At 41.3% G+C, this 144,179-nt stretch overlaps 1 protein-coding gene across 1 annotated transcript; it reads left to right on the top strand.

Annotated features, from left to right (window-relative positions):
* Nucleotides 1-30,290: 30,290 nt before the first annotated feature.
* On the top strand, nt 30,291-141,848 carry ARID1A (AT-rich interaction domain 1A). Its single transcript, XM_060784496.2, has 20 exons — nt 30,291-31,588; nt 55,327-55,539; nt 56,042-56,500; nt 58,371-58,484; nt 105,945-106,185; nt 107,577-107,666; nt 108,549-108,713; nt 110,343-110,658; nt 111,632-111,777; nt 111,872-111,981; nt 116,988-117,197; nt 117,859-118,063; nt 128,484-128,616; nt 128,756-128,928; nt 129,716-129,857; nt 130,167-130,292; nt 130,393-130,489; nt 133,013-133,886; nt 134,144-134,274; nt 138,128-141,848. Exons 1-20 carry the CDS (start codon nt 30,311-30,313, stop codon nt 139,865-139,867), a joined length of 6,963 nt encoding a protein of 2,320 aa, XP_060640479.2. The 5' UTR covers nt 30,291-30,310; the 3' UTR covers nt 139,868-141,848.
* Nucleotides 141,849-144,179: the final 2,331 nt, after the last annotated feature.

Genomic DNA, 144,179 nt, shown 5'->3' with positions numbered 1-144,179 from the left:
TTGAGCGCTCCAGCTGGAGGTCAGCTGTGACCAGCAGTGCTGTAGAATTTGAAGAGGCATGAATGGAGGGTGAAAGAGAGAAATGTGCCAAGAGGAAGGCGCGTCAAGCCTACCCTGACAGGGACCGCCTTCTATCTGGAAACCAGTTCCCTCACTGCGGGAGAACATGCAGATCAAGAATAGGGTTCCACAGTCATCTACGGACTCACTACCAGTACACGGATCTTGGAAGACAATCCTACTCGGACAGCGAGGGATCGCCCAAGTAAAGTAAGTATAGGCAAGTCACATGGTCTCAGCTTCAGAGAAAGGCAAAATTAATGGTGTCAAGAAAATTTAGGATCGCCACAAGTCGGAAACAACTTGAAAGCAAGTAACAACAAAAATAAAGGTGTACAATATGACACACACTCACTCATGCATGGATTTTATATTCACAGTTTTACTGATTTGGCAGAAGGCAGAATAAAAACAAACATATAAAACTTATTCACATCCCAAATCCCTCCTTCCCCTCATAAGTATTTGTATGCCAGTCTACAATGTGATACTTTAGTTTGCTTCCAGCCTCTCCACAGGTATAGGCAGAATATAAGGTTCATTATTATCCATATCTTCAAGTATCCATGGCAGGTGTTGGAAAATATTATATATATATTGGGGTTGCACTATACAACAATGTTTGATGTGAAGAACATAGAAATGAGAAGCTTTTCTACCTCTCCCATTGTATTAAAGCTTGGGCTCATCCATTGAAGCTGAACGGTTAAAGTTTCAAAAAAATATTTCAGTGTGTCCAAAAACTGTAGAGCTCATCCCCTTAAGGTGTAGTGATGGCTAGCCACTTGGCTGGTTTTAAAAGGAAATTTGATAAATCTGTGAAGGATGGAACTATCAATAGCTACTAGTCAAGTTGGCTGTATGTCTTGTCCAATATCAGAGCACGCATTAGCATTCATGCTCTACTGATTTGATCCAACATAGTTCTCCTTATATTCTATTGAGGATAGGGTGGATTGCAGTAACCGTAAAAATAATACACTCTTTTCACATTATATTTTTAATCAAACACAGTGTGTACTACAGTAGCTTTTTCCTGCTTAATACAACTAGGCAATAATTCTATAAAACAAAAGTCTTCATGAGTATTTTACTAGTAACTGTCGCAATGATAAGAGCAGAGTGCCCAGCCTTTGGCAACAAAGTTTACCTACCCATGTGTGGCTGTGTGCTTCTTATGTGCCTTTTGTTCTTGAAATTAAGTGGAGTTTGGTGTTGCTGCTGGAAGGAGGAATTGTGTAAACAGAGCACCTGCTCAGTGTAGGGCCTCAACCAATATCAGTTCTTGTTTTTGTGTAGTGAGGATTCCACCAAATAATACAGCTAGTATAATTCCAGTATGGGATTGTACCTAGAAATGCTATCTTCAATAATCTATATAAATAAAAATGTCATGTTCATTTGTGGGATTAACAGAACTCAAAAACCAGTGGGTGAATTGACACCAGATTTGGACAGCACACACCTAACAACCCAATGTATGTCCTTCACTCAATTTTTTTTGATTTTGTCATTTGGGAGTTGCAGTTCTTGGGATGTATAGTTCACCTACAATCAAAGAGCATTCTGAACTCCACCAATGATGGCATTGAACCAAATGTGGCACACAGGACTCCCATGACCAACAGAAAACACTAGGAGGGTTTGGTGGGCATTGACCTTGAGTTTTGGAGTTGTAGTTCTTCTACATCCAGAGAGCACTGTGGACTCAACAATGATGGATCTGGACCAAGCTTGGCACTGATACTCAAAATGCCCAAATATGAGCACAGATAGGAGTTTGGGGGAAATAGACCTTGACATTTGGGAGTTGTAGTTACTGGGATTTATAGATCACCTACAATCAAAGAGCATGCTGAACCCCGCCAATGACAGAATTGGGGAAAACTTCCCACACAGAACCCCCATACTTAAGGCCATCCAGTCCAACTCCCTTCACCAGGGCAAGAAAACGTAATCAAAGCCCTCCTGACAAAGAGCCATCCAGCCATAGATATAGATAGATATAGTATCATAGATTTGAAAGGGACCCCTAAAGAAGGACAATTATATGTTGCATGTTCCAGAGTAGGCCAACCAGACCATCTCCATATCAACACTGACAAAGAATCAGCAAGAAATACTCTTTAACCACAAGCATAAAGAAATTACATATATTAGAAACCAATACTTTCTCATTACTTTATTTTCCAGATCACCAGACTGGGCCACAGCAATGCGTGGCAGGGCTTGGCTAGTCAATTATAAGGGAACAATCTTGGTGGGTTTCATGAGAAAGATAGTTGCACAATCAAAATTTAACAATTTAGGAGATGTGACACATTAGGCCAGCTGCTGTAATGTCTGATAAAATGCTATAGTCTGAGGACAGTCAGATTCTACCAAGTGTACCTCAGCACATAGGGAGTATGTATGCCCTTCAGAAAGAAAGAAAGAAAGAAACCTAGGCCCTTCAGAAACAAATACAGTGTTTTGTATTAGAAGCCCTTGAATTATGCAATCACCAGTCTTTGACTAACTAACTGAATCACAATGCAGCAAGTGGAGGGTTAATAATAGAATCATAGAGTTGGAAAATACCTTGAACCACTTGAGGTTTTCAGGAAGTATGTTAGAGTAATACAGCATATTATGGTAATCTAGAATTATAACCAAATCAACCTTCTCCACGATAAACTACAGTGAGCATCCCAAATATAATGGGGAAAGGACATTACTTTCTGCCAACTGTGTCACAACATCAGGATGGGAAACCTGTGGCTCTCCACATGTTGACTTTTAATTCTCATCATTCCTGACAATGCTGGCTGGGGCTGATGTGAGTTAGAGTCCAATTTTCTACCCTTTGCAGGTCAAGAAATACCATACTTATAAACAGCATATTTGATCTTGAAGGATAGTGATGCTGATAAATCAGTACTAAATCAGCATTTGACAGCCAAGTGCTATCAAGGTTTGTTTCATCTGCTTTGACTTATCATATAGTCAGCCAGTGTGGGTAAATACTTATAAAAAAGCATATTGATGTAGTGGCCAAACTAGCTGAGAAGTTATGGGATGTACAATTCCATACCCATGGGGGTTGCAATGTTGGCTAAGGTTGTTAAAGACTGCCCAGAATAAATTCCAGTAATAATTTAATCTTAACATATTTACCTTAATATAGTCTTATCACCTACGCAGTTATGGATTGTGCTGACACCTGTGCATATAGATCGTAATATGAGTTAATTTGGATTTAATTATCAAAATACTCACAGATGCCGTGTTTGAGTAAGTCTGTTATTGTTTTCTTTTTATCATGAATAATGTAGTGGAAACAAAGATGGGAATTACTGTAAGAAAAGCTCCTGTTCTATTTCACCTTTGCTTCAGGAAACATATTAGTACATTTTTTGCTTTATAAGTTGATGATCTGTAAATAATACAATAAGCAGCACTTTCAAAGTGTTCAAACTAAAAATAATCACTACTGTCTTTGTTCCCATGGCTTCTTATTCCCAGATCACCTCTGATTGCTCTGTTACTCATTGTCCAGTTCTACCACTTTCAGTTTCCTATGGTAGTTCAATTAACCATTCTTATGTAATTAAAAAACAACAAAAATAACCCAAGACCAATCAAAGACATTATGATGCCTTAGGTAGAACAAATGATACACACTCTGGGCCATAGAGTCTTCATTCAACTTGTGACAAAATATTTCACAAATGCCTCTCCCCCTTCTCTTGCAGTCCAACATTACAATAAGTTACATTAATAACAATTTAGTGCCCTTCTATGGCATCTAAAATCTGCAGTATAAGACAACTAGCCTGTTGTGTCTAATCATAAGTCAAGTCCCCTTTTCTAATTTGTCTTTCCTCTTTTAAAAATGGACATTCGGGTATTAATGCTTTTATTCAAATTCATTTTTTTCAAAAACAACAACAACAACAACATAGTTATCAATGCATTTTTGATTGGGGGACAAAATGTTTATTCTAAAGGCCTGAACACAGTATATTAAAATAAAGCAAACTAGCCTATCACTTTCTTTCTAAGAGTCTGTTCCATGACCATCACATAAAATACTGTGAAGAGTTTCCCACAGGAAATTATTTTCAGCCAAAATTTTATACAGTTTAATACTAGAAACTGTTTCCAATTTGAAGACTCAATCTCTCAAGATGCAAAGTGGGATATTTCATGCATTTATTTGCATAGGGGTATCTCTAGCTGACATATAATGTTATATACCAATGTGATGATTTAGTTTAGTAGCTAAACTGAATATGGAAACTAGTTTCATATTCCCACCCAAACATGCAATTAACTACAGGGCATTGGGGTTAATGTCTTAGCCTAGCCCACCTCACAGATTGATAGTAAGGATAAAATAAGAATAATGTATATAATATGAGCATTAACTCTTTGAGAAAGTGTAGAGAATATGTTATAAATATGTTTTGCAGATACAACAACCAAGAATTAAATTCCTCAGGCTTGAGAATGGAGGACTAATTAAGCCCCTGAAAGGCCAGATTCTTTGGCTTCCCTGTTCTTGGAAAAGTTGAGAACACAACATTTATTTCAATAGATGTGGCAAGGAATCGTTTATTTTTAAGCTGAGGGTCGCGTCACAGTCCTTCAGACTGTTGGGGGCCCAGACTATAGTTTGGGGGGGGGGGGACGAACGAATTCTAACAACACTTAGAATTCGCTAGCCAGCAAAGTGGGTTTGTGTTATTTCAAAAAAGTAGTTGTTTCAGGCTCTGCCTTACTAATTCCTATATACATTTCAATTTTGGGAAAAGACAATAGCCTGAAAAGCCACACAATTCCCACCATAAAAGCAAATTGCTTGGATATCACAAAGGCGGTTCCTTACTATTTTTTCTGTAGAAGTCATGATTTCTCTTCTTATTTCTTAGGTACTCACATACACAACTGTGGTCTTTTAGAAGGTTAAAGTTATGTTTGATGTTTCTTTGAGCACATATACAGGTATGCCTCAGTTAAGTAAATGTTTTCCTGAGCAGTATTTCTTTCACATAAATTTTGGCACCATAGACAGAAATAACATAGAAAGAATAGGAATAGGTTCCTTACATCATGAACAACAAGAGCAGCTTGAATGTGTTTCAGCAGATATTCTATTCAGAACGAAACAACCAGGTCAGATAAGCACTGCATAAATAAACAAAATCTTCAAAGGTTCGTCCAAAAGTAATCAACCCGCCTCCAATTCTCTAATAATTTCCATTTTAGTGGCCAGATTTACAGATCTGTATTTTTTTTTACATAATGGGGGAAGCTGATGAGATTTCTCTTCTCTTGTTTCACTATTTTGCTGTTCACGCAAGCTCAATAAGGGGGAGTCCAAAAGCAGCTGTTTGCTTTGACTGTTGTATGAAAGTGTAGATGACTAGAGTTGGCTTGGCTAGAGTATGGTCTTGCTCTTTCCCTGCTCAAGCTATATTGTATTGTTTACTACATGTGTGTATTTCCCTAGCCCTCTTTCACCATCCTCCCAATACTGATGCTGCCAGAAAACATCTATTAGACAGAGGACAAAGAGGACAGGATAACTAGGTAGTCTTAAAAAGTCTTTATAAAAAAATCATTCCCTAGAGGTATGCCTGTATATTATAGTATGTGGCATGTATGCATGTGAGTGAAAAATGTGCATGCAGTGAAATACAATCAGTGTTGTTTATGAGAGCACACTATGTGATGTGGACCGGTTTTTTTTCCATATTGTCTTCTGTCCGGTTGGCTCTGTTTACACTGAGTTCCAAAAGCAATGCTGGAGAAGGAAACAAAATGACCCAACCTGCTGTTGTCCAGATCAGATATTGAGCTGACAATAAGTGTTGGAGAAAAATGGGATGTTGTGACAATATATCATTATAATTCATTTTATTTTGTCAGTACATTCTCTAACTCACTCCTCAAGGAAGGTTTTTTTTTTTTTTTTTTTTTTTTGTTTAACTGCTTCTATTTAATGATGGGGGTTAGATTTTGTTGTGATACTTCCAGGAAGACTTTTATTCCAAAACAACAACAACCCAGATTGATAGCAAAATATATCATTTTAAAATACTTGTTGAAAAGCAACTTCCCAATCTCTATTTTAAAGTTTTCCTTGTGTTTCATTAATCAATTTCAGAAAATTGATGCCACTATATCATATGGGAACCTGAGATGTAGTTTGGTGAAGACATATTTAGAATTATCTACTAGAACACTCGAGTGAAATAGTGTAGAGGAAAGAATTCAAACTCTCTAGCAGAGAATTCTAAGTATTTCTTTGTCAAACAACAAACTCCAGTTTCAATAGATAAAAGTGGTATCAAACTGCTATAAGTATACAGTGTAAACACTTTCCCTTTCCCTCTCTTTCTCTCACACACAAACATAGACTTGCATTAGTTTTGTGGATTTTAGGTTTACATAGCAATTATTTTTATAATTTTAATATAAACTTCCCTGGAAACTTTGAGAATTTAGAGATATATAAAAATGTAAATAAACAACCCCCCATGCACACAATTTTCCTTGTTTTATCAAGAACAACAAATCTATGAAGTAAGTTAATTATGGCAAGTTCAAATTTACCCTGTGAGGTTCAAATTTGTCCTGGTAGCAAGAATTTGAATTTGGCGCTTTCCAGTGCTGACACAGACGCAACAATCTTTCTACTACATAGTTTTCACAAGCTCACCACGCTTACATGGTAATAAGTGGTACAGATTGCACCACTTATTCCAGGCATAGGCAACCTTTCTAACTTGAGGGGCTGCATGACAGGCTGGGGTGGAATGGGTGGGCGGGCCAGGAAGGGGGAGTGTCCTCTTTCGGAGGCAGAAAGTGAAGGAAAGACAGGAAACATTTGGACCCCATATTACCTACTCCTAATATATAAACCTAGAATCCTAGAGCTGGAAGAGACTGCTCCCCGAAGGACTATCCAGTCCAACCCCCTGACCATGCAAGAAGGCACAATCAAAGCACTCCCAATAGACAGCCTCTGCAGAAAAGCCTCCAGAGAAGGAGACTTTTAAATCTTGAAACATGGTTCTCATGTTTCCTCTCTTCTCCCAGCTAAACATCCCCCAGAAGGAAAGGAGGAAGGACAAAGAAAAGGAAGGAAGAGAGGAAGATAAGGATGGAAGGAAGGATGGAAGGGAATGGAGGGAGGGAAAGGAGAAGGAAGGAAAAGCAAAAGTGAAGGAAGGAAGGAAGGAAGGAAGGAAGGAAGGAGAAAGAGAAAAAAGGAAGGAATGGGAGGAAAGATGGAAGGAAAGAAGGATGAAATGGTGGAAGGGAGGGAGGGAGAAAGAGGGAGGGAAGGAAGTTAAGAGAAAGCAAGATGGAGTGGATGAGGGATTAGAGGACATCCAACCCCAAATCGGGAAACAAGTCCAGGAATATCTGGCCGCTCTAAATGAGTTCAAGTCCCGAGGGCCAGATCAACTACACCCAAGAGTACTGAAGGAACTAGCGGAAGTCATTTCAGAACCATTGGCAATCATCTTTGAGAGTTCTTGGAGAATGGGAGAAGTTCCTTCAAAAAGGGAAAAAAGGATGACCCAAACAACTACCGTCCGGTCAGCCTCACGTCGATACCAGGCAAGATTCTGGAAAAGATTGTTAAGGAAGTGGTCTGCAAACACTTAGAAACAAATGTGGTCATCGCTAATAGTCAACATGGATTTATCAAAAACAAGTCATGCCAAACTAATCTGATCTCTTTTTTTGATAGAGTTACAAGCTGGGTAGATGCCGTGGATGTAGCATACCTGGATTTCAGTAAGGCCTTCAACAAGGTCCCCCATGACCTTCTGGCAAGGAAACTAGTCCAATGTGGGCTAGGCAAAACTACGGTGAGGTGGATCTGGAATTGGTTAAATGGACGAACCCAGAGGGTGCTCACCAATGCTTCCTCTTCATCCTGGAAAGAAGTGACGAGCGGAGTGCCGCAGGGTTCCGTCCTGGGCCCGGTCCTGTTCAACATCTTTATTAACGACTTAGATGAAGGGCTAGAAGACATGATCATCAAGTTTGCAAATGACACCAAATTGGGAGGGATAGCCAATACTCCAGAGGACAGGAGCAGGATTCAAAACGATCTTGACAGATTAGAGAGATGGGCCAAAACTAACAAAATGAAGTTCAACAGTGACAAATGCAAGATACTCCACTTTGGCAGCAAAAACAAAATGCAAAGATACAGAATGGGGGGTGCCTGGCTCGAGAGCAGTACGTGTGAAAAAGATCTTGGAGTCCTTGTGGACAACAAGTTAAACATGAGCCAACAATGTGATGTGGCGGCAAAAAAAGCCAATGGGATTTTGGCCTGCATCAATAGGAGCTTAGTGTCTAGATCTAGGGAAGTAATGCTACCCCTCTATTCTGCTTTGGTTAGACCACACCTGGAATATTGTGTCCAGTTCTGGGCACCACAATTCAAGAGAGATATTGACAAGCTGGAATGTGTCCAGAGGAGGGCGACTAAAATGATCAAGGGTCTGGAGAACAAGCCCTATGAGGAGCGGCTTAAGGAGCTGGACATGTTTAGCCTGAAGAAGAGACGGCTGAGAGGAGATATGATAGCCATGTATCAATATGTGAGAGGAAGCCACAGCGAGGAGGGAGCAAGCTTGTTTTCTGCTTCCTTGGAGACTAGGACGCAGAACAATGGCTTCAAACTACAAGAGAGGAGATTCCATCTGAACATGAGGAGGAACTTCCTGACTGCGAGAGCCGTTCAGCAGTGGAACTCTCTGCCCCGGAGTGTGGTGGAGGCTCCTTCTTTGGAAGCTTTTAAACAGAGGCTGGATGGCCATCTGTCAGGGGTGATTCGAGTGCAACATTCCTGCTTCTTGGCAGGGGGTTGGACTGGATGGCCCATGAGGTCTCTTCCAACTCTTTGATTCTATGATTCTATGAAAGGAACAAGAGAAGGAAGGAAGGAAGGATAGAATAGGATGGTGTGTGTGAGAGAGGGCCTGATAAAAGAGCCCAAGGGGCCACATCCTGCCCCTGGACCTGAGTTTACCCATGGCTGACTTATTCTCTGACTCTAGATGATTATTGAATTGAGCCTTTTTTAAAATTCAAGATTAATTGAATCCTTATTCAAGATTAAGTTTCTTCTTAGATACTAACTATTGTGCTTTACGCCATCATGAGTTCAGTAGGAGAACATTCTGAAGCAGTAAACTTTTAAAAGAATTCAATCCGCTTTAATTCTACAAAGTCTCTTAGCAGAATTACTATATAGACACTTCACTGAAAAAAAAAAGCTTATAAATTCGACATGTTTTAAAAAATATATGGGGACAAGACACAGGATATTGGCAAAATTCGAATATACTCCTTTGAGTCCACTTTAGGGAGATAAATCAGGCTATAAATAATAATAATAATAATAACAATAATAATAATAATAATAATAATAATAATCGAAAACACTTGATGCATTCATTTGCCTTTGTGATATATCTAACAAGCTGAAATTGAGGGATACCTTGAAATTTAAACAGGAAAACATAAATCTAAAATGAAAGGCCAAACTTTAGAAAACATTTTATAGCTGCTGATAAATGGGTGTTACTTAATGTTGGTTGAAATGTATTTAAATTATTGAAGAATCTAAGGCTGGATCTACACTGCCATATCATGCATTTAGAATGCAGATTAACTGCATTGAACTGAGCTACATGGCTGTGTAGACACATATTTTCCGGTTCAATGTGGTTAGTCTGAATTCTGGAACTGCATTATAGGGCAGTTTAGATGCAGCCTAAGTGTGCTTGCTAAACTTATGAGATTACTATAAATGAAATAGTAGGCAGTGGTTTCATAAACCTTCAGCCAGCATGCTGATACATATTACTTACTTACTTACTTGGGCAATCCCTCGTAGTCCGAGTATGATGGCCTTCCAAGTGTAGTGACTTGGTGGTGGATACGTAGGTGAGTGTAGAGCTCTATTCTTGACCTGCATGTTCTTCCACAGTGAGGGCATTGGTTTCCAGGTGGAAGGTGGCCCCGGTCAGGGTTGGCTTGACACGCCTTTCTCTTGGCATGTTTCTCCCTTTTGCCCTCCATTCATGCCTCTTAAAATTCCACCGCACTGCTGGTTACAGCTGACCTCCAGCTAGAGCATTCAAGGGCCAGGGCTTCCCAGTTCTCAGTGTCTATGCCACAGTTTTTAAAATCAACTTTCAGCCCATCTTTAAATCTCTTTTCCTATCCACCAAAATTACGTTTTCCATTCTTGAGCTGGTAGCAGAATAACTGCTTTGGGAGATGGTGATTGGGCATTTGGACAACGTGGCCACTCCAGCGGAGTTGATGATGTAGGAGCATTGCTTCAATGCTGGTGGTCTTTGCTTCTTCCAGCACACAGTCATTTGTCCACCTGTCTTCCCAAGAGATTTGCAGGATTTTTCAGAGGCAATGGAGTTGAGTGTGATCTCTGTAGACAGTCCAGGTTTCTCAGGCATATAACAGGGCTGGGAGGACAATCTATATATATAAAAATGCTCTGTGCATAATTAGTACCTTAAAAACAAAAAAAAAACAAAAAACAAAAACGATGAACGAAATCACATCAAATTTGGCAACAAAACATCTCACAACACAAGGAGTGACAATCACTCAAAACATTATGATTTTGTCATTTGGGAGTTGTAGTTGCTGGGATTTATAGTTTACTTACAATCAAAGAGCATTCCAAACTCCACCAACAATGGAATTGAACCAAACTTGGAACACAGGACTCCCATGACCAACAGAAAACACTAGAAGGGTTTGGTGGGCATTGACTTTGAGTTTGGGAGTTGTAGTCCGCCTCCATCCAGAGAGCACTGTGGACTCAAACAATGAGGGATCTGGACCAAACTTGGCTCAAATATTCCATATGCCCAAATATTAACACAGATGGAGTTTGGGGGAAATAGACCTTGACATTTGGGAGTTGTAGTTACTGGGATTTATAGTTCACCTACATTCAAAGAGCATTCTGAACCCCACCAATGACAGAATTGGGGCAAACTTCCCACACAGAACCCCCATGACCAACAGAAAATACTGTGTTTTCTGGTGGTCTTTGGTGACCCTTCTGACACCACCCTGGTGACCCCGCCCCTGGGTCTTGACTTCCCAGATTGAGAAATGCTGCCTCAAGGCCATCCAGTCCAACTCCCTTCAGCAGGGCAAGAAAACATAATCAAAGCCCTCCTGACAAAGGGCCATCCAGCCATTCACGCATACATATATATGTATATGACAGATGCAGTATCAAAGATTTGAAAGGGACTCCTAAACAAGGACAATTATATGTTGCATATTCCAGAGTAGGCACACCAGACAATCTCCACATCAACACTGACAAAGAAACAGCAAGAAACACTTTTAACCCACAAGCATAAGGGTTACATATATTAGAAACCAACATTTTCTCATAACTTTATTTTCCAGATCACCAGACTGGGCCACAGTAACGCGTGGCAGGGGACCGCTAGTGGCTTTATAAACAAGCTTTATCCCTATGGATATCCTGATCCTCAAACACCCTCTGCTTCATTCTGAAAAATACTGCACTAGCAGAACTCAGGTGGTGTTGTATTTCAGTCTCAATGCTGATTTTTGTGAAGAGGTAGTTGCCAAGTTAGTGGAAATGGTCAACATGTTCTAATGTTACACCATTAAGCTGTATTTCTGGCATTGCAGAGGGATTGGCTGGTGCCTGCTGGAAGAGCACTTTGGTTTTCTTAATGTTCAATGAGAGGCCGAGCTTCTCGTATGCTTCTGCAAAGGTGTTTAGAGTCGCTTGTAGGTCTTCTTCTGAATGCACACAGACTATGTTATCATCAGCATATTGGAGTTCTATAACAGATGTTGTTGTGACCTTGGTTTTGGCTTTTGGTCCACTGAGGTTAAATAGCTTGCCATCTGTCCGATAGATGATTTCCACTCTGGTGGGAAGCTTCCCATCATCAAGATAAAGTATCGTAGTGATGAAGATGGAAAATAAGGTTGGGGCAATAACACATGCCTGTTTGACACCTGATTCCACCTTAAATGGGTCACTTTGGGAGCCATTGCTGTCCAAGACTGTTGCCATCATGTCATTGTGGAAGAGTCGCAGGATGTTCACAAATCAGTCAGGGTATCCAGCTTTTTTGAAAGGTAGTCCAGAGAGCACTGCAATTCTCTGTGTCGAATGCCTTTGCAAGGCCAATGTTTGCCATGTACAGGGGTTGATTTTGTTCCCTGCATTTTTCTTGGAGCTGTCGTGCAGTGAAGATCATGCAATATATTCGCGAATAGAAAAAATATGTTTGTGCACACATACCACTTATAAAGCAAAAAGTTTCTCTAACTGACCATTCAGCTTGGAGGTATCTTTATTATTCAGAATGTTTCTCAGCTCTGATCTTTGTTCCATGTTTTCTATTCTGCTCGAGTTTACCATACTGTGAAATGTCAGGCTTGCCCTTATTCCTCATTCTCTGTCATTCTAGATCTACATACTGAAGTACTACATACTCTTGTTCATATACATAATTATTCTTCTAACTAAAAGAACCAGAAATATGTAGAGATCAGAAAACCAGCACATTGAAAGCTAACAAAATGACTCGCGCTTGGCACAGTGGCTGTTCCTTTACTTTCCTAGCTCTTTTCAGTTTGCATTCCTCTTTTGAGCCCCTGCAGGTTGAGAATTATATTACAGGAACTGAATGTGCCATGCCGCAGGCTCCTGTTCCATCTTTCTCTGCCTAGCTCTAGTTCGGGTTTTGCAGTTCACAGGCAAGGACTGGTAAAATAATAGATTTCCTTGACTCAGTCCACTTTCTTGTCTTTTAACATACAGCCCAAAGTTTGTAGAACTCACTGTACAATCATAGTCAAATCTCAGTGTCCCAGTTTAGCAGTCTCTTGTGGCCTTGACTTGCTGCATTTCCCCCAAACATGTTAACTTTAATGGACATGATGCTGGCATTTAAATTCCATGCCACTCTTTCAGTGTTGCAGTTTGTGCTCAGCAAAAGGATTGTTACCTTATGCTCAATTCCCCATCAATTTTCACTGCTAACATTTTCTCACTGTGGTTCTCTTCCCCCCACCCCACTGTCTCAGGGCTGAGAGAAGGGAATGCTTGGTAGATCTTGTTGGAAATTAGCAACAATGTTAGCCCAAGTATTGCATCTGTTGTTGTCCAATCAAGAGCTCAGAACACTCCACATTATTGTATGGTATTGTCTAACATTGGAAGGAGTGGAATATATATAGGGTTTTATAATTAAAATAGCAGAGGGATTATATGCAAACAAAAAGTACAACGTCAGCACACATCTAACATGCCCTGTATTTATTATTTTGTCTCAAAACTAGTTGATAAAATAGTCCAGCCTTCTCTAGGCTCCATTCCACATTTTGTTATTCACTCTATTAATTATAAATAATAGATGGGTCTCCTGTTCTTGGTTCTGTGGTGCCTTAGAGTGCTGTGCATTTGAGTAGGAAGAAGGAAAGCACTCTCTTTTCTTCAGTGTGTTTATTCTCATCCCCCCCCCCTCCTTTTCTTCCCTTCTTTGCTCTTGCTTTCAACCTTGGGAACATTTATTGCTGAATTCTAACTCTATTCCTGGAGAAAATTCCATGCCAGGTCTGCGGGCTGCTGAGAGCCAAGGATAATGATAAGGGTGTGTGTGTGTGTGTGTGTATGAGCGTTTCCAGGAAGCGCAAGCGCATTGCATGAAGGAAAGAGTGTCCCAATCCCGTTTCCATGTCAACGATTCAGTCCACATTTGCCATCACACAGTTGGCAAAACATGTTTTATGAGAGAAACCCTATTCCTCTCTTCTTTAGCACACTAATCTATACCAGGTTTCTTAAAATGCCTTGGTGTTATGTTAAATGGCAGGACCACTTTCATGAAACTCCACTTAATAGGAGCCAACCTAGTGGTAGTGGCCTGTACTGCCATCTGGGAGACTTAAGCTAACTGAACCATGGTATCAAAGCAAGTAAGAGCTGGCACTGCTTATGGAGACCATGTGCTCAGTACCCAGTAAAAGAAGAGTCAAGAGAAGCATGGCACACAAATTATAAAGCTATATTGCTAAGAGAGGAGGAGCTGGTTCCTTCCAGCTTCCCTCTCACCCACTCTTAAGCTTCTAGTCATTATGTTTTGTTGATTTATTTTGAATACTTATATGCCAACTTTAATCAGAATTGACTCCACTGCAGTTTCCAGCAATGTAAAACTACGAAGCATGAAGCTGAAAAACAACCCATAAAGAAAGCTCAGTAAAAAAAAAACCACACAAAAGAACCCAGGTTGAATCTTAGATATCTCCCACCTGTATCGGAGACCATGGAGTGAGCCTGCTATCCAGCATAGACCACTGGTCTTAAACTGCTGGGTATGGCCCACTGGATTTGGCTCAAACCTAAGGTTGGAACAAAAGCATGATTCTGTTTATATAGAGAAAGATTAATTCTATATCTGAAAAGTTCTTATATCACTGGACGTTGACAGTACTTGAGCTAAATGGACCAGTAATCTGTAAATTAGCTTCTGAAGTTCTTTCCATGACAACACAAATAAAGACTAATATGGTGTAATGACAAGTATCAGTACCACGGCTCAAGAACCTACTCAGCTACGAAACTCACTACATGACGTTGGCCTATTATTATTTGGCCCTAACATATTGCAGAGGCTGTTTAGAATCGGGTTCTATGGGTCCAGTTATCAAAATAAACACAGCAAACACAATTGCAGTGGTTGAAATTTTTAAATAAAAAATGTGACAGCAACAATGTAACATATTTTATACTGTAACCCACCCCCTCTCTATTTAGATCTATCTAAATCTATATACTGTATCTATATTTATCTACATTCTCTCAAAGATCCATGCGCCCCACATAGCTCCCGAGCTGGACTTCCTTGCAGCAACATTGCTTCTCAGCAGTGAATAATAAACAACATAAAAACTCTAAATGTAAATTCAAAATAAAACAAATAACCCACAATTTACCCTTCCATTTCTTCCTTATTCCATACATTGAAACTGTATTATCTAATTCTATCTCACAAAGGCCCAATTCCTACATCTAGCAAACAGCCCCCCTTCCCTCCAACTCTCTCTTCAAACTGAGCTGATAAATATGGACCTTTCCTTAGGGTTTTGCTACTCAGTGGGCCAAACCAATAATTCACAGGGGTTACCCTTGCAAAACAAAGCACTACAGAGGCGTAAGTCCCCAAGAGGGTTCCTAACCACTTAAAGGATAGCAGTGGGTGAATTGGATATCCATGGTGCTTCTTGGTGATTTTTCTTATTTTGAGATCCGATTTCACTCTGATGGTGATGAACTAGCATGGTAGAGCATTGCATTTTCATATAAACTACTGCAGACCTCATTAAAGTAAATGAAATGATGCCATCAGAGGTGTAGCTATAGGTGTACATGTGTAAAATAATTGCCCCAAATAATTTTGCCTCCCCCACTCTTTAGTTCCCAAATTTCTTGTATTCCAGGCAGTGAGACATTAAAAATTATCCACACCTGTACCTTTTTGTATCTGTGTTGTTTCCAGTCTTTTAATCACGTTCCCTGCCCCCTTTCCTTTGGATGCTTAAGAGTATTTCTAAATGCTAAATTACATTTTTGTGTTACTGTAATGCTAGAAATTTTGAGATTGAAGGAAATTTTAATGGGAGAGATTCTTATTTTACTGAGGGCAATGCCCTAATTTTGCTTGCCCCTTGTAGTAGATACATCCAGGTGTGTCCTCTTGCTAGTTTTCTCAAAGAGCACCTTCAACACATACAAAAGTTTGCTGCCCATGTGCCTGGCGTGAATCTGCCTTCTGCCTTTTTATGTTTTCCTTTCCCTATCATCCTTCCTCTTGTTTTGTGATGGCTCATCTCCACTTCCAAGTTCCACTGCTTGCCTTTCGACTTCCTCTTCCCTCTTAGAATTGACTGCTGTTTAAAAACCTATTCAGTATTACAAACACTTATCTGTTTCCATATCTACTCTTAGTCACCATAGTCTAACTCAGGCATGGGCAAACTTTTTTGCCGTGGGGCCACATTGCGGGCCGGGGCAGGAGGGAAGGGGAGCTGGACACATGCTGGGTAGAGTGGGCCCGGGAGGGGAGAGGGCCTGGCAGGGCCAGGAGGGGGCAGGGCAGGGCCCCCAGGTTGTCCTCCCAGCATAAGGATGAGGCTGCTCACCCATCCTTATGCTGGGAGAAAGGCAAGACATGTAATGGCTGCTCCAATCTTTATGCCAGGAGGTGGGCAAGACAGGTGGTGGCTGAGAGTGTTCCGGAAGAGCTCTCAGCTGCAGCGTACCTTCCTTGAGCCGTCCTCCTGGCACAAGGATGGGGCCGCTTGCACCTTTCTTATGCTGGGAGGAGAACGAGATGCGAGGTGGCTGAGAGTGCTCAAGAGGGCTCTCACCTGCTGTGTGCATTACTTTTTGACATAATGTTGCAACAGGCTACCTTATGCCAAGAGGACAAGGGAAATTAGAAGAGACTGAAGCAATTGCCCAGGGGGCTCCATCCGGCCCCCGGGCTTTAGTTTAGCCATACCTGGTCTAACTGCATTGATATATACCTCTTCCACTTTAAGCTTGTTACCAATATGATGATTTTAACAGGACTGCCCATTCAATATTTTTTGCTGTCTGAGGCAGAACAGCAAATGATGCCATCCTGGCCTCCAGTAAAATTTAGTCATGGTGTTCTTGGGCTCAATTTTTTTAAAATACAATTATTGCTTCTCCTTTATCAATATAATTGCTTGTCCAAAGTAATTCTAGCCTTAAATTGACAATCGTGCTTTTATGATTTATTACTGTGTTCTGCTTATTTTGCACCAGTATTTAGAAATAACAGCACTAGTGATAACGTGCATCGTGGTAGGAATATTTTGTGGTCTTAATTAGTGTTGTTGTGTAGAGCCTTCTTACGTTATCTCATTTGGGGGACTGGGAGGGTGGGTTTTAGTTTTGTTTTCTAATGTGCCAGGGACCAGCATCATATTTGTGTCCATTGACTACAAATGTTTCATTATTTAATGGAATCTCCAGACCAGCAGGCAAAAGCTCGTGGATGACACCAGTCCATGGGCCACCATTTTCAGTAGACAGTAGGCAAATGCAATAGTAATAGAATCATTTGTCCATCGTTCAGACCGAATATACTGCTTTAGTGATAAAATCTAGCTGTCTTGAGATCTGTTCTGAGATTTCCTTAGTCTCCCACAGCTCAAGGTGCTTAATATTTTTTTGAAGAGCAAATAAGTTACTTTCTAGTGCCCACGAATATTTGTTGTGTGGTTTTTTTTCATGTCAGGAGCGACTTGAGAAACTGCAAGTCGCATCTGGTGTGAGAGAATTGGTCATCTACAAGGACGTTGCCCAGAGGATGCCCAGATGTTTTTTTGATTTTACCATCCTTGTGGGAGGCTTCTCTCATGTCCCCACATGGAGCTGGAGCTGATAGAGGGAGCTCATCCCTGCTGTCCCCGAGTTGGATTTGAACCAGTAACTTTCAGGTCAGCAACCCAACCTTCAAGTCATCAGCCCTGCCAGCACAAGGACCAGGGTGATGCACTGCTTAAAGAAGAAGTGGACAGTTTGTGGCCTCCAAATACTTGACTGTGGCTCCTATAATTCCTTATAGTTTATTATGCTTGCTAGGGCTGATAGAAGATTTAGTCCAACAATATGTTACATGCAGACAATCCTCATCTTACATTTCAAGTCCGCCAACATTTCACAGATGAAACCTGGGACATGTGCGACCAAGCAATGTCAGAGTGCAGTCAAGATGACAAAGGTTATCAGTTAGCAAAACCACACAAATGAGCAGAGGCTGCATAAGTTTGCTTTTGCTTGGCCCTATTAGGGCCTTCTCTTTTCTTAACCTTTCCTGAATTAATTGAATTCCAACTATTTTTGAAACTCAGGTTGCAGCAACTGAAGGAACTGAGGTAAAAGAGATGTAGGAAGAGGAAAAAATTGAGACTTTTTGGAAACAGTTGAAAAAGTGGGATGACAGAGTATTGCTGCAAACAGAATTCAGAATGGAAAAAATAGCATGCACTCAACTCTGATGGAAGACTAGATGGATCTTGCCCTTCCAAGTTGGTTAATTTGTGATTCCTCCCTAATGTTGGGCTTTATCCAACTCAATAACAAATTCCAGGGTTTTTCTTCTTAATGTAGTAATATTATATGTTATCTCCATAACATCTGTCGTCTTGTTGCCTGGCCATACATTGACTACACTCTGATGTTGGAGAGTCATACATCTCTAAGTTTTCATCTATAAAATATTGAATAGTACAATTTTTGTAAAATGATGGCTTGAAGGGAACAGAGGTAATGCAGAATAGGCCTACCACCTAGTTAAATAACTTCTGTTTGATTAATCAGAAGTGGCACGTCTGTTTACATTTGTGCATTTTTTTTCCTAAGGAAAACATACTTATTTTTAAGGGAATATACATAACTTGTGGTAACTGCCATTTTTGGAAAGATATTATTTTCTGCTTGAGAGTGAAAGAATACTACCTCTTTTACAATGATGTCTGCCATTTAAATTTTTTATAAGTTTATTTGTTCAGTATAAGTTGCCTGATCGAGTATGGATGCCTTTTTAGTTAATTTAAAGACTTTTAATTGATTATGTTTGGATAGAAGTAGAAAAACTTTAATTCAAAGTGGATAACAAGTAGATCACTTGGAACAGAAGAATTATGTAGCTGCCCTTCATATGTATGTTTGATACCATTTCAACTATTGCTCTATCCCAGTGGTTCTCAAGCCACTGACACAGGCGCGATTGACAGGACGAGAGAGAGGGCCTTCTCAGTGATTGCTCCCTTCCAGGCGAGATTAGATCAGCCCTCTCCCTCCTGTCCTTCAGAAGGATGGTAAAAACTTGGCTGTGGGACCAAGCCTTTGGGACAATGCAATAAGGCAACAATATGAAACTTTACCATGCCAATCGGATTCAATGAGGATGACTGAGACGGTTTTAAACAGTGGATTTATTTATTTATTTATTTATTTATTTATTTATTTATTTGCCATACTTGTACCCTGCCCTTCTCTACCCCGACAGGGGGGCTCAAGGCAGCTTATAAAGGCACAACATCGTGCCTTAACACAATCATCTAAACATTTTAAAAAATGCAACATTTTAAACAGAGTTAAAACAGATTTAAAAAGTTAAAAACTTAGAAAACATGCCATCCAAGTTCATGGTCTGAGTCTGTTCCAAGGTCAATTGCACAAGGTTTCGATTCAAAAAATACTGCATTGCCTTTTAATGTTGAGATAAATTATTTTAATGTTTATGTATGTGTATAGTCTATTTATGTCCTGGCATTGAATGTTTGCCATTTATATGTTGTGCTCCGCCCCAAGTCCCCCTCAGAGTGAGAAGGGCAGAATAGAAATGCTTTAAATAATAACTAAATAAATACGATGGAGCCACATAACAATTAGAGTGATATCAAACCTCTATAATTGGGTAGTGTGGCTAGAACATTGGTTGATCTTGACCTATACTGACTTCACTGATTATAGCAACATTCTGATAGTAGTCCTTCTCAGGTCTGCTAATAAATGCTGTCAACCGAATCTAGGACCTTTTGCACATAAAGCATATGCTTTGGTACTGTTCTGTGACCATTTGTGAACTAGTAATTAAGAAAGACATATTGATTGTAAAGCTAGGAAACACTCAAAAGCTCAGGCTTTTTCATGGAAGAATTAGATTTTCCACCGAGAAGCTAAAGTATATATTGAAAAATAATTCCTGGTGTTAACAGGAGAAGCATCTATCAGTTGGGGGATTTGGAGTGAGATAAGGGAAAGACAACAGTTTAACAAGAAATTAATTACCATGCCATTGCCAAAGTTCTGCAAATAATAAATAGTTTCGGGCAACTAGATTTAAGTTGAAGAGACCTATGCAGGTATACTAATGCAGTTTGCCCTCTGGATCCACCAATTCTACATCCATGGATTGAACCATCCATGACTTGGGGTATGTGTGTAAGTTTGTGGATCTATACAAGCAAATTACTAAAACCAAACCTTGATTTGCGATTTTATATAAGGGACACAATGTTACTACACCTTGGATTTATAATGGGATTTGAACACCCACAAATGTTGGCATCTCTGGGAAAAGGGCTGTCATAGAACCAAACCCCAGTGGATCTCAATGGCCTGCTGTATCTGTTTTTATATTCTGTAATTAATAACCGACATTTAGAAGGAAAGGAGAGTTGGATCAAATATTTAATTGTTGCTGGAGAACAATGACAGAAAAATATAGCTCAATATGATTTATTTATTTAATTATTTATGATATTTATAGCCCGCCTTTCCCAGCCATATGATGACTCAAGACAAGTTACAGATTGGCACAAATTAGATGCCATACATTCATAAAAGTGCAATTAAAAATCATAAACACAACAATTTAAAAACATATATAAAAACTATTAAAACATCTAATCATTGGTGTCATCTTGTTTAAAACGTTATCCAGTAACATATGTTCATCAATCATAGTTCCATGTTATCTATTCCCCTATTTTCTCAAGAGCTTGCTCAAAGAGCCAAGCTTTTACCTTTTTTCAGAAAGTCAGGAGAGAGGGGGACGATCTAATATCCCTGGGGAGGGAGTTCCATAGCCAATATAGCAAAACCATGATAGACAACCAGGCTAATATGTGTATTTTTCTAAAATAGCTCACATTATATACATAGCAGCTTTGTATTACTTTACAGTAATACAGTGGTTCTCAAACTTCAGTCTTGAACTTCAACATTCAGAAGCATTAGAACAGTGGTTCTCAACATTTCTAATGCCGCGACCCCATAATACAGTTCCTCATGTTGTGGTGACCCCCAACCATAAAATCATTTTCTTTGCTACTTCATAACTGTAATTTTGCTACTGTTATGAATTGTAATGTTGATATCTCAGATGCAGGATATATTTTCATTCACTGGACAAAATTTGGCACAAATACCCAATACGTCCAAATTTGAATACTGGTGGGGTTGGGGAGGGGATTGATTTTGTCATTTGGGAGTTGAAGTTGCTGGGATTTACAGTTAACCTACAATCAAAGAGCATTCTGAACTCCACCAAATGATAGAATTGAACCAAACTTGGCACACAGAACTCCCATTACCAACAGAAAAAACTGGAAGGGTTTGGTGGGTATTGACTTTGAGTTTTGGAGTTGTAGTTCACCTACATCCAGAGAGCACTGTGAACTCAAACATGGCATAAATACTCAATATGTCCAAATGTGAACACTGGTGGAGTTTGGGAAAAATAGACCTTGACATTTGGGATTTGTAATTGCTGGAATTTATAGTTCACCTGCAATCAAAGAGTATTCTGAACTCCACCAATTATAGAATTGGACCAAACTTCCCATACAGAACCCCCCATGACCAACAGAAAATACTGTGTTTTCTGATGGTCTTTGGCGATCCCTTTGACACTCCCTTGCAACCCCCTGGGGGTCCTGACTTAGGTTGAGAAACACTGCATTAGAAGCTAAGAATTCTGGAAGCTGAAGACCAAAGTTTGGGAAACACTACTGCATTAACTGTAGTTTACAGTGTTGAAAAATTACCTACTAATCAACTGAGGAACACAAACCACTTTTATGATACCAAATGCTTATATATTGGTTGGGAATAATTAAGTCCTGCTGATTTGAATGTGATGTATTCAAGATTTTATTCCCCTAACATATTAAGCTTTTACTTTTTACTATTAAATGTCTTAATTGTAATAGTTTGGTTGTTCTTAACCCATTGTTTCTTTTCTAAGGCACTCTTTTCTGCTTTGCCATTCTTTGAGTGATGATTGACTAAACTGAAGCCACCAGACTTTGGGCATATCATAAGATGACATTACTATTATTATTATTATTATTATTATTATCCCATAACGACACTGGAAGACTGAGTAGGATTGGAGTGGCTATCTTGTTTGAACACACACACCAAAAAAACCCTGCCCATTATATTTAAAAAATAAAGGATATGTATTGTCAAAGGCTTTCATGACCAGAATCACTGGGTTGTTGTGAGTTTTCCGGGCTGTATGGCCATGTTCCAAAAGCATTCTCTCCTAATGTTTCACCTGCATCTATTGGAGGCAACCTCAGAGGTTGTGAGGATGTCAGACCGCACAACCTCTGAGGATGCCTGCCATAGATGTAGGTGAAACATTGGGAGAGAATGCTTCTGGAACATGGCCATACAGCCCGGAAAACCCGCAACAACCCAATAAATGATATGATGCAGAATCATCCTCCCCTATTAAAATTGAACAAGATAAAAAATATCAAAAATTGTCATTAAAACTTGAGACTTAAAAGAGATATGCTTACTTTAGATGATGAAAGATTCAAGAATCAGATTTTGGATCAAAACATTCAAGAATAATTGAGTGTTTGGGATTATTGGATATGGTTATGGTATACCAAATACATGACAGAACAATGCAAAGATTACATATAATTTACTATTAAATAATTGTAGGGTGAACTTTGGAATAGTGAAAGAGACAAATACTATAACTAATTAAACTGGCCTTATTTGCATAGCACATGAAACCATAGTATATGTTAGCAATGTTTCTTTGACCACAAATTGTTTGTGGCTAAATTGTACTTTACTTTCCTTGTTTCTAACTCTGCTTCCCTGAACCAATCTTGTCCAGAAGCTCCTGTGATAGGTTGCCTTAAATCAGGCATGGGCAAACTTGGGCCCTCCAGGTGTTTTGGAACTTCAACTCCCACAACTCCTAACAGCCTCAGGCAGGCCCATAGCCAGGATTTCGTTTCGGGGTGTGTGTGAATTTTTTTCAGGGAGGGTTTCGGGGGGGGGGTTAGTTTCGGGGGGGGGGCTGAGTCTGAGTGAAAGAGGGTCTACCCTAGCAAACCTTTTGTATCATTACCCCAATACCCCCATGCATATGGGATATATTGAGTATGGTGATCAGATCATGATATGAATAAACATAACAGTTAAAGTAATGCACCAATAAGGCCTTTTCGCGAACCACCATGAGAATTTCGGGGGGGGGGGGGCTGAAGCCCCCCGAGGGCCCCCCCCCCCCCGGCTACATGCCTGGCCTCAGGCCCTTTCCTTTTCCAGCTTAAGCGGTTGAGGGAGAAAAGGAAGGCGCCTGTTAGGAGGGCCCAAGTTTGCCCATGCCTGCCTTAGAGCCATAACAAGTTGGAAAGGAAAGTGCAACAATGTGGCTCTGATCCCATTTGTAACTTTGTATTGAATGGTGGACAGATGGGGGGGGGAAAGGTGAGAGAGAAGCCATATTCCCCAGTTTAAATGAGAGGGCATACCATGATTGAAACATGACAGAGTTAATGAAACCTCTGCTTTCAGTTTTGGCTTGTTGCTGGCCAACAAACCATGGTTTCTACAGATGTGACCTGTGCAAAAACAGCCTATTTACCATTATGTATGAGCTTGTGTGTACTTTGGCTATGATTGAAAGGAGGTATTTGATGCCTGGATTTGTAGATGGCTAAGAGAACATTTGATTAAGGAGATCTATCATGTTCTCATGTCAAGTTTTACTTTGGTTTTCTTCTAGAGGCAGCGTGAGTAGACACCTTGATGCTGCATGTTACATGTTGGCCATTGCATACTTGATTGTGCTTTTCTGACTTTTAAGGTATTTATTTATTTATTTATTTATTTATCATGTCAGGGGTAACCAGACCATTGTATTACATTTCTAACCTAACAAAGCAAACAAACAGATAAAAAAAGCACAAAGCGTGCAAACTTGGTAGTTGATTAAATGTCCTTTGACCAGTATCTGGCCATTTGGAGTGCCTCTGGTGTTGCCGCAAGGAGGTCCTCCATTGTGCATGTAGCAGGGCTCAGGTTGCATTGCAGCAGGTGGTCAGTGGTTTGCTCTTCTCCGCACTCGCATGTTGTGGATTCCACTTTGTAGCCCCATTTCTTAAGATTGGCTCTGCATCTCGTGGTGCCAGAGCACAGCCTGTTCAGCGCCTTCCAAGTTGCCCAGTCTTCTGTGTGCCCAGGGGGGAGTCTCTCGTTTGGTATCAGCCATTGGCTGAGGTTCTGGGTTTGAGCCTGCCACTTTTGGACTCTTGCTTGTTGAGGTGTTCCGGCAAGTGTCTCTGTAGATCTTAGAAAACTATTTCTTGATTTAAGTCATTGATGTGATGGCTGATACCTAAACAGGGGATGAGCTGGAGATGTCACTGCCTTGGTTCTTTCACTATTGGTTGCTACTTCCCGGCGGATGTCAGGTGGTGCAATACCAGCTAAACAGTGTAATTTCTCCAGTGGTGTAGGGCGCAGACACCCTGTGATAATGCGGCATGTCTCGTTAAGAGCCACATCCACTGTTTTAGTGTGGTGAGATGTGTTCCACCCTGGGCATGCATACTCAGCAGCAGAGTAGCATAGCACAAGGGCAGATGTCTTCACTGTGTCTGGTTGTGATCCCCAGGTTGTGCCAGTCAGCTTTCGTATGATATTGTTTCTAGCACCCACCTTTTGCTTGATATTCAGGCAGTGCTTCTTGTAGGTCAGAGCACGGTCCAGTGACTCGTATTTGGGTGCGCTGCAATGCTCCAGTGGGATTCCTTCCCAGGTAATCCTCAGAGCTTGGGATGCTTCTCTGTTCTTAAGGTGACAAGCACATGTCTGTGTTTTAGATGGATTAGGGATCAGCTGGTTTTCCCTGTAATAGGCAGTAAGAGCACCTAGAGCTTCGGAGAGCTTCAGTTCAACCATCTCAAAGCTCCCTGCTTGAGCGGTAATGGCACGATCATCAGCATAGGTGAAACTCTCTGTCCCTTCTGGCAGTGGCTGGTCATTTGTGTAGATGTTGAACATGGATGGAGCAAGCACACTCCCCTGAGGCAGGCCGTTCTTCTGTTTCCGCCATCTGCTTCTCTGGACCTGGAAGTCAACAAAAAAAGCTCCTGTTTTGTAGCAGGTTTCCTATGAGGCGGGTGAGGTGATAGTCCTTTGTGATATTATACATTTTTCTCAGGAGGAGGCGGTGGTTCACAGTATCATAGGCTGCTGACAGGTCTATGAAGACAGCTCCTGTGATCTGCTGCCTTTCAAAGCCATCTTCTATGTGCTGAGTCAGGTTCAGCACTTGCGATGTGCAGCTTTTGCCTTTCCTGAAGCCAGCTTGCTGTGGAATCAGACAAGGGTCTATTTGTTCCACAATTCTATGCAAAATAAATCTCTCCAAAACTTTGTAGAGGTGGCACAGCAGGGAGATTGGTCTATAAGACTTTTTAGGTAAAAATACTACATGTTTTCTTGTGCATAAAGCACTTCACATACTTTAGCTGTTTGCTTAATGTAATAGGGAAGACAATATCACCTGGAAGAACAGTTTGCGTGTACAAGATAATTCTTAGTTTGAGGGTTTGTATTAAATAAAGGTTTCCCCTTGACTTTAAGTCTAGTTGTATCCAACCGGTGGTGCTCATCTCCATTTCTAAGCCAAAGAGCCAGTGTTGTCCATAGACCCCTCCAAGGTCATGTGGTCAGCATGACCACATAGACCACTGTTACCTTCCTGCAGAAGCAGTACCTATTGATCTACACACATTTGCATGTTTTCAAACAGCTAGGTTGGCAGAAGCTGGGGTTAACAGGGGAGCTCACCCTCCTCCCCAGATTCAAACCATCAACCTTTCGGTCAGCAAGTTCAGCAGCTCAGCGGTTTAACACACTGCGCCACCTTCATATTAAGTACATACCTTAATGTACTACAGCCTCAGATTGTTGGGGAACAGACTGTAATTTGAAAAAAAGAATGAACAAATTCCTATGCACACAACACATATCTTCTTTGAAAGAACAATACAATATTTAAAATGAAGAATATTTTTAACCAACATAAGCATAAACCAGTATTTCAATGGAAAGTCTGGGTCTGCTTTTGGCTGATGAGAGTCAAGTTAATTAGGATTGTTGTGCCTTCAAGTTGTTTTACACTTAGAGCAACCCTAAGTCTAAAATGGAAGCCCCCGGTGGTACAGTAGGTAAAACCACTGAGCTGCTGAACTTGCTAACCAAAAGGTTGCTGGTTCGAATCCGGAAAGCAGGTTGAACTCCCGCTGTTAGCTCCAGCTTCTACCATCCTAGCAGTTCAAAATCATGCAAATGTGAGGAGATCAATAGGTACCATTTCAGTGGGAAGGTAACGGTGCTCCATGCAGTCATGCCGGTCACATGACCTTGGAGGTGTCTACGGACAACGGTGTCTCTTTGGCTTAGAAATGGAGATGAGCACCAACCCCACAGAGACGGACATGACTAGACTTAATGTTAGGGGAAACATTTACCTTTACCTAGGTTGGCAGAAGCTGGGGCTAACAGCAGGAGCTCATCCTGCTCCCCGGTTTCAAACCACTGATCTTTCGGTCAGCAAGTTCAGAAGCCCAGCAGTTTAAAAGGAAGACAGTTTTAACCAACAGAAGCCTACCAGTATTTCAATGGAAAGTGTGGACCTGGTTTTGGCTGATGAGGGAGTTAAGTTAATTAGGATTATTGTGACTTCAAGTTGTTTCTCAGAGCAACCCTAAGTCTAAAGTTTAGGGTGGGGGCTGGGTAAATGACTATAGAGGGCCGCATTTGGCCCAAGGGCTTTAGTTTGGGAGCCCCTGCTCTGAGCCATGACTTTGCCCAAGCAGGTATTTGGGCCTATCATTCCCACAACCCTTTACCATTGCCTACCTGGGCCTCTGTTCTAGATCCATGTGTTATTTTGTTATTGATGGAAGGGAAGAACCTATTGTGGAAAAAGTATGCTTGAGCAATTCCCTCCAGGTTCAAAAAGTAGGAAGAGATATTTAAATGGATTCCAAAGCCAATGATCTCAAAAGGCAGGAGATTTGTGGTGTCCTGAAAAGGCCAGAAAAAGTTTTATGATTGTTGCATTTTTTACAGCCAGAAATGAATAAAAGGTTATGTGGGATTTTCTTTGTCCTGTGCCAAAAATGATGTGACTGGCATAAGGTTGGTATGCCATTCATTTGGATGACATGTGGGAGCCTTGTTTGTTTTTCAACCTCAGGGAGCATGATGTCTTAGGTTGGTTCTCATGTTTTTTATTTACTAGCTGTACCCGCCACGCGTTGCTGTGGCCAACCTTCCCTCTTTCTCTCCTTTCTTTCTCTCCTTCCTTCCTTCCTTCTCTTCCCTTCCTTCCCTCCCCCCTTTTTCCTTCCTCTTTCTCTCCATTCTTCCTTCTCTACCTATTCTTGGACTGCAACTCCCAGCAGTCCTCCTGATCTATGTATCTACCAACCTACCTACCTACCTATCTCTATCTAATCTAATTGTCTGAAGGATTGCTGGGAGTTGCGGTCCAGGAATACAAAATTGGAAATATACAGGGATTGGGATGCTCTCAAAGAAATCGAAAGAAAAGCAAGCTTGCAGCTTGGAATCAATGCATTTGGATCATCCTCCTCTCCTAAAGGGCCTGGTCAAGGGGATGCTGGGAGCTGTAGTCAGGAAGAGAGTGTGGATATGCTATTGTGTGTTTTGTTTGCCAGGGGAGTCATTTTTGCGCATGCGCTGAAGCATCTTTTTGCTTTTTTGGCTTTTTAAGCCCCTTTTGCTGTGTTTTTAAGTGTTTTATGAGTGGTGGTCATTCGTTGGACTGATAGGTGTATTGTGTCCAAATTTCGTGTCAATTCGTCCCGTGGTTTTTGAGTTATATTAATCCCACAAACAAACATTACCTTTTTAATTATATAGACTAGCCGTCCCCTACCACATGTTGCTGTGGCTCAGTCTGGTGATCTGGAAAGTAATGAGAAGGTGTTGATTTCTAATATATGTAATTCCTTTTTGCTTGTGGGTAAACAGTATTTCTTGCTATTTCTTTGTCAGTGTTGATGTGGAGAGTGTCTGGTTTGCCTACTCTGGAACATGCAACATATAATTCTCCTTCTTCAGGGGTCCCTTTCAAATCTATGATACTATATCACTCTGGGTGTGATTCATACATATCTATCTATATCTATGACTGGATGGCTCTTTGTCAGGAGGGCTTTGATTACGTTTTCTTGCCCCGGTGAAGGGAGTTGGACTGGATGGCCTTAAGTATTTTCTGTTGGTCATGGGGGTTCTGTGTGGGAAGTTTGGCCCCATTCTGTCCTTGGTGGGGTTCAGAATGCTCTTTGATTGTAGGTGAACTATAAATCTCAGCAACTTCAACTCCCAAGTGTTAAGGTCTGTTCCCCCCAAACTCCATCTGTGTTCATATTTGGGCATATGGAATATTTGTGCCAAGTTTGGTCCAGATCCATCATTGAGTCCACAGTGCTCTCTGGATGTAGGTGAACGACAACTCCCAAACTCAAGGTCAATGCCCACCAAACCCTTCTAGTGTTTGCTATTGGGCATGGGAGTCCTGTGTACCACATTTGGTTCAATTCCATAATTGATGGAGTTCCGAATGCTAATTGATTGTAGGTGTACTATAAATCCCAGCAACTACAACTCCTAAATGCCAAATTCATTTTCTGAGTGATGGTCACTCCTTGGGTTAGTAGGTGTCTTGTGGCCAAATATGGCAGCAATTCGTCCAATGGTTTTTGAGTTCTGTTAATCCCACAAACGAACATTACATTTTTGTTTATATAGATTTGCTTGAGTCAAATAGCAGACTGTTGGTGTAAAAAAACCAAATGGGATAATTAGTGATTTTGCCACAGTGCATGTCGTGAACCACAATACTAAGCATATATAGTATACCAGGCATGGGCCAACTTGGGCCCTCCTTCCTGAGGTTTTGGACTTCAACTCCCACCATTCCTAACAGGCTCAGACCCCTTCCCTCAGCTTAAGCGGCTGAGGGGGGAAAGGAAGGGGTCTGAGCCTGTTAGGAATGGTGGGAGTTGAAGTCCAAAACCTCAGGAAGGAGGGCCCAAGCTGGCCCATGCCTGCTGTATACACAAGTCAACCTTAGTCGGTCCAGAGCCGAATGAGCATTGGAAGTATGCTTAGAAGTGCAAACTTGAAGTTCCTACTCGAGGAATGAGGGTAGGGCCTTTTTAAAGGTCGTTCCAAGTGGTTGGCGTGAACCTTCCGGCCAAAACGTGGTCCTGGGGAATCCTTGCTGGAAGTTTTGCTTCCCTCCCCGTCCTCCTTCTCTCTTGCCTTCCTGCCGCGCCTGGCATTTAATCCCTCTGCCTGCCTTTAAAGGCACGAGTGCTGGGTTTGCCTGGCCGCGGGGGCCTTTGTTGCTTTAAGGGGAGCGACCGGAGGCGGGAATAGGGTTCCCTCGGAACACTGCGCTCCACCGGCGTCCCTTCTGTTTTGTCAGCAGCGAAGCTTCCTTTTGTGGCTTCGCGAGGCTGAACTAAGAGCTCCCTTCCCCCTTCTTTTCCCCGCGTCCCGCTTCCGCCGCCGATCCGGTCCGGGTTTTGCGGGTGACCGAGCTAGGTTTTGCCTTGCTCTTCCAGCCTCGCCGTCCAGGGCCTGGCAGCTCCTCCTTTGTGAGCTGGGGGAGGGGAAAAGCAGGCTCCAGTCCGGGGCCGGGAATCCAGTCCGGGTTTGGCAGGTTGCCGCGGCGCTGGGTAAAAATGGCAGTGCTGAGCCTCGTGTCGGAGTGAGCAGGACTCGGCGGGCGAGAGTCGGAAGCCGCCGCCGCCGCCACTCGGCTCGCTTTTCGGCCTAGAACTCCGGCCCGGATCTGAGGACGGGGGCGAGGGTCCTCCCGGCTCGCTCCCGGCGCGGCCCCTTCCCTTCCTCCTCTTCCTCCTCCTCTTCTCCCAGCCCGGGAGCCCCGTCCTGCCCCCTCCCCTTCCCTCCTCCTCCTCCTCCTCCCCCTCCCCCCTTTCTTCCTTCCTTCCTTCCTCCCTTCGCCGGCTGCAACTGAGCGAGAGGCAGAGTGGGGCCAGGCCCCTCGCACCCGCGTCCAGCCCGCCTCGCCGCCGGAGGAGGAGGAGGAGGAATGAGAGCGACTCGTCCCGAGGAAGCCGCCGCCGCCGCCTGACCGCGGAGGAGGGAGAGGAGGAGGCGGAGGAGGAGGAGGAGAGGAGCGGTGAGGCCTGGTGCCGGCCGGCCGGCCAGGCGGGAGTCGCTCGGGGGCGGAGGCGGAGGGGGCTGGCCGGGTGGGGAGGGGGCATCATGGCCGCGCAGGTGGCCCCCGCCGCCGCCAGCACCTTGGGCGCCCCGGCCCCGTCCGAGCTCAAGAAAGCCGAGGCGGCGGCGGCGCAACAACAGCAGCAGCAGCAGCAGCAGCGGGACTGTTCCTCGGAAGAGGCGGGGGGCGAGGCGGCCGTGGCGGAGCGCGGCGGAGAGAAGCAGCAGCAGCAGCAGCAGCCGCCGCTTTCGGAAAGTGACGGTCCCCCGGGGAAAGAGCTGCCGGACGCGGCGGAGAGCAATGGCGGGGGCGCGGCGGCGGGGCCCGAGCCCGACCTGAAGAACTCCAACGGGAACCCGGGCCCCAGGCCCACCAACGCCGCCCTGAACAATAACCTCCCGGAGCCGCCCGGCGGTGGCGGGCCAAGTAGTAGCAGCAGCAGCAGCAGCAGCAGCAACGACGGGGTGGGGACGCCGCCCCAGCAGCAGCAGCCACCGCCGCCGCCGCCCCCAGCTCCCCACCCGTCCGCCTTGGCCCCTCCGGCCTACGGCTTCGGGCAACAGCAGCCCTACGGGGGACGAAGCGCCCAGGCCGCCGCCGCCGCTGCTGCTTTCCACCAACATGGCGGACAACAAAGCCCTGGCATGGCAGCGCTGCAGAGCGGGGGCCTGGAGCAGCCCTACCCGGGGCCCGCGGGGGCCCCTCCGCCCGGGCCGCCCCAGAACTCCCACGGCGGAGGCGGGGGCAGCGCGGAGCACGGCTTCGGCAACCACCAGTACAACTCCTACTACGCGGGGCCTGGGCGCAGCGCCGGCGCCTACCAGCAGACGGGGGCCCCTCCGCAGGCCTACGCCCTGAGCTCCCCCCGCGGGAACGCGCAGGGCCCCGCGCAAGCCGGGCCCAAACCGCCGGTCGCGGCCTTCCAGCAGCAGCAGCAACAGCAGCAGCAGCGCTTCGTGGGCATGGGGCCCTCGGCGGTCGGGGGCGCAGGAGGAGGAGGAGGAGGCGCCACCCCGCAGCCCACCTCCACCCCGACGCTCAACCAGCTGCTCACCTCGCCCAGCTCGGCCCGGGGCTACCCAGGCTACCCAGGGGCCGACTACGGGAGCGGGGCCCAGGACGCGGGAGCAGTGGCCAACAAGGCCCCGGCGTCGGCGGCAACAGCGGCGGACTTGGCCTCGGCCTCCCCGTACGGCGGGGGCGCGGGGCAGGGCTGGGCCACGGCAGCCGGCCCTGGAGCCCCGCCGAGGAGCCACCACCCACCCATGAGCCCCGGGAGCAGCGGCGCCGGAGCCGGGCAGGCGCTCGCCAGGAGCCAGCAGGTAAAAAGGAGGGGCGAGGGGCCCCTCGGGGTGCGGGGCTGAGGGGGGCTTCGCAGGCAAGCCGTGCTGGGGAGCTGCCATTGTCTGCCTCCTTCCTTTGCCTCTCTAAAATGGCTGCCTCCCTGCCTTCCCTTCCTCTCCCAGCCTTCCTTTGTGTGAGCTCTCTGAGAAAGGGCGAGCAGGCTGGTCCGTGCCCGGCTCCCTTTCCTGCCTGCAAGTTTCCAAGGGGGCTCCCAGGAGGGGCGAGGCCGGCTCTGCTGCCTCTTCTCTGGGGGGCGGGAGGGGGGCTGGGGTGCCCCGAAGGGCCCCGTGTGGCTGGGTTGGGGGGGGGGGGGGAAGGGGCCCGAGGCCAGGCCAGCGCTGCAAGGGGTGTGCTGAGCCCTTGGGCGGCCCGGTTCCCCTGCCTTCCCCCCCTTCTTCCTTCTTTCCCGGGGTGGGTCGCGGGGAGCCTTCGGTGGGACGCCCTGCTCTGACACCCTCGCCTTGCCCAGGCTGGCTAGAGCCATTTTCTGAGCAGGCTTTTTTCCAGAGCCTGGCGCCTTGGGCTCCCTCTTGGAAGTGCTGGTAAACAGTTCAGTGATTGGAGTAGTAAAGTGCAGATTGCTTTGGTTTGGGATTTGAATTATGGAGGTAAAATCCTTCTGTCAAAGCCAGGAGACAGTTGGTCTTAGGTTGACATCCTATCTGTGATCTGATTGGCTCCCCATCTCCTGCTCTTGGCCATTTATAATTGCCTCTGATGTAATGGTACAACAATCCTGATGAGCTCATAAACTTTTACACTCTGCTTTTTCGACAAGCCATAACCCAGAGCATCACGGCCACTTTTGGGGACCCCCTTCGTTTTGGTATTTTTTTGTTAATCCCACATCTGAAATTGGCTGTGACCTTGAGGAGGTTCAGCAGGAGCAGATCCACAGACAGCCAGCCCTGGGTGCATTGTGCCTGAAACAAAAGAGGCAGCGATGGCATATTTGGTTGTACCTTGGATTTCTTTTAGTAGTGAAGCCTGATGCAGCCTAGAGTGGGTTCTGTGGGGCCGAAAGCAACAATGGCGTGTTTTCCCCCCAGTTTAACCAATTAGTTTTGTTTTGATTTTTATGACTTTTCCTGGCGTATCACCAATTTCTCTCAAGTTTGTCCATTTCTTTCCAGCATTATTTGACCCTCCATCTTGAAACTGGAGCTGCGCAACCAGAAATAGGATAAATATTATAATTTATTTTTTTAAACTGGGTTGCTGTGAGTTACCCAGACTGTATGGCCATGTTCCAGAAGCATTCTCTCCTGATGTTTGGCCTACATCTATGGCAGGCATCTTCCAAGGTTGTGAGGTCTCTTGGAAACTAGGAAAATTGGGTTTATATATCTGTGGACTGTCCAGGGTAGGAGAAATAATTCTTGTCTGCTTGAGGCAAGTGCGAATGTTGCAGTTGGCCACCTTGATTAGCATTGAATGGCCTAACAGTTTCAAGGTCTGGCTTCTGCTGCTGCCTGAACACCCCATTTTATGGATGAAGACAATAAATGGGAGAAGTACCAAAAGGATTATGAATTAGTTTTTGGTCAACTTTAGATTCAGTTTGCGGTGCTGATTCAGAAAATTGCATTGGTTAGACCATATCAGGTGTAGTTTCTGATACAGAACATACGCCATGGTCAGCGACAGGGAAGGAATGGCAGGCGGTGCAAAAGGAGCAGAAATAAAATAAAATAAAGAAGGAAAAGGTTTGCGGACCAAATTTTTGTCCTCATAGCCCACTGGTGGTTCGTGGCCCACAGGCTAAGGACCACTGATCTAGAACTTCAGTATTTCTCTGTATCCTGTCTCTAAAAGCTGGACATCACAGTATTGACTTTATTCAGTCATCTAACTGAATCGCAGGGTGCGTTTACACTGTGGAATTAATGCAGTTTGACAGCTCTTTTAATTTCCATGGCCCAATGCTATGGAATCTACCAGAGTGCTGGTGCCTCATCAAACTTCAAATCCCATGATTCCATAGCATTAATCATTGGCAGTTAAAATGGTATCAAACAGCATTAATTTGACAGTTCAGGTGGCCCCATAGTGACCATATTCAGGATTAAGGCAATTTCCTTCCATTTCTGTTTCCATGCTCACTTTAGTTTAATATCTTCAGTGCTGTCCCTGTGTCCATCACTATAGAGTAACAATAAGAGAGGCCTCTGTCCCAAGGAGTTTGCAATTATAGCTTGGAAAGTGGGAAGGGATGTGAAGAAATAGTAAGATAATGACTGCTAGGGTTCGTTTTCAGAATCTTTCAGCCTTTTTTCAACACACGACAGGATGCAATATTCTCTGTGTGTGCAGGTGAGCCTTTTGTCATATGACTTAGCACTATTTTCACCTTGCCAGGTCAGCTAGGTTAGGGTAGCCTCCATAGGAACCACTATCTGGTTGACTGATGTATGTTTAGTTCAGTCCCTTGTTACAATCTTAAGTATGCCAACAAAATATCTTGGGTGAAAACAGAAGATGCTCTTTGTATTAATACACACACCATGTTGCAGATCTTATTACATTATAGAAACTTGAATTACTCTGTAGCAGTATTATATCCCATATATGGCTAAAACTAGTTATAGTTTTCTATGCAAGTGAGGATATGTATCTGGGGTCAGGAGATGTTAGCTACATTGCAGTGTGTTAACATCTAAAATTAAGTGGATAAGTACTGCATACAGACATTTTTCTTTATAATTTCACTGGTGTATACATGGTAAGGATGATTTTCATACACCCTGTATGGGAGCTGAAATTTGCAAATAAAACTAGCTCTTAAATGCACATATTTACTTCTCACATTATGAGAGTTTGTGAGTTTTTGGTTCAACTTGGCATGTGAAACCCCCCGTGGGTCTTTTGTTCCAGGTGTTGAAGGTCTCAGTTGTAGAGGGAAGAATGCAGAAAGAAGAGCAGAAATGAAATGCATTAATTCCTTTTTCTTTTAGCTTTCTATTTTAAGTTTGAGTCATCATTGTTAGGATGAAACAAAGTTACATGGGAGTAAGGCCCACTGAATGAGTGTAATTTCATGCTCACATGATTTGTATTGATTAATTTTAATTCACCTTTCTGACTTCAAATAGGTTTTTTTGACCACTGTTGAATATTTTAAGAGGTTATATAGCAGAACTCTTAAAAGGTACCTCACAAAATCGCATGCTTTGAAAAACATCCCCTTTTCAAGGACATAACTGTGCAATATTTCTGGCTGCTGGAATAAACATAGTCACTTTTGCAGGTTATGGCACTTCTGACCTGAAAAAAATCAACCTAGGACTAGGTAAAGAAAACAGACTTTCAGTAATTAAGTGTGGAATGGAAATTAGAATTTGTGATCAGTTCTGAGAAGCTGGCTTAGGGTCCTTCCACACAGCTATATAACCCAGAATATCAAAGCAGAAAATCCCATAATATCTGCTTTAAACTGGGTTATCTTGAGTCCACATTGCCATATATTCCCAGTTCAAAGCGGAAAATGTGGGATTTTATTCAGCTGTGTGGAAGCTGGTAAACTGGCTGGGATTTCTGGGAGTTGTAGGCCAAAACACCTGGGGACCCACAGGTTGAGAACCACTGCCTTAGAATCTGTAGGGCAGTGGTTCTCAACCTGGGGTCCCCAGATGTTTTTGGCCTATAACTCCCGGAAATCCCAGCCAGTTTACCAGCTGTTAGGATTTTTGGGAGTTGAAGACTAAAAACATCTGGGGACCCCAGGTTGAGAACCACTGCTGTAGGGCATCTAGAAAAAGTGGGAAACTGGGGGTGACTAGTTAGTGGGATGGCAATGCAATATGTAGTATAAATGAGCCTATCTAAGTGTGGAACACCTAAATGGATTTGTAGCATCTCAACTAGAAATCCCAGTAGCCATAGCGACTGTCATAGTCATGGTCTGCTCCTCCTTAGTTATATTTTAGTGAAGGAAAGTAAATTGATCTATCCAACCTAATGATTGGCTCTTACTTTCATAGTGAAGGTTTGCAAGTTGGCATAAATCATGATCTTGGCAAACATTTCTTTGTATTTGTCAAGGTTTTTTTTAACTGCCTCTTTTGTGAACTTTGTTTATAAAATAACAAAATAATAAAACACATATTCAAACTTTGGGTTTTCGGATATTAAAATGTTACTTTCAGAGAAAAGTGACACCAACTTTATGCTGCTGATGACTTGTGATATTTTGGAATCAAAAATTGTGCCTACCTATTAGTTGGCTCTTTATTACTTTTTTCATTTTTCACTTCCACTGCTTTGGAATCTGTCTATGTGCTATTTCAAAAGTTATATCAGTGTTATTGGACTGAAGTGAAGTATCTGTATGACAATAGATTTATATAAATGTGTAATGGACCCAGTTCTGTATAGGAGATATTTTTAAACTGCTGTATATGTAGGTATTAATTTTTCTATGGGTATAAGCAGTGAAGAACAATGAACATTATATATATTTGGCTGGAATTTCACTTAAAAATGTACATGTTCTAACTGCCTGTATGCATACTGTCACAAGATTATGAACTAATATAAGATAGGTTGTTGTAGGTTTTTCAGGTTGTATGGCCATGTTCTAGAAGCATTCTCTCCTGACATTTTGCCTGCATCTGTGGCAGGCATCCTCAGAGGTTGTGAGGTCTGAGGATGCCTGCCATAAATGCAAGCAAAACGTCAGGAGATAATGCTTCTGGAACATGACCATACAGCCTGAAAAACCTACAACAACCTATCTTATATTAGTTCATAACAATCTTATATTAGGCCATTAAAGTCTTCAACAGTACATTGATATAAGATGCATGCTCAGTAGACAACATGATCACTGGAACTTCAAGAACAAACAAATTTCATAAAGCATCATCTGTCAAAGTTGCAAAGTAGCTTTGGCTAGCACAAGGAAGAGTTAACACCCCTGTGACATATTAATACTTATGAATTATGTCCTATGATTTTTCTTTTAGAACTGGACAAGGTAAATCAAGGAAATTATTTGAGATTCCTAGAGGCAGAACTAGAGTTTTATCTGCCTTGTGTTACTTCAGCTCTACTAAAGCTTCTGACTTAAGAAAAGTCAGTTATTTAACTTATATTGACAAAATACCATTGTTTTACAGAATTAGACAAGTTATTTTGACTCTGTGATTGTTCAGTTCAGTACTTCAGTTGGAAATAAGAAAGGACACATGTCTTTAACTTGGTGAATTATTCGACTAGTGACAAAGTTATTTTATGGAAAGCTGAATAATTTATCCAGCACATACAATAATATGTGGAAAATACTGTAGGTTAGGAAAATTGCATTGAATGTGCATTTCTCTCAACATGTTGTATCATGTATCGTTTATATGAATGAGTTTAATATCCTGGACACATTTAAAATTCCATATGCTACATTCAGGTTTCACATTAAAACCATGCATTGTACAAATTTTTTTTTGAGAAAGTTGCCTGAAAGATGTTTAACAACCTTATGCCTTCTTTTATGCAAGTATTGAAGACTGTAGTCCCATCTACACTGCCATATAATTCAGTTTGAAACTTCATTATATGGCAGTGTAGAGGGGCCTGAGGGGCCCCCTGGTGGTGCAGCGGGTTAACTTGCTGAGCTGTGGAACTTGCTGATCGAAAGGTTGGCGGTTCGAATCTGGAGGGCGGGATGAGCTTCTGCTGTTAGCACCAGCTTCTGCTAACCTAGCAGTTCAAAAACATGAAAATGTTAGTAGATCAATAGATCAGTAGGTACTGCTTCTGCGAGAAGGTAACGGCACTCCGCGCAGTCATGCCGGCCACATGACCTTGGAGGCATCTAGGGACAATGCCGGTTCTTTGGCTTAGAAATGGAGATTAGCAGCCCCCCCCCCCCAAGTTAGACACAACTAGACTTAATGTATACCTTTACTAGAGGGGCCTGTGTTTCAGTGGACATTGTTTTGTATTAACAATCTGGGTATAATATGTGTATTACTTTCTACTTTTTTATTTGTGGTGAACTAGCTTTGTTTATCTGCAAGAAAAAGTGGGTTATCCATTTAATTCAGACCATGATTTGATGCTACATAGGAACAGACCACATATCACTGAACTAGGACAGTCAGTTGCTGTGAGTTGATTTGAAGCTGATTCGCAAATCCATGTTTGCTTATTGTGGCTTGTTATGTTTGAAGTCATAAGCCACAGCTCTGATTTTAGGCTGTTACTTATATAAACGGAAGTTACGTTTGGAGCTTAGGAAATGTTGTGCAAGCTGTTGGAAGAATAATGTAGAGTGGTAGTTCTAAGGCATGGTTTTTCTGGTCTGTACCAGGAAGTTCAAGCCTTGTGATATGGTGTTATCAGCAAAACTATGGTTTGGCATGGTCACCAATAGGAATCACAGTGGCTACTTTTTGAATCAGTTTATACATTGAAAGTTGACATTTCTTTTAAAGTTGCATAGGAAGGTTTCATTAAGAAATTGATTATTTGTTTTTAAATCATGCAGACACAGATAAACTGGTTTCTTTAACCATCAGGGCACGATTGTTTTTGGCAAGTTTAGAATTTGATAGGTCTGTGTTGTTCATTCTGAATTAGGTTTTTGCACCATAAGACTAAAAAGTAGCAAAATCTGAATGTTGCCCTGCAAGTTCCAGTTTACAGCTGCTGTTGGCTGTTTCATCCCTCCTTTGTTAATTTATACCCTTATAATATAATAATATTATACCAGGTTTCTTAATCAAGTTACGTATCGAGGAGCCAATGGGAGTGCTACTTTATGAACCATTTCTGGTCAGAAACTCCTGCCAATTTTCAAAACTAATCAGTCACTTTCTACTGTCATTTCAATCTGTGCCTCTGTCATCTCTTTAGAAGTGTAATATTCAGAGATAATACTGTAATAGTTCATTCATAAATTGTGCCATGTAGGGAGAGAGAACTCTGGCATCAGGCATTTGTAAATGTGATAGGAAAGAGGAGAAATATATGTATTTTAAAGCTTCTTGGATCCAAGTTTAAAAATAGGCTCATTCCAACTACAGTTCTGATTATGGCTTGAAAGATTGTCAATTCTTAGGTTCAATATGCTTTTGTGTAAAATAGTATTTCATATAATAGTTGGCTCTGAGATGTCTGATCAAAAAGTGACCTCTGAGATTAACACTGATCTTGGTTGATTCTTCAGATTTTAAAAATCTGTAGTTCCTTAATGAAAATGTAATAATGCTGATAACATTGAAAAAATATTCTAGTTGTGTAGTTCTTGATTGAAAGTTTAAAAAAAGTTATATTACTTCCGGTAGAATACTTAAGTATCCATAGGTGGTAGCAGGAGTAGCTGTGGTCCTAACCATGGGGACTTGGGAACAGCATTGTAGATCTAGGGCATTGATTCTCAACCTTCCTAATGTCGCGACCCCTTAATTCAGTTCCTCATGTTGTGCTGACCCCCAACCATAACACTATTTTTGTTGCTACTTCATAACTGTAAATTTGCTACTCTTATGAGTCATAATGTAAATATCTAATATGCAGGATGTATTTTCATTCACTGGACCAAATTTGGAACAAATACCTGATACACCCAAATTTGAATGCTGGTGGGGGTGGGGGGAATTGATTTTGTCAATTGGGAGTTGTAGTTGCTGGCATTTATAGTTAAGCTACAGTCAAAGGGCGCTTTCCCCCCTGCCTTGAAGGGACACCTCCCCCCAGCCTCATGTTCTCTCCCTCACCTCCAGATGCATACTACACCGCCATGCACTGAGCATGCCTGATCTCCCCTCCCCGCTTGGAGTCTCAGAAACATCCCTCCCCTTGGCTGAGAGGTCGGCCAATCACTGTCTGTTTCTCAAAAGGAAGAGTAGGACAGGTGGAGAAATCTTCAGCTTTCTCTGCCAAAGGGGTTCCTAAGACCATCAGCAATATGTGTTTTATGATGGTCTTTGGTGACCCCTCTGAAACCCCCTTGTTGACCCCTCAGGGTTCCCGACCGCCAGGTTGAGAAATGCTGGTCAAGGGCATGAAAGAGTATGGAAATCCAAGCAGGAATATGTTTTCTGTTTTTAGATTGTGAACTTCACCCTGAATATTTAAGAGAGGGTATTTCCAGGGAAAGTTCTATACACTGGAAGATTTATTTCAAGGCAGTTGATGTACTACAAATGACTGACACAGTAATTAAACTAGGGACATTTTAAAGGTGAAAAAATACATTGCTTCTTTCCCATACCTGCCAGAGAGTAAAGAAGTCTTTCAAACTCTGGGTTTAATGTTTGTTGAATTAGGATGAATGTACAAGGATGCCTAATTATCATACTTGGTCAGTTCTGTGTTCCCATTTCAGGTTTTCATTGATGGTTGGAATGCTTCAAGACCTGTGTTATGCATCCTCCAGTGTCTGGGAGTTTTTGCTGATTTTGTATTATCAGAAGCCAGATCATACTGCTACTTCACAATCTTCTCCATTAAAATCACTTATGCTGACTTGAGATATGTTTTTAATAGGTTCACTTACTGTTATTTAATCCCATTATATATTTGTTGATGCTAATTTTGGTGAGTGAGCCTGTCTTCTTGTTTCAGTAGAATAAAACATAGTTTTTTGATAGTTATTTAATTTTTTTTCTTTTTGGATCTGTTCTTGTCTGGTCTGTTCTTGCCCCCCCCCCCCCAATGTTTTACTTTAAGAGCAGGAGGTGGTCTTCAGTTCCATCTGACACCATTCTGTGTACTGAAGTCATGTATGTTTATTGTATATATTTTCAAATCTAATAGGAAAGACGTTTAGGGATGGAGAAACAGAATCTTATGTTTATTTCTGCATAATGAATTTAGCATGAATGGCCAGTTTAGGACCCATTTTCATATCTTTGTTTTTATTTTTTAGATATCTCTTGCCTTTCTTACAGTGTATATACCACATTCATGAAATGATTTGCATAAGATAATGCACTCATTTAAGAAGACAGTTAAAATTACATAGAGGCAACAAATAAACAGAAAAGTAGTATGAGAGAACAGTTGGATCTCAATGGACCCTGTTCTATGAGACATACAAGTGCACACAAGTTATGCCACATATGCACGAATCTATTTCAAATTAACTTTCTAAAAGCAATGCAATCCCATCCAGAAAACAAGCCGAATATCATCTTAATGCTTTTCCTGTATTTTTATTGCAAGGTTGGTGCAGTGGTGGGAGATGGTTAAAAGTAAAATGAAATAGCTGTCCATGTTCTGCGCTGCTTTGCTATTTTAAAATTGATATTGTGGATGATTTGAGGATCTTTATTGTATTGTTTATGTACCCCTTTCCTTTATGTCTTGAGTTTTAGATGTCAGTACCGATCCTAGTGCAGCCAAAATTGTCTCATCTAAATAAATAGTATCTTGCTTGTGGAAATCCAAGTTTTTGCAAAAGGACCAAAATGGTCAAGGGTGGGTCCCTGAAGTGAGGGACTGAGCATCCTTAGTAGCCATAGACTGGTGTATTTTGGCTGAACACACTGAAAGTCAAGTTGGAGGGAGAAATTTAATGGTGCATCCTGGGGAAAAAATGCTGATTAACTGCAGCCCTCAGCAGAAACATTCTATCATTGGGTGCAGGTTCTCCTTGTAAGATACACTGGTCAATTTTGTGTAAGCTTCATAGTACCTGATAGGTATGTACAGTGTTTACTGAACAAGTGGCCATCTTAGTTCAAAACTAGTGCATGATGTTAATGAAGCAGTTAGGTTTAGCTTGTAGATATTTTTTTACATCCCCTTCCCTATTCTGATGATATAATAAGCACCATTTAATTGCTTTGTGTTCAAATAGTTAGTAAACCGAAATTTTAAGCAATAACCTTTGTACAATAACTTTTCTTATTGCAGTAGCCTCCGTACAGTTGAACGAAACAGGACTCTTCAACATTACAGAACCGCATAGTCAGTCATCAGATAGCATTTGTATAGAAATGTCGGGCGGCTTTTTGCCAAGGAAAGCTTTGTCTGGATTAGTAGTTTTTATATTTTGTCCCTTTTGCATACTATTTCCACATAAAGAGAACCTGGAAACCCAGAGGTTTTAACTTGCCCAGAGTGGTTGTGTTTGTCTGTACAACAACTGGAGAGAAACACTGGGTCTTTGAGTTTTAAGTTGTGTGCCTTAACTACAAGGTCATTTTTCCTCCTCTTCAAGGCAGTACTCCTTTCTTTCTTTATGCTCTGTCTTTAAAGTAATAGTGCCCAAACTTGCCTTGTGAGGCACGCAAGGGGAAGAATAAGCACCAGCAGGAGTGGAACAGGAAGAACTGCTTCTCTCAGGATTAATGTATTGCTTGTTACAAAAAGGCCTAGTGATTTGCCCATGTGATATAATTAGGTATAGGTTGGGGAGGGACTCGTATTTCTCTGCGCACCTGGACTTGCATGTCTCGACATTGCTCAGCACTTGAATGATGAAACTTTGGTGAAGAGCACAGCGTTGCTTCAAGAGAGGAATCAAGTACCTTTGTGTTTCCAAGAGCAAAATTGTGTATAATGTCCTAGAAAGACATTGACAATATGTTTACTTTTCTATTATTCACATGACTCCGGGTCCTAGTTGAACTATTTAATCAGAGATATATTTCCCCCAAAATTGAATGCATGCCCTTTTGTTCTGGCTTCTGGAAAGTTTGTATTTATGTATTTATTGACAAGTTACATGATATTACTTGAATTAGTTGGTCCTCTGAAAATCCAGAGGTGTTGATTAGGAAGTTCTAATCAGTAGTGATTTGTTGAAATGTTAATGGAAGCTTCTGTTAAATATTGGATAGATCTGTCTTTCTGGGCACCTTGGATGTAGATGTTTGTTCACAAAGCATAGTAATAATCAATGTTATTTGTGTAATGTCTCCCTGCGTGAGATTGGTATTCAACAGTAGTACTGCATGCTAAACAAAGGTTGGGCAACCTTTTTTTGGTACATACTTTGCACATACCATACTTCCTTCATAACTCCATGTTGACTCTTCCAGTCATATTGACTCTCCCAGTCTACAGATCTAGGAGGCCTTCTGGACTGGAAGCAGTGAAACAACAGATGGGATGTTCTTGTATGACTTTTAAGGAGTGACCATTGTCTTGGAAAACAAAGTGCTTCAGACTTTCCACTAGTGAAAGACTTTCCAATGAAAGTAAACTTGAGTCTAATTCTTGTAGCTTCCCTGTTGAGTACTTTCTTTACTGTGTAGAATTCCTTAAATGTTCATATGACAGTATTTTAACTTTTAGGAAAATAGTATGTGTGTTGAACAGTTCTCCATGAGTTGCGTCAAAACTACACTAAGATGACAATTTGAATAATACACAAATTGCCTGTTGCAATACACAGATTTCTGACTTAGTCTTGGTATACCCAGCATTCAGATTAAATGTGAGCACTTACTAGAGGACTAAAGCTGCAGTACTAAACATACCAGAATTTTTAATTCATTGGGATTACTTTACTTATTTATACTTTCTCCTTGGACTCTCCTAATTCCAGCTGCTATGGCTATTCATAATACAGATACTTGTGTGCCTTCAAGGTGTTTCTGATTTACGTTAGCCCTGAGGCAAATCTTTTACAGAGTTTTCTCAACACATTTTGTTCAGAGGGGCTTTGCTTTTGTCTTCCTGTGAGGCTGAGAGAGTATGACTTGCCCAGGGCCACCCAGTTAATATTTATTTATTTATTTAAAGCATTTATATTCTGCCATTCTCACCTCAAAGGGGACTCGGGTGAAGCACAACATATATATGGCAAACATTCAATGCTGGAATATAAAATAAAATACAAATATACACAAACACTAAAATCAGTTATATCCACTTTAAAATCAATTGTTTAAAACCACCTCAAATCAGCCATACCGGATCCGGTTAGCAGGGTAGAGTTTCCTATTATTGCCTTATTGCACTGTCACAAAGGCTTGGTCCCACAGCCAAGTTTTACCATCTTGCTGAAGGACAGGAGGGAGGGGTCAATGCACGGTAATGTTATGTAGTAATTACCGTATTTACGAATTTAGCACCAAAACATTGCAGTGTATTGAAACAGCTGTGGATCCGGGTGGGAGACAGCCTGTGTTGGATAATATAGAACATTGGATGAACGAAGGTTGGATAAGTGAGACTCTAATGTATGTAGATGCCATGCTAAGAAAAGAAACAACATTTGAAGTACATTCCAGAGCCAGCTGCATTTTCTTGAAAGCACACAACAACAACAATCCTATCTCATCAGCCAAAACCAGGCCCATACTTCCCATTGAAATACTAATGTTATATTTGTCAAAATTGTTCTTAATTTTATTTATTGTATTGTATTGCACTTATTATTATTATTTTATTAATATTAACTTTATTTGTACCCCGCTATTTCTACCTTTATAACAAGGCAGTGCACCAGAAGAATATGATATGTGCATTCATTTTTTTCTTCCAAATTATAATCCGGCCCTCCCAACAGTTTGAGGGACTGTGACCTGGTCCTCTGTTTAAAAAGTTTGAGAACCCCTAGTGTAGATGAAACCTATAAAAGACTAACACTATAGTTTCAGCTTCTGTAGACCAGTGTTTCTCAACCTGGGGGTCGGGACCCCTGAGGGGGTCCTGAGGGGGTGTCACAGGGGTCTCCAAAGACCATCAGAAAACAGTATTTTCTGTTGGTCATGAGGGTTCTGTGTGAGAAGCTTGGTTCAATTCTATTGTTGGTGTGGTTCAGAATGCTCTTTGATTGTAGGTGAAATATAAATCCCAGCAACTACAACTCCCAAATGTCAAGGTCTATTTTCCCCAAACTCCACCAGTGTTTACATTTGGGCATATTGAGTATTCCTGCCAAGTTTGCTTCAGATCCATCATTGTTTGAGTCCGCAGTGCTCTCTGGATGTAGGTGAACTACAACTCCCAAACTCAAGGTCAACAACCACCAAACCCTTCCAGTATTCTCCTTTGGTCGTGGGAGTTCTGTGTGCCAGGTTTGGTTCAATTCCATCGTTGGTGGAGTTCAGAATGCTCTTTGATTGTAGGTGAACTATAAATCCCAGCAACTACAACTCCCAATTGACAAATTCACGCCCCCCCCCCCAACCCCACCAGTATTCAAATTTGGACGTATTGGGTATTTGTGCCAAATTTGGTCCAGTGAATGAAAATACATCCTGCATATCAGATAGTTACATGGCGATTCATAACAGTAGCAAAATGACAGTTATGAAATGGCAACGAAATAATGTTATGGTTGGGGGTCCTCAAGGGAGGAACTGTATCAAGGGGTCGCGGCATTCAGAAGGTTGAGAACCACTGCTGTAGACAAAAGCAGGATGTACTGGAAGGGCAGAATTGCTGTTAGGTATGTATCGCACAGTCTGTGACCAGTAAGAAGGAAGTTTTGCCATGGGGAAGGGGGATGCTGGGTAATGTGAAAGCAGTTATTACTCACTTCTTTAACAATATACAGGTTTCTGTGATAATTCCTATTCATATGTGATGGCTTATTTTTGTACTTGCTTTGCAAGCCATGCTTCATCCATGATGGTTGGTGAGTTGTATTCCAGAGGGCTGAAGATCTGTGTATCTTGAGTAGCTTTAAGAGAAATAACTAGAATTCGTTAACCAGATGGAAATTAAACAGAATTTCCAAAATGGATCTGGTCTCTTCTAGCACAGTATTCTAACTATTGAAATGATTTCTTCATATTCAATTTGGCAGACGTTTTTACCAGTTTTGTAGCATTGAGTAACACCTAACTTTTTTCATAGTCTGTAGTTCTGTATTATGCAGTGACCCCAGGCACAGTGCATCATGGTTCTTTCCTGCCTTCAGTTTGGGTCATTTAACCAGGGTAATTTTAGAAGGCTTACTTCTATACTTGGTTGAATTTGTTCTCTGAAACCCTTTGATTTGAGTGCTACTGCAGGGATCTTAGGAAGTGCCTGCTAATCTGGTATTCTCCAATAGCCTTAGCAACATTCATGTCTATGTATTAAGATGTTTGACTTGGTAGTGATGTATGGAAAGGAGATCTGTCACATTTCTACCTTTATAACAAGGCAGTGCACCAGAAGAAATGTATTGATTACCTTTTATTTTAGTAAGCAACTCAGTAAGACAACTCTTCCACCAATCTGAAATATAAAGAATTATTGAAATAATAAACGTGAAGCATTATGGGTTGCCTACAAAAGTATGATGTTTGGGCCATCTAGGTGAACATCACTAAAACAATTATTTTTAAATAGATACTAGCTCTAGATACTAGATAGGCAACCTTTGTCTATCAAGGGGTGTTCTTTGCAAGATTTATTCAGAAAGGGTTTGCGTTTGTTTTCCTATGAGAGTGTATGACATTCCCAAGGTTACCCAGTGGGTTTATATGTCTGCGTGGGGAGTTGAACCATGGTCTCCAATTGTAAGCAAATCATTACAGCATCTTAGCTCTCATTCCAGCTCTTTCTGATGCTTTTTAGATTGACTCTTTTAGAATGCCACCTAAACTTGAGATTGTCTTGATCTGGGCAAGTCTATGGCCTGCAAATGACAAAAACAAACAAACAAACCAGTAAGAATTAAAAGTGAAATTAAAAGTGAAAAGAGAGCAAGTGCAACAGATGATGAAGGTACTTCCTGTTATGATAATCTATGGTTTTCTTGACATCTGAAGACAACTATTACATACTGTTCCCTGAAAATTCGCTGGTTAGATACCTAAGGTTTCTGAAATATGATGGGATAGCAGTGCTTTTAAAGATGTGCTATCATCATAAAAATAAAATTGACCATGCTTCCTGGTACTATGGCTTCTTGCTTTACTTGTTCTCAAACTCCTGAAAGATTTGCAGCATCAGCTATTCCTCCTTTCCCCCTGGCACTGGCATAATGGGAATTCAGATATCTATTCATCTGCAGACAGGACTCTCTCCTTTCTGACTTTCTTCTCTCTCTCCCTGCCTGAGCAGTTCTTAGTGTTGATAACTTTTATAAACAATTCAGTTAATCCATCTTAGTTGACATGCAGATGACTGGTGCACACATTTTGCCACAGCTATACACATATGTTGACATATATTGGAAAGAATATCTTAACATTTTGAATTGTGATCTGTAAACTGGGCCATAAATACACATTCAAACAGTTTAATTGGTTGCTAGTTCTCTCTGTCTCCTCCCCCTCCCCTTTCATAGCATTTAATAGTGAGCAGGTAAGGTGAGAAACCGCATTTCTGTATACGAACCCATGCGATCTCTTCAATCATCTGGAGAGGCCCTGCTCTCATTCCCACCTCCTTTGCAGGCGTGATTGGTGGGGACGAGGGAGAGGGCCTTCTCTATAGTGCCCCCCCCCCCCGACTCTGGAACTCACTCCCCAAGGATATCAGACAAGCCCCCACATTGGCAGTCTTTAGGAGGAGCCTGAAAACGTAGCTGTTTCAGTATGCCTTCCCTGAATAAAGGAAACAATTCCCTGCAAAATATCCTGAGAAGCACTTTAATTACCCGTTGGGCTGATTTCTACTTTTCGTTTAAAACCCTTCTACTAGATACATCCTCTATTCATGTTCAGCATTTATTTTTTAAAGTTTTAGCTATTACATCTGGCCTGGCCATAGGTTTGTTAAATCCTTGTGTGTTATTGTCTATGTGTGAGTTATATTAACTGCATTGTTTATTTTGCTTATTCCTTTTTGTTTTTATTGATGTGTTGTTGGGCTTGGCCTCATGTAAGCCGCTCCGAGTCCCTTGGGGAGATGGTGGCGGGGTATAAATAAAGTTGTTGTTGTTGTTGTTATTATTATTATTATTATTATTTATTAGAAACACCAGGAAAAAAGTGCGTAAATGAAATCAATTTTGGAAAAACTCTACATTGCAGATTTTACTGCTTTGGATCAAACACTACCTTATTACCCTCTGTGGTTGTTACTGTTTGATAGTTAGACTGGGCCTTGACTGCTTTGACTAGTGATTCCTCTATTTTGCTACTTAGCAAATAATATTCTGCTTACTTTTCCTGAGTTTTCATCTTCTCAAATGGAAATAGGAGAGCATCCAAGGCCTTAAGCCTATCACAGAGGAGGTGGTAAATTCCTTGTTATCAACAGCAGCCCATTTCTGGGGTTTGCTTTGCTCTGCTGTCTTTAAGAGAGGGCTAGAGCTAGTTGCTGTGGTGCATCAGGTTCTGTGTGCCCATCTGTCAAGTTAAAGGCCATTGGCATAGCTTCTTGCTGACTTTGCAGGATAACAGTTTGAAATTTAAGAGTTCTTGAGAATAACCACTAGTGATCAAGAATGATAGAAAACGAAGTACTTCAGTGAAAGCTGGATTGAACTGAACATGTTTTGTTCACAAAGGGGGACTTTGAAGACAATTTACACAATGACAGAAAAAGGATTATGTATTCTAAGGCTCCAGTGTCTCTTGGTTTGTTTGTTCCTTGCTCCTTTTTCATCCACACTAGCCTCAGTTATCTTGTAACTCTGCCGCCTTGTTCCTAACACCATTCATCTACATTTTTCCTTGCTATCTTCTTGGTTAGGGAGCACAAAAAATGGATTGGGTTCTCTTGGTAGATACTGGATGACAAATTTCTTGGCTTTGAATTCTTTTGATTTTGTGTCTTGTGTACCTGCTTCTGGTTGGTGGATCTCAGGATTCTAGTAAGAAGGTGGACTCCACAAGCCTTGTTATGTGTACCTTATTCTAGATTCTGATTCTGTTGCTACCAGAAGTGTCTTGTTACTCTCCAAGATTTTTTTTCTATACCTTGTTCCATCTTATAATCAGACCCAACAGCCTATCTATTTTATAACTGTTCTTTTCTCCTTCATAATTACTAAAAGACACACGAACACCCCTCAGTGTTACCAGGTATTCCTTTAATTGCTTTGAAGTATTTGGTAGTCCTTCGATTGGCCTCCTTTTTTTGTACCTTTATTATTATCTTGTTCCTGCCTCTCCCCCTGCCCCCCACCCCACTTGTGTGCTTACCTTAGTATAGTCTCTGGCTTCTTTGCTTCACTGTTGACTTTGCTTTCCATCTTTTGAATTGGTTTCATTTGTTGTTACTCTCTCAATCTTGACTTTTCTGAGAACTCTCTTTCTGACTTTCTTCTTTGACTGTACTCATGTTAGAGAAGCATGTGGGACAGAACTATGTGCTGAGGCTCAAGAACATCTGGCTACCCATATATTTTGACCTACAGAATAAGGGATTGTGGAAATTGTAGTTAAAACATTTGGTGGGCAAAGGATCCTTTCCATTATTATTGCACTTTTAGATTCAACCGCCTACAGTTCCTTCCCACCTCAAGCTCCTTGGTTTAGTTGGCAGTCTATTTGCCATTTGCCCATTAATTCCATAGCAGGCATATAGCCTGTTTCATCTTGTCCCTTGAATGTATTCAGCAGAATGTCAAACTAACTAAAACTTGTTGATTTCATATATGCCCTCATTATTTTAGCCAGAGAACATACTGTCACTTTGATACCAGTTTTTGGTACTTACCTACTATTCTTTCACATCTTCAGTGGACCTTTCTATGACTGTGATAAAACTTGAAGCATTTAAAAAAACCAGAGTAGCTTCTTTCATCTCTTGTTTCCTATGATTTGAGATTTTACTTTTGTGTCCTGCATGGTGCTTGACGTTTTATGGTTGGTACATATTTGCTTGACTGTATAGACTTCAACAATGGGAAGCAATTGCAACTTAAGGTTGAGATGAAGGGGTTTCTTATACTTTATAATGTTAGTGGAGATTTTGTTTAGGTAGTAGTCATGAACATTTTCTGTATTACACTTTTGATTGTAAAATCTCGTTGAAGTTCAATTGCAGTCATTTGAAAGACTTTTGGTTAATCATCCTGTTTCAAAATAGTTTGTCTAGACAGTCATTCCTGACTTGCTCCTCAGACAGAAAGATACTACAAATGAATCCTGCATGTTTTATGAACAAACTCACCTTGTGATTGTAACTCCAGGCTATCTATCTATATCTATCTCTAACTAACTAACTAACTAACTAACTAACTAACTAGTCTATCTTATCTATCTTTCTATCTATGCTTGGAGTTACACTTAAAAATGCTCCTGTTCCATGTTACATACATATTCAACTTAAGAACAAACCTACAGAACTTATCTTGTCCGTAACTCGGGTCTGCATGTATTAATCTTTCCAAAGACCACATGATGAACAACCATGAGAGATGAACAATCTTAGTTGTGTTAGCCTTTTGAATCTTAGCATACAAAATGCTAGAACATTTTAAGTTGTTGCTGCCTTTTACTCTTGAACATAAGGCTCCCCTTTTCTGTCTTTATTGGTAAGTGGAATTTTATAACTGGTAATTTTTCCCCAAGGGCAAATAGAAGTACAGTACTTAATGATGCATCTTGTAGAATATGTGGGCTGTTTTTTCACATTGCAGATGAAGAACTTAAGCAAAATAGTGACTTTCTGAAAGCTCCCTAGTGATCTAATGTTGAACTAGGATGTTCTCGCTGTTTCATTTAGAACTTTAGGGTAGATGCTTTGTATGACTTTGAATGTTCTTCCTTCCACCACATGCAAGCGGTTCAACATATGTACTGGAGTTTTACAACTTCAATCTTTCATGAAGGGCATTGTTGAATTCGTTTTGAATCTTCACTGGTTGTGGGTCTTATTTGGATGACCATGCCCAATCTTTCCTTCTCAATGGCTCCCCTTCATTATGGAGAGAAGTGACTACTGGGGTGCCCAGAGTCCTGTTCTGGGCACAGTGGTATTCAATGATGGAATAGAGGGCATACTTATCGAAATTTCTGATGACATCAAATTAGGAAAGCTAGCTAACACCCCAGAGGACATGATTGCAATTCAAAATGATTTGAACAGATAAGAGAGCTGGACCAAAATTAATTTCAGGAAGAAATGTAAAGTTCTGGGCAGAAAAAAAAGAAATGCACAGATAAAGGATGGGTAACACCTGACTTAGTAACACAAGTTAAAGGCATGTAGGACTTTCAATACACCATAAGCTGAACATGAGTCACATTATGCCTGGACCTTGCTATTTAAAAGGAGCAGTAGCCTTATGAGCAAAAACAATCAGTCCTTGCTAGTTCAGGAAGAAGCAATTCTTTTCACCCGAAGAGGCATGGTACTTGTAATGTGGAAGGGACAACGGTTTTTGGGCTGGGACAAGTGGGTGGTGGTGGTAGCACAGGGAGGGAAATCTAATTTTTTCCTTTCATTTGTCCATGATCCCATCTGGCTTCTGCAGGAGAAAGGGGGGTTGTGATGGAAGCTGCATCTGTGCATTTGCCAAGCTGCATTAAATTGGTGCGTTGTTGGTGGGAGCTTTCATTGGCATGGTAGCTTCCCGGTCCCAGGGGCTCTGTAGTCTCTGTCCTGTTGACTTGCTTGAGAGTGCAGGTCCCAATAGAAGGAACTGCAGGAACAGCTGCTGCTTCTCCTAGAATTGCACTAGAAGCAGTCTTGTTGCCTTTGTACACGAGACCAGCCGCAGAACAATAGTTTGTGCTTTCAAGGCCATGTGGAGAGTCACGTGATCCATGTGCTGTTGCTGCTTGGGGTCCTTATCCATCTGTTCTCTCTCTGCTCTTTCTGGGTTATCCGGCGCAGGTCCAAGTTCTCTCAGGCAGCCAGCCTCCTGGTCAGAGATTACGAGTGCTAACCTTCCTGGCAGGGGTGGTGTGGTTTTGCTTTTATGCAGATTAGCCATGTGCTTCTCACTTCAAGGCGTTCAGAGGAAAAGACATTTCCTGTGTTTAGCTCTCAGTGGGTGGTTCCTGGCTTTACAGTACAGGGACTGTAGGGCTGGGGCCTATGAACTGAGAGCACGCTGCAGAAGGATTACAGTACACTGCCCCCCTTCCCATTCCACCTCCGCTGCTACGTCACCACAACACAACCATTCGTGCTCTCATAGTGTTGGTGTCATTCATTCAGTGCCAAGATTGCTTTAAAAAATTCCCTTGGCCCCAGTTCAAACAGGAGTACAGCTGGGATGTGTTAGATTTTAGGCAGTCTGCCCTCAATTTGAGATGAGTTATAAATAGCTGCACTGACTTCCTTAACTAGCACACTCTGAGGTAAAATGCAGGTTAATTACTGTGGGAATCAATTAGGGCTTCTCTCTGTTAAAGAGCCAGCAAGGCTCTTTTTAAAAAAAAAAACCCCAATCTTTTTATTTTTATTATAAATTAGATGATAGATGACAAATCTGCTCAGGAATGAATTCCAGATTTTGGGTAGGTTGTTCAATTTTCTCCTTAATTCAAGGAATCTGATTCTACTTTGATATATATGTGTGCGCACATGTACATTGGTTCTGTGCACACATGTGCTCTCTCCTTAAAAGAGGCTTCAGAATTTTTGTTTTCTGTCCCTGTTTCTGCAATTGAGTATAGTAATGGCAACAAAGGGGTTATTAGTAGTGCATTTGTGCTTTATTTTACTATCAGCTATAGATAGCATCCACAGGTAGATTTGAATATACTTTTGTGTTTTAAATCAAATTTCCAATAGTACTGGCCAGTTAACAAATTGACCCTAAGAAGTATCAGAATGTCATTGATGTTCACAAAGGAAAGTTGCCCTTGCAGAGTTATGCCTTTAGGATGTTCAGCCCACAATTTTTCCATTTGCATTTATGTGTAAAGTGCAGAGGGTGGGGTAAAACAACTCCTGAATAGTTGAGTCAGTTTCTTTCATCTGAATATGAAGCGACATTTCATAGGCAACCAGTATTTTGTACAGTATCTCTGCTTGACCTGGCAATCTCCAGATGTTTTGAAGTATAACCTTTGCCATCTATAGCCAGTACGGCTATGGCTCAGATCTCCAGTCCATATTCTTTTGGAAGGCACTCTAACATTATTACTTTGGTGACACCATATTTTGTTTTGGAAAAACGAAATAGTTTATTGCTCCTGCTGGAATTTAAGTCAGTTTCTTTCACCTGAAAGTTGATTGGCTAGTTGGGACACATTAGGGCAGTAGCTATTTGTCAAGGAGAATAATTCTGAATATTTTTTATGATAGGCTTTGCTTTAGTCCAGTGCTTCTCAACCTTGATCCTCCAGTTGTTTTGGACTTCAACTTCCAGAAATCCCAGCCAACTTATCAGCTGTTAGGAATTGTGGGAGCTGAAGTCCAAAACACCTGGATGGCCAAAGGTTGAGAACCACTGCTCTGGTGTGTCTTTTAGAAAGGTGCTCTAGAACCAGTAGCTCTGAGGTTGCTTCTAAGATGAGTTTGTGAGTAAGGTGAGGACAGGGTTTTGGTGATCAAGGAGCAGTGTTTTTCTGTTACACGTCTCTTTGTAGAAGGGCCTTTGGCTTTTGAAGTGCAAGCATGATAATCTACTCCTGTGGTTTCTACTTTAAAGGGTTTTCCCTTTGTTTCTGTCCACAAAAGAATCTTCAGCTCTCTTCAGCCAAAACTTAACATTTCCTTTTTTTATCTTGACAAAGCCTTTCCAACTACCTCCCCCAAAACAGCTTTTTCAGTTTGATTATTATAATGTTCTTCTTGGTGACCTGGTTTTTAGACCTGTTCCTGAGGTTGAGAAAATGCATTGGATTGACCACGTCAGTTCTGGTATCTTGGATTTGTATTATAAAGTTTGTATCATAAGTCTGCATGAAATAGGTAGAGCTTCATGTAGTACACTTTACTTTAAAATTTTAGTATGTTTCCTTCATGCTTAAAATGTATTAATTTAAACACTACATTAAAATATCGTGATATTTTTTATGGGCGAGTAGAGTTAAGAGTGGCATATGTCACATGTTCTTTATCTCAGAAACTAGAGCTGATAGAAGAAAACTGGTGCCATTTTTGGAATCAGCAGGTCAAATATACCCAGAAATGGGCCTAACATTTGAGACACTGTAATGTGTTTTAGTCAGTATTATCAGATATCATTCTAAACATTAGCAGCTGTTTTTTAAATTGGTGTTCAGCACCATTCATTCATTTCAGACATAGTACTTTTGAGAATGGATTAGCTGATATAAAGGGGTGATATACTGCAATGAAAGTTTTGAAGAATGAGCCAAAAAAATTAGTTGCAAGAAAAAATCAAGCCTTTCAATATTTGGAATTTCTTTGGTCCTTTCTCTTCTACTGCTTCCTCAGTTAGAACTCTGTTGCTTTTCCAGGTCAGAAACAACGCAAAGGGTACAAACAGAAGGCAATCATGACCTTATTTGGATGGTGAACTTTTTATGGCAAACTTGTCTGTTTGCCTGTAATTCAGTGAAATTTATATAAAGGTGGTGTCCTTAGACCTATGCTTAGGAATACTTTTCATTATACAACTTTCATTGTTATCATTGCACTGCTTATATTAAGTATGAGACAAGTATAATTTGTATTGAGGTGTTTTACTGTGAACCAGGTGTTTAACTTCCAAGAGCAATCCTGGTATTTATAAATATCTGAGGAAACATTTGAACTTCCTTGTTGGTAAAATTCTATAGACCCCTGAATGTTGGAAAAATGGGGGTGATTGCATCTGCCTCAAAAGAAAAGAGGATCAAATTATAAAAGGTTTTTGTTTTTTTTGGAATGTGCGTCAAAAGAGTAATTTGGCTAACCGTAGTTGCTAGATATTGGTAGTAGCCAAGGTTCAATAAGCATAGTTTTAATTTGGGATTTCTTCTGATTCTGGGCCCAGATTTATATTCATCGAGTAAGCTCTTCCTGCATTGCCAAATCACTTCGTTTGAGCCAGGATCTGTTTCTGTTTGTGAAGTTCACAGAAAGTCCCTCATATATTTGTGGGATCCTCTCCATCATATTCCTTTACACAGGAGTTTCCTGAATCTCTGTTTAGTATTTTCAGAGGCTGGTGGAGAGAGCCTGTTTCTACCATCTTAGTTAAAGGTTCTTAAATTAACTGATGATCTAAATCAGGATGGAGAAGTGTGGTCCTCCAGTTACTCTTTTGTGATAGGTAGACTTCTTGTCTTCATTGACTGTTTGATATAGCTGATAGGAGTTTCAGACCAAAAACACTTGGGATTGTGGTGGTAGCACAGTTCTTTGTACAGTTTAAAATAATTGTACATTAGCACTCCCAATAGGCTATTGGAGATAGATGGATTTTATGCAGCTCAATTAAGAAAACCTGGGCATATATAAATGTAATAGGATTTTTTTTTACTTTGGTATTCCGTTCAGATGAACTACTCTCTTGCAACGCTTGAGCACTACTGAGTTTAAACTCTGGAATGATGTATTAATACATCATAATTTAATACAGGGGTTGTGGTTTCTTGTCCTGTCTGCTTTGTCGTATAGGATGGAGCTACTTTGTCTGTCTCAGTTACTTGTTCAGAAAATTTTATTTTTTAATATCCCATAAGAAAAAATGTCCATAATTGTACTTTTTAAGCTATTTTATTTTGCCAAGGTAACATACTCTAGAGTAGTGTGTAGTATTATGTCTGTTCTTTAGTTGATTGTGTCTCCTTGGGGGGAGAGAGGGGGTTAAAAAGAAAATTTATTATTTATTTATTTAAGAGTTTATTTTTCTTTTGACCCCTTCACTTCCTAATGAATTTTGATTGCATTGTAGCTTATTTTGTGCATGTCTGACTTAAATTTATAAGTCATTCCTTCATGAGTAAAATATTGTGTCATTCAGAGTGTTTTTCATGACAATTGAACATTTTGTAACAAATGTTACAATTTTATTTCCTAGCCATCCAGCCCAATGGATCAGATGGGGAAGATGAGACCTCAGCCTTATGGAGGAAACAACCTATACACACAACAGCAGGGACCTCAGTCAGGGCAACAGCAAGGCCACGGATATCCAGGACAGCCATACGGGCCTCAGACTCCCCAGAGGTATCCAATGGGAAGTCTAAGCAGGACGCAAGCTACAATGAGCAGTGTCTCTTATGCACAGCAGGTAAAAACATGCAAATACCTATGAGAGTTCACAACTCATAGATTTTATGCTTACTTTCATATAGTTTTAAAGACTGAGATTATGCCGAAAAAGCTCTTGTCTTTTGTGAAGAAACTTGGAAATTAGTGACTCCTTCCCATTTTAAGGGACAAAGATTCTGAGGTTCTGTTATGATGTGCTGGTTCTAGATCAGTCCTCTACAACCATCTGCCTTCTATGTAGGTATGTGGAATTATGTCACAGCCAGCACGCACAGCCATCATCTGGGATGGTTTCAGGTTGAGGAATGCTGTATTATCTAAACAACTTAGAAATGCATAATATTGCTTCCCTTGTTTTGATAAATAGCAGTACTTTAATAGGCAGTGATTTTTTTTAAACTGTCCTAAATGTTCCAGGTAGGAGAAATTTGCCAGATGCTTCTCACTATGGTCCAGTTTTTTATCCAACCCCATTCTTATTTTCTGCTACTTAAGTTTCTTGCATTGCTTTGTTTGTGTAGATTCCTCCTTATGGACAGCAAGGTCCTAGTGGATATGGGCCACAAAGCCAGACTCCTTATTACAACCAGCAGAGTCCTCATCCTCAGCAGCAGCCGCAGCCTTCCTATGCCCAGCAACCACCATCTCAGACCCCACACGCTCAGCCTTCTTATCAGCAGCAACAAACTCAGTCTCAACCCCCACAGCTCCAGTCATCCCAGCCCCAATACTCTCAGCAGCAGTCGCAGCCACCGCATCAGCAGTCTCCATCTCCGTATCCTCAGCAGCCAGCTACTGCCCAGCAGCAGCATCCACAGAGTCAGCCACCCTACTCTCAGCAGCAGTCACAGTCACCCTACCAGCAGCAGCAGCAGCAAGCTCAGCAGTCTGCTACCTCTGCGCTTACCCAGCAGACATCATACTCTCAGTCTCAGTCGCAGCAGTCGGCATATTCTCAGCAGCGCTTTCCACCTCCACAGGTAAGATGTCTTGCCCTGTTCCTTCATGACAGTCCTCAGAGCACATTGGTTTTGTCTCCTGGGAAAGCAGGGCAGTTAATATGAACACCTCAAATGCAGTTAACAAACATTTTCCAATGTGTGTAGCAAGAGACCAAAAAAATATTAAAAACATGATGACCTATTAGCTGTGAAAAGATATATTGGGGATCAGGACTTGTAACCCATCAAACCAAACAAAGTTTTTAGATACAATAATATTTAGTGAAGCATTTTTTTCTGGAAAAATTAGAGCTTGGAAAATTTTGGTGCAGCTATAAAACTCACAAAATATGGTCTGTTGGCTGGGGGATTCTGGGATTTGGAATCAAAAGCTAATCTTTTCAAGATCTGGCAGAAACCAGGGAGATGTTAAAAAGTGGGAGACCAAAGTACAAGAAGGGGCTGAATTATTTCACCCATAGCCTGTCTTTCTTCCAAGGTTCAAGAAACAGCATACATGTTTCTTCCCCTTCTGATATTCCATCATCACAGTGACCCGAGACGTAGTGACTTATTGCTAGTTATGAAATTTAAAATCTGACACTCCTCCTAATACAGCACACTAGCCCTCAATGGTAGGACTTGAACTGTATAAAGCAGTAGATCTCAACCTGTGGGTCCCCAGGTGTCTTGGCCTACAACTCCCAGAAATCCCATCCAGTTTACCAACTGTTAGGATTTTTGGGAGTTGAAGGCCAAAACATTTGGCAACCCACAGGTTGAGAACCACTGGTATAAAGAATAAACAACAGCTATAAGGTCTATGGTCTTCTATAGTAGGATAAAGTAATAATGGGAGGTCACAAAGCTCTAAAACCTTTCGCTTTAAACCTCGCTATGTGCTCCATGTGACAGCTATGGCAGGTCTCGCAACTTTGCTGACCTGCCAAGAGAAACCCCTAGTAAAGAATCAAGTAGGTCTCCCCATACCTTCAGTTTAAGGTCAGATGTACCACTAGATGTAAGCAGTAGTGTCATGTCCAGGTTTGTCCATAGTGGTGGATAATCCACATTAGCTGTGTCAAACTCATTATATTTTTCTGCCTAGACAGAGATTGTAATATAGTTCCCCAAATATGCTTACTTCATTTCTAAACAGCAAGAAACAACAAAGTGCTTTTGAGGGCCACCAGCTTGTCAGTTTTTTCCTTGTCCCTTTCTCAAAGACACAGAGATGGAGTTATTCAAGAGACCTTAGTATATTGTTTAGCTGGAACACAGCAGGCAACACAGCAGGAAGGTTTAACATTGAATATGTGCCACCTTGTACTAGTTTTCTTGATTTGCCTATGCAGTTGTGATTTGTTAGCTTTGTCTTGGTTGGTTTTCTCTGGGGTGCACTTCATTAAATCTATAGCAGTCATTTGAAAGAGAGAGTGACTTGGGAAGGTATGGAAGTACTTATAATACAACCGTAATTTAGTGGTTTAAGTGTTGCCCTAGGCATCTGGGAGAAAGGGTTTGAATCCCTGCTTGGACATGGAAACCAACTGAGGGCGATTTCACACAGCCCTATATCCCAGAATATCAAGGCAGAAAATCACACAATATCTGCTTTGAACTGGGTTATCTGAGTCCACACTGAGATAATGTGGGATTTTCTGCCTTGATATTCTGGGATATAGGGCTGTGTGGAAGGGCCCTAAGTGACCTTGAGTAAGTCACATTCTCTGGGCCTCAGAAGAAGGCAATAGCAAATCATTTCTGATGAATCTTGCTGAGAAAACCCTCTAAGAGTTTTGTCTGATAGTTGCCTTTATGTCAGAAATAACTTGAAGGCACTCAAAGCACAGGGAAATCATGATGACGACGACAACTTTTTTCATTTGATTGAACTTTTGAATTCTAGGAGTTATCGCAAGATTCATTTGGGTCCCAAGCATCATCTGCTGCTTCAATGACTTCCAGTAAAGGGCAAGAAGATGTGAATTTAAATCTTCAGTCGAGACCCTCTAGCTTGCCGGTGAGTTTTCAGAAAGCTTGGTAATGAGATGGTGACAGTAAAGTAGGGTACTTATTGTGCCTAGTTTATTGCAAATAGAAATAGAAAAGAAGACCCCCTATGTTCATGTGGATCTTTGAAAACCAAATTCTGATGAACATTCCAGAATGCAAGTTATAGTTTCCCATAGCTTACAGTATTATTTCTGAAAGACACTTATATAATGTGCATTGAATCTCTAACATTGCTATTTCTTATTGTAATATGATGAAAATGCTTATGTATAAACATGCTGCTGATTTAATTTGTATTGTTGATGAAATCAGAAAGGTTGACTTGAATTTTTGCATATGAGGATAGCATTCTACCTTCAGATTCGAGTCACTTCTTGTCCTAGGTGTTCTCTTGCCAATTATTAGACAATTTAATATATTCTTTTAATGAAATGTAGTTTTCAATGAGATATGGAGATTGCAGAATCTAATTTTTATTGGAGGACCAGTTCATTGCTGGTTCTCATTCATGAGCAGTGACTGCTGATACAACGGACCTTACATACAGCTGCCTATTCAGGGGCACTACTATATCTTCATGTCTCATGAGGATAATTAGTAGGCTAATGACTTCATATGTATAGCTCTTCCCTGTTTCTGAAAGGCCAGCCTTTTCGTAGTGCTTAGAAAAGCTATTTAATGCCTTGACTCAGTGCCAAGCCTCAAGAGACTGCCCCCAGCAGGCTCAAAGGGGAGTTTTGAGCTGGTGACCCAGAATTGGTCACTTCCACTTTTGCTGGAGGATTTGGTGTTCAGACATGTGCCCCTGAAATCTTCGGTTGCATGAATAAAATGCAAAAGGGCTTGATTTATGACAGAAAACTGTGCTTGATCACATGTTTGTAAGAGTTATCAGGTGCCATTTTTTTTTAAAAAAGAGCCATTCTGCAATGGTCCAATGATTATGTCAAGCAAGTGAAATGTATTCATTTTCCTTACTACAGAATGTTGCCTAAAAACTCTGAAAGGCCACAGGATCCCCATCCTTGTTCCATTTCTTTGATATTTAACTCTTGCTTTCTTTAGATTTTGCACTGATGGCTTTGTAATGAAGGCATTGCATTGGTGATGAAGCGGGATGGGGTTTGATAGTATAACAATGCTGAACCAACTGAGCCTTCCTGTCTGTGCTTTATCCATCATTACGTTGCTTTAAGTCAGTGGTTCTTAACCTGTGAACCGCAAGGATGAAAATCTGGTCCACGAGCCTCCTTCCTCTTTATTTATTTTATTTCCACTTCTTTTGTGCTGCCTGCCACTCCTTCCCTGTTGCTGACCATGACATATGTTCTGTATCAGAAACTAGAGCTGATGTGGTCTGCCCAATGCAATTTTCTCAATCAACACTAAACCGAATCTAAAGTTGACCAAAAACCGATTCGTAACCCTTTTGGTACTAATGTTGGAGAGTGGTCCCTGCTCAAAGTGATCCCTGGTCAAAGTGGTCCCTGGTCAAAAAAAGGTTGGGAAGCACTGTCTGCTGTTGCAGAACAAAGTAAAAATTCGTTTCGCTTTTTGCAGTTTCCAGAGTTTGATGTGTTTTAGTTTTAATAGATCTCAGATGAAAATCTGTAGAATTTTTTAATATAAATTTTTAGTAAGGAGTTTTCTTACAATTGTATAATTAAAAGTAAGAGGGAAATGGGATTTTAGAATTGAAGGTAGGGTAGAATAGGGGAGGGAAGAGTTGGGGAAAGGGTAAAAGGGATCAGGTCCAGGACTGGTGTTGGATGTGGAAGGGATTGATTGGGTCATGGAAAAGAAAAATCTGTAGAATTTTTAATGATTACCATTTTCTCTGGTTTGCTTTGACAAGCCTTAGCAGCCTCTAATATTTTCCTAGTCAGCACTCTTTAGCCTATTTATTTATTTACGAAATTTATACCCCACCTTTCCCCACTTAGGGGCCCAAGGTGGCTTACAACAGAGAAAAAAACATGCATAATAATAGTTAAAACATTTAAAACCAAATATTAGTAGCCCATACATTAAACTATAATAAAACTTTAAAACTTTTAAACCACCCATAAATACACCGTGCAGTCCAGGTTCTTCCTCAACTTTGTAAGTTCTGAGTTCAATCAAAGACTTCCTTAAAAATATAGGTTTTAAGGCTCCTCCCTAAACTCCCAACAGAGAGGTCACTGCTCAATTTTCCCCTGGGAGGGCATTCCAAAGGAGGGGTGCCACTCCTGAAAAGGGTGCCTCTCTGGAAATCTTTAACCTGAGCAAATCACGGAACTTAGTCGATACCAGCTTTTCCTCACTAGATCTGAGAGTTCTCGTTAGTGCGTATTGTGGGTCCCACTGTTGCAAGTAGTCTGGACTGATGCCATGAAGGGCTTCAAAGGTCAAACCCCTCACCTTGATTCGGGCCCGGAAACTAATTTGCAGTTAATGAAGCTGCTTCAGGAGCGGAGTAGCATGTTCTGTTACATCCATTCCCGTTAGCAGTCTGGATGCAGATCTTTGAACAATTTGAAGTTTTTGAACTGTTTTCAAAGGCAGCCCCACATAGAGCGCATTACAGTAGTCCATTCGGGATGGAACCAAAGCATGTACCATTGTGGCCATTGTGGATTTTTCCGAGAATTGTTGTAGTTGGTGCACCAGATTAAGTTGTGCAAAAGTAATCCAGGTAACCTCCATCGCCTGGGCTTCCAAGTTTAAGGAGGAATCCAGAATCACTCCCAAGCTGTGGACATGGGCTTTCAGGGGGAATGTGACACCGTTCAGCTCAGGTTGTAACCCTATTCCCGGATCCATCCTACGTGAGCCCAGTATTACTTTCATTTTATCTGGATTGAGTTTCAATTTGTTCACCCACATCCAGCCCATCCCTGCCTCCAGGCACTGGTTCAGGCACAGCATGGCTTCCTTGGCTTTATCAGGTGGAAAGGAGTAGTAGAGTTGGGCATCGTCTGCGTACAGGTGATGCCAAACCCCAGAACTCCGGATGATCTGTCCAAACAGTTTCATGTTAATAACACTGATGAAAGTGATGAGCCCTGCAGGCCCCCACAATCCAGTGGCCATGAGGTTGAGCAGGACTCCCCCCAACACCATCTTCTGGCTACGATCTGAGAGAAAGGACCAGAACCACTGCAGAGCAGTGCCCCTCAGCCCCATCCCCTTGAGCTTCTCCAGAAGTATGCCATGGTCAAGGGTATTGAAAGCTGCTGAGATGTCCAGGAGGACCAAATAGGTCACACTCCCTCTACCTAGTTCTCCACGCAGATCATCCACCCAGGTGACCAAAGCTGTTTCTGTACCAAGCCCCGACCTAAAGCCAGATTGAGCGTGTCTAGAAAATCAGCTTCATCCAAGAACCCCTGGAGTTGTTTGGCCGCCACTCATTCCAAAATTTTTCTGATGTACACCAAATTGGACACTGGTCTGTAGTTATCAAGCATGGTCAGATTAAGCGATTGTTTCTTCAGTGTAGATTGCACCACAGCTGCTTTTAGTGCCATGGGGACCTTGCCTTGGTAGAGCGAGGCATTGATAATCTATTTTATCCAAGGTATGGACCTCCTGGCTTGTTTAATAAGCCAGGAGGGACATGGGTCAAGAATACAGGTTATGGCTCTGACCTCTCTGAGGATCTTGTTTATGTCCTCGGATAATATTAATTGAAAGTCATCTGTATCTATATATATATAAATGGAAAGTGCGTTCAACAGGACAGCAAAACGCGAAAAAACCCCCGACGAAAACACACCAAATTTGCCATGCACATACCTCAACCCACAAGGTAGGCACAACGCGAATCAAAATTCCAAATAACATTTCTATACACTCACAATTACAAAAAGCAACTGAGCATGCGCAAAGGCTCCCCGCCGCAAGTCCCCCGGCGCACGCACATGGCTGGCCAATGCACCCTCTGCGCAAGCCACGGCCCCATCCTCCGTCGCCCCGCCCCTACCCTCCCATACGCCCTCTTTCCAATGCACCCTCCTTCTTCTTCCCCTGCCCACGCCCCCCCATGTTACCGCCAAGCCCCCACCCTTCCCCGCCCCGCCCCTAAACGCCCATATGCCAACCATACCTCCTGCCTCTCCTTCTTTTTCCTCCGCCCACGCCCCACACGTTCACGCCACGCCCCCACGCTCCCCAGCCCGCCCCCACCCTCCCATGTTCACGGCCCCGCCCTTAAACACCCATACGCTAACCTAACCTCCTCCCCTTCCTTCTTCTTCCCCCGCCCACGCCCCCCACGTTCAAGCGACTCCCCTACCCTGCCACGTTCACGCCACGCCCCCACCCTCCCCTGCCACGCCCCTCAACACCCATACGCCAACCTTACCTCCTCCCCTTCCTTCTTGTTCCCCCACCCATGCCCCCCACATTCAAGCCATGCCCCCACCCTCCCCCGCCCCGCCCCTAAACAACCATACGCCAACCTTACCTCCACCCTCCTACGTTCACATTCCGAATCGTCTCATCGTCAACCCACAATCCGATATCATTTCCGTTGTTCCGTTCCTATGGTCAAATTACCAATCATTGCACTTCTTAGTCAAATGCCTTCTTAAATAGCCAGGTCTTTAACTTCCTGCGGAATATCAACAGGGAGGGGGCTAGCCTGATGTCCACGGGAAGGGTGTTCCACAGCCGAGGAGCCACCACCGAGAAGGCCCTATCTCTCGTCCCCGCCAGCCGTGCCTGTGACGCAGGCGGGATCGAGAGCAGGGCCTCCCCGGAAGATCTCAAAGTCCTCGTGGGCTCATAGACCGAGAGGCGGTCAGTTAGGTATCTTGGGCCGGAACCGTTTAGGGCTTTATAGGCCAAAGCCAGCACCTTGAATTGAGCCCAGTAGCAGATCGGCAGCCAGTGGAGCTGGTACAACAGGGGAGTTGTATGCTCCCTGCGTCCCGCTCCTGTTAGTATCATGGCTGCCGCACGTTGGACCAGTTGGAGCTTCCGGGCCGTCTTCAAAGGCAACCCCACGTTGCAGTAGTCTAAGCGGGATGTAACCAGAGCGTGGACTACCGTGGCCAAGTCAGACTTCCCAAGGTACGGGTGCATCTGGCGCACGAGCCTAAGCTGTGCAAATGCTCCCCTGGTCACCGCCGAGACCTGGGGCTCCAGGCTCAGCGATGAATCCAGGATCACACCCAAGCTGCGAACCTGCGCCTTCAAGGGGAGTGCGACCCCATCCAGCACGGGCTGTAACCCTATACTCTGTTCGGCCTTGCGACTGACCAGGAGTACCTCTGTCTTGTCTGGATTCAATTTCAATTTGTTCGCCCTCATCCAGACCGTTACAGCGGCCAGGCACCGGTTCAGGACCTCGACAGCCTCCTTAGTAGCAGGTGGAAAGGAGTGACAGAGTTGGACATCATCTGCGTACAGATGACACCGTACCCCGAAACTCCGGATGATCTCACCCAGCGGCTTCATGTAGATATTAAACAGCATGGGGGACAGTATTGAGCCCTGAGGAACCCCACACGACAAGGGTTGTGGGGTTGAACAGGTGTCTCCCAATAACACCTTCTGGGAGCGACCCTCCAGGAATGACCGGAGCCACTGTAAAACAGTGCCCCCGAGACCCATCCCTGCAAGGCGCTCCAGAAGGATACCGTGGTCGACGGTATCGGAGGCCGCTGAGAGGTCCAGCAGCACCAACAGGGACACACTCCCCCTGTCGAGCTCCCAGCGCAGATCATCCACTAAGGCGACCAAGACTGTCTCGGTTCCATGTCCCGGTCTGAAACCAGACTGTGCCGGATCCAGATAATCCGTGTCTCCCAAGAATACCTGGAATTGTGAGGCCACCACGCGTTCCTGGACTTTGCCCAAAAAGGGAAGATTGGAAACTGGCCGAAAGTTGTCAAATTTAGTGGGGTCCAGTGATGGTTTTTTCAACAGCGGTGCTCGTGTTACATCCTCAGAGACTGCCCTTAATATGGTGTCCAGACCAGAACGGATCAAAGCGACTTTGTCTGCAAAGAACCGAGCAAAAGCTTCGCAGCGAGCTGCCGAGTTGTCAGGGTTCCCGCCTAGATTGGCGGGGTTTAAAAGGCCTCTAACAATCCGGAACAACTCAGCCGGACGGTTCTTTGCAGACGCAATAGTGGCCGCAAAGAAAGTTTTCTTTGCGGCTTTTATTGCCGCGGCATATGCCCTTAAAAAGGACACAAACCGTGTTCGATTTGGCTCGCTCGGATCCGATCGCCACACACTCTCTAGTTCCCTCTTCCTTCGCTTCATCGCTGCCAGCTCCTCAGTGAACCAAGGGGCTGGTTTAGCTCGGCTACTTGAGAGGGGACGTTCCGGAGCGATCGTGTCAATTACCCTAGTCATCTCCCCATTCCAGAGAGCGACCAGGGCATCAACAGGATCACCTACTGAGGCGGCGGGAAAATCCCCAAGAGCCATCAGGAATCCATCCGGATCCATAAGCCTCCTAGGGCGGACCAACTTAATGGGTCCTCCACCTCTGCAGAGGTTAGGGGGCGCAGTGAGCCTAAATCTGACCAGGAAGTGGTCGGTCCATGGCAACGGAGAGATAGTCAACTCCTCCACACCGCCACCTTCCTCCCATCCCTGGCAGAAAACCAAGTCCAATGTATGTCCAGCACAGTGGGTGGGGCCAGATACTTGTTGGGACAGCCCCATGGTTGCCATGGCAGACATGAAGTCCTGAGCCGCTCCTGAGAGGGTCGCCTCTGCATGGACATTGAAGTCTCCCAGCACAAGGAGCCGTTGAGACTCCAATGCCAGACTCGAGACCACTGAATCCAACTGATTTTGGTGGCGAAATAAATTGATTGAATTTTGGGCAACCAAATGTCCACAGGTTTTGTCCACCTTTGGTAACTAAGTTAAATATCTAATTGACAGGATTCTGCTCCTCCCATGCAACCCTCTGCACATCTTCTCAGAAGACTTCCACACTGTATAAAATCATTCCCACTGTTCTGGCTACCTGATAATTGTAATCCAGTGCGTACTTACCTGTAGGCCAAATCTACTGAACATACTAGGACTGAAGTCTGAGCAGACATAGATAAGACTGGGCTGCTGATCCCTAATATCATGCTTTATTTATTTGAGAATTTGGGGCTATGCCCTGCTTCTCTTCTCCAGTTCTAAAATGGGCACTGGAAATGAGAATCATTTCGCGTGCCCTCTCCCTCTAGTTTTAGATTTGGGACTCCAGCTTGTTGTGTCACTGATGTCTCTCTGACTCCTGCCTCCCAGTGATTCATTGTCTCTCCTATGGCTGGCACACTTCATTACTTCTGAAACTAGCCTTCAAATGGTCAACTCCAGTATTATCTCCAGAGCTAGAGGTTGGCCCTGCTGTTGTGCTAAACTTTTGGAACCTGCTCAAATCCCGTACAATTAATGACTCACTTTTGTAACTTCAGTTGGTTCCCCTCCCCGCTTTGCAACTGTTCTCTGCTCAGCTCCAACCTGAAGAGAAGATTCTGGTCTTGCCCAAGTTAGAATGGCAATTAAGATTTTGAAAGTAGGCATGTGAGAGCCACTTCTATTATTTGTCCTGTATGTTCCACATGCTTTCTGCCTTTTCTTAGTCCTTTAATCCATTTCTTTAAATCTAATAGAAACATTTCCAAAAAGATGTTTACATGACCCACTTGAGGTCAGGGCATGACCATCTAATTGGGGGCCTCTGATCTAAAGTGAGCATTTAATTTCACCAGTTAATCTGTATATCTTTTGTTCTGACTGGCTTCACGTATGAATGTCTCTTTTATGAAAGACAACTCTTTCTTCTCACCTTCATCCCTTCATCCCATATTTTCAACACCCAATGTGAGTAAAGGAAATGCTTCTTGATTGCTGTGATATTAAAAATGTATAAGGGAAACAAACCACATCAAGGAGTTAAGAGTTTCCTATTCTTGAACTTATAAGTATTTTTTCCCAAAGTACACAAATTTAAAAAGGAAGTTTTAAGTCACGAACTTGAATGTACGTAATTTCTTCTGCACATAATAAAGTGACTGATATCACTGTATCATTGCTTCCATCCCCTTCGGAGAGGCATCTTAATTATGCTGGCATCTTCTTCATTTTTTATTGTGGGTTAAAATGTTCAGATGGTCTTTTTCTTGAGATGATGTCAGTAGTGGTGAAATGCTCAATGGAAAACAGGGTAGGTGAAAGTTAGTATTGTTCTTTCATTGATAGTCATGCATACACCCAGGCAAGTCATTTGTCAAGCCCAATATTTTCACTGACTGATTGTTGAAGGCAATTCTGACATGCCATGGAAGAGTAGGAAGTGACCATTCATAAGCATGATATGTTTGCAAAGACATGAAGGCCAGTGTTGTTGGTGGCTAGCTTCCAATAATGGATTTTCCCTCATTGGAGGCAAACACCTGTACATAGAAGAAGATGTCAAGATCTACTTGTTTTGGCTACCTTTGGGGGTTCTGGGTGATGCCAAGTGTAATCTAAAGGTACAGCATTTTGAATAAATTTTAAGCCAAAGACCTTCTCACCCAACTCTTGTGAGCCTTTTGAGTGTGAACAGTCTGCTTTTAAATGGGCATAGTAAATAGGTAGGTTGACTTGTATAGTGCAACATTTTTCATTTCTGTTGTCAAATAACTTTGCATGGGATGAATGCCCTTAAAATCATTTCCAAGCATGGTCAGTATCCCATTGTGAGAAATGGAACCTATTCACCAGCCATGCAATTTGCCTTCTCTTAGCTCTGCACAGTTGCATTGAATGGTACAATGTAGCAGTTACTATACTCTCAACTCAAGAACAGAAAACTGTGTTGGTGGACAAGAAAATAGATTTAAAGATGGACTTAAAGCTAACCTTAAAAACTGTGGCATAGACACCAAGAACCCTGGCCCTCAAATGTTCTAACTGGAGATCAGCTGTTACCAACAGTGCTATGGAATTCGAAGAGACATGAATGGAGGGCAAAAGGGAGAAACTTGTCATGAGGAAGGTATATCAAGCCAACTCTTGTCTGCACCTCCTTTCATCTGGAAACTGATGTCCTCATGGCGGAAGAACATGCAGATCAGGAATAGGCCTCTACAGTCACCTGTGGACGCACCACCAAGGCCCTAAACTTAGAGGGCAATAATCCCCGCCCCCAAGTGATAGCCAATGATAGACATTTTAGAGGCACTATCTACACAAACACTGGGAGACATCCATCATTTGGTTTTATTGCAAGTTGTATTGTAGTTCAGGGCTCATTAGCACTAAAATATGACTTCATGCTTATGATTAGAATGAAATATTTTGTAACTCACTCTTGGGAAAATTTCAGTATTGAATTCAGTGTGCAGTTACTGAAGTTTTCTGATGGACCTGTCCAATGAAAAGAATGTGTGGCAGCAACCCAGCCTAAGCAACCTGTTGCCTCCAGATGTTTAGTATTACAACTTCCAAAATTTTAACTACAAACAGCAATTTGATGGGTTTGTTTGGAGTTCTAATTTGAAATATTTGGATGATACCATGTTGCCGACTCCAAGTGAGTCATCAGTAAGTTGGTTGCCAGATGCTGTTTTTCTCTATCATTTCACTGCCAATTTAGCCCCTTTCATTTTACACATGGGTCTCATTGGCTGATTCATTTTTATTTTATTCTAGGATCACCCGAGTTAGCAATACACAGGGGTTGTGGTGTTACCTACTCTTAACTAAAGTTTCTATAATGCAGAATAGGATGACAAAGTTTTTCCTTTGATGTCCAGGATAAAGACAGGTTTCGTAAGTGGGCATGTTGATATAATTAATTTTAGTTTTAAATATGCATTAACCTTCATTTTATAGTAACATAATATCTATGCCATTCCAAACTTAGGACATATCCCTCTAGTTGTAATACTCTTATTTTTAGATATGAATTCCTTTGACTAGATTAGCAAATATACCACATGGGATGATTACAAATCACAGGTAATCCCTTTCTTTGTCATCCATCTTATTTTTTCCTATTTTTTTTGTATCTGAACACTAAAACTAACCCATATTAAATAATAATCATTTTCCCCAAAATATATTCACTTTACTAAACATATACACCCCTGTTATTCTAGCTAATGAATTCAGACAAAAAAGAAAGAAAAAGTAGAACTTTAAAAACTGACTTCCCTCCTTCCATTCCCCAAGACTTTTAAATCAGTAAAGCAGTTGTTTCCTCATTGTACAAGCTTTGCACAGTCTTAATTTATACCAGATCATTCTATTTTTTTAATAATTGATTTTTATTGGTAGATTATATAGATACATGAGAGTGGGGGAATATTGTGGAGAAGATAGCAAAGTAGGAAATAGCTTAGAGCATAAAAATATCAGAGAGAGAAAAATAATAATAGCAATATTAATAACAATATATAAATAAAAATAAAACAACAAAACAAAAACTTGTTCTTAGGGTGTGCAGGTCCCCTCCAAAAGAAAAAAAAGGAAGAAAATGACTTCCATCTAGTCTTTGAGGATCTTTAAAGACCTTTCCGAGGTTGATTCTATGATGTTCCTTCCTTTGTTTTTATTTTCTTAATTGTGATTTACTCTTTTTAATAGATGATATCTATTTTCCATTGTCTAAAGTGCTTTTTTACTGGGTCCCAGTTTGTAGGTTTCTTTGAGATTCCTTGGTTTGGTGTTATCCAATAGGTTAGTTCATATTCATTATCTCTAGTATTTTGTTACGCCAGTCTTCTCTTTGGGGTATTTCTTTCTTGTCTCCCATTTTTTAGCATATACAATTCAGGCTGTGGTGGTTAAATAGTGAAATAGTTTTTCTTTATTTCTTTCTCCCTCCAGGTCCAGCATTCCTAATAAAAAGAACTCTGGTTTTTTCTTCATTTGTATTTTAAGAATCTTTTGTATATCATTTTGTATCATACTCCAGAATCCTTTAGCTTTTGGGCAGGTCCACCAGATGTGAAAAAAGTCCCAGTCTGCAGGTTACACTTCCAGCATTTATTTGATGAGTTTTTATAACATTTTGAGATTATTTGGGGTGTTAAGTACCATCTATGTATCATTTTAAAAAGATTTTCTTTTAGTTCATATGAATAAGTGTATTTTATTTTTTGATTCCAGATTTTCTCCCATTTATTCAGTTCTATTTGGTGGCCTATATTTTGTGCCCATTTGATCATTGATTCTTTTATTTGCTCAGTTTCAGTAGCCCAGTCTAGTAATTTTTTGTATATTTTAGTAATTAGCTTGTTATTTGACTTCATAATGTTGTCCCAGAAGCCATCTTGGTCTACGAATTCTGAGTCTTTATCTTTTTTGTAGCAGTCTATCATTTTTCTATATTTAACCATGATAAGTTAGGAAAGGTCTCTTTCATTTCCTTCTCTTCCTTGAGTTCATATTTTCCTCTATCTTTCTTTGAGATGTCCCGATATGTGGGCCAAAGTTGCCAGCCTAATTTTCTCCTATGGAATGCTTCTAAAAGTGAAAGCCAGAGCGGGGTCTTGTTATATAGTATTTCTTTATATCTTTCCCAGATTTTTATTAACTGTTATATAATTGTTGTTAAAGTTCTTTTCAATCTTAATTTTGTCATAACATGGGTAGGCGTGCCAACCCCGCCTTAGATCAGCACCTTCTAGAGTTAGTAAATTTCTTTTTTTTAATGACGTCCAATCCCTTATCCAAATAAGTCCGCAGGCTTCATAGTAGTACCTTAAATCCGGGAGGCTGAATCCACCTCTTTTTTGTCATCAATCAATGTGAGACATTTTATTCTAGGCTTTTTTCCCTGCCATATAAATTTAGAGATGTCTTTGTTCCACGTATTGAAAATATTTAGGTTTTTAATTATTGGTAGGGATTGAAAGAGGAATAGCATCTTTGGTAGGATAATCATTTTAATAACTGAAATTCGGCCTGATAGGGATAGTTTAAGATTTTTCCAGTTATCCAGATCTTTATTTATTTCCTTCAATTTGTGTTTGTAATTGTTTTTCATCAATTGAGAATTTTTAGCTGTCAATGTCAGTACTAGATATTGTTACCTGGAATTCCGTTAATTTAGAGAGCTCTTCTTTTCTCTTTTGCGATATATTTTTAGTTAATATCATAGTCTTTTTCTTATTTATTTTCAGGCCTGCTATTCTTCCGAATTCTTCAAATTTTGTTATCCATTTAGAGATTGTTTCTATAGGATTATTAATAATACAAATTATGTCATCAGCGAAAGCTCTTATTTTGTAATATTCCTTGTTAATTTTAATGCCTCTTAAGTTTGGGTCATCTCTTATAGTATTTAGAAGGATTTCTAAGCACAATATAAATAGCAAAGGAGACAGCGGGCATCCCTGTCTTGTACCTTTGCATATCTTTAAGATCCTGCATTCTTGTGTGTTTATTATCATCTTGGCTTCTTGGGAGTCATAAATTGCAAAAATAGCATTTGTAAACTGGTAGCCAAAGTCTAATTCTCTTATTAATAATTTCAGATAATCCCAATTGAGATTATCAAATGCCTTTTCTGCACCAAGGTTTAGTAAAGCTAATTCATCTTGGCTATTCCTTTCATAGTATTCAATGGTGTTGAAAATAATTCTTACGTTGTCCTTAATTTGTCTGTTCGGGAGGAAACCTGCTTGCTCTTCTTTCACCCAATCTTTCATTCTAATTTTTATTAAGTTTCATGTTCAATACCTGCAAGTATCTTTACTTTTTATTTCTTCTTAAAAATGTTTCCCAGTCATTCAGATAGGTATCAATGGATTTCCTTTTTATCACAATGGGCAACTCTTTAATATTGAGTGGTGTGTGACTTTGATGGATACTGTCTGTATTTGCAAAAAGAGAAACTGGATTGTTCAAGGGATGCAGTTTTGGGTCACTTTATGCATGAGTAATACCAGTGTGAGGAGATTTTGTAAACCACCTCAAATTGCAAGTAGGCTTTTGAAAACTAGCATCCTACTTTTCTTGAGTTTACATTTTAGTCTTTCTGCTTCAGTAATGATTAAGAATTGCATCAGTACCAATATTTACTGTAGTTAAAGGTTGAATTTTGTTTCCACTTAACCAGAAATTGAAGCTAGCTTTAAAAACTGAATTATAATTGTTAACCCCATGACTGTATTTAGTATTTTAATTTTTAAAAAAATATTATACTTAAAGGCAAATATTTGTAATTGGTGGCCAACCTGTGGCCCTGGGGCTGGTTTTTGCCACCCCTCTGGTCCCTTGACTCCAGTGCCCCAAAATTAAGGCAATGTAAAAAAAAAATCAAAACATTTATCACTCTTGGAAGTTTCTAGGAGAAAGAGTTTCTCAGGGAGTTCAGTTGTGTGTGGTCCCGAACTCCCGAATACCTCCCTAATGAAAACAAGAAGAAGACTTTTGATGAATTTGATTTTTTAAAAATTTCTTTAAGCCTAGTGCAGCATATGGAGTATCTTGGAGGGAAAAACATATCCCAGACCCAAGGTGCCCACACGATATGGTATAGTGCTTCGTAATGTTCAAAATGATTGAGGTTATTAGGCAGTCTGCTGGATTGAAGAACAAGTGTGTCATCATTAGACTACATCACACGTGAAGATTATCAGTGGTGATACAATTCTTAACTGAGGCAAGGCAAGAGGAATTCATATATCCCTTCCCCCCTGCTTCTTCCTTTTTGGAAATGTGTGATTTTGTGGTCTACTCCTGAACAGTTTTCCATGGCTAAACAAATAATAAGTCTATGAGTATGCACATGTGTCCAGCTTTGTTTTATTTATTATTTTCAAAGGTGATGTTAGAAATGTTAACTAGAACTCAGAAGTAGTTCAAATAAGGGAAAGGACAAATCTGCCTATTTCACTTTCGGTAATACTAACATTTTCACGAGAAAGTGTATGACATCCTTTTTCTGCATAAGTCTGCAAAATTCATGATGATGTACTTTCACCCATGCATACATATTTTGCAAGTAATTTACCCCACAGTACTACATCAAATAAAACTTGTTATGCAACTAAAACCAAGTTTTCAAATTTAGCTGTGGATCCTAAATTAGTATTGTTTGTTTGTGAGAGAAGAATGGGAAATGTGTTTCTTCTTTGTTGTCTCTGTAAATCAGATGAGGGCAAACTTCTAAAGGGCAAAAAATCCATTACACTACGTTGGAAAGGGCATTACCATAACCTCCTTAGCTGCAATTCCAATGTGGCCGAAGAGGTTCTCTCGCAAATCCTTCAACAACAAACCAGGGATGAGCTTGCAGCACTGCCTATCCTGGAGAATATCAGGAAAGCCATCAACCAATTAAAAAATAACAAGGCCAGTGGACCTGATGGGATCCTGGCTGAAATCTTTCAAGAGGGCGGACCTGAGCTGACACAACAACTCCACAAGCTCATTGAAAAAGTGTGGGAAGAGGCGGAATACGATGAGCTTCTTTTGATTGGCGATTTTAATGGGGTACTACAACCACAAATGGATAAAACAAAAAGAAAAAAGGGAGGAGCAGAAACAGGTACTCTCCCTCAGAAATTTTGTGACTTACAAAGATATTTGGAGATTAAGGAATGAAAAAAAGAAAGAAAGATTACACCTTTTTCTCCCACAAACATAAGTCTTGGTCAAGAATTGATATGGCATGGTCAACGAAAAAATTAATGACAAAAGTTCAAGATATCACTATCCTCCCAAGAGACCTGTCTGATCATTGTCCACTGGAATTAATCATATTTCAAAAAGTTGTTGTTAGAAGATGGAGATTAAATGAGAACTTGATAAAAATTGAGGAAGATAGAGCAAAATTCAAAAGTATAATTCAAGATTATTTGAAGATAAATGATACTATGGTTATTAACCCACAAGTAACATGGGATGCATTAAAAGCAGTCCTGAGGGGACATTTTATAGAGCATAACTCAAATAAAAATAGAGAAAGAAACAAAGAAAGAAAGGACTTGTTAACAAAAATAACAAATATGGAGAAGGAGCTCAAGAGTAATCCAAAAAATTTACAGCTAGAAAAGAAATTGAAGACTTTGAAACAAGAGAAAAATCATTTAGAATTGGAATTCCAAGCTAAGCAAATTAAATTTTTGAAACAACAATCTTTTGAAAATGCAAATAAACCTGAGAAATGGCTAGCCAGACAAGTACGGAAGAAACAGCAAGCGAGACAACGAAAATCAAAGTGGGAGATAAACTTATGACAGGAGACAGATATAATGGAGGAATTCAGGAAGTACTATAAACAATTATATTCTAAAGACCAGATAAGCAAAGAAGAAATAACGACCTATATAGATAAATTCACACTCTGGAAAATCGATGATGAGACAAGGGAAAAGTTGAATAAGGAAATAACAGAAGAAGAAATAGAGAAAGCTATTTTAAAAATGTAATCAGAGAAGGCTCCGGGGCCGGACGGGTATACAGCTGGCTTTTATAAAACGTACAAGCAAGAATTGATACCCTTACTGAAAAAGGTACTAAATGAAGCAATGACCATACAAAGAATTCCAGAAACCTGGACAAAGGCAGAAATAGTATTGATCCACAAGGACGGAACAAGTGAGATTGAGATTAAAAATTATCGGCTGATCTCACTTCTTAACACTGATTATAAAATTTTTGCGGATATCCTGGCTGAGAGATTAAATTTTTTTTAAGAAGATGGATTGAGGATGACCAAACTGGCTTTTTACCAAATAGATATATGAAGGATAATATTAGGCTAATATTGGATTTAATAGAATATTACGAGCTAAACCATTTGGATTTTGCCATACTAGCCTTGGATGCAGAAAAAGCATTCGATAATCTGAATTGGGATTTTTAAAAAAATATTAATACAAGAATTAGACATGGGCGCTAATTTCAATAAGGCAATAAATGCAATATATGATTCACAAAAAGCCAAATTAAGAATTAATGGTCAAATGATGGAGGAGTTCAATATATTTAAGACAAGGTTGTCCCTTACCACAATTGGTATTTATAATGTCATTAGAACCATTAATGAAAGATATAAGAGAAGATCAAAAGATCCAGGGTGCAAAAAATGGTAAATATGAATACAGAATAAGAGCATTTGCCGATGATGTGCTAGGGATAATGGAGGATCCAAGTAAAAACATCCCAAGATGGATGCAGAAGATAAGAGAATATGGTTCGGTTGCGGGATTTAAAGTTAATATGTCGAAAACCAAAATATTAACTAAGAATGTGGAGAAGAAGAAACAGGACATGATTAAGGAATTAACAGATATGGAAATTGTAAAGAAAATTAAGTACCTAGGAGGATGGATCACGACTAAGAATGGACAATTATTAAAGAATAACTACGAAGAGGTGTGGAGAAAAATACAAAAGGATTTACAAAAATGGAAATATCTGAAGATATCTTTATTGGGTCGTATTTCTCTAGTTAAGATGAATATATTACCAAAATTGATGTTTCTCTTTCAAAAAAAGTCCAAATAATTTTTATAAAATGGAAGAAAGAGATATTAAAATTTATCTGGGCTGGGAAAAGACCAAGAATAAAATATGATAATTTAATTGATAAGAAAACTAGAGGTGGCCTGGGGCTTCCTGATTTCAAAGCCTACCATGATGCATGCACTATGCTATGGATTAAGGACTGGATTTTACTGAATAAAGAAGACCTTTTAAATATAGAAGGGAATGATTTAAGAGTAGGCTGGCATGCCTACTTGTGGTGTGAAAGAGTAGGCTGGCATGCCTACTTGTGGTATGAAAGAGAAATGAAGGAAAAGAACTTTTGGAAATCACTTTGTCAGAGAGTCTCTGTTAAGAGTTTGGCAAAAATATAAAAGAAATGTATATAGTAAAACACCTTTATGGGTCTCTCCAATAGAAGCACATCAGAGAAGACTTTTGGGATGGTGAAGGTGGCCAACTTATAGAGATTTGTTAACTATAAATACGAATGATATAAAACCTTATGAGGAGCTAAAACAGACATTCTCTAATATTATATGGTTGCTTACTTCTCTTAGGCGATCCCTCGTTTTCCGAGGGTGATTGTCTTCCAATATTCTTGTGGGTCCGTATGTGGCTGTGGAGCCCTATTCTTGCTCTGCATCTTCTTCCGCAGTGAGGGCATTGGTTTCCAGGTGGAAGGCGGTCTCGGTCAGGGTTGATTTGACGCGCCTTCCTCTTGGCACGTTTCTCCCTTTCGCCCTCCATTCATGCCTCCTCAAATACATGGCTGCATTATATGCAGATTAAAAATTATTATAACCAAGATAAGAAGTTGGGCTTCAATTGGGAAGAAAGGGCCTGGGACAAGATTTTAAAATTGGAAAAGAAAGTGATATCCAATATTTACAATATATTACTTATTTGGCTAACCGAAAAAGAACAGGTTAAACATTGCATGATAAAATGGGTTCAAAACTTTAGAAGACCAATTCAAATGAGAGAATGGGAGCAAATGTGAAATAAAAAACTGAAATATACATATGCAATGGATTTAAAAGAAAATTGGATTAAAATATTCCACAGATGGTATACTACACCTAAGCAATTAGCTAAAATGTATAAAACAGCTTCAGATAAGTGTTGGAAATGCCATGAGCAACTTGGATTTTTTTTCCATATGTGGTGGACATGTAAAATAGCATCCAAGTTTGGGGCAGAAATACACGAAAAAGTACACAAGATTTAAAAAATAAAGTTCACAAAAAAACTGGAGTACTATTTACTTGGGTTTACAGATCTAGATCTACAATTAAATGAACAAGAAGATAAGCTTTTTACATTTATCACAACTGCCGCCAGAATTGTCTTTGCAAGAGAATGGAAGCAAGAATTAAATCCACCTATAGAAGAGTGGATAGAGAAAATTATGGAAATGATGGACATGGATGAATTGACTTTTTTGTTGAAAAAAAATATGGGCAATACGTTAAAAAGAACAAATTGGGACCCTCTCCACAGCTACTTGGAGAAATTGTGAAAATAAAAGACACGATAGACATTTATTTTTAGGGAATATTTTTTAATAATAAAAAGACATTAACCAAGAAGATGGAATGGAAGTCAATTTTCTTTTTTCTTTTTTTCGTTTTGTATTTTTTATCTTTTATTATTTTTTCATTTTTTATTTTTGTATTTTTCACTTTTTATTATTTTTTCCTCTCTTTTTTCTTCTCTTTATATACTTCTATCTTTTTCTCTCTTTCTATATTGTTATTGTTCCCACTCTTTCATTGTATTATGGGAAATCTAATATAATTTTTAAAAAAGAAAAGAAAAAGTGTGGGTGATTGAGAAGATCCCAGTAGACCATTATCATCACCCTTTTTCAAAAAGGGAAGAACAAACTGTGGAAACTAACTAAAATGCTCACAAGAATCCTCACAAACTGCCTTCTGCTTATTTTGGAGACATCCTCCCTGAATCCCAGAAAGGCTTTTTGCCCCCTCCAGAGGAACAATGGATTTTCACTGTATGACAGCTCCAAGAAAACTGTAGGGAACTAAATCAACCTCTGTACATGGTATTCATCTAGCTTGCAAAGGCTTTCGACCACAGTGAATTGTAATGCTCTCTTGACCATCCTCCTGAAAATCGGATGCCTTGATAAATTTGTAAATATCCTGCGGCTCCTCCATGATGACATGAGAGCAACAGTTTTGGAAAGCAATGGCTTCCAAAATGATCAATTTATAGTGGGATCATGTGTCAAAAAGGGATGTGTGATTGCTCCAATCTTATTTTCCATCTTCATAATTATGATTCTAAACTAAGCTTCCCACCAGTGTAAAAATCACCTGTCGGACAGATGGCAAGCTCTTTAATCTCAGCAGGCTGAAAGCCAAAAGTAAGGTCATAACAACTTCTGTTATAGAACTCCAGTATACTGAAAATAACGTAGTCTGTGCTCATTCAGAGAAAGACCTACAAGCTACTTTAAACAACTTTGCAAAAGAATATGGAAAGTTTGGCCTCTCACTAAACATCAAGAAAATCAAAGTTTGCTGCCAAGAGGTACCAACCTATCCCTCTGCAATGACAGAAATAAAGTTTAATGGGGTAGTATTAGAAAATGCTGACAATTTCTGCTACTTAGGCAACCACCTCTCCACAAAAGTCCACATTGATGCCAAAATACAACACTGTCTGAGCTTTTGAAACCCTTCTCGGGACCACCTTCCATCTTGAAATCTATGCCCGCATTGTGAAAGACCATGCAAATCCAGAATAGGTCTCTACAGTCACTGATGGACCCACTGCCAAGACTCTACCCTTGGAAAACAATCATACTTGGCCTCGAGTGATAGCCTATGATGATGAATCACACAATTGGCTATTCTGCACATGCACAGAGCCTCCAGAACCTTCTGAAATTACTAGGCAGAAAAAGTTTAATGGTAACTATGCCACCTAATCCCAAGTGTATAAAAGGCCCAGTTGCCACCAAATAACCACAGTTCCTTTTGTCCATTCGGCAGCTAAGTTAAAAAAAAAACCCATTACAAGCTCGTTGTTTTTTGCTTGCTTTGTTCAAGACTTATTCAGATCGCTAATTTAGATTAAGTTTCCTTTTCGGACGAAAAATCCAAGGCTCTTCACTCTCTGTTTATAGTTGTTTCTTCAACTGTTGACCGTGCATGACTACCAAGGCATTGTGGCCTACTGTGTGATGGTTTCCACCACCATATTTAAAATATTATATTACATTGCATTAAGATAATGTAATGGGAAACTCTCAGGTTCTGATGGACACTCAAAAAGTTTAATGTGTCTTGATGAGAGTTGCTTGGTCCAATCCTTCATTCACTGCCTGGCTTTCATGCTTAAGGCAAGGAAAAATCGGGAGGCCAGGCTGTGATCTGCACTGTACTGATAGACTCTCTTCTCTCCATCTTCAATGTCAATTTTGCCTTTGAATCTGGGTCAGTACTGAAGCACTTGTCTTTGAAATCGTCAGTCTCAAGTTCGGCCAAATGCCATGTCAACCTCATCGATGAAGGTGGCCTTGAAGTGTTCAGTGCAGACCTTTTACTAAGAATAATCCTTATTTTATGAAGAATAATATGCGTGTCTTGAATTCATTGTATTTGAAGTGCAGTAACAATTCTAAAAGGACCAGTCTCTGGAAGCCCAGAACACATGAGTGCTTGTGTCTGTTCAACTAACGCTCTGCCTTTCTGTCAAAAGATACTTGAAGTAAATAGTAAAGCAGAGGTAAGGAACCAGGATATATAAATCTAGTTGTCAGTTCCAACTAAAAGGAACCTGTTCTCTCAGTGGAACATATAAATGAATTTCATCACCATCCTTCTTACACCAATTATACCCACAAATAACAAACAAAAATGCAGGTGTCTGGACAAAAGTTTGGTCTGTAGGGTGAGATTGCCAACATGGAAAACTGTCATAAATAACACACTGAGTATGTGTGTAACTTTGCTTTTCATAATTCTGCTTTTTTGGAATAGCAGGAAACTATGAAGGGCTATAAACTTCTCTAACCAGTGGAAATGTCTGGACTTTTCAGCAAGCATTATTACTCAAGCACTTAGCCCCATGTTATCACTGTTACCAGGGCTTTCCCCCTTTTAAAACGGGTGTATTTCAAGAGGTTAGTTCCAGTGCAGGTTTAACATTTGCCTAGACTCAGAGTGTTATACGGGGCTCTGCAAAACAAACGAACAAAACAAAACAAAAAAACCCAAAACAAAAACAGGGCTGCTCATACCCCATTAATTTTGGCCACCAGTGGTCACCCATGAGACTGTTTCTCAGGTTCAAGACCAGAGATTCCCAGTCCACTCACATTGACGAAGTCTATTTTAAACAAAGCTGCTGCTTCTAGGTGCCTTTGGGAAGGGCAGTTGGCCTTGCGTGGAATTTTCTGTGTCTGAAAAATGGGGTAGGGGGTTGTGGAGCTTTGTAGGGAGAAGAGAGAGGTTTGCATGGTTGAAAAAAGAATTGGGGCCAGCAATCATGTGGTAAGTGAAAGCAATATCCATATACTAGGTTGGGCTTGAGGATTAGCTCTGTGTCATTTATATTTGAACTGGGAATTCTGTGGTTTGTCCAGCACGAAAAAAGCTTCTTGGTGTGATTTTGTGTCCTCACATTTCCTCAATTCATGGTGTGGAACTGGGCCCAGCAATTCATAAATTCATGGGGAAATAATATTTGCTTACTAATTATAACATGTCTAGGCATTGCTGCGAATGGTCCCAGAATACACAGTGCCAACGATCCATATGGCGCTTGAAGGATCAGTGCCTCCCAAATTGTTCTGGCAGAAAGGTTCCTGTAAGACCTGGCTGTTGAATGACTCTGCTCATTTGCATGGGCAGATTAATAGCAAAACAAACCCTGCATGTGACCACTTGTGTTCGGGTTTTATTTCTCTGGGAGCCAAAGTCCTTTCTGAGCTTAAAATTGAGACCAGTGGAGAAGACCCTAAATAGCTGAGGTACATCTGAACAGTGTGTTCTCACACCACCAGCAGTTCTCTTGCTGGGAATATTCACGTCATTCCAGCGACATGATTTGTGGGTATGACCTGCTTCTTGGAACTGATTTCCTGTTTGTTCATGTGGCACTCACTCTCCTGGCTCCCACTTCTGAATTAAGCAAGCCTAGTCTGGTGCTCAGAAAGAAATTCCCCGCCCCCCACTGCTGTGTCAGTCATGGCCGTTCTGAGCCGCACGGAATGCTGTGCGCTCGATTCTCTCTGAAGGGGCAGCCAATCAGGGCCTGCCTTATAAATCATGCTGCTCTGAGCCACTGATGCAGTTTGCTGTCCCTGTGCTTCGTGCAGGAGGCCGTGTTTGCAGCAGATCGCTCTATGCTCGATCCAGGGCCCGTTTCCTGTTTCTATTCTAGTCATTGGTGGCTCGGCATGGCTTCCTGCCTGTATACGTTATAGATTCCCCTGATGGGAGCTTTTGTTTTCTTAGGAACAATTTCAGTTAGAAAATTAACTGAAATATGAAGCCAGCTGCAACTTGGAAAGGAGCAGATTAGACAACAGGCCGCATGCGCTCTAAGCAGTGTTGTCATTTCTTTCTTGTTCTGGTTTGGGCCCTGCTTCTGTAAGCAGGACAGAATTTAATTGCAAAACTGCTAGGGCACACAATTCTGCATAGATTACCAAGAGTGTCTCTTTAAAAAAAAACACTGAATACTGCCACAATTATACTGTTACAAATTAAATCAATGCACTCTAGTTTGGTTGTAGTTACTCAAGAATAACCAGTGTGGAAAGAGAAGGAATGTGAAGGAGACGGATAAAAATGTGATTTTAAAGTGGATTTCTGAATGCTTCGTGTTAGCCATTTCTGAGATGTATTTATTTACTTTATTATTTATTTATAGTATTTATAGTCCGCCCTTCTCACCCCAAAGGGGACTCAGGGCGGATCACAATGCACACATACACGGCAAACATTCATTGCCATTTTCTAGACATACAGACAAACAGACAGATAGAGGTATTTTTGGCATTTCCACTTCGGTGCTCCACCAAAAAAATTGATAGAAAAAAACCCACAAAGGCACAAAAAATAATTTTTGAGAAATCAGAGATATAAATACAAAGCAGCATCAAACAGCATTGAACATGTTATGGAACAAAGCACCTTTCTTGGCACTGTAAAACGCAATAGAGTCAGACACTCTAATTTCCTTTGAGAGGAGTCTCCATCAGTATGTGCACATATGCCTTTGGGTTGCCTGTGCACTTTTGGCAGTCCCATGAATTTCAGAGTGGTTTCTCCGGTAAGGAATATTGCTACTACTGAAAAGGCCCTGTACTGATTCTAACTTAATCTGCCAAAATAGAACAAGGCCTCCTTAGGGGATCATATATTGTGGGCAGTTTAAGAAAGGATGAGGCAATCCTTCAGATATCCTAGCCCCAAACCCAGCACCCTCAAATTACCCCAGAAAGAAATAGTAAACCAGTGAACTTTATCCAGAAGAAGTACAATATGGTTTGCCATGTATATAAATGATATAAGTCTAGTCACCACACTTTTATATTAGTTTACATTTCTGTAAACTTCTGACAGTTCTGCACAGACTGAATTATAATATTGTAACCATTGTGCCATCTTTTCCCCCCAAGAAAGGGACATAGTTGGTACACAAACTATATCTGAAGAAAGGCAGTCATGGCCATTGCTGGCACTTGACCTCCTCTAGAATCTGGAATGCTCACTTATTCTGTACTTCATTCTTCAGATAACTGCTGTGTGTAGAATAAGATGTATTCCTATTGACAAATTAGAGTGTTCATTAAAAAATGGCTTTTGGCTGAAGACTTACTCTGTTTACCAGTCTCCAATCTTTTGGTTTAAGGTTTTTAAAAAAGAAGAGATGAGTTTGGCTATTGCCAGCATATTGATGAGACTTGGTTAAAACACCTTGAACGTGTAAATGAAGGAGCAGTAATCAAACACTGTATTTTTAAACACTCAGTTATAAGATCAGAACTATAACAATACTGTGTCCCTGAGCCTCTCACTGGCCAAAGAGCTATCTTCAGCAAACTTGAATCATAGTAAACTTTAATTGAGAATAGATAGTTTTGTCTGGATTGAATTAGTATTTTAAGTCCATACATATGGACTCAATTACTTTCTGGTGTGCAGATAGGCAACAGTTTTGACCATAGGAGGTCATATGCAGAGCTATACAGTATATACCAGGCATGGCCAAATTTCGGCCCTTTATGTATTTTGGACCAGATTGTTAGGAATTGTAGGGGTTGAAGTCTGGTATATATAAGCATGCACACACAGACCACTCCTCCAGTTTCAGTATGGAGAGATGGATGATAAGTTTTCTCTTCATGCCAGATGAGACCAGAGCATAGATCACGTGGGCAGGGATATTTCAAATGAGATTTCAGTTTTTTCTGAGTGAAATCACATCAGTTTGTGTATTTACATTTAGGAATAGGAGCCTGGTGCTTTCTTGCTCTAATCAACAGTAGTGTAAGAGAATTTTTTTGCTTTTCCTACCCGTTGATCACTGGTCAGGTGGATGATTATGTTGGGCAGCGGGATGAGTAATGGCCCTGGAACTCATCACAGTGCAGAATGCACAAGAGCTACATATGGCCTGTGCACTATAAGTACATTAGGAGTTGCTCCATTACAATAATTACCATAAAGCACAAGTAACACAGTTTTTTTTCTTTTCTGTGAAAATCTGTGTAGGGTAGGGATATATAATTTTTTTCATATCAGCTGGCCTTTCCCCCCCCAGTGGTCTTAGAGCATTGCTACTGGATTTCCATTGAAGACTCACACCCTGTTCGTGGCCTCTCAATGCCATGATCACAATTTTTATTATGATTTTAAAAATAGGTAAAGGTAAAGATTTCTCTTGACATTAAGTCTAGTTGTCTCTAGGGGTTGGTGCTCATCTCCATTTCTAAGCCGAAGAGCCGGCGTTGTCCATAGACACCTCCAAGGTCATGTGGCTGGCATGACTGCATGGAGCGCCATTACCTTCCCACAGAAGCAGTACCTATTTATCTATTCACATTTGTGTGTTTTCAAATTGCTAGGTTGGCAGAAGCTGGGCCTAACAGAGGGAGCTCACCCCGCTCCTCGGATTTAAACCACCAACCTTTTGAACAGCAAATTCAGCAGCTCAGCAGTTTAACCCTCTGTGCCACCAAGGAGATAAATGGTGGTGCAACTCAGAAGGATTTGTTTTTATTTAAGTGCTCATATCATTTCATCTTTCAAAAATTAGATGTTTCTGATGGTGAGGGATTAAATGATGTGTACAGGTGGAGTCTAAAGGTTGGTCCCAGGTCTTAAAAGACCAAATGCCAGAGTAGTGCAGTTCTAGAGTATTTTGATCTCTTTGTTAATATGTTTTCCAGAGGCCAACTTCTGGAACATGGACCCTTCATGACAAATTGGGGCTTAGCACTATCCCTTTCTTTTCATGAATAATCATGCCAATGTATAAGGAAACTATATGTACATTGGGTTGTTGTAGGTTTTTTTCGGGCTATATGGTAATCTTCTAGAGCAGTGGTTCTCAACCTTCCTAATGCAGCGACCCCTTAATACAGTTCCTCATGTTGTGGTGACCCCCAACCATAAAATTATTTTCATTGTTACTTCATAACTGGAATTTTGCTCCTGTTACGAATCGTAATGTCAGTATCTGATATGCAGGTTGTATTTTCATTCATTGAACCAAATTTGGCACAAATGCCCGATAGGCCCAAATTTGAATACTGGTGGGGTTGGGGCAGGGGAGATTTTGTCATTTGGGAGTTGTAGTTGATGGGATTTATCAAAGAGCATTCTGAACTCCACTAATGATGAAATTGAACTAAACTTGGTATACAGAACTCCCATTACTAATAGCAAATACTGGAAGGATTTGGTGGGCATTGAGTTTTGGAGTTGTAGTTCACCTACATCTAGAGAGCACTGTGTACTAAAACAATGATCAATCTGGACCAAACTTGGCATGAATGCTCAATATGAACAAACATGAACAGTGGTGGAGTTTGGTGAAAATAGACCTTGACATTTGGGAGCTATAGTTGCTGGGGTTTACAGTTCATCTGCAATCAAAGAGCATTCTGAACCCCACCAATGATAGAATTGAGCCAAACTTATCAAACAGAAGCCCCATGGTCAACAGATGGTCTTTGGGGACCCGTCTGACACCGCCCCCCTTGCAACTCGCTCAGGGGTCCCGACGATGGTGAAAGAGTGAGGCGGGCGAGGGGCCTTTGCGCGAAGTCAGGCCTCGTGCCGAGGACCTCTTGCCCGCCTCGTGCCCTTGCCAAATGGCGAAAGCGTGAGGCGGGCGAGGGGCCTTTGCGCGAGGTCAGGCCTCGCGCAAAGGAGCTCTCGCCTGGCTCGCGCCCTTGGGGCGGGGCCAACGAGGCGGCCTCGCAACCCCTCCAAAATGACCAGGCGATCCCCAGGTTGAGAACCGCTGTTCTAGAGGCATTCTCTCCTGACGTTTCGCCTGCATCTATGGCAAGCATCCTCAGAGGTAGTGAGGTCTGTTGGAACTAGGAAAATTGGGTTTATATATCTGTGGAATGTCCAGGGTGGGACAAAGAACTCTTGTCTATTGGAGCTAGGTGTGAACCCATCTAAACCAAATTTTCCTAGACCCAACAGACATCACTACCTCTGAGGATGCTTGCCATAGATGCAGGTGAAATGTCAGGAGAGAATGCCTCTAGAACATGGCCATATAGCCCAAAAAAACCTACAACCCAGTGATTCTGGCAATGAAAGCCTTCAACAATACATATATATGTACATTATATCTTAGTTTTCTTTGAAAACATGATCTCTAGCACGATGCTGGTCGCTGGTTTTTTGGAGCAAGAATTGAAGAAGTCCATAAAACTTGGAATGGTAAAAGAGTGACATAGCTATAGAGTACTTATCAGACCACCTTTGACCTTCTCTGGCTAATTATTGGCTTGGCATGTGTCAGTGAGCAGCAGTGGGCTGGTTACCATAGTTACATTGAGGATGCCTTGGGAATATGGTTGTTGCTTCTCAACCATCCTGTTTCATGAATATCAGGAGCTTAAAGGCAAGGTTTTTAGTTCTTGGCTTTGGAAGATTTATCTAGTCACATCAGACACAGATGCATTATCTATCCATACCCAAACATGTTTTGGTTTTATCTTGTGTAGTAGAATGCCTTCTAGTGAATGGAAAGAGGGTGCAAGTGTGAATGGAAAGAGGGTCCAAATAAAATTGAAGAGACAAACAAGGAAATAGAGATGCATTATGCAATGGACTTCTGGAGGAAAAAGCTTCATATCTTCAGTTTCTGATAACATGGGTAAATGCTGAATAAATTCCATGGAGTTGAGCAGTACTTTCCCCAATAGTAACCTCTTGTGCTATTTGATGAACTTGCAAGGCAGATGCCCAATAGCATTGCCTCTAAGATGACTGTGATCAGTCCGCTAAGATTTGAGGGCCAACAGTATCAGGTACTGTTAGATATATACACCTTCTCTTCTTAGACATAGACTGACCCTTGCTAAAATGTTTCAACAAAATTTGTTTCTTTTGAGGAACCCTTCAAATGCATCACTACCACTTGCTGCCTCATGTTGCTCAGGCTTCATTCAAATAGTCAATTCCAAATAGTCTTGATATATTTTTCATTAATGCATCTTTAGATGAGATCAATATCTTCCCTAGCATGAAGGTTTGCTTAATTAGTGACACGGGTTGGACATAGGAGCTGCCTGTCATTAGCAGAAGGGCTTCACTTGCATGATCATTGTTTTATAATTTTATTTTGCTATAATTTTCTCTATTAGAGATGTTGTGTTTAGTTGATTATTTTTATGTTGTGTAATGCTTGTTCACATGTTGTGCGCTGCTTTGAGTCCTGATTCAGGAGAAAAATAGTATAGAAATAAATAAATTAATAAATAATAATAATCCCTCCCATTTGATTTCTGGGAAGTCTAGTTATGCTATAGCCCAGTTTGGCTCAGTTATCTTCCAGTTAATTCTTTCTAAGGTCAGTCAGGTAAACGGTTGTATGTTTTTCACTAAGGATTCTGTCTACTTGTTGAATAAATTATATTTGAAATTAACCCCATAAAGTTAAATGGACTGCAGTCGCCTCCATAATCCACACAGAATTACTAGTGGCCTCCACTTCACATCAGAATGAATATGAGCAATTGTGTGACATAAATGTTTCACTAAGTAGTCATATTCAAATACCAAAGAGTGTTTCATGAATGAAGAATTGATGAGTTTCAAGCTTATAGTGCACCCCTATTGTTTCATTTTTTTTAACAGAATAGTTTTGGCCACCATGATTACCAGAATCGGCCTTAAATAGGATTGCAATAAGAGATTTTCATACTTCGATTTTCCAGGACATACTTTGTTTTTAGTTGTTTTTGTTGTTGTTGTTGTTTTTTTTGTCGTGTCAGGAGCAACTGCTCCTGTTGTGAGAGAATTGGCCGTCTGCAAGGACGTTGCCCAGGGGACGCCTGGATGATTTTTGATGTTTTTATCATCCTTGTGGGGAGGCTTCTCTCATGTCCCCGCACGAGGAGCTGGAGCTAATAGAGGGAGCTCATCCGCCTCTCCCCGGATTCGAACCTGCGACCTGTCGGTCTTCAGTCCTGCCGGCACAGTGCTTTAACCCACTGCGCCACCAGGGGCTCCTGTTTTTAGTTTTTAATTGTTATCCTGCAGTCATTGACAGTTATGTGTATCTATGACTTTTGAAGTCACCTGTTGACGTGTGGTGACCTCATGAATTTCATAGGGTTGTCTTAGGCAAACAGTTCTCAGACAAAAGCCAGACATATAATAGTAACTTATAAAAGGAAGACATATTCATAAGATGACTCAGAGCATGTCCTCAACCCAGGAGTTAATGAACTTTCATATCAAAACTAATTTCTGGTTTTCCTCTCCAGTTTTATTTTTCAGTTACCTAATTTGTGGTGAGGTTTTTTTTCAAGAGCCAGCATGGTATAGTGGTTTGAGTGTTGGACTAGGAACCTAGAAGTCATTGTTGTGTGCCTTCAAGAAGTTTCCACATTCTAGTGACCCTAAAGTGAACCTGTCATGGGGGTTTCAGGGAAAGGTTTGTTCATTTGAGGGACTGAAGCTGAGGGAATGTGACTTGCCCAAGGTCACCCAGGCTTTCCATAGCTTAGGAGGATTTCAAACTTGGCCTCTAAAATCTTAGTTTGACACTGAAATCACCGTGCCACACCGTCAATGTTCAGATCTGTTCTCAACTGTGGAAACCTACTACATGACCTTGGATAATAATATTTTCTCAGCTTCAGAGGAATATAATAGCAACCACCCTCTGAAGAAATATTTTCAAGAAAACGCAATGGTAGCTTTGCCGTAGAGTCACCGTAAGTCAGAAATAACTTGAAAACATACCACCAGAACATGGCCATACAGCCCAAAAAACTCACAACAACCCATACCACCATCACTATGGCATTTTTTTTTGTATTTCTACTGTTGTGAAACACTTTGGAATTCCTAGTAAAGCGGGTTGCCCAGATGTATCAGTAGATCATGATCTACCTTCTGTCAATCATGTTTGAAGCTATGATAGGGTTGGTTTAACATGAGTGCTCAGGTTTTTTTTTTATCCTTGGTTTCTATTCACCAGATTCTTACTGAACTATGTAGGAGTCAGTTTTATGTTTTAAGCCTGGATTGGTTTTTGGTCCAGGAATAAATCAGATGGAACAACCAGAAGAACAATCTAAATTATTGAATTTTTTAAATCCGATAGGATTCTTAATTTTTCAGTCCTGACCATCTCTCACATATCCTGATAAAGCAATTACGTGAATCATGTTTTGGAGAGACTCCTCAAACAGCTGCGTACATATCAGGTGATAAACACAGTGTTATGAATTCAGAGCAATTGCTAGTATTTAATCTCTCCCCCCCCATCTTTCCTTTGGACTAACCCCAGGAAATAATATAAAAATGGGGTGCAGTAGCTCTATGAATAGAGGAATGGGGGGATGCCAAGTCAATACAGAGTTTGTGGTATGGTATGTATGGCGTATATTATTGGCCCTGTTTTTAATAGTAACTCGTAGGCAACCAGAAACTACATTTATCATCTGCCAATCTCCATTGGTGCCTGAATTTTTACTCCAGGAACATACCCTGATTTGCAATCTTGGCTTGCAAATGGAGAAACAGATTTAAGATGCACCATCTGAAGGACATATTAAGTGAACCATGTCTAGTTTGCTTAGGAAATCATATAATGGGAGAAACCAAACTAGAGTGAATACTACATGGACGACTTCAAACTCATTCATGTTAAGATGAGATTACTATTATTACTAGTTGTAAATAATTCTGGCAACAACTATTCAGTTAAGGAACAGAATATAGTCAATTTTGTTGAATATATCAAAATTAGAATAGAATTCAGAGGTTAGGGACAAAAGGGTGTGTCTTCCTATGATTCTCCATATGTATATGTTTGCTGCCAGAATGGTAGGATATGGTATAGAAAAAAAAGACAAGGACTAGACCTCAAAGAAAATATAAAATTATGATTCTAATATAAGAACAGCAGACTGTGTAAGTGAGTGCATGGTCACACACCATCCCTTCTCCACACCTTATCTGCCTGGCTAATATTGGCAACAGTCAGACAGCTTTGGTATGGTTCAGGGACTCAATCATGTACCTGCTTTGGGCCTAAGGAAAGGAGCAAGCAAGTAGGTTAAACTTTAGTCTGTAAGAATGGCCTGATAAAAGTAAAGGTTTTTATAACATGTGTACTAATTCAGAGTAACATTTCATGCATCTGCTGAAATAGATTGCAGTCTGTGAAAGCTTAATGCTATTATTCATGTGTGGCTCATGCAAGCGCCAAATATTTTTGTTGTCTGCGTGTGTAACTGTGTTTTGTGCAGAAGAATATAGTACCCTGTTGTAAATTTATGCCTAGTGCCACAAGACTAGCATTGCTTCTATGTTTTGGGCAACATGCCACTTCCTTTGTGATGGGCTGCAATAGTGCTGCTTCCCAAGACCAGAGCTTTAGCAAAATGGAGCATGTTTGGTGAGTAACATAGAACTAGGTTAGATGTGGCATAAGCTGCACTCCTGGCAGGCATTTTCGTAACATCCCAGAAGGACAGTTTGGTAAGTACTGTTACTGGAACCAGGCTTTTACTCTTCTTGTCAAAGCAAGATCAGGCTACTGAAAAATTCTGAAACAATTCTAAATCATGTGCCTTGCACTTTACTTGTATTCCCCACTGCCTGTACCTCATTATTGGACTTTTAAAATATAGGAACCCTTGAAGGGTTAAGTAGAAACTAGCCTTGGAAGAAAGGCTGCTTGAGGAAGAGATCCATTCCCAGCATTCCCCAAGGAGAAGGAGAATGCTGACTCTCCTGCATGGTGGGTTTTTCCTCCAGCGACATCTTGTTGAGCACATGAATCATGTTGCTTTCCCCCTTGACTTTGTGCCTTCATCCATAAGCTAAGCATTCCTCTTTGAAAGGAAAGGAAGGGACATGAGACACAGCCTCTACTTACTGCTCTAGCTTTGGGGCTGTATTTTAGTAAGTATTCCTTAAGCAAAAAACTGGGGTGGAGAGGAATTGGGGAGAGCAGGGAGAATGGTGTTGAGTAGAAGCAGTGGATGTGATTAACGCGCCTACTGAGCAGATCTGTAGGAGTGGAGGAGTATCGACCTCTGAAAAATCAATGGCTGCTGCAGTAGCAGGGCTGGCTCCCTCCTCCTTTTTTTTCAAGGTCTTTAGTTGAAGGAGGGTGGTAAACCCAGAAGCTCTTTCCCCTTCTATTTCCTGTACCTAGTTCTACCAAAAAGGCTGAAAAACCCATTCATTCCCTCCTTCTTCCCTCTACAATAATTTGCTTAGATGGGTTATTTTTTGCAATTATAGTGAAATTTTTCTTGTGTGACATCCGCACACACACGCGCACACACACACACCAAGCTCCTCCTTCTCTTCAGAGCCTCTTTTCCAAGCTCTTCTTTCCTGCACTGCAGATACAGCAAGCAGCTCCTACCAGTTTTGTCTAAAACCATTCTAGGAGAAGGAATACTTGCTTCTTTTCTATCTGCCTCCCTCCCCAACTCAAAACCCTTGTTCTGGTTTCCATCCTGAAGCAATCAATTCTTGTACAGATACATTGTAGAGAAGCTGGAAACCCCTATTGGAAAGGAGGAGAAATTAGAGAATGAATTTAGATACTTGAACTTCCTTTCGTTTAAAATGTTTTAATGCATGTATGTATTGAAGGCACTGCCACAGTGAGAAAGAAGCTTTTTTTAAATCTCCAAAAGGTGTATACAATTTAAGGTGAACCCCCAAATTAACCAGATTTCTTGGAAATGGTTGTTCATATAGGTAAACCTGACTTCTATTTTATTGTGTAGTGGTGTAATGGAAAATGAGAGTGTGGTTGTAGAGAGATGCCAGGTCAAGGGGGGAGAGAATGCACATTAGGCCTGTGAGATGGAGGCTGCGTGGTATATTTCAGTTAGAGTTTGCAATTTCTTTGACAGGAGTACCAGTAATTTTAAATAGTAATTATTCTATTTGTTGTGTTAAACATAGCTAACGTGAGAGTATGGGTGCTAAGATAAATTGACTTGGGAATCTTTATGTTAAAAGGATAACCTTTGCAGATCGAGAATAAAATGGACCAAATATGTGTATTTTACCCTCCTGTTTTGTTTTTCATCCAGTAGCATAGTTACTATTGCATTTACCTCCACAGGCATGAACCCACGACATTTAGGTTTAAGTGAGAAATATACCAAATTCTTAGCATAGGCCATGCAAACAGTTGATGGTGTTGCTGCTGATAGCACTCTTTTGTCAGGTGCCTTCCCCTTCTTTACTAAAGTTTTGGAAATCATTTTGTTTTTTAGAAATTAAAGTTAGGTTTCAGATATGACATGGGTTTCCTCATTTTTTGATCCATTATGCATCTAAGTTAACAGAAGTGCAATTGTAAAACCTTTTAAGCATTTGCATTTTAAGCTGTACTTAATCTCCAGTGCTCCTAAAAATAAAATAGTAAAAGTGTTCTTCTAATAGCGGGACAATAATTTTGTGTATAAGTCAGCCCATAGCAGAGCACTTGATGAACCAACCTGGACACAGCATATTATTTGAGAACACAGAAATTCTGGACCACTCTCACAACTACCATGTCAGGCTACACCAAGAAGCCATTGAAATCCTCAAGCATGTGGACAATTTCAAAAGAAAGGAGGAAACCATGAAAATGAACAAAATCTAGCTACCAGTATTTTAAAAACCTCTAAAATCATAACAGTAAATAAAGAACAACACTCAGAAAATGGGAATTCCAGACAAGAAAAAATCAGGGCCAACTAATCACCTCCCAACGAAGGATTCCCCCAGGCAGCAAGAAGCCAGACCTTGAAAACTGCTAGGGCATTAAATGCTATTCAAGGTGGCCAGTTGCTACATTCACACCTACCTCCAACAGACAAAGTTCTTTCTCCCACCCTGGACATTCCACAGATATATAAACCCCATTTTCCTAGTTTCCAACAAACCTCACAATCTTTGAGAATGCCTGCCATAGATGCAGGTGAAACGTCAGGAGAAAATGCTTCTGGAACGTGGCCATACAGCCTGGAAAACACAACAACACAATAATTTTAACAGCAGAATGGCTTGTTCTTATACTTAATAGCCAAAACATTTTTGACCTTAAATTACCAGCAGAGGCAAGAATAGACTAGTGGTCCTCTCATGTTAACAAAACGTGGCTCCAAGAAAAATATTTTTCTGCCAAGCTTGAACCATATCATGAATGGACTTCTAGTTGCTGTGGAACCTTAGAGCATATTCACCTGAAAGCCTCTTGAGGAAGAGGAACATAATGATTTGAGCAAGTTTAGAGCTGGAATTGTTGAGGAAACAAAAATTGCATACCTACATGCATGCATTGCACCCTCTCCAAGTTTGCCAGGGTGCGTAGTTTATAGTGTCCCCAGTAACCAAGCCAAAAATTGTCACCAGTTTCCGGTTCCTGTCCATCAGGCTTGGCAGTTCTTGAGCAGCTGATGAGAAAGCCCTCCTGAGTGGGGAGCATGCTGCCTTGGCAGCTGCTCAATGAATATGCTGTGAGTGCTTCTGCGGAGCTGGACATGGAAGCACCCCACTACAGCTCTTCTGAGCCAAGGAAGGTAGCGGACTTGCAAGTTTAGCTCTGCACGGCCAGCACATTCCCAAGTGCCCTGCCTGTAGAGTTGCCAAACATTGCCAACCATTCTAACCCGAGGTTTTCAGTGGGGTAGCGTGATAGCGAAAATGTGGACACTTGCATTTGAGCTCTGAAATTGTAGCTGATTCATTCTCAAACACCCTGAGCTAGGTTTATTTGAGGTAGCACATACAATTTTTCAGGTAGCACGTTTTTTTATATTTAAATCTTGTTTTTGACCATCTGAATCTGAGAAAAGCACTCACGGTACATGCAATCCTAGATGTATAGTCTTGTATGTACTCTATAACCTAAAAGCTAGGGAATAGATTCAAATAGATGTCAATGTCAAGTGTCAGTGTCAGATGATCCATGACTTATATACCACCTGGCTTCTAATTCTATTTATTTACAACATTTCTACCCCGCCCTTCTCAACCTCCAAGGGGGGACTCAGAGCAACACTGGCAACAATTCAATGCTGCAATATCATAATATAACAACAATATAAACCATAAATATACAATAGGTTAAAAACAATAACATTAAATATACAGTCACATAGCCGTTTTCATTATCATAACAATCATACGGTCCAGTTCAATGTCCAGAGTGCTGTTGTGCCTGCTAGCCGAAAGCCTGGTTCCAAAACCACTATTTCATTTTTTTCCTAAAGGAAAGGAGGGAGGACACAGATCTAATCTTGCTGGGGAGCGAATTCCACAAGCGGGGGGTCACTACCGAGAAGGCCCTGTCCTTCAGCCCCACCAGATGCATTTGTAAAGCCGGTGGGACCGAGAGCAGGGCCTCCCCAGTGGATCTTAAACTACGAGGCAGAACATAGAGGGAGATAAGTTCGGACAAGTAAGCTGGGCCGAAGTGGTATAGGGCTTTATAGGCCAAGACCAGGACTTTGAATTGTGCTCGGAAATGGACTACACTCTCCTGTGCATGGAAACAGTGGTAGTAAAATAACATAAGATATATATAAAATCTGTTCAGAAAATAGTTAACTATCTTTGTTACTTCTAGTCAAAGACTACTGAGCAGGGCTGGGCAAATTCCAGGAGCCAGGTGGTTGCATTGCCACTTTCCAGACCCACCGGCAGCCAGCACTTCCTGTGTTACCATGTTTATGAGTCAACATTCAAGAAAGGTTTCCAGGAGCAAAGTTCATTTTTTAAAAGAGTCATGAGGAGCTTATCCCCACCGGTTTTAAAAAACCAGGTTTTTAAAAAATGCCTCCTGTTGTGACAATTCTGAAAAAGCCCGAAGCTGTAACACTCCACCAGGGAGGAGGATATGGTCCACTTGCTCACTATTATTGTCAACTATTATGTACAGGTTGCTGGTCTCAAAATATAAACCATAAAAATATAGAGTAATAGCTGCATTATAATATGAGATATGACCGGCAATGTTCCTTTCTTACACATCTGAATATTTTTCATTATATTGTGATCTTTCGTGTCTTCTATTAGAGCAGTAACTGTACTGAATATGTGGTGGCTAGTTTTCTCCTATATGTTGCAAAAAACCAATAAACTGCCCAAATTGTAAAACATTAATTAGCCTAACAACTTAAGCAAGTTTGACACCTTTTAATCCAAACGCAATCATGCTGGATAGAGTTGGTGAAGTTCATTTCAAGATGAGGAGAGAGAGAGCACCTAACAGTATGTTCTAAGACTACTCAGCTGTTTTGTATTTGGCGGTATTGGAAAATTTAGTTGCCTCTTTAGGCAGCCTTTCTAATTCCTTCCTTTGTGGGGGGGCGGTAGGAAGGACGGTTGTTTGATTGCACGCATGGTTTTGTTTTGGTGTGACAAGGTGGTGTTGGCAGCTGATTCCCTATTCACCAGCAGCCGAACAAAACTCCTGCTGGCATAAGTTGAATTGGGCAACCAGTCGCAGCTGGAACGGTTATAGTTTCGGAGTCCCTGTGGGCTTCCGCTATCAGGTCACATCCCAAAATAACACTGGGCAGTATTTCAAGTGAAGAAACGAAGACTTTGGGGTTGCAGCCAGCTTGGAGTGTGAGATTTCTCTGTGAAATGCTTGGAATCCCGCCAACATTTTTGATCTGCATGGCAGATGAGCAATAAAATGCATAAACACACACACACGCACATTGGAAACATGTGAGGAAATTATCCCAACCAAGACGTTTCCTTCGTGCTGGCAGAAGGAAACTGCTCTTGATTTGTACCTCCTGTTTTCTTTTGCTTTATTGGTTGTATTCAAAGGAGAAGGAAAGACTGTTCAGTACTGATGCTGTACCATTCAGGATCATGCTGTTAAAAAAAGACCTTTTAAACTGCCTCAATAGTTCAGTTCATGTGTGATGTATTTTTATATTTAAATCTTTTAAGACACTTGGATTGTAGATTATAATTCTTTTACTACTTTGATGTACCTTGATAAGCTGCCCTCTTTGAAGTTTTGAAGATAGTATTTTTGTTTTTAATAGTTATGTGATATCTGTAGGTTAACCTTTTGTGATACTTTGTATAATAATAATAATAATAATAATAATTATTATTATTATTATTATTATTATTGTACCCCACCTCCATCTTCCCGAAGGGACTCGGGGTGGATTAGAGACAGCACAAAGCGCCTGGAACAATGCAAAAAAATAAATAAAATAAACACACAATACAATAAAAAATAAAACCACAAGCATATAAAACAATTATGTAAATTCAAAACAGCGCCCAGAACCTTGGTGAGAACTGTTGTAAAACATGGCTTACTAAAGGAAAGCTAAAATGGGAGGTTAATTATGTGAAAACTTGAATAGAGAACCAGTTGACTGATGTACCCACCCGTCATATTCCATCCCAGCTTCAATAAGATGAGTGTTAAGAAACAGTGTTTGTAATATATGCTATTTTTATTTAGTAATATCACTCAAATGAAGTTTTGAATGTCAATGCCATGCTGGAAAATGTGTATTGTCAACTAAATCTAGTATGTGGCATCATTGCCAGAGAAGCTCCTTCCTCCACTAAAATGAATGTTTTTTCCTTCAGACATGATTGGACCGAGCCTTTTGGTGTCAGTGCAGGCAGGTCCATCCATTGTGTTTAATAGTTCACAGCAATGTGTGAATATGTTTTCTTTTCACAGTGAACATAAATGAACCCATTTGCTGTTCTCTAAATGAATACAATTTAAGTGGTATTGATCAATATTGTCACCGCTGGCTTTTTTCCTTAGTTTGGCAAAGGGTTCACCATGCCTTTGCCATAAAAGCCCATGCTTGATTAGACACAAGGCCTATTTAATAAAGCTTGCACAGTGGCCAACCAGTTGCCTCTGGAAAGCCTCCCAGCACTCTCCATCTAAGTTCCTCAGCACGTTCCTTCTAATACTGTATTTTTTGTATCATGAATATGCTATTCAAAGTAAAGTAATAGTGGACATGTAGCGATTGGGCCAGGTCATAAAAATCTATCTCAATGGCTTTTCTGTGAGCTGCTCTGAAGGGGGAAACAATTCTTTAGGAGAAACAAATATATACAGAGGCAAACTGTTGGTCTGTTGGTCCATGCAGTTTGGTATTGTCCACATGGAGGAGCAGCAGTGTTTTTTTAGACCTACCTGGAAGTTGTTAGGAATTGAACATGGGTTCTGCTACATGTAAAACTTATTCTGTACTTCACTACTGTGCTGCAGGCACATTATGCTGTAATGTATTTTCAAGCCCCTGTTACATACTGTATCAAAACACACACACACAGGCCAGTTTTCTTCCTATAGTCAATTTGTTCTAGCAGTGCTCTTATAACTCAGAGTGGCTTTTGGAGTGTGAATGGTAACAGCGAAATAAAAAAGGACCATCCGCAGATCTTAAAAGTTCAGAGTGCCCTATTACAGCTTAAGGAGTGTGATCGCCTTTGCAGCAACAGTCAACACATTATGACTGGAAGAAGCGTTGAGCATGTGGCTTTGAGTAGTGCTAGCTATTGTATTGATTACAGTATTACTACCTAAACTTGTGTGTATTGTCCGTAATATACTGATCATGTAAATTAGCTTATTCTTGAATGAACTTGATTTTGAGGAAAAGGAACTCTTTTCATATCTTGGAAAAGTAAAATTTCAGGTAAATATGTACTCATTTTCTCAGCCAGTCTCCAGATATTAGCTATTCAGTGATAACTTTGATTGTCGCACTAGTGTGTAAAATACAACTTGTTCTTGAACAGTGTTTCACATTCAGTTAAGTATTTGCAATTATCTCTTTATGAACAAACAAATGAACTTTCCCTTTTTTAATATCTAGAAATAAATAAGTATAAATAAAATTAGGAAAAAATGTTTCACGTCAAGTTAAAAATTGTGCACTGAGAACCAAAGGATTTAAAAAGAGATTTACAAGCTTCACATTCAGAGTGTCTGAGTGACAAGTGTATGTATTCTGGCTGAATATGTGGCAGAAGTTTCTGCCTCCATTGTGTGCAAAATTCTGTTTTTAATATCCATGAGCATAAATGGAAATACATCAGTGGTTCTTAACCTGTGGGCCGCAGACCACCAGTGGGCTGTGAGGACAAAAATCTGGTCTGCGAGCCTCCTTCCTCTTTATTTTATTTTATTTTATTTTTTATTTATTTCTGTTCCTTTCATGCCGCCTGCCACTCCTTCCCTGTCACTGACTAGCCCCACCCCCTTGGATAGACCACATAAGCTTTATATTATTAAATACTAGCCATCCCCTGACACGTGTTGCTGTGGCCCAGTCTGTGTATATGTGTTTTGTGTGTATATATGTGTGTCTATGTGTATAAATGTGGTTTTGCGCATGCGTTGTAATGTATTTTTTTTTACTTTTTAAGTCTCTTCCGCTGTGTTTTTCAGTGTTTTTCTGAGTGGTGGTCACTTGTTGGCGTATTGTATCCAAATCTGGTGTCAATTCGCCCAGTGGTTTTTGAGTTATGTTAATCCCAAAAACGAAGATTACATTTCTATTTATATAAATGGTTTTCTATGGGTGAGCAGATGGCGACTACTGGATGGCATATGTTCTGTATCAGAAACTAGAGCTGATGTGGTCTATCCAAAGCAATTTTCTGAATCACCACTCCAAATAACCAAATCAAATCTAAAGTTTACTGAATACTGATTCGTAACCCTTTTGGTGCTAATGTTAGAGAGTGGTCCCTGGTCAACAAAAAGGTTGGGAACCACTGGAGTAGATGGATTGAACATCCCCATCCATGTTCATCTTGCCTGCTTACCAGTAACTACTTACTGATAGATTAAGTACATCGAACTTGCGCAGCCGTAATCATTATTGACATTCAGGCAACAATATCTCTCCCAAGAGTTTTTGGCCTGAGGCTCCCATAAGTCCCAGACATGATGGCCCCTTCCACACAGCTGAATAAAATCCCATATTTTCTGCTTTGAACTGGAATATATTACTGTGTGGAAGGGCCCTATAATCAATAAGCTGGAATTATAAAAGCTGTAGTAGGAGAACAGTCACATAGTTCGGATTTGAAGGTTACCCCAGACACACCTCATGGGCCATAGCCTCGGATCTTATAACATTAAAGTGAGACAGAAATCTAGCCACGGAGCACTGTGTGTTTGGCTGAGTAAGCTTTTCTAGTTGTTAACCTACAGTAGAGTTAGTTACTCCCTTGTGAATGCAAGGAGTAGGATTGACTGATCTCATTGCTCTTTTTTCCTCCAAGGGTGAATGCTATGGGCAATTGTGCAGACCAATCTTGGCAGAGTTTAATATATATATTTGAAATGAAGTCCTTCCTGTAATAAGGAACAAAATAAGAAGCTTTAGATAGGAAAAAGGCCTACATAATATCTGTATAATTTTAGATTTCCAAAAGACTAGTACAATGAAAAAAAGAATACCGCAACAATGCCATTAGAATTGGTATGCATATCTGGAATTTTGAGAAGTCATGGATGCCATCACAAAATGGCTGCTATGAGGGGTCCTTGTTCACAAAATGGCTGCTGTAGTGGGTGCAGTCAGTCACAAAACACCTCAGAAAGGGAAGCTGTAAAACGAAGGATGTGATTTGCAGTCACCTATAGTCTTTAAAATATTACTGGGGCTCTATGAAGCCCAGAGGTATCCTAGGGAGAGAAAATGATGGTTGTGTGTAAGCTGAGCACCTAAGTTTGAAGGCAACCAGGCTAAAAATCAGGCATAGGATCATGGTGGATGCTATGCAAAGTGCCTGTTGGTACACCTTGCAGTAAACGTTGCAGTACTGTCCAACACGCAGAACAGTTCAGTTTGGTCTGATATTTTGGGTGCCAAGGAGGATATGCTTGATATGTTTCCACAGGCTAGTGGACACATCGTTTTCTTATCAATAGAGAGATCACAGGATCTCATAAACATTCTTATTACAAGACTTTTGCACAAGGCTTTGCTATAACTTCAGCATTCATATTAATTATGGTGGTGGTGGCTTCTTTTGGGGTAATGAAGTAGACATGCGGAAGTCTATCTTCAGCTCTCTTTCATCCAGAATTGGAGAGGGAGGTAGAAGAGAGACAAGCACCTCCTTTCAAATCTGGCTGAGTTTAAGAGCTGTCATTGCAAAATCTGTGGAATGAGTTTCAGAAGTTCATCATGTCCTTACACTTGGAGTCCACACTTACCCTGTAACTGGAATCTCTCAGATGTCCAGTGACACTACATCCGGTTTCTAAGATTTATTTGTCCATTTGGCTTTTCTCCAAATTATAAATAGACTTGTATAATATGAAGAGCCTCTCAGGCCTACACAACACATTGTGAATATGTTTTGATTCCTCCTTTGCAAGCTCCTTCGATGGTTTATTCCCAGCATAGAACACTTGTTTGTTTTAAAGGTGAGTCAGGCTTCAAAGTATATAATGGAGTATTTGTGATAAAACGTCACTGGTGCTGAGTAGCAAAAATAACAAAAGAATACAAAAATAACTATTATTACCTATGTTAGTCCGCAGCTGATCATAAAAAAATGCACTGCATCATTCTGGTCTACCAGTTCCAAGAGGAACCTTTGTATAAAGAAGAAAAACAAAGGTTTAGAATGTTTGTGCTTTAGAGAGTGGTTTGTTCAGAATGAGGAGTAAGCTAGAAGAATGATCTTTACCCAACAATACAGTTTTGTTAGTGTAAGATGGAAAGGAATACAGTGATACCTTGACTTAAGAATTTAATTTGTTCAGTGACCTGTCAAAACATTTAAGTCAAAACATTATTATCTCAAAGCGAATTTTGACCAGATGATTCATATGGTGAATACATTGGGCCTCAGGATAAAACAAACATCAAAAGGAGTGACCAACACGGTCTTTAAAAGAGTACAGGCCGAGGCTCCCGCAGTGAACCTCCTGCCATTCCTACCCTACCTTCTTGATGTCATACAAGCATCATGGAAGATTCCTTCCTTGATACAACTCACTTCCGTCTATTCTGCGTCAAAGCATATAGAGGCTTGGTACCACACTGTTGACAAAGGACTTGAGTGGCTGAAGCATCATTCTGAGCCACACTTGGTGGTTGTAAAGGCAGCCCTGTCTTCGGATAACCAAGCAAACACCCCTTCCGACAGAGAAGGGAAACACTTTGACACAGTGGGCCAAAAACTCTACTCTGGGCCTCCCTCCTATCGAGAATTGCCAACTACGGAGCATGCATGGAAGCCTACCAACAAGTACTGTGGGGAAAAGCCCAGCCTTTCCATGTCAAACTGTCTGAAGAGGATCAACAACACTTCAGCAAACTCCTTGGCTCACCACCAAATTCAGATGGCCAGACATACAGGAGACACGGTTGGTAAGATGATCGCCCATGCCATAGCGATCCATTGCTATGCCTCGCTTCGTTCCTCTGACCTCTCTACCTCATCTAGGCAAGTAATGGAGGACCTGCCCTTCAATGTGTTGGGCCTTTTCAACGCAGGCACCAATGATAAGCTGAAGTCAAACCAGGACTTCAAGCTGCCAGCGACAAAGTGTGGTGTGCAGACCCAACCACAGACACAAAAGAATCGTTGGTACCAGCACCGTTTTCATCACTACGGCCACCAGCCCTATGGACAACAGGGCTACCGAGAAAACTGCAAGCCTGCCCCCACCACCCCGGCACAGCTGACCACAACAGGCCCAGAAACACCACGGCAACCCCAATAACCACCACAACGTCGAATTTGCTGGTGCACTGGATGATACTGCCTCTACCTCCAACTACTGCTGCCATCTCCACTCCAGGTCAACCATCCATCCACAACCACCAATCCTCCTTCCACTCCCAGTTCGGCAACTGCCTCTCCCACTTTCTGCACGCCTGGGAAGCTATTACCTCCGATGCATGGGTGCTAAAGATTGTCAAAGAAGGCTATGTGCTGGAGTTCGAGAACTTGCCACAAGTTGGTCACATTCTCGACACCCAGCCCTCTTCTTACTCACAAAATGATGCATACACCCTACACGTTTTTCTCCAGGTATTTTACCATTTCCAAATGAGGAGGAGGCCTCTGTCCGATCCTCGACCTCATGGACCTGAATTCATATACGATCAACAGAGTTCAGGATGGTCAAGGTATCATCAATCCTGCCCCTACAGCACCAAGGAGATTGGTTCGTTTCCATTGACCTACGAGACACATATTTCCATTTAGACATTTCCTCTCCTTCAGAGTCCTCCAGCAGGCTTACCAGTTCAAGATGCTTCTTTTGGCCTTGTCACTGCACTAAGAGTCTTCACCAAATGCATGTCGGTGGTGAGAGTGCACCTCAGAAAACACTGCATTGTCCTTTTTCCATATCTGGATGACTCGCTAATAATGGCACACTCACCACATACTCTCAAGGCCCCATGTGAGTCACACACTTCACCTTTTCATCTCCTTCCATGTTAGAACTCAGATGCCTTTAAAGAGCCAGACACAGTATTGTAAACAATCAACAATATAATAAATCAAAGAAAACAGAGCTCAGAGACACTTCCTTCAGTGCCTCTGGCTAAAACTCAAAGTTTGCAGCAATTTGCAGCTTAAAAACCAAAACAAGCAAATAAACCGGATTATACTGGCAAAAAATCCGTGTTAAACAATAGTTCAAGCAAAATGCACCAAAATAACACAGTTCAAAGATAAGGCCAAAACAAAACACCAAGAAGAGAAGCCGTTGTCCAAAATCAGTCCAAGGTCGAAGAAGTCCCAGTTGAAGATAACAGAGTCCAAAAGCAGCGTCGTCATCAGTAAACAGTCCGTGGTCAAGGAGAGGGGAAATCCGTACTTACGAGAGTCCAAGCCGGTCAGCACACGAAGAATACAGCAACCTGCAGTTCCAGGACCCAAGCCTAACAAGAGAAGCGACAGCAGCAAGACCCAGGGCACGTAACCAACACTTTGCCTACTGCAAAGTTCCAAATTTTCAGTGCCTTCATTTATCCTATAACTCATCATCCGTTGATGAGCTGTCCTCCGCCCTTTCTTCATCGCTATCATCTGTCTTACCCATTACAGCTGAGCGCCAACACCCATCTCCTCAACTCTTCCACCTCCTGTCAAGACTTAAGTCTCCCCATGAATCCCTGGTATCTCCATACTGCCAATCCCCAGAAAAACCCTCAAATGTATCACTGGATGTGGGTTGCATGCACACATTCCTGACTTCTTGTACTTGAGTCCAATCTAATGGCTCTTCATCCTCACTACTCCCAGACTCATTACTTCCAGTAAAGCCCATGAAATCCTCATCTTCAGTGGGAGCATTAAGTATGTCCTGGATCCTTTTCCTCTGGCGTTCTTCGTCAGACTCCTGCTCACAAGTAATCCCTTTGACACCTCTACTCCCATCTCCCTCCTCTTCACACATTTCACTCTCTGAAAAGCCTTCGAAAGAGTCTTCATCTGTGGGAGACATAAGTATCTCCCGGATACGCTTCCTTTGTTGCTCTTCCTCAAGCACCTGAGCACCTCGTTTGCCTCCTCTACTACTCTCACTAATAGTAGTATCGTTGCCAGCAGACTCTACTACAACACTCAGCCTCCTGTAGAATGCCAAAAAGTACCACCTCACTCCGGACAATGAAGATAAAGTTTATTGGGGCTCTTTCCAACTCTATCTCCCAAAGAGTCTCCCTATCCTGGGAGCGGTTTGCAGCTATCCAGAAGGAAATACAAAACTGCAGACCCCATCACTGAGTCCGAGCCTGATCAGTCCACGTCCTCTCCTTGGGCTTCGATGGTCTCCGTCACTCCCTTTGCTAGACTCCGGATCAGACCGATGCAAAGGTGGTTAATCGTCCACCCCAACCCATCTCAACATCACAACTCCAGATTTCTCACGATCCCGAGACTGGTACTCAAAACTCACCTGGTGGACACTTTAGATCAATGTATGCAAGGGCATTCCATTCCATCCTCAGCTTCCATCAGTCACAATAACGACTGACACATCCACTTTTGCATATGGAGCTTATACCAATGGTTTCGCCATCCAGGATCTCTGTTCCGGAAACAAGGTGGCCCACTACATAAACTACTTAGAATATCTGATGGTTTTCAAAGCCCCCTAACATTAACATGACTCATCTGCCACAAAACTGTTCAGATCCTCATGGACAACACGGTGACAATGTGTTACATAAACAAACAGGGCAGCACAGGTTCAAGAAAGCTCCTGCAACTTTCCCTCTGACTGTGGCAATGGTGCAATGACCACTCGGTGAACAATACAATGCTCCAGCTGCCAGGAGAGCAGAACGGCCTCATCGACACCCTCAGCAGAACAAAAATGGCATCCCATGAGAGGAAGCTCGATCCGACAAAACTCCATGGCATCTTCAACGAATGGGGGTGGCCGGAGATAGACCTGTTCGCCTCTCCAGAGAATGCCCAGCTTCCCCAGTATGGAGCATGCCTACCTCCTAATGCGTCCCGAGGATGTCTCGAAGATGCCTTCTTGCTGAACTGGTCGATAGCGTACCTTTATCTTTCTACCCATCCCATCGATCCTCAGGATCATAGAGAAGATACATACATCCAGCACTAACTATATCCTAATAGCTCCAGCCTGGCCCAGACAGCTGTGGTACCCAGCCAGCTCAAGATTTCTCAAGGCACACACTGTGCCCTACCACCATTGCTTCACCTCCTGACCAGACAACGAGGGATGATCCTCCATCCAGATGTCAGGTCTCTCCACCTCACAACATGGAGGATTACAGCATAAGCCACCTCCAGCCCACTCTCCGGTCCATCCTACAGGTGGCACACAAACAGTCGACGAGAAAGGCCTACACTTACAATTTAGCCCAGTTTCGAGCCTTCCTTCAATCCCGAGCAGACCATCTGTCGCTCCCATTGGTATCGAACGTCCTGTACTTCTTACTTACCATGATGGAGCAGAACCTCGCTCTTGCCTCTATAAAATCCTACCTTGCAGTAATTTTCTGGTTGATGCAATAGCAGGGCCACCCATCCTTGAACTACCTTATTAAGACTTTCTTTAAAATATACACAAACCTGCATCTGCCTGTCCACCCATCTATCCCGGGCTGGAGCCTCGAGCTTGTATTGTTGTAGTTCTCCGGTCCACCCTTTGAATTGTTTGCCACGGCAGACCTCCACCACCTCTCATGGAAGTGTTGGTTACCTCCACCTGTTGCCCTTTGGAGCTGGCAGCACTCCAGATAGATGAGCCTTACTTGTTCTTCTATCGCGATCGAACTGTCCTCCGTGCCGACACCACCTTCCTTCTGAATGTAGTCTCTGCCTTTCATGTCAATCAGGACATCATCCTTCCAGCCTTTTCCCAAAACCCCACTTCACCTCTGGAGAAGCGTCCACACCTCCTGGATGTCAGAAGGATGCTGCTTTTCTACAGGGACAGAACTTTGCCCACTAGAAAGTCCTCGAGACTCTTTGTCTGATATGCTGCCGAAAACTCGGCAAACTCAGCGTTTGTCCTACTGGATTGCTGCAGCCATTGAGCTGTGCTACCAGCTCGCTCAATATCTGCCACCACCACCCCAGTCCACCCGAGAGCTACAAGGAGCCTGGCAGCATCCACAACCTTTCTCAAGGGCATCCTACCAGATGCCATTTGCAAAGTGGCCATTTGGACCAACCCCATGACCTTTGTCTCCCATTATCGACTTGACTCTAGATCCTACCCAGACACTTCCTTCCGCAATAAGACACTGACTCTTGTTATTTATTTATTTATTTATTTATTTTTCAGACTTATATGCCGCCACTCCCCTAGGGCTCGGAGCGGCTTACAAAACAAACTGGAATCTAACAAAAATTAAAACAACAGATCAAAGGTCAAAAGCCTGTCGAAACAAATATGTCTTACAAGCCCTGCAGAAGGCTGATAAGTCCTGCAAGGCACGAACTTCTGGTGGCAGAGTGCTCCACTACTGTAAAGGCTCTGCGTCTAGTTGCTGTTAGACGCAAGGTTTTAAAACTGGGAACTTCCAATAAATCTTGGTCCTCAGAATGGAGACATCTCTGGGGTTGGTAGGGGGTGAGGCGGTTATCAGGATCAACCAATGTTTTATTATTTCAGTAGTATTTCACCTTAATTATGATCTTGATTGCTTATTGATGATGTTGTTTTTCTTGCTAACTGATGATGTTCCATCCTATTTTTTTTCCTGCTGAATAAGGTTATTCACCATTTCATAGAACATTGTTCACGTACTTCTCTGCCTGAGATACAGTGTATTCTATCGAGGTTTGTTCTTTGTTAAATGCCATGGCATATTGCCTCAAGAAAGGGCCACAACCCTTTTCTGATCTCATGGTTTTTTCACTGTGTACCTCATGCACTGTATTGTTATACTACCACACGGAGAGCATAGCTCCCCATGACCTAATGTCTCCATTCTGCCTATTACACTGTTGTACTAAAGAATTTATTTGCACACCTGACAGATTTTCCTGTGTCATTAAGTTGTTATTTTCTATAAATAAAGAGATTGTGTTTGCACCTATTTGATGTCGGTTCAGCAAATGTCCAACCAACCTGGATCTTAGCTCATTAGTCTCCATATGTGTGCATTCACAGAGTCCACAAAGAAAAAGGACAAGTGGCTTACCTGTAACCATGTTTCTTCGAGTGGTACTCTGTGAATCCACACAAACCTGCCCATTCCTCCCCTCTATGTATACCTCCCCCTTTCTCACTGTCTCTGTGGCGAAGGAACTGGGGAGCGTGCGGCCAGGGCTCACTTTTATGCGCTGGGAGGAGTGGATGGGCTTACTGCCAAAATTTGAAAGATTCAGCTTGGGAAGCGTTCCGTTAGAACAATTGTGGATCCCCAGGTGTTTTGGCCTTCAACTCCCAGAAATCTTAACAACTGCTGAAGTGGCTGGGTTTTCTGGGAGTTGTAGGCCAAAATACCTGGGGACCCTCAGGTTGAGAACCATTGTGTTAGACCCTGTGCAGGTGCAGTAACTCCATATGTGTGCATTCACAAGAGTACCACTCAAAGAATACTTAACACAGCATTTCATAGATGACATCTTGGGCTCTGCAATTCCTCAAAGGTTGCCTAGGACAAAATCTATTGGTGACTTTCAGCTAAAGCTATATTGTATCTCGCCTAATTGAAAGCAAAGTAATCTTGAAGAAGAATCCCATACATTTTGCAGCCAGTATATGGTATATGTTAGCCACCCCAGTCTCTTATTTCCTGTAGTGACATCCTTGCCTGTGTTCCTCTGTCTCTCCATAGGATCTCTCTGGTTCAATAGATGACTTGCCTATGGGCACAGAAGGAGCACTGAGTCCTGGCGTAAGCACATCAGGGATTTCCAGCAGTCAAGGAGAGCAGAGCAATCCGGCTCAGTCTCCTTTCTCTCCACATACCTCTCCTCACTTGCCAGGCATCAGAGGACCTTCCCCATCACCAGTTGGCTCTCCTGCAAGTGTTGCTCAGTCACGCTCTGGCCCACTTTCTCCTGCTGCAGTACCAGGTAAAACATTTTGTGTGCATGACATAGAGCTTGGAATAGCAGTTCCAGGATCCCCCAAGCTAACATGGCTAGTGGCCTTCTGGCTGGCTACATTCTGGAAACTAGTTTATTTTTCCTTGAATGTCCGTCTGTCTTTAAACATGGCCGCTTATTTCAAGGGAGCCAGTAAAAACCACTGGATAAAATGAAACTAGAATGATGTAGTAATTTCTTATTAATTTATTTACTTAACAGTATTTCTGTATCACTTCCCAACCCAATGCCTAGAAAAGAAACAAAATTTTAAAAACCCAATTAAAATAATACAAAGGAACATTTTTTTAAAAAAAGTGGGGCCACAATTACACCCTTCCCAGATATAACAATAAAATAATAAAATAACAACAACAAGTTTAAACACCCCACATAGCATCAGTTAGAAACACATAAGCCAGTTAGGTAACATAACCGCAGTTCAAAAGAACATATAAAACCAATAAACATTCAGTTCAGAGTTAAAGATTCATAATTTGAAGGTCAGAGACAGGCATTTTATAAATCATGGAGTCAAGTTCCATTTTACTTGCTGTTTAAAAGAGACCTCTTCAGCACCTAAAACAATTGGAAGGGAAGGGATGCAGCAGAAATGGCCTCCATGCCCCTTAACAAGGAAGGAGAAGGCATTTTGGGAGGCATGCTGATAAATCCCCCGGGGAGAATTATATGTATCCCATTATTTGCACTTTCCTCACTCCCTGGTTAGAGTGTCAGCCAAGAAGTGAAGAGATCCAGACTTCAGTATTTAGCCAGTCAGTATTTGTGAGGCCAAACCTACCTCATGTGCATCTGTAAGGATAAAAAAGTGGGGAAGGAACACTTCCTGGAGAAAAAACACATTCTAAATGTAACAAATAATATAACAGTAAATAAGAATAAGAGATATGGGTTTGGATTCTTTCTTTGTCAGACTCATGTGTATGGATCAGTTAAACAAGGATGGATTTATAAGTACAGCGTGCCCTTAGTATTTGGTAGGGTTTGGTTCCAAGAACCCAATGGATATTAAAATCCATAGTTGTTCAAATCACAGTGCCATAGTGAGCGCTATCATTCTGTTCTGTTCTATTCTATTCTATTCTGGAAGACAGTTATACTCAGCCACAAGAGATCACCTGTGATGATGATGGCTATCATCCATATAAAATGACTAAATCAAGGTTGACATTGTATTTTTAAAATATTTTCAAGCCATGGAGGGTTGAATTGGTGGATGCAGAATCTCATATGGAGGGTTGACTGTACATTTAAAGGTGAAGGTGTACTGCAGTAGGGTTCAGTCTTAATATGCCACATGGAGTTGAAATTATTTGGAAATGTACTTACAAAGAAGTCATTTTCTCTTTGTTGCACAGGCAGCCAGATGCCACCTCGACCACCAAGTGGCCAGTCAGACAGCATCTTGCATACCTCCATGAATCAGTCAACCATAGCCCCAGATAGAGGTGAGAGTGCAATTTACCATTGGTATGGTTTGTTTTTTACATATCCAAACTTTCAAGCATATTGTCGAAGGCTTTCATATTAAATACAAATATTAAAACATATTTGTTGAAACATTCAGTGGGAATATTGCAGTTTGGGAATGAACACTTTATTCAGTTAGCTGTTGTTTACCTTTGGAATACTCATTCCAGATCTTGAATTAAATATTTTGTTTTCACAAAAGGATACTTTTATGGGTAGAGATATACAGATGAATTTCAACCAGTTTCTTGAACTAGAAACCAGTGAAACTTTACTTTCTCTCTGAAGTTGGACAGAGAGTAATGTTAGAAAATTATCTAGTATCCTCTGTGTCTCTCTCCATCACCACCCTTGGTGTACAGGCAGTCCCTGAGTTACAAACATTTGACATTAAAAATGACTCATAGTTAAGAATGGAACTGAGACAACATGAAGTGAGAGAAATCTTCCCCTAGAAAGGGAAATTCACTCCTGAAAGAGATCTCATGGGGAAAAGTGTCTCCACTGAAGTTTTATCACCAATCCTTGTTTTCATAACAAGCCCAATTTCTCAAAACCCAATGATCACAGGGAAAACAAACACCACGGGGATGTTAACCTTTCTCTATGCTATTCAAAGCTTTTGTGTGTGTGGAATTACACTTAAAATGTACTTGTTCCAACTTACATACATTTTCAGTTTAAGAACAAACCTACAGAACTACCTTGTTCATAACTTAGGAGCTGCCTGTATATTGGTAACTTTAAAATCTGCTGATATGCTTTAACAAGAAATGTAATTTGTTATATTCTAGTGCTTGTATATATGTGTGTTCTGCATAGCTTCGTAGTATATCATTTTACATTTATTATTTCTTTAGGTTATATACAGAGGACTCCACAGATGCCTCAGTATAACTCTCAGCCTGGGTCTGCCTTATCTCCCCGCCAGTCTTCTGGAGGACAAATGCATGCTGGAATGGGACCTTACCAGCAAAATTCCATGAGCAGCTATGGACCTCAGGGGGGCCAATATGGGCCTCAAGGTGAGGGAAATAATCTGGTTGCTGCTGAAACATAGAAGCAACAAGCATGTCTTGTGCCTCTGCTAGGAGATAAGAACTAGGAATTGTTCACACACACACCCAACATTGGTGAACTGCAGTTCCCAGAATCCCTCCTCATTGACCAATTTCAACAACTTTGGAATGCTCTTTAACAATAATCACAGTTGAGAGTTTGAGTAACAGTCTGAACTGTTCAAAGAGGTAGCTGTTTTAATCTGCTTTAGCATAAAAAGGGATCCAGTAGTACCTTTGAGACTTAACTAGGCAGAATAAATTTCTAGCATAAGCTTTTAAGACACTGTCCACTGTATCCAATGCAGACACATAGTTGTGATTGATTTAAAGTGCTGGTGCTCACCTATAAAACCCTAAACGGTTCCGGCTCAGTTTATCTGGCCAAACATATCTCCCCCTACGAACCATCTAGGACCTTAAGATCTTCCAGGTAGGTCCTGCTCTCGGTCCCACTGCCATCACAGTCGCACTTGGTGGGGATGAGAGACAGGGGCTTCACTGTGGTGGCCCCTCAGCTGTGGAACTCCCTCCCCAATGAAGTTAGATCTGCCCCCTCCCTCCTGACCTTCTGGAAGAAACTTAAATCCTGGTTATGGGATCAGGTGTTCATAGAATAGTTTGTTTACTAGAAAAGACAAGGTTTATTGAACCAGACTTGGATTGTGTTGGATGACAATTTTAATTCTGGTTTTTTTAATCTGGCGAGCAGGTTCTGAACGTATATGTAGAATTATTTTAGTTTTGTGGATGTATTTATTATATGTTTTATATTATGTTTGGCATCAAATTGTTGCCTGTTTGGAAGCCGTTCTGAGTCTCTCTATGGAGGTCGAGAAGGACGGGTTATAAATGTTTTAAATAAATAAAATGAAAGCAGAAACTTCTGATCTCCACTTTGAGGTCATGATGGAAGAAATGGGATTGAACTAGTAAGGTCTGCCTGAGATTTGTGTGTTTCGTTCTTACTCTCACTCTAGCAAGTATACTAATGGACAGCTAATATAAAGCATCTTGGTTCCTGGTAAAAAATGTGAATCAGTTGATAAGGTTTAAACAAGCTGCTTGCTGGACTTAAGGATATGTTATTGTCATAATAGCCGTGTATGAAATTTAGGGTGCCTAAGCTTAATTTTAAAACAAATAAGAAAGAATTTTAAAATATGTACAAGATTATCCATTTAATGTCTTGGGAGGTTTTTTAACATGGGGTGTTTTAAGTGAACTGTGCTCTGTGTTGCTCCCTGAGCTCTCATCTACTTTTAATTATACACCAGAACATCTTACCTGACTAGTGTAGTTAATTTATAGACTGATCATAGATATCTAGATTGTGGGATTTTTTATCTTCAGCCTGGTTCTGATTAGTTCAGACATGAGATCTCTGCTGAAGGATGCACAGAAAAATTGTATGTAATTATAATATAGCTGCAGTGAGAGAGCTGATGCAAAATAAATCAATGTTCTGATTCTTAGTGTTGAGTGTCTCCTCCTTTATGTGCCTTTTTTTACAATTCACAGGTTGAATTTGTAAAATAAATAAAATAGCCAATATATTCTTCATGATTACTGATCACTGTCCCCTTTGTTTTGTAGGTGGATATCCCAGGCAGCCAAACTACAATACGATGACCAATGCAAATTACCCCAATCCAGGAATGGGAGGAACCATGAACCCAATGGGAGCAGGGACTCAGATCCATGGTCAGACTGGTGTACCACCCTATCCTGGTCTTCCCCCAGGGAGAGGTTTGACCCATCCTGCCATGGGGAATAGGCCCTATGGACCCAACATGGCAAATATGCCTCCCCAAGTAGGAACTGGGATGTGTCCTCCACCAGGTGGCAGGAAAGCACAAGAAGCTGCTGCTGCTGCTATGCATGCTGCTGCTGTCAATTCAATCCAGAATAGGTAAGTCTTGTGCATGCAGGTGTGTAGATTTTCCTAAATCTAAGATTAAAATGTCTTGTTCACTATCTCTTAGTTGAAAAAGATAAAATGCAAAGTCAGTATGTTGGCTAGTAAAGCTCATTCATATCATAGCTGTGGAAAAGAACTAAGGCAGGCATATTGTGATACCTTTACTATCCAAGTGGGCAAAAAATACACCAGATTTTGGGGTAACTGGGAGTGGCAGCTTCCTGTCAAGCAAGCTAAATGGAGGGAAGTGTCTTCCAATTCAGACACTGGCTCAAAATAGTTGAACCAAGGCAGATCAAGGGTGATGTGATAAGTTAGCTTTTAATTTATTACTGACTCATGCACCTGCCTAATCCTTTTTCCTGCTTGAAGGTGTTTGGGCATGGGTATTTGTGGGAAGCAGAATAATCGTGGGATTTCCTGTCTTATCACCTTCAATGCCTTTAGGACGCCCCCCCCCCCCCCGACATATATCAGCCACCTTGAAGCCCTGTGCTGGAAGGCAAGATATAAAACGTTATCCCAGTTAAGCCAATAAAAATACTGTAATAACAATAATAATTTATTTGTAGACCACCCTATCTCCCTGTCAGTTTTTTGAGAAAGCCTTGACTTTACTTGCAGCTAAAGTCAGTGAAGTACTTAAATTGTATTGAGAGGTTTGGGTAGAGCCAGTGGACCACCTCATATTTGTCGTACTTAAGCCATCAAGGAGAACTGTGCCTAGATCTCACCCTCTTTTTAAACCTGCCAGTGGGATTGAAAATCTGATACTATCATGAACGGCAGTTACAGAGAAAAAGATTCTTGCCAACCTACTGGTTTCTGCATGTCAGTGAATCCGAAAACTTGATTGAACTTGCTAAATGTGTTTTGGCAGTATACAGAAACCATTGATTACATACTCATGTTGGAAGCATATGCTCATGGTCTGGTATTACTAATAAAGGCATGTTGTTTTTAGGCCATCTGGTTACCCCCATATTAACCAAGGAGGAATGATGGGAACTGGACCTCCCTATGGCCAAGGAATTAATAGCATGGCTGGCATGCTCAATCCCCAGGGCCCGCCGTATCCATTGGGTGGGAATATGGCAAACAACTCTGCAGGTAAGATAGTCTGTACTCAATACTTGTTTAAGAACTTTGGGAATTGGGATAACACCCAGAAAAGCATTCTCATATTGATTGTTTGATTCTCTAGGGATGGCTGCAAGTCCTGAGATGATGGGACTTGGGGATGTTAAACTAACACCTGCGGCAAAAATGAACAATAAGGCAGATGGAACAACAAAATCTGAGTCCAAGTCAAAGGTAAACATTGGAAACATTTGCCTCATGTTTTTAGATTTCTAGCCTTATGACTTGAACCTCTCAGTAAACCCATTGAGATAATTGTTGAATGCTGAATCAACCGTTTGTAAATCCCATTGATTGATTGGGTCCGTTGTACTTGAGACTACTGTAGGAGTCAAGCTAATATAATTAGATTATTTTGAAAGGCAAGGGTTTCCTACTCCCACTTCCTCATTACTGACTGTTGAAAAATGTCTTTGTAAGGTTTTTATAAGAGCACTGTCAGATGTGTGTCATTCAGACTATGTTCATGCAGACTATTTCTGAAAATAAGGAGAAGATTCTTTGAAACTATTTGGAGTTGTGTCTCTTAATATTCTCCCTTATTGTTTACTGTTTACTGCTTCCTTGTGATTTACTTCCACCTTTGGACATGTGGAGCTATATGACTACAAACAATTTTTGACTGCAAAGATGCTGCTTCTCACTTTATTTCTATTGCATGCATTAATAGTTTTCAAAAGTGAACAAAATTTTCCTAGTTGTGGAAATTGGCCAAGTTATCTCCTATGAAAATGTACAGTAGCAGAATAAGCAGTTATACAGGTGCAACTACTATTTCGGCTCTAGACAAAAGTCCATGTTAATAGCTAGAATTATTCTCTTGGATTATTGATTTGCCCTGACAAAAATATCAGTAAAGGATGCTGGAGGCTCCATTTGAGTACCAACAGAGAATGTGAAGACCTTGTATCCATTGCTATAATATTAGGAGTTTACATCAAGAACTGGGCTGTATTGATTGCAAGTGCAGTTAATCTAGAGTTAGGTGCCCTTGCTAGAAAACCTTGCGGCTTTTGATTTTTTTTTTTTTAGTAAAGGTAAAGGTTTCCCCTTGACATTAAGTCTAGCCGTGTCTGTCTCTGGAGGGTGGTACTCATCTTCATTTCTAAGCCAAAGAGCCGGTGTTGTCCATCATTTGACCAGAATAAAAGTGCCATTACCTTCTCACCAAATGGGTACCTATTGATCTACTCACATTTGCAAGTTTTAGAACTGCTAGGTGGGCAGAAACTGGGGCTAACACCAGGAGCTCACCGGATTCAAACTGCCGACCTTTCAGTCAGCAAGTTCAGCAGTTCATCAGTTTAACCCGCTGCACTACCAGGGTAACCTGTCTTTTTTCCTAAAGAAAATGTTTGGGACAAAGAAGTCAAGTCTTTCAAACAATCATTCAATCTATATATATATAAATGCTCTGTGCATAACGAGTTCCTTAAAAACAAAAGAACCAATGAACGAAACCACACCAAATTTGGCAACAAAATGTCTCACAACACAAGGAGTGACCATCACTCAAAAATTATGATTTTGTCATTTAGGAGTTGTAGTTGCTGGAATTTATAGTTTACTTAAATCAAAGAGCATTCTGCACTCCACCAAACGTGGCACACAGGACTCCCATGACCAGCACAAAACACCAGAAGGATTTGGTGGCCATTGACATTTCGTTCATTGGTTCTTTTGTTTTTTTAGTTTGGGAGTTGTAGTTCACCTACATCCAGAGAGCACTGTGGACTCAAAACATTGATGGATCTGGACCAAACTTGGCACAAATATTCCATATGCCCAAATATGAACTCAGATGGAGTTTGGGGGAAATAGACCTTGACATTTGGAAGTTGTAATTTATAGTTCCCCTACAATCAAAGAGCATTCTGAATCCCACCAACGACAGAATTGGGGAAAACTTCCCACACAGAACCCCCATGACCAACAGAAAATACTTAAGGCCATCCAATCCAACTCCCTTCATCAGGGCAAGAAAACATAATCAAAGTCCTCCTGACAAAGAGCCATCCAGCCATAGATAGATAGATAGAGATAGATATGATTCTCACACACAGAGATATAGTATCATAGATTTGAAAGGGACCCTTAAAGAAGGACAATGATATGTTGCATGTTCCAGAGTAGGCAAATCAGACAATCTCCACATCAACACTGACAAAGAAACAGCAAGAAATACTGTTTATCAATACTGTTTTTCTTTAGATCAGGGGTTTCCAACCTGTGGGCCGCAAGACCTAAAACAAGGTCAGCAGCTCTAGATTATTAAATACGGTTTTCTGTGGGCGAGCAGATGGTGACTACTAGATAGCCTATGTTCTGTATAAGAAACTAGAGCTGATGTGGTCTATCCAATGCAGTTTTGTGAATCGGCAACCCAAATAACCAAACCAAATCTAAAGTTGACCAAAAACGGATTCGTAACCCTTTTCGTACTAATGTTGGAGAGTTGTCCCTTTTCAAAGTGGTCCCTGGTCAAAAAAAGGCTGGGAACCACTGCTTTAGATGCACATGTAGGACAACTGTGGCCGTGGTGATGCTGTGCTAATTAAGGAGCTCCCCAGTTTCTTAAAGTACCATTTCAAAGATGTTGCTCCTTTGTCCTTCACATTTCTTCATAGCAAGATACTGGCAAAGCTAAACAGGAATGCTGCATTGATATTGGCTGGGTTAACTGAGATCCATTTTCAACTCAGTTGCAAATAAACCCGATCTCTTCAAACTCAGAACTGGTCCTATGCTTCAGTTACACAGCATCTAGAAGCCTTCTGCTCAGACTTTGCAATTCAGAGTGCCAAAGGATGGAGAGATGCTGATTGTAAAAATGTTTTTGACACAATCTTTAAATCTAAAATCTAGCTAAATGGCACCATTGTCCATCTATGATGATGGCTTCAGAATGAAAGAAGAACGATCTCCATCCTAGAAAGTCAATTCAAAGTGAAATACTCATAATGATCCTTTCAAATATTGAATCAAATAAACTTTTCCTGTCTTTTAAAAGATGGAAACATAGAATTGGAAGAGACCACAAGGCCCATCCACTCCAATCTCCTACCAAATAGTAACTGCATCTTTAAAAAGAATGTATTCTTGTAATGAAAAAAGAACTGTATAAGGACAGTTAATATGTGTTGCCATCCACCCTGTGTGCTAGTGTCACCCCACTAGTTGTTAGCAATTAATTCCATTATTATAAGATGAACAGTATCGGCCACTGACCAGTGTTTCTGACAGAGAATTTTCCTCTGCAGCATAGTTGAGTCATAAGAGTTTGACCCTGATAAGGGTGAAATTTGGGGCAGTGTTCTGTTACTTCCTTCAAGGGAAATGACACCTTTCACTGGTGAAATGCTTCCTATGTTAGTTGAAAGGCTTGAGACTATTGTGGTGGAGGCTCCTTCTTTGGAAGCTTTTAAACAGAGGCTGGATGGCCATCTGTCAGGGGTGATTTGAATGCAATGTTCCTGCTTCTTGGCAGGGGGTTGGACTGGATGGCAAATGAGGTCTCTTCCAACTCTTTGATTCTATGATTCTATTTCTTCAGTGTTGCTCCGAAATCAGGTTAGTAGTAAAGAAAAACATAGCATGAATGGTACTTTTGTATAGAAAGAAGCATCCTTGCCTGCTGTATTCAGAGTTTACAAAAAATCATAAAAATTTTGTAAAAATAAAACACAGTAGAGGCACCTCTGATGGTCATTAAAAAAAATCAAAAGCCATAGCTGATTCAAATGGAGTAATTGCAACTAAAGTCACAGTAACAGAAATACAAAACCATTATTAATCACCAGAAACTGAGATGAACTGGGCAGATTTGAACTGGGGTGTTACGAGTAATGTCAGTTGGCAGTCACATAATCCTTAAGAGTAAGTTATCTACTTGCAGCATAACCTGACATCAAAACTCCCAAGGCCATCTTTTTCTTGTGAAGATGGAAACAATAGCCTATTCTAGGGAAGCTGGGCAGGTTCTTATGATACACTGACTGCTGATCATATATACACACACTATATTTATATCCCACCTTTCTCTACCCCGGAGAGGACTCAAGGTGGCTTACAGATAGGCAATAATGCAATGCCTTAACTACATTATACAATTAAAATACATTAAAATTAAAATCAAAATTAAGTACTGTATATACTCGAGTATAAGCCTAGTTTTTCAACCCTTGTTTTAGGCTGAAAAAGTCCCCCTTGGCTTATATTTGAGTCAAGGTTATTTATTATTTTACTCTGTCATCATTATTATTATTATTTATTACATTTATTATTTTACTCTATTATTAATAATATTATAATATTTATTTTACTTTATTATTATTACATTTATTATTTTATTTTATAATTGTTATTACATTTATTATTTTACCCTATTTATTATTATTATTATATTTATTATTTTACTGTCTTTATTATTATTAGAAGGATACATAAGCATATTTACACTGAAGAAGGTTAGAATAATGGTTTAATCAGAACTGGACAGTCCTATCTTAAATTATGTAAATTTTCAAAAACATTTAACCTACTGATGCCTCAATTAATGTAATTTTATTGGTATCTATTTTCATTTTGAAATGTACCAGTAGCGGTTGCATTTCTCACCCTCGGCTTATACTCGAGTCAATCCATTTTCCCAGTTTTTTGTGGTAAAATTAAGTGGCTCGGCTTATATTCGGGTCGGCTTATACTCAAGTATATACAGTACATTAAAACATTATATAGGGCTTTATAGACAAAACAAGCATTTTAAACAGTGTATTGAAACAAATTAGAAGTTGTGATACATTTCTGAGACGTATCAATTCATACTTGTTAACCTGGTTCTTCTGTTTCATGATGAAGTTTCTAGAGTTTTCAGAAACAGCACCTGATACAATGCATCGCAGTAATTGATTCTAGCTGTTACAAAAATGTGTAGATTACTGTATCATCTGTGGAATTGTCTAGTTTGTAATGAATATAAATACTATTTAGATCTCCACCGCAATCTTGAAATGATGAAGAATGTGTTTCAACACTCTGCTAATACACACACCTTTGTACATATGGGAGAAAACATTTTTTATCCTTTTGCCATGCTTTATGAAATGATCTCAAAATACTGCATTTCTTGCGCTCCAAATTGCTGTGATTCTCTAGTCTGCTTATTTCTCTTTTTTACCTAGAAATCTAATTCCTCCACTACTACAAATGAGAAGATTACTAAACTTTATGAGCTTGGTGGCGAACCAGAAAGAAAGATGTGGGTAGATCGCTATTTGGCCTTCACTGAAGAGAAAGCAATGGGCATGACCAACCTTCCAGCTGTGGGCCGAAAACCCCTAGACCTGTACCGTCTCTATGTTTCCGTGAAGGAGATTGGAGGGCTAACTCAAGTGAGTGAACAGTAGTGGGGAACAGTTAGATCACATTCAAAATCTGCCTGTATTTGGTTGTAGCTGTTTCTGGAACCCTTCTGAAGGTGATAACCAAACGCATATAGCTTCACAACCCAGGTGTGACACACACAGAGACACAACTAACTCATCAATTTCGAGTTGTTGTTGTTTATTTGCTCAGTCGTTTCCGACTTTTCATGACCCCATGGACCAGCCCATGCCAGAGCTACCTGTTGACCGTTGCCTATGAGCAAAATGCTTAGAAATAATTGAAAATAGTTTATAAACTATCTTCATTCCCTTTTAAGAATAAATATTTGCTTCTTTTTTGTAATATTATCAGCCGAGTTCCTATTCATGTACATTTCGTCATCCAACTCAGAAATACAGGTGAATTATTTACTATAGATTCACCTAGGTTTTACTGTTGATGATGTGGCTTGTCTTGAACATGGAAGTGTTTTGTAGTTGTAGTCCTCTCAGATAGACACCTACATTGTATACTGATTTTTAATCTATTATTAGAATAAACAGACAGTTTATCGTTTTCTTGCTTTCCCAAAACCTTATTGGGATGCCTGTTCATTTGCCTGTAAAAGGTTTTTGAGAGGGTTGTGTGACTTGGATTTAAAAAGTTGGCCCTTTTGGCTTTGTGCAGGTTAACAAAAATAAGAAATGGCGTGAGTTATCAACCAATTTGAATGTGGGCACCTCTAGCAGTGCAGCTAGCTCCCTGAAGAAGCAGTATATCCAGTGTCTTTATGCCTTTGAATGCAAGATTGAACGAGGCGAAGATCCTCCCCCAGACATCTTTGCAACTGATTCAAAGAAATCACAACCCAAAATACAGCCTCCATCTCCAGGTGAGTCACGTTTGACTACTGATGTCCGTTATTTATTGAGCCAGTCTTGCTAGATCGGTATCTGGATAGGTAGCTAGTAGATCAGATACCTAGTAGACCAGTGTTTCCTAATGTGCCAGACTGGCACCATATTTATGCCCATTGGATACAATTGTTTCTTTCCTTTCTGGAAATATTATATCCTGGCAGTGGTCCACGAACCACCACTTTGAATACTATTGCAGTAAAGCATTATTTGTGTGAAAGTACCACAAATGCTTAACCAGCTCTTTACTTCAGCCAGACATGAGAACTATGCCAATTCCACTGATACACTTTTAAAGGAACATTTACAAATTAATTTTCTAAGCAGCCTTCCTGTGTCCTCCGAAAACCATTTTTGATGGTATTTGTGATATCAAATAATATTTTTATAATAATTTTATTAATTATCCAAAAACATTAAAATGAGAGGGGGAAAGAATTTAAAAGGATAGAACAGGAACGGGAAAGGGATTAGGAAGGGAAGAGGGTAAAGGGAATGGGGGAAAAAGGGGGAAGGTTTATACACTTCCAATCACTTCATCGTGGTTTATTTTGTTTTTAGATTTCCTCTTCTTAGTCTGTGCTCCCCATCATCATTCATCTTTTTTGAGGGACAATTCTTCTTTTACATTGATTGAACTATATTATCATACTAGCTTGGGGATCCAGCGATGCCCGGATTACTCGAGAAAGGCATTGTTTGCTTTGGGAAATTTGGTATCTCTGGATACAGGGTGAACTACAACTCCCGCGCAGGCAGGTCATTCCGTAGCAAGTATGGTCCAGATCCATCGTAGGTTGGGTTCACAGTGCTCTCTGGATGTAGGTAAACTACGGCTCCCCTAAATCATGATGAATTCTTCTCAAACCTCTTGTTCAGTTGCTGATCAGTTCCTGTTTGCTGTGTGCCATAGGAATGAGTAGGAAAGGGTTAAGTGGGAGGCATTAGGTGGGATCGTGCAAATTTGGAGAGAGAAAGGAACCCTGGGATGTCCATTCTGGGATAAGAAGAGAACATCTAGGATGAAATGGTCCCCGAATGAAAGCATTCCTTGGGTCTTTGGTGTTTGGGGAGGACATTGGCAGGGAGTGGGCTACATATTCACAGTGCTCACAATAACCTGCAATATCAATTGAGAGAGTGCCTTTGGAGGCATCCCAGCACCTAGAACTATAGCCTGTTTATGGAGGCAGGAGGCTGTCTGTGTAAGTGGACACCTCCGGCACATATGTACATGCACACATTTTCACTTTTATTATGTGTTTAGATTCCAATTTCCCCTTAACATATATTCTTTGAAAGGTAGCCAATCTATTGCTTTCTTGGGTTTTCCTTGGTATTTTATTACTAAATGGGTCAATTTGTCCATATTCATAATATCCTGTATTTTTATTAGCCATTGATCTATATTGAAGGTGTTTATTTTATTCTCTAAGTTCTTTTATTTGATATCAAATAGTATTAATGAAGACTTTGGATGTCTTCCACTTTGCCTAGAACAGCTAATTGAGATTGAACACTACAACAAAGATCAATGGCCAAGCCATAGGAATGGCTTTCCCTTCTATGGAAACATCTTGTGCTTTGTCTAGAAAAGTGGTTCCCAACCTTTTTTTGACCAGGGACCACTTGGTCAGAGACCACTTTGACCAGGGAACACTCTCCAACATTAGTACCAAAAGGGTTATGAATCATTTTTTGGCCAACTTTAGATTTGGTTTGATTATTTGGGGTTCTGATTCAGAAAATGGTATTGGATAGACCACATCAGCTCCCGTTTCTGATACAAAACATATGCCATCCAGTAGTCGCCATCTGCTCACCCACAGAAAACCATATTTAATAATCTAGAGCTGATGTCTATCCAAGGGGTCCGGGCTGGTCAGCAACAGGGAAGGAATGGCAGGTGTCTCAAAAGGAACGGAAATAAAATAAAATAAAATAGATAAATAAAGAGGAAGAAGGCTTGTGGGCCAGATTTTTGTCCTTGCATCCCACTGGAGGTCTGTGGCCCACAGGTTAAGAACCACTGCTCTGGAATATTACATGTGTTTTTTAAAGACAAAACAGTATTACGTACTAGGCTTCAGCAATACATTTAATATTGCTGCCTAGCAAATTTCTGCATGAATCTCTGATATGAATATAATGTTCTAGGCGTGCTCAAACTTTGGCCCTCCAGGTATGTCAGACATTAGCTCCCAGAATTCCTGACCATTGGGCAAGCTGGCTAGGGCTTCTGGAAATTAGAAGTCCAAACACCTGGAAGGCCACAGGTTATGCAGGCTTGTTGTAGTATAACCCAGAATATGAAATCTGGGTTCAACATCTGTAATTGTCTCCTAGTATATAGTATGTTAACACAGGCAATATGTCTTTTTGTCTGAAATGCACAGCTTCAGCTTTGAAGCGTAGCTTGTGTTGTAGTCTTGTGGCTTCTGGAGACAGCATTGGAAGGTACTGCAGAGGGTGGGAGGACCACATGTCTCCCATTTTCCACACCACTATGCTTCTGTGGGCGATGTTGAACAAAAAGTCTTCTCTAGAACATCAACGACAAAACGCCCAGGAGTCTAATACATTGTCTCAGTTTCAGTGATCAAGAGTGAGAGAATTAATAGACATTGAAAGTGATTTCATGGGTGTGCAAAGGAAAAAATAAAGTAGTTCTCGGTAGATCATACTTTCTTGTCTTGAATAAATCTTAGGACACACAGTGGGATCAAGGGCTCACTACTGGATTGAATTAAATTTAACTAAGCATAATATGCTTCATAGAGAAAAATAAGTTACATATTTTGAAGAAGAGTACCAAAAGAGGTGGCAAGTGATGCTTTAACTCAGTGTTTCTCAACCTGAGGGTTGGGACCTCTGGGGGGGGGGGGTTGTGGGGGGGGGGGTTTCAGAGGGGTCACCAAAGACCATCTGGAAACATATCTTTCTGATGGTCTTAGGATCCCCTTTGGCAGGGAAGACTGAAGATCTCTCCGCCTGTCCTTCTCTTTCCTTTTTGGAAACAGACTGCGAATCCTCCCACCAAAAGCCTTTATCCGCTGTGATTGGCCAAGGGGAGGACTGTTTCTGAGACTCCAAGCAGGGAGGGGAGAGCAGGTGTGCTCAGCACATGACAGTGTGGTGCACATGTGCAGGTGAGGGAGGGCGCGTGAGGCTGGAGGGAGGCTTGCACCAGCGAGTCCCTTCAAGGCATGGGGGTCCTGGGTGGGAAGTGTGGCCCAATTCTATCGTCAGTGGAGTTCAGAATGCTCTTTGATTGTAGGTGAACTATAAATCCCAGCAACGACAACTCTCAAAATCCTCCAGTGTTCACATTTGGACATATTGAGGATTCGTGCCAAGTTTGGTCCAGATCAATCATTGTTTGAGTCCACAGTGCTCTCTGGGTGTATCTGAACTACAACTCCAAAACTCAAGGTCAATGCCCACCAAACCTTCCAGTATCTTCTGTTGGTCATTGGAGTTATGTGTGGCAAATTTGATTCTATTCGGTCGTTGGTGGAGTTCAGAATGCTCTTTGATTGTAGATGAACTATAAATCCCAGCAGCTACAATTTCCAAATGACAAAATCAACCCCCCCCCCCCAACCCCACCAGTATTCAAATTTGGTTGTATCAAGTATTTTTGCCAAATTTGGTCCTGTGAATGAAAATACATCCTTCATGTCAGATATTTACATTACGATTCATAACAACAACAAAATACGGTTATGAAGTAGCAACAAAATAATTTTATGGTGGGGGTCGCCACAACTTGAGGAACTGTATGAATGGGTCCCAGCATTAGGAAAGTTGAGAAACACTGCTTTAATTAGACATTCTGTCTGGAGCAGAGAATGCATCGACCTGAACCATAATTTCCAAGAGTGCCTAAGTGTAGTCCCTGAGTTCACTTTTGAGGCCCTTGAAGTCTCCCACCGCCTCCACAAATGTCCATACCCCATTTTCTTTTTTAAAGTGATACCAAAAGATAAAGCAGAAGCATATGTAAACATGCAAAAATGCCCTCACTTCATCTCCACACATAAATCCAAACCACGTACTTCTATTTTCCTCTGCTGCTGCTCTCAAAATGGCAGTCAAAGGTGATATGATGTTACTTCTTATTGCCATTTTGAGAGAAGCAGATATGGCCCTTGAGGTGGATCAGTGGGGTGAATTGCTTCCCAATTCCCACCACTGTGAAACAACCTAAAGTGATTTGTTTGGTAGTTTTTTTAATTTGTATACTGTGGAAGTGCAATTGAATTTACTACAAGATGTCCAGTCAATAGAAGAAACCTAGGTAACCTAGCAGACTTAACATTGAGATCCTTTTGCTTCTAATTACCTTGGTGCCCCTTCCTGTAGTCTTTACAAAGGGGGGACAAGAGATTCTGAACAGCGTTCCATGCGGTAATCCAACTTGATCCTCATATTGGTAGAAAGGATATGGATGATGCTAAAAGACATATAAAATATATGTATACATTAGCCATCTTCACTCAGTTAGTTTCACAGTAATAAATGCCAACATAATTCTCAGCACTGTGATTAAAAATGTGGGTTATATAGTCAGTATATTTGCTGCTGTATGCCCTTTTTCTTGAGCAAACCAATGGATGCCAAGCAATTTGCTCTTTACATTAACTTAATCCTGTTCATATTCCAATTTTGTGCTATGCCTGAATATATTTTTAGTTGAAGGAGGGATTGGCAAGAACATCATTTTGTCTTGTAATAGTGAGCACTACTGTACCTCCTGACTGGCAAGTCTTTTGAAAAGATGCAGTGGTCTCCTAAGGGAAAATCTGATGCCAGATCTCCATCTCTATGTTACACTGAGTGAGGCATAGAACTATTCTATTTAATCTTTAACCCTCCAATTCCTAAAAACCCCTATTGCAAATTTTATGGTTGATTGTATTCATTATTTATATATTTATTTATTTCATGAAACCATTCTGGTAAGGTTTATTTTACAAATGGATTTTTACTTAGAGTATTTGGTGGTGACATTATCATCTCAGAACCCTTCTACAATGCCATATAAAATCCAGATTATCTGCTTTGAACTGGATTATATGGCAGTGTAGACTCATATAATCCAATTCAAAGCAGATAATGTGGATTGACTTCTTTGATAATCTGGATTATATGGCAATGTAGAAGGGGTCTCAGTTTTGCTGTGTCAATTTACTTCAGTACTAATGGCAAGAAGTCATTAGAATAGTCCATGAAAGCTTATGCTACAATATAGTCTATAAGGTGAAACAATTCACCAGGTAGTTTTTTGCTGTGAGAAGCTAAAGCTAAGGATGTATTGTTTCACCTTATAGACTAAATTGAAAATATGCTTTCAGTGCTGTGAGAAACTACCTTCCACTGTGGAGATTATTATCCCTTTAGAACAATGTTTCTCAACCTGAAAGGGTGGCAAGGGAGTGTTAGGGGGGTCGCCAAAGACCATCAGGAAACACAATATTTTCTGTTGGTTATGGGGTTCTGTTTGGGAAGTTTGGCCCAATATATCGTTGGTGGGGTTCAGAATGTTCTTTGATTGTAGGTGAACTATAAATCCCAGCAGCTACAACTCCCAAATGTCAAAGTTTATTGTCCCCAAACTCCACCAGTGTTCACATTTGGGCATATTAAATATTTGTGCCAAGTTTGGTCCAGATCCATCATTGTTTGAGTCCACGGTGCTCTCTGGATGTAGGTGAACGACAACTCCAAAATTCAAGATCAGTGCCCACCAAACCCTTCCAGTATTTTCTGTTGGTCATGGGAGTTCTGTGTGCCAATATTGGTTCAGTTCCATCATTGGTGGAGTTCAGAATGCTCTGATTGTAAGTTAACTATAAATCTCAACAACTACAACTCCCAAATAACAAATCAATCCCCCTAACCCGACTAGTACAGTAGAGTCTTGCTTATTCAACTTTCATTCATCCAACATGATGTTTTGGTGCTTATTTTGTAAAATCATAACGGAATTTGATGTGTAATAGGCTTTCCCTTAATTCCTCCTTTTTATCCAACGTTTTCGCTTATCCAACTTTCTGCCGGTCCGTTTATGTTGGATAAGTGGGACTCTACTGTATTCAAATTTGGGCATGTTGGGTATTTGTGCCAAATTTGACCCAGTGAATGAAAATACATTCTGCATATCAGATATTTACATTATAATTAATAGCAGTAGCAAAATTACAGTTATAAAGTAGCAACTAAAGTAATTTTATGGTTGGGGGTTAACACAACATGAAGAGCTGTAGCATTAGGAAGGTTGAGAACAACTGTTGTTTTATTGATGTGTTATTGGGCTTGGCCTCCTGTAAGCCGCTCTGAGTCCCAGGGTATAAATAAAGTAATAATAATAATAATAATCTGCCTTAGAAGAAGGACATCTTTGAACAGGGTTCCTTCTTGATTTAGGTGGAGGGTTCTTTCCATGTGAAAGAGTCATAGAGTTGGAAGAGACCTCCATGGGCTACCCAGTCCAACCCCCTGTCAAGAAGCAGGAAAATCGCATTCAAAGGCCATACAGCCTCTGTTTAAAAGCTTCCAAAGAAGGAGTCTCTACCACACTCCGGGGCAGAGAGTTCCACCGCTGAACAGCTCTCACAGTCAGGAAGTTCTTCCTAATGTTCTGATGGAATCTCCTTTCCATCTGTTTATCCTGTTGTAGTTTATGCTGTTTCTGTTGACAGACTACTGAAGTGACTAGGAATGGCCATATCCCCCATGTCTGGTAGGGTCATCCTTTGTATTGTCTTATCGCAGGGGTCCTCAAAGTTTTTAAACAGAGGGCCAGGTCACAGTCCCTCAAATTGTTGGAGGGCCGGATTATAATTTGGAAAAAAAATGAATGAATTCCTATGCACACTGCACATATCTTATTTGTAGTGCAAAAAACACTTAAAAACAATACAGTAATTAAAATGAAGAACAATTTTAACAAATATAAACTTATTAGTATTTCAATGGAAAGTGTGGGCCTGCTTTTGGCTGATGAGATAGGATTGTTGTTGTTGTGTGCTTTCAAGTCGTTTCAGACTTAGGTTGACCCTGAGTGGGGGCCCGGTAAATGACCTTGGGGGGCCGTGTTCGGCCCCCGGGCTATAGTTTGAGGACCCCTTATTTATTTGTCGTGTCAGGGCAACCAGTCAATTATATTACATTTCTAACAGAACAAAGCAAACAAACAGACAAAATACAAAATTTGTGAGTTTGGTAGTTGATTAAATGTCCTTTGACTAGTAGCTGGCCACTTGGAGTGCTTCTGGTGTTGCTGCAAGAAGGTCCTCCATTGTGCATGTGGCAGGGCTCAGGTTGCATTGCAGCAGGTGGTCAGTGGTTTGCTCCTCTCCACCCTCGCATGTCGTGGATTCCACTTTGTAGCCCCATTTCTTGAGGTTGGCTCTGCATCTCGTGGTGCTAGAGCGCAGTCTGTTCAGCGTCTTCCAAGTCGCCCAGTCTTCTGTGTGCCCAGGGGGGAGTCTCTCATTTGGTATCAGCCATTAGTTGAGGTTCTGGGTTTGAGCCTGCCACTTTTGGACTCTCGCTTGCTGAGGTGTTCCAGCGAGTGTCTCTGTAGATCTTTAAAAACTATTTCTAGATTTAAGTTGTTGACGTGCTGGCTGATACCCAAACGGAATGAGCTGGAGATGTCACTGCCTTGGTCTTTTCACTATTGGTTGCTACTTCCCGGCGGATGTCAGGTGGTGCAATACCGGCTAAACAGTGTAATTTCTCCAGTGGTGTAGGGCGCAGACACCCCGTGATAATGCGGCATGTCTCATTAAGAGCCACGTCTACTGTTTTAGTGTGGTGAGATGTGTTCCACACTGGGCATGCATACTCAGCAGCAGAGTAGCAGATGTCTTCACTGTGTCTGGTTGTGATCCCCAGGTTGTGCCAGTCAGCTGTGTGCCCAGGGGGGAGTCTCTCATTTGGTATCAGCCATTGGTCGAGGTTCTGGGTTTGAGCCTGTCACTTTTGGACTCTCGCTTGCTGAGGTGTTCCAGCGAGTGTCTCTGTAGATCTTAGAAAACTATTTCTAGATTTAAGTTGTTGACGTGCTGGCTGATACCCAAACAGAGGATGAGCTGGAGATGTCTCTGCCTTGGTCCTTTCACTATTGGCTGCTACTTCCCGGCAGATGTCAGGTGGTGCAATACCGGCTAAGCAGTGTAATTTCTCCAGTGGTGTAGGACGCAGACACCCCGTGATAATGAGGACCCCTGTCTTATAGTCTTTTGTGTTCAATGGCCTTGGGAAAGAAGCCATGGTTCCCCTTGCGTAGAGTTAGCTAGCAAAAATGCCCAATTGATGTATGTGTATGTCTTCTTGCCCTTAGTTTCCTTTGCCTTGAAAACTGTGCCAGATTGGCCTCTCTTACAGTATTGCACACATGGTGTCTTCTGCATTAGATACTCCTTCCTGGACTGTAAGAGCGGTGTGCGCTTTCTTTCTCCTCCTCCTCCTCCCTCCCGTCACCACCACCCCTTTGAGCTTTTTCTGGCTCCCGGTTATGAATGAATGGCAACATGTGCCCTGGGAAGTGCAGCCAGTTAGGCTTGAATTCACAGTGTATGGAATTGGCACCCCTCCAGCAGTTTGTAAATTTGTGTGTTGGGAGGGACTGCGGGTGGTGGGGACGAACAACAAATGGGAGCGACACAGGGAATGTCTGGAAACCTCTTCCTGCTGATGTCAGTGTATTAGAATGCAGCAGAGACTTTGCTTGTTGGATTCCCAGGGGAAAGGAATGGAGCTGAAAGGCTAATGAATGGGGAGAGGGGGCAGGGGAGGGCTTATGAATGAAGCGCCCTGCTGGGCTTGCCTCTGCCCTTCCTCCTTAGGAGATATCCCCAGACTGGGAGGGGGGGGGGAGCCCAGAGAGAGGGTGCCAGGAAGGTGGGGCGTAAACAAACATGACCTGTATGTGACCTCCAGAGGATTTTAATGAATAGCTGAAATGACTCATCAACTTGTAAGGCTCGGGCAAGGGATATCAGTGCTGGAAATGGTAACTAATGGAACACGTATTTAAGAGCTTGGCTCCTTCTAGCTGCTGGGAGTAGAGTGACCTGAGAGATGCACCACCACAGAAGGTGGAACACTGGAGCTCAGTATTGTGCACAACTGGCTCCTTGTTTGCTGTAACCTTAGTTTCAGGCAATATTTCCAGGGGCATTGTGCCATGGAAAGCAGAGGGGTCACTTGAATTTTGGTTGCCCCATGCCCAGAGGTGGACATTTTAGGCTTTACAGGATTTATTTATTTATTTATTTTCAACATTTCAACCCTGCCCTTCTCAACCCCTGAGGGGGGGACTCAGAGCGGCTAACACTGGCAACAATTCGATGCCGCAAATATCACGATATAACAAGAATATAAAACCATAAATACACAATAGAATTAAAAAAAATAACAATAATTATACAATCGTATAGGCGTTTACATTATTATAACAGTCATATGATCCAGTTCAATGTCCAAAGTGCCGTTATGCCTGCTAGCCAAAGGCCTGGTTCTAAAACCATGATTTCAGGAAAGGAGGGAGGACGCCGATCTAATCTAAGCGGGGGGGTCACTATCGAGAATCCCTGTCCCTCGTCCCCACCAGACGCGTTTGCGAGACTGGTGGGACCGAGAGCAGGGCCTCCCCGGTGGATCTTAAACTACGAGTTGGAATGTAGAGGGAGATATGTTCGGACAAGTAAGCTGCGCCGGAGCCGTATAGAGCTTTATAGGCCAAGACCAGCACTTTGAATTGTGCTCAGAAATGGACCGGCAGCCAGTGTTGACATAGCAGGGGGGTGGTGTGCTACCTGTATGGTGCTCCGGTGAGTATTCTGGCTGACGCCCGTTGGACTAGTTGAAGTTTCCAAATAGTCTTCAAAGGCAACCCCACGTAGAGTGCATTGCAGTAGTCCATTCGTGATGTAACCAGAGCGTGGACCACCATGGCCAGGATGGGTCCAATGGAGGTGACATACATTGTGCTTTTTAAATTGTAGAGTAATAGCAGAAGTTGAACTGAAATTGAAGTATTGCCTGCTGTCAATCTACGTAGTCTTTCTTGCCTTCCTGGAGTAGAGGAGGTACCAAATTACAGGTTTTTGCAGATATCAAAATGCAGCTTCTTACCGAATACTGCTTTGGGGAAAATGTCGCCTTGAATCAAAGTATTTTTCAATTAACTTTGGGAACTTCTAGTTATGCAGTCAGGTACAGACGAGAAATTGTGTAGAAAAGAGATATGTTGGGACTTCAAATGCTGTGTGTGCATCTGCAGAGGGACTGTGCAGCAAGATTTATTATTTCCTACTTAAGGTATTCTGTTATAACGATGCCATTTACAATTGAGCTGATGCCTCTGTTTTCTGCTTACAGCCGGTTCAGGCTCCATGCAGGGTCCTCAGACACCTCAGTCCACTAGTAGCTCCATGGCTGAAGGAGGAGACCTGAAGCCCCCTACTCCTGCATCTACACCACACAGTCAGATGCCTCCTTTACAAGGCATCAGGTATGGCACAAGCGCTTTCTTCTACCAACAGACATTTTAACATTTCCTAGGTTAAGTGGTAGTTCTGTTAATAGAAATCTCAACCCTAGGATTGCTTGATAATGCCCTATTAAAACAGTTCCTTCTTTGCTTGACTCAGAAGTAACTCAGTCGGCCTTCAGGACACATTCTCCGATGGCAGTGACCCCACTTTCCAGAAGAGGAACTCCATGACTCCAAACCCAGGATACCAGCAGAGTATGAATACTTCTGATATGATGGGACGCATGTCTTACGAGCCAAATAAAGATCCCTATGGCACAATGAGAAAAGGTGACATATTTTGTACTGTGTTAAATATACCAAGGCATCTAATTCTCTGAAAGCAAATTTGAGCATATACCCGTATATACTCAAGTATAAGCCAACCCGAATATAAACCGAGGCACCTAATTTTACCACAAAAACTGGGAAAATGTATTGACTCGAGTATAAGCCTAGGGTGGGAAATACAGCAGCTACTGGTCAGTTTCAAAATAAAAAACAGTAATAAAATTACATTAATTGAGGCATCAGAAGGTTAAATGTTTTTGAATATTTACACTGTAATTTAAGATAAGACTGCCCAACTCTGATTCTAACCTTCAACGTAAATGTGCTTATGTATCCTTCCAATAAGAATAAAGAGAGTAATAAAATGTAATAATAATAATAGAGTAAAATAATAGAAATGTAATAATAACAGTAATAATAGAGTAAAATAATAAATGTAATAATAACAATAATAAATAGAGTCAAATAATACATGTAATAATAACAATAATAAAGTAAAATAATAATGTAATAATAATAATTGAGTAAAATAATAAATGCAATAATAATAATAATAAAAAGAGTAAAATAATACATGTAATAAAAATAATAATAACAGAGTAAAATATTAAATAATGTTGACCCAAATATAAGCCGAGAGGAACGTTTTCAGCCTATAAAAACGGCTGAAAAACTAGGCTTATACTCGAGTATATACAGTATATTTACCTGTATAAGACAGCTTCATATATTTTTTTAGATTTCTATTGAGTTCTGATCACTGTTACTTTTTCCTCCCATGTTTCAGGAAGCGATCCCTTTATGACCTCAGGACAGGGCCCCAACAGTGGTATGGGTGATCCTTATAATCGTGCTACAGGTCCAGGGATGAGTAACATGGCCATGGGGCAGAGGCAACATTATTCTTATGGCTCTTATGAGAGAGTGAGGTGAGTGTTGACTGAAGGTACCTTAATCCTTCACAGTTTTATCAAGCAATTTTTAGTTTGCAGGTGACTTTATTTTACGTTCTGTAAATGAGAGGATCATAGTTGGCCTCTCTTTTCTGAATTACAGAAGTTTGCACAAATGTAAATAAAGACTGTTGGAATGTGTCTTGAAAAATTCTTAGAAACGTGTGTCAACACAATTGTAGAAGGTAGTGTTCAGCAGTTTACATGTATCATTTTACCAGGTTCCAATTTCAACAGGGGAGGCCCAAAGTTATTTCTTATACATGCATTCTTGGCTTCTTTTAGGACTGAAGCAGGAATGGGACCTGAAACAAACTTAGGAACCGGAACTCCACAGCCCAACATCATGCCTTCGACTCCCGATTCAGGGATGTATTCTCCTAGCCGCTACCCTCAACAGCCACAGCAGCGGTAGGTTCCACTGTGGCTCTGTTGTGTACTGTCACTGCAGCCAGTAAATTTTGCGGTGTTCCCAGAGAGAAAATTAATTATTTGATCCTTTTTTCGGCAGACACGATTCCTATGGCAATCAATTTCCCACTCAAGGTACATCCTCTGGCAGTCCCTTTCCAAGCCAACAAACCACCCTCTATCAACAACAACAGCAGGTGAGTCTCCCTAGTTTTGAAGTTTTAGCACAATGGGGATAACCTATGAGAAATTGTAAAAAGCAGGGTAGTATCTTGTTGTGGCAGTGTGGTTATGACTTAGCTTACTGGGCAGCTAGATGAGGTAGGTGGCTCCATCCTTTTTACTGGACTATGGAAGACTGCATTCTACATTTAAAAAACAAACAATCTGCCCTCATTCATTTGGGAAGGCAATAGGTGTGTTTTGCGAGAGAAAGGCAGTCTCTGGGCCTGAAAAAGTCCAAGGTTGGCCAAAAACGAGGTGAAATGTTGGCTGTTGTAGGTTTTTTCCGGACTATATGACCATGTTCTAGAGGCATTCTCTCCTGACGTTTCGCCTGCATCTATGGCAAGCATCCTCAGAGGTAGTGAGGATCCTTCACCATACAGAGGCAGCCATTGTTTTGTATAGAACCCTTCTGGAGACCCACAAAAATGTTATTGGCTATGCATTTTCTCCAACTCTGGTTTATCTGATGGCGGGTTTTTGCAACTTCATTGGCATGGCGATGGGTGAATCCAGTACCTGTCTCGAGTTGCAGAGAACTTATCTCTTGAATCACTTGACTGTTAAGTCAGTGTAGGCCTTTACATGCTTTGCACTGATGGAGTGGCAAATGCGTTCATACTGAACAAAGACATTTTTCTATTGGTTGTGAACTATCCTTCTGGAATATTTTGCATAAATTCCAGCTTCCAAATATCAGATTTGTAATATGTCTAAGAAAGCTTAGATCTTATTCTAGAATTACTTCGATGTATGTAACACTCCTCTCATGAGTATATCTCAGTGTCTTAATATGTACTTCATTTCCCCAATTATGTGTGGGGAAAGCTGTGACAGTATACATAATTTTATATTTTGCCATTAAATATAGAATGTAATTGTGTAGCACTTGAATTTTAGAAGATTTAGTATTTCAAAACTTGGCCTGTGTTCAATAAATAAATAAAGCACTGTTTCGTTATTCAAGAGCTTTGTTTTAACCATTCATTAGGCGTATCAGAGGACACATGAAGGTTGAATGGTTAATAGTAATAAAAATTCATAGTGGATGATTACTTTGCAGCTATCGTTTTTGATATAATTCAGCACATACAGGTTGAGTTTTGGGTTTTATTTTATTTTTCTTTGGTAATACTTGTACACTTGTAATACTTGTAATACTTATACACACTTAGATATTTTGGAGCTGGGACCCAAGCCTAAAAATGTTTATGTTTCATTTATACTTTATGCACATAATCTGAAAATAGTTTTATACAATATTTCTAATAATTCTGTGTATGAAACATGGAAAGCAATGGTATCTCAGCCACCCATGTGGACAATTTTGGGTTTTGGACTATTTTGGAATGTCCGAGAATAGGATACTCAGTCTGTGCTTGTCCCATATATCTTGTCTGGAGCCATGCAGCTTTGGTCAGGCTTGTCAATTACTAAGTGAGGAAGGCTTTTGAAAACAAGCATCATGCATTAAATTGCAAATCTTGCATGTGGTTTCCAATACTAGGGTTACACATTGAGAAGGGTAATAATAACATCATGGCTATCGTTTGAAATAGTTCTGAACGCAGCAAAATAATATAGATTTTAATGTGCTTTATTGGAAATCCTTTCCAGCCTTGGCCATTTACATGGAATTTATTTAAAGCATTTATTTATATTTTTCTTTTCAGGCACAAGAGCTTCCAAAGTAGTTTATAGAGTGATAAAAGCAAGATGGCCTCAGTCCTCAGTCTTTAAAGTACCTGATCCAAAAGAGGATAGGAAGGAAGAAAACAAAAACAATTTCAAAATTTTATGGTTGCTATAAAAGCCAGATGTGGTATATCTGTACTGCTGAGAATTCAGAAACAGTCCTTGCTCCTGTTAGTAGCTTTCCACAATATAATCTGGTGGTCTGATCTTCCTTGCATGGCTGTAATGCAGGCTTGCACAACCTGCGGCCTTCCAGGTGTTTGGACCTCCAAGTCCCTGAAGCTCTTAACTGTTCCAATGATCAGGAGTTCTGGGAGCTGAAGTCTGAAAACACCTGGAGGGGCCACATGTTGCTGTAATTTAAGGTGGAAGCTGTTGGGTCTTCAGGATGAAGACTTGCCTTTTGGGACTTTATTGGACACTGCCTGCTTCTTAACACTTGCCACTGCAGGTAAATCTCAAGGTCCCAGTTTATACCATCTAAACCCCAGAGTACATTGTTGTCTTCTGGAACAAATGAAGAGAAGGGAGGGACTCAGCCCAGTTCTTAAAGCACCTGCAATTGGGGAGAAAGTAAAGCTGCTCATTTTGGCTTGAGAGAACCCAGACTGACGATTTCCCAGTACCAGATCATTCATATAAGCTAGTTCACCAGAGAGTTGGAGAAAGATGAGAAGAAACATGTGGGTCTTTTAATACTCTGTGGAGACTGCAGTTTCTAGCTGTAAACTTTTCAAAAGCGAGGCTACTGAAAAAGTTGCTAAATAGCCAGTTTGGGGGCTTTTTTCCTTTTTTTCCAGAATTACAAGCGGCCGATGGATGGCAACTATGGCCCCCCAGCCAAGCGACATGAAGCAGAGATGTACAATGTATCGTACAGTGCAGGTCAGGGACAAGCCCAGCAACAGCTGCCTCCAGCACAGACCCAACCGGCTAGCCAGCAGCAAACCGCGCAGCCTGCTCCTCAGCAAGAAATCTATAATCAGTATTCAAATACATATTCTGCCACGGAGCGCCGACCTGCTCCTGGGCCTCAAAACCAGTTCCCATTCCAGTTTGGCAGAGAGAGGGTCTCTGTGCCTCCAGGTTCCAGTACACAGCAGAACATCCCTCCTCAAATGATGGCAGGCCCCATTCAATCTACTCCAGAGGGCCCCCAGCAGGGTGCCATGTGGCAAGGGCGCAGTGAGATGGGCTACAGCTACCCCAACCGGCAGACTACTGGCTCTGCGACGCAGGGGCCTGCATATCACGGAGTGAACCGAACAGATGAAATGCTGCATCCGGATCAGCGGGGGAATCATGAGGGACCATGGCCTTCTCATGCCAACCGCCAGCCTCCTTATGGGCCCTCTGCCCCCGTGCCCCCAATGACGAGGCCGCCCCAGCCCAACTACCAGACCCAACCAAGCATGCAGAATCACATTCCTCAGGTATCTAGTCCAGCACCTCTTCCCAGGCCGGTGGAAAACCGCACCTCTCCAAGTAAATCTCCATTCCTGCACTCAGGAATGAAAATGCAGAAAGCGGGGCCTCCTGTTCCTGCCTCACATATAACACCAGCAGCTGTACAGCCTCCTATGATACGACGGGACATCACATTCCCACCTGGGTCAGTGGAAGCTACGCAGCCTGTGTTGAAGCAGCGGCGACGCCTGACCACAAAAGATATTGGTAAGACAGCTTTTCCTCTCCTTGTATTGATGGGAGGTGGTGTCTTCTAGTTTACAAATTATCCTTTGATGCATTCCATCCAAGGAAAGGAAGTTTTGTGGAACGTTGTGTGATAATGCAAATATGGCATTATTGGCTGGTCCACCCAATCACAGAAACTCATTTTTGCCTTTTGTCAATTTTGTAAAGTAGGATTCAGGGCAGTTTTGCTTCATCCTAGGAATTAATGAACATTACATGTGTTTTGTACATTGCAGGAACTCCTGAAGCATGGAGGGTAATGATGTCTCTTAAGTCTGGATTGTTGGCTGAAAGTACGTGGGCCTTAGATACCATAAACATCCTGCTCTATGATGACAACAGCATAATGACCTTCAACCTCAGCCAGGTGAGTTGGCATCTTCTGAAATAAGGAAATTAGGATTACAAGACACAGGCACATTACTAAAAGTAAAAACAAAGCCTCATGTCTGGATTGTGGGTATTCTGTGCATAATGGAATTCAGCATTTCAATAACAGTTTACAGAGAGCAATTTCTAGCTCCAAGGCTGTTAGAAAATCTCAGTATGTGTGTGTAAGAGAGATTTCCAGTGATTTGGCCATAGAGTTTTTCAACCTCATTTCCTTGTTCCTCTATATGAGTAGAACACACAAAACAAATTATGCAAAGGAAGTAAATCTTTAAAAAATGTCCATAATGTGTTGGCCTTCAGATTCAGCTTTTTATCTGTACAGAATCTTAAAGCCTGGGTGTAATTTTAACCAAGGTCCTCTAGGACTTGGACTTGCTGATTACCAACTGTGTTCAAATGCAAAGAAGCTAGACAACTCAAGCTTAACTGCCCTTTCGGAAAACATAATACTTTTATTATCTAAAGGATGTTGACATTTTGGCATTAACCCATGAAATGAAGTGCCCACTTTATCGAATGTACCGGGTGAAATGGACTCTTTTCCATGAGAGCTTAAGGCATTTTATAGTAGTTAACTTTGGGGTGCAAAAAGTCTCTGATTTGCATGGAAGATTTCTGATTCAGAACAGCTTCCATTAATTACTTGTAAATTACTTTGGAATGTAAGAAATCACACAAGTGATTCCCTTCTTCCTGTTGAAGCACTTTTATTCCATTTCAGATTGGGCAACCTGGTTTCTATAAATTGTATCACACCCATATTCGGTTTTGTTTTATTTCATGTAATTGTTGTTTTGGGCTTGGCCTCATGTAAGCCGCACCAAGTCCCCATTGGGGAGATGGAGCGGGGTACAAATAAAGATTATTATTATTATTATTGCACATTTGATTTAGTCTTTGCATGGACAACCCCTCCTCCCAGGAGGATTATCTGCATTAAATTAATGCTGTCATATGCAACGTTTGTTTTCGTATACCTCATGTCTGGATTGTGGGTATGCTGTGACAGTGTGCTTCAGCTTGTGGCTTGGCTCAAATTTATTTATTTATTTGGTAGTTTTGTCACCTCCATTCGAGGGACTCGGGCCGGTTTCCAACATTGATATTACAGACCATCATTAAAACATCATATTTCTAAATCACACTAAAACATTAAAACATTGAAACAATTAAAATGGCAAAAATACAATCATATGATTACAGTGGTCAGTCGTCATCAAAGTCATTATTCGTCGTCATCCATCCATATCACAGGATCATGGCTCATTCGTTGAATGGCAATCCCCAAAGTCAAGTTTTCACCTGTTTCCTGAACGTTAAGATCGAAGGGGCAGTTCTGATCTCCAGTGGAAGGGAGTTCCAGAGTCCAGGGGCCACCACCGAGAAGGCCCTGTCTCTCGTCCCCACCAGCCGCGCCTGTGAGGCCGGTGGGATCGAGAGCAGGGCCCCTCCAGACGATCTTAGTAATCTCGATGGCTCATAGGGGAAGATACGTTCGGACAGGTAAATTGGGCCGGAGTTGTTTAGGGCTTTATAGGTTAAGACAAGCACTTTGAATTGTGCTCGGAAGCTGACTGGCAGCCAGTGGAGCTGGCGCAACAGAGGAGTAGTATGCTCCCTGTACCCCGCTCCCGTTAATAACCTGGCTGCTGCACATTGGACTAATTGAAGCTTCTGGACAGTCTTCAGAGGCAACCCCACGTAGAGAGTGTATGAGTGTTTGGCATTGCAGTCCTGGAGTTGAGGCTTCAGACTATACATACCCCTTCCCTTACCAGCTGGGATTCCTCATTCAATTTTGTTTTGCTTTTTTCCCCTCATGTCAGGAGCAACTTGAGAAACTGCAAGTTGCTTCTGGTGTGAGAGAATTGGCTGTTTGCAAGGACGTTGCCCAGGGGATGCCCGGATGTTTTGATGCTTTACCGTCCTTGTGGGAAGCTTCTCTCATGTCCCTGCATGAGGAACTGGAGCTCACAGATGGAGCTCAACCCACTCTCCCCGGATTTGAACTGCTGACCTATTTGTCAGCAGTCCTGCTGGCACAAGGGTTTTGCCCATTGTGCCACCCATTTTGCTGAAAAACCACTAGTCACAGTTGGTTTGTCTGGGTCCTAAAACCAAACATTGATTTGTGTGGTCTCTAAAGAATTATACAAAATTGGTGTCCAAGACAATCCCAAACCAGGATAATAAAAAACCCAAGGGTTTGCTATATATATATGTAACAGTAATTTGTCAGCTGGTATGCAATAGTTAGATGTGGGTTGACACCAAGTGAGCAGATGAAGATAGAGAGATGCAAAAAATTAGAAACGATAATAAAAGAGAAATATTCGGTATTTGTCCTCCCAACATTATTTCTAAAAAATACGGAGCAAGTAGAATTTCATATAAGAATGTGTATAGTGGTGCTACTTAATACGGTGGTCTGAAGACTGGTGTCAAGACATGAGCAATAGAGTGTCAGGCAACGATTCCCAGTACTACCCAGAGTTGTACCCACCAGTGCTCACAAAGATTAGTCTCTGGCACCTTTGGGGAAATAGCATATTTTTTCCTAAACACTGGTATGCAGCAGGATTGGACCACTGTAATTTCTGGCCCTAGCTTCCCTTTAACATTTGTGTATGTGTATGAGTATGTATACTTGACCTGAAAAGAACTTTAAAAAGATGAAATAATTTTCTTTCTTTTACTAATATATTTTTTCACCCATAATATTACTTGATTTTCATCAACTGGCAAAGGAATTCCTTCTAGTTCAGTACTTTGTAGCTCCGTTTGTTAGAAAAAAATAAAATGGAAAAATAATGATCTCAAGTTGTAATTATTTTCTGAATACACTGTAATTTCAATAGCCAAATATGATAATTTTATGCCTAGCCAAATTTTTATGTTCCTAAATTAGTGAATGGCTTTCAGTCCCTTAAGGGTGGCCATATTGTGTTTTTTTTTTCTTCTCATTTTTAAAATTACTTTTCTATGAGGAAAGAAATGCAGTACAGAAGGGAGGAAGGGCATTAACAATTTATTCGAGGCCAGTTTAGGGACAAGAGAACCTTTCATTGACTTATTCCACTGATTTATTATATTTGATACAACCCCTGTATCAAATATAATACACTGTATAAGTTAGTGTACGATTTTCTCGCCCCCAAAGTCTGTATAGTAAAATCTGTAGGACACCAATATACTAATTATTACTTCAATAATCACTGAAGCTTTGGTTGTGTGTTTGCCCTTCCAGTGTTCTTAATGTAAATAATATCTAAAGTTGCCATTTCCTGAGTCACAGCTTTGATCTACAGCAGCAAGACTGTCTAGCACAGTGGTTCTCAACCTGTGGATCCCTAGGTGTTGTGGCCTACAACTCCCAGAAATCCCAGCCAGTTTACCAGTTGTTAGGATTTCTGGGAATTGAAGGCCAAAACATCTGGGGACCCAATGGTCTAGCAGCTTTCCAATGCTCAGACAGCAAGAGGTGTTCCTGGCCCTGCCACCCAATATCCCTTTGTTGGAGTGCAAGGAATTGAAAACGGAACTGTTATATGTAACTCATGTGACAGTTGTGACTACAATTCACAGTATCTGAATGGCTGGGATATATACAGAAATTTATTGAAATGCACTGACTGATGATCTGGTAATGGAAAAGGATTTTCAATGAATAATCATAATATTTAGAACAATAAACCCATGCGATCGAGTGTGTGACTCTTGGAATCTAGTTAAATCAACTGACTCTTTTGTGTTTATGTTGGACCTCTCCACAATCTTGTCTAAATTGAACTAATATTGACTTGATCTCGTGTTCTTTTACCTTGCAGCTTCCAGGATTGTTGGAGCTACTGGTGGAATATTTTCGGCGCTGCCTAATTGAAATCTTTGGAATCCTGAAGGAATATGAGGTGGGAGATCCAGGTCAAAGAACACTACTAGATCCTGATAAGTGCAGCAAGTCTTCGAATCCCCCTACCGAGGAAGGGGAAAAAGAGGAGCCAAGGAGTACTAACTGTGCGGAAGAAGAGGAGGAGCAGGAGGAAGCTGAAGAGGAAGGGGAGGAGGAGGCTGCCTTTGCAAACAAAGCCACAGCACCTCTTGAGAACTCTGAGGAGAAGCTCGTCAGCAAATTTGACAAACTTCCTGTCAAGATAGTGCAGAAGAACGATCCATTTGTGGTAGATTATTCAGGCAAACTTGGCCGGGTTCAGGAATTTGAGAGTGGGCTGCTGCACTGGCGGATTGGTGGGGGAGATACCACTGAACACATCCAGACCCACTTTGAAAGCAAAATGGAGCTGTCGTTGACTCACAAACGAGCTTCTTGCAACTCTGTTTTGCTGCAAAAACATTCTGTCACTGAGAGTAACCCAGTTGCTCGAGAGGGAGAGTCCCCACCATCTGATGGTCCTCCAGAAAAAAGGATAACAGCCACCATGGATGACATGCTGTCAGCACGGCCAGTCTCACTGGCAGAGGCGGAGGAGGCCAGAAATGTGGAAACAGCAAAGGAGAGTGGTAAATTTCCCTTTGGCATTAGTCCAGCAAAGAGCCACAGGAACATTAAAATCTTGGAAGATGAGCCACATAGTAAAGATGAGACCCCCCTCTGTACTCTTCTAGATTGGCAGGACTCATTGTCTAAACGCTGCATCTGTGTGTCGAACATCATCAGGAGTTTATCATTTGTGCCAGGCAATGATTTTGAGATGTCTAAACACCCTGGTCTGCTGCTGATTCTAGGGAAGCTGATTCTCTTGCACCATAAGCACCCAGAACGCAAACAGGCCCCACTGACATATGAGAAGGAAGAGGAGCAGGACCAAGGAGTGAGCTGCAACAAAGTGGAGTGGTGGTGGGACTGCTTGGAGATGCTGCGCGAAAACACATTGGTCACGCTGGCCAACATCTCTGGCCAGCTGGACCTTTCGCCGTACCCGGAGAGCATATGTTTGCCTGTCTTGGATGGACTCCTCCACTGGGCTGTCTGTCCTTCAGCAGAAGCCCAAGATCCTTTCCCAACCCTAGGGCCTAATGCTGTCCTTTCCCCTCAGAGACTGGTTTTGGAAACCCTCAGCAAACTCAGCATCCAGGACAACAATGTGGATTTGATTCTTGCAACGCCACCCTTCAGTCGCTTGGAGAAACTTTACGGCACCATGGTGCGTTTCCTTAGTGACCGAAAGAACCCGGTGTGCCGGGAGATGGCTGTGGTACTACTGGCCAACTTGGCGCAGGGCGACAGCTTGGCAGCTAGAGCCATTGCTGTACAGAAGGGCAGCATTGGCAACTTGTTAGGCTTCTTAGAAGACAGCCTGGCAGCCACTCAGTTCCAACAGAGTCAAGCTAGTTTGATGCACATGCAGAACCCTCCCTTTGAGCCAAGCAGTGTGGACATGATGCGTCGGGCAGCCCGGGCACTGCTTGCCCTGGCCAAAGTGGACGAGAACCACTCTGAGTTCACGTTGTACGAATCACGGCTGTTGGACATCTCCGTGTCACCTCTGATGAACTCATTGGTGTCACAAGTTATTTGTGACGTACTGTTTTTAATTGGCCAGTCATGACAGCCGTGGGATGCCTATACCCCCCGTGTGCGTGTGTGTGAGTGGAGGACTTAGAAACTGATTGTTGCCCTTTATTTATGCAAAACCACCTCAGAATCCACTGTCTGCCCTGCGCTGTCCTGCTTCTACCTTGGGGAAAAGATATTCCCCCTTCCCTCACCTCTACCCTTCAAATTTGTCCTAACCCCATTCAAGGAGACAAAGCTCTGCCTACATTAAAAAAAGACTTTTTTTATTTTAACCAAAGTTGCTGTTGTTTACAGTGAGTTTGGGGAAAACAACTTTGTCCTGTTATCGCATCAACAGGCACTACTTTCATAACTGTTTTTAATGGTAAACTCTGAAGGACAAAAAAGTGACTGCTGAACTCTTGTGTGGTTTATCGTTGTACATTCACAATCTTGCAGGAACCAAGAAGCTACCAGTTGTTAACAGACCTTGTACAATGGAGGCCTGTGCAGTAGAGTGTAGAACTTCATGTACTGTACACCTTAAACTGTAAACATACTGTAATAATGTCTCACATTGAAGAAGAAAAAAGCTGGATCAGCAGCAAGCTGTAGTTTTTAAAAATGTTTTTAGTTAATGTTGAGGAGAAAAAAAGGCTTTTCCCCCAAAGTATCATGTGTGAACCTACAACACCCTGACCTCTTTCTCTCTTCCTCCTTGATTGTATGAATAACCCTGAGATCACCTCTTAGAACTGGTTTTAACCTTTAGCTGCAGCCTAACTGCTGCCACGTGTGTATATATATATGACGTTGTACATTGCACATGCCCTCCTTGCAGTTTTGTTCCCCTCTCCCTGCCACCCCTTTATAGTATGACGAGTTAAACAAGTTGATGACCTGCAAAAGCGAGACACCAATTATTTAATCTCTTGCCAGACATCTCTCTCTCTTCCTCTCTCTCTCTCAGTTTCTTTCTCTCTTCCTTGCTCTCGCTCTCTCTTTCTCTGGAGGATGCTGTACAGGTCTCTGTGTATAAAGTCATTGCTGTCTCAGCAGCCAATCAACTTATAGTTTTATTTTTCCTGGGGTTTTTTGTTTTTGTTTTTCTTTCTAATCGAGGTGTGAAAAAGTTCTAGGTTCAGTTGAAGTTCCTGATGAAGAAACACAATTGAGATTTTTCAGTGATGAATTCTGCATATTTGTATTTCAGACGATGTAGCTAAAAAACTTGATGTAAATTCCTCCCTTTTTTCCTTTTTTGGCTTAATGAATATCATTTATTCAGTATGAAATCTTTATACTATATGTTCCACGTGTTAAGAATAAATGTACATTAAATCTTGGTAAGATGTTTGTGAGGGTTTTCATTTTGAATGGCCACAGAAGGACATACCTGGCACCTCCGGTATCTGGTGTCTAGCATGCCCTCAAAGTAGCACAGAGATGCCACATGTAAAGATACATACTGCAGCACTATGCAGCCACCATATGGGCTAGCAACCTTGTGTAACATGTTTAAGGCTGGGGGATGCACAATGGCAAGTAGCAAATACCACACACAACTCTAATCCATAATGTCGCTGTATGCACAACTTGGGTTTCTGCCACTGGAAGCAGAATAGGTCTGTTGTCCTGTAATCAATAATTCCCCTCCCTATATGTAATGTGAATTACATGTATGTATGTCAACAGCGGAATGCCAGCCATATCATATTAATCAGATATTATTCATCAGCATAAATGGTTATCTTGCAATAAAGTGAAAAAAATACATAATTTTCATAGGGAAATTCAAAGGTTTTTCATTTTAAAATCAGGGATGATTTTGGTACTTCATTCTAAAACAGTGCATTTTCTTAAGAATTTATGGTTCCGGTTCTAATATCTACAGATGTTAAAGGAGATTATATGTAATCACAGAAAGCAATATAGAGGCAAAGGAGGGTTATGGTTTGCAGATAAACTACCATAGACCAAGTAGATGTACATGTATAGAGAAGTGATTTTAATAAAAGCTTTTTGGGGAATGAGACGTATTGTTCTTCCATGATACTTCTGAGTCTGGAACATATCATAGCTAATAGCCATCCATAGATATATCTTTCATGATATTGCTCATTTCCTTTTTAAGTATTGGCAGCACTCCATAAATTACTTGTGTGTTATGCGAAGAAAAGGATTCCCACCCTCAACAATTGAGAAATGACATATTGAAGCTATCCAGCAAACTTGAATCTATGCTGTAGAATTAATGCAGACTGACACCATTGAAACTGGGTTGTTGTAGGTTTTTTGGGGCTATATGGCCATGTTCTAGAGGCATTCTCTCCTGACGTTTTGCCTGCATCTATGGCAAGCATCCTCAGAGGTAGTGAGCCTGAAAAAACCTACAACAACCCAGTTATTCCGGCCATGAAAGCCTTCGACAATACCATCGTAACTTCTATGCTGACTCACTGAATCAAGAATTTGGTATGTCGATAGTTACTTAAGTTTGATTCGGTGCCTTTACTTTATCTTGGTTCTTAGACAATAGTTACTAACATTAAAATTAGCCAGTATAAGATCTTGGATCAGTTCATTTTGTTAGGTTTTAGCCCAGTTTTCTTCCAAGCAGTGCTCTCTTGTTTTTTAGTTCTGTATTACATGTATGTTTTCCTCTACCAAAGTCAGAGTGGAAGAATTGGCTGAACTGCTTCATTATTTTCACACTTTATAAAGTAAATCAGGCTGAGAGAATAACTTGCTCAACATCACCCGTGAGTTTACTAACTCAGTGTGGACTTGAATCTCAATCTACACAGTTCAGAACTTCACCCACTACACCACAGGCTGGGAATGATGCAAGTTGTGGGCCAGTACATTTCAAAGGCACTAGGACTGGCAAGATCTTTTTTTCGCCCTCCCCAATTCCATCCAATTTACGCATTTAACTAACTAAACTTGACCATGCATCGCTGTGGCTCAGTATGATATGAAATGAATGAGATAGTAAATAAAAGTATTGTAGTGAACATAGATCCACCAAGAAAACACATCATTTCTAAACCCTGCCTTGTGTTGCTATGTCTTTGTGGAAGGAAAGGAAAGATGAAAGAGGTTTTTAACAGAAATAATTTTGTATTGTAAAGCTACTGGATTGACTACATTTTTGGTTTGTCCATTTTCTGCATAAACATAAAGATCTGCTGGTTTACTGACTCTGGAGCATGCAATGTATAAGTGCCCATGAGAGAAGGAATTGTTTTCTAAATTATAACTTGACACTTGAAAGATTTCCCCTGCACTTTATTAAGTCATTGCAAACTGAAGGCATACTGGAAACTGAAGTCGTTAGTCCTTGAACACCATGTCGGTGGTATGAGTGGTATGTCAATAGTTCCCTGTCGTGGTCCCTGTGATTTGTACATGTGGTAGTTTCTGCGCCTGCACAGCAAATTTGGAACTTTCCAGAGAGACAAATGACAGATTATACAAGCCCCGCCCAGTAGCATAAATAGTCAGTGGGCGGGACCCCACCTTCCAGTTCTCTTCATCCGCCTTAGCAGCAATAGAGAACCTTCTTCGGCTAGCTTATTGGTTGTTTTTTTACTCTGACTGCCCTTGACTTTGTGTTGTTATCTCCTTTTGTGCTGGTTGCTAAAAAATTTTCCTTATTTTTGCTGTATTTTTTTGTTGGAAAACTTTGCCTCATTATGTCGACCACTACATCGTTTAAGTGATGTTCAAGGTGCCCTAATAACTTCCCAGACAATGATGGACACTCTTTGTGTTTGACCTGTCTGGGAGAGGGCCATCTGATTCAGGCTTGTGCTATCTGTCAAGCTTTCACTCCTCAGACAGGAAAAACAGGGAGCTGAGGCTGAAAGCGGCTCTTTATGAGAGGGCTCTTCTACCCACAGGGCCTCTCAAGCTTGTCCCTCACGAAAACAATGCTGCAGGGCTTAACTTATCTAAGGGGGCTGACAAGCAGCTTTCCGAGCCATTGAAGAAGAAGCTAAAAAAGCCAAGCCTAAAGACCGCCAAGATAGCGCTCCGGCTTCTTCTTCTTTGCCTCTAAGCCCCTCAAAAAGGGCGCGAAAAGCTTCGGCGTCGGCTTCTGGGGTTGCTCCCCGTTTGCCTCCCGCTGCTGTTATAGAGATGGAGCTCCTTCTGCAGGTTCAGGAGCTGCAACTGCAACCTCAAGCTGGGGCATCGCCTTCTCCCAGTGCACATGTGCAGCCTCCAGCATCGGCGCAGGCTCCTCCCTCGATACAGGAGAAGGAGGCAGCTCTGCCCGTCTCGACGCGGCTGGCGTTGGCAACTCTAGCAACCTCGGGGCGGGCCTTCAAGGGCCGATATCGGTGGCCCGAGCGTCTCCA

The sequence above is a fragment of the Anolis sagrei genome, chromosome X (assembly GCF_037176765.1).
Source record: "Anolis sagrei isolate rAnoSag1 chromosome X, rAnoSag1.mat, whole genome shotgun sequence".
In the NCBI taxonomy this organism is placed as follows: Eukaryota; Metazoa; Chordata; class Lepidosauria; order Squamata; family Dactyloidae; genus Anolis; species Anolis sagrei.
This window is presented reverse-complemented; position numbering and strand designations above follow the sequence as displayed.

What these genes read in the sequence shown, in the direction of transcription:
- ARID1A (XM_060784496.2), top strand. Translation starts at nt 30,311, where the DNA reads ATGGCCGCGCAGGTGGCCCCCGCCGCCGCCAGCACCTTGGGCGCCCCG. An exon ending in GTGTCTCTTATGCACAGCAG is followed by an intron (nt 55,540 to 56,041) that starts GTAAAAACATGC and finishes TTGTTTGTGTAG; the next exon opens with ATTCCTCCTTATGGACAGCA. An exon ending in AACCATAGCCCCAGATAGAG is followed by an intron (nt 107,667 to 108,548) that starts GTGAGAGTGCAA and finishes TTATTTCTTTAG; the next exon opens with GTTATATACAGAGGACTCCA.